At 44.1% G+C, this 144,179-nt stretch overlaps 2 protein-coding genes across 3 annotated transcripts in view; one reads left to right on the top strand and one right to left on the bottom strand.

Annotated features, from left to right (window-relative positions):
- Positions 1-7,597, top strand: part of CYB5D2 (cytochrome b5 domain containing 2) — a 10,425-nt gene extending 2,828 nt beyond the window's left edge. The window contains exons 2-4 of the mRNA XM_073665193.1: positions 5,244-5,384; positions 5,521-5,704; positions 6,528-7,597. Of these exons, the coding sequence (XP_073521294.1) occupies positions 5,244-5,384; positions 5,521-5,704; positions 6,528-6,741 (539 nt within the window). The 3' untranslated portion in view covers positions 6,742-7,597. The remainder of the gene's footprint in view (positions 1-5,243; positions 5,385-5,520; positions 5,705-6,527) is intronic.
- Positions 7,598-34,647: 27,050 nt separating this feature from the next.
- ANKFY1 (ankyrin repeat and FYVE domain containing 1) lies at positions 34,648-75,449 on the bottom strand. Of its 2 annotated transcripts, XM_073665192.1 has the most exons (26): positions 75,309-75,406; positions 66,417-66,516; positions 64,311-64,503; positions 58,815-58,933; positions 57,428-57,563; positions 57,130-57,253; positions 54,532-54,681; positions 52,743-52,908; positions 52,442-52,646; positions 50,980-51,048; positions 50,411-50,610; positions 47,718-47,815; positions 47,067-47,292; positions 46,825-46,923; positions 46,414-46,567; positions 45,923-46,091; positions 45,693-45,811; positions 45,061-45,217; positions 44,745-44,945; positions 43,750-43,926; positions 43,401-43,548; positions 40,029-40,119; positions 38,880-39,004; positions 37,631-37,777; positions 37,452-37,542; positions 34,648-35,503 (listed from the first exon to the last, which is right to left on the bottom strand). In XM_073665192.1, the coding sequence occupies exons 4-26, from the start codon at positions 58,924-58,926 to the stop codon at positions 35,371-35,373; spliced, it is 3,297 nt and encodes a 1,098-aa protein (XP_073521293.1). In that variant the 5' UTR covers positions 58,927-58,933; positions 64,311-64,503; positions 66,417-66,516; positions 75,309-75,406; the 3' UTR covers positions 34,648-35,370. The 2 variants fall into 2 exon arrangements, with proteins under 2 accessions (XP_073521293.1, XP_073521292.1); XM_073665191.1 differs by lacking the exon at positions 66,417-66,516 and having other exon boundaries at positions 75,309-75,449.
- Between the last annotated feature and the right edge of the window lie 68,730 nt (positions 75,450-144,179).

Here is a 144,179-nt window from a genome sequence, read left to right as displayed (position 1 = left end):
AAGAAAAATGGACCCCAAAATTTGTTGTGCAATTTCCCCTGGGCACGCAGATACCCAATATTTGGGGAAGAAACACTGTTTGGGCGCACGGCAGGGCTCGGAAGGGAAGGAGCGCCATTTGACTTTTTGATTGTAAAATTTGCTTGAATAATTAGCGGACGCCATGTTGTGTTTGGAGAGCCCCTGTGTGCCCAAACTTTGGAGCTCCCCCACAAGTGACCCCATTTTGGAAACTAGACCCCCCAAGGCACCTATCTAGATGCATAGTGAGCACTTGGAACCCCCAGGTGCTTCACAAATTGATTCGTAAAAATGAAAAAGTGAAAAAAAAAACACTTTTTCATTTTTACGAATCAATTTGTGAAGCACCTAGGGGTTCCAAGTGCTCACTATGCATCTAGATAGGTGCCTTGGGGGGTCTAGTTTCCAAAATGGGGTCACTTGTGGGGGAGCTCCAATGTTTGGGCACACAGGGACTCTCTAAATACAACATGGTATCCGCTAACAAATTGAATGGAAAATTGGCTCAAATTGTTAGCGGACACCACATTGCGTTTGGAGAGCCCCTCTGTGCCCAAACTTTGGAGCTCCCCCACAAGTGACCCCATTTTGGAAACTAGACCCCCCAAGGCACCTTTCTAGATGCATAGTGAGCACTTGGAACCCCCAGGTGCTTCACAAATTGATTCGTAATAATGAAAAAGTGAAAAAAAAAAACACTTTTTCATTTTTATGAATCAATTTGTGAAGCACCTGGGGTTCCAAGTGCTCACTATGCATCTAGATAGGTGCCTTGGGGGGGTCTAGTTTCCAAAATGGGGTCACTTGTGGGGGAGCTCCAATGTTTGGGCACACAGGGACTCTCTAAACGCAACATGGCGTCCGCTAACAATTTGAGCCGATTTTCCATTCAATTTGTTAGCGGACACCATGTCGCGTTTGGAGAGCCCGTGATGTGCCTAAACAGTGGAGCTCCCCCACAAGTGTCCCCATTTTGGAAACTATACCCCTCAAGGATTTTATTAAGGTGTATAGTGAACATTTTGAACCCAGAGGTACGGCACAGAATTTGTTTACATTAGGTCATCATATTGAATAAGTTGTCATTATTCTTGAGCGCAAGTGCTCGCTACTTGAGTTTGCATCGGGTACTCAGGTATGCACCATGTACAGCGTGTGCTCGAGTGCCTGCTCCGCATGTTTCACGGTTATTAGACACCCAAAAAAAAACATGCGGGGATCGCTCGTGCATGGCAGGCAATCCCCGTAAAGTTTTTTGGCCGCGAAGCATATGGGGCAGAGACTCGAGCATGTCACTCAAATACCCACGATACTCAATGCATACCAGAGCACCCGATGCAAACTCAAGTAGCGAGCACTTGCGCTCAACACTAGTCGCCATATCGTCATCTTTTTTTCATACTTTTGAAAAAAATCCCAACCCCAGCACAACCCTAGCCCCAGCACAACCCTAGCCCCAGCACAACCCTAGCCCCAGCACAACCCTAGCCCCAGCACAACCCTAGCCCCAAACCCAGCCCTAACCCTAGCCCAATCCTAACCCAAGAGTTTATTTTTGACGCCGTTCCTTGTGCGGTATAAGTGATTAGACGACTTTATTCTTCGGGTCGGTGTGATTACAGCAATGCCAGAATCATATGGGGTTTTTATGACTGACAGCTGTCACACACTAAAAGATGCATTTTTTGTAAAATCTAGTTTTTGCATCGCCATATTTTGAGAGCTATAATTTTTCCAGATTTTGGCAGACAGTCATGTGACGGCTCGTTTTTTGCGGGATGACTTGACGTTGTTATTGGTGCCATTTTCAGGCACGTGACATTTTTTGATCGCTTTCTATTCCGATTTTTGGGAGGCAGAATAAACAAAAACCAACAATTCATGAATTGTTTTTTTTTTTTTTATTCTGTTCCGCGTGTGGTAAAATTGATGAGGTAGCTTTATTCTTCGGGTCAGTACGTTTACAGCGGTACCACATTTGTATCATTTTTCTATGTTTTGGCGCTTATACACAATAAAAGCTATTTTCTAGAAAAAAATATTTTTTAGTATCGCTTTATTCTGAGAGCTATAACTTTTTTATTTTTCGGCTGATGGAGCTGTATGGCAGCTTGTTTTTTGCGGGACGAGATGACGTTTTCAGCGGTATCATTTTTATTTGTATGCGTCTTTTTGATCGCGTGTTATTCCACTTTTTGTTTGGCGGTATGGTGATAAAGCATTGTTTTTTGCTTCGTTTTTTTTTTTTTTTTTTTTTTTTTACCATGTTCACTGAAGGGGTTAACTAGTGGGACAGTTTTATAGGTCAGGTTGTTCCGGATGCGGCGATACCAAATATGTGTACTTTTATTGTTTTTTTTTAATTTTTTTTATAATAATATTTATTGATGGGTACATTATATTTTTATTTTTGGTGTATTATTTTTTTTATTTTTTTATAATATTTTTGCACTTTCTTTTTTTTCCACTTTCACACAGTTTATACACTTTATTACTTTGTCCCACTCTGGGACTTTCACTTTTTTTTTTTCTGATCGCCTGCATGGCACAGGAATGGAGCACCATCCCTATGCCATGAAGGCTGTCAGAAGTGCACAGTGTGAAGATTGCTTGGAGATGCACTGCGCATGTCCAAGCAATCTTCCTGCTCTCTGGTGACCCGGATGTTGTCATGACGACATCGAGTCGTCATGGCAACACCCGGGAAGCCTTTGCAGACTGCGCTGGAAGCCGGAAGAGGAGGTGAGTATCGCCGATCACCTCCCCTTGCCCCCGCAATGCCGCGATCGACTTCGATCGCAGCATCGCGGGGGTTAATGTGCTGGGAGCGGTGCAGGACCGCTCCCTGCACATAGTACCGGGTGTCAGCTGTGACAATCAGCTGACACCCGGCGGCGATCGCGCCCGCACAGCCTGTGTGCGCGCGCGATCGCGATGACGTACTAATACGGGTCTGGCTCTTAAGTCCCAGGGCACAGACGCGTATTAGTACGTCAGATGTTATTAAGGGGTTGAAGGCAAACATACTGGTAGACCAAGGAAGACATCAAAGCGTCAAGACCGGAAACTTAAAGCAATATGTCTCCAAAACAGGAAATGCACAACAAAACAAATGAGGAACGAATGGGAGGAAACTGGAGTCAATGTCTGTGACCGAACTGTAAGAAACTACCTAAAGGAAATGTGATTTACATACAGAAAAGCTAAACATAAGCCATCATTAGCACCTAAACAGAAAAAAACAAGGTTACAATGGGCTAAGGAAAAGCAATAGTGTGCTGTGGATGACTGGATGAAAGTCATATTCAGTGATGAATCGCGAATCTGCATTGGGCAAGGTGATGATGCTGGAACTTCTGTTTGGTGCCGTTCCAATGAGATTTATAAAGATGACTGCATGAAGAGAACATGCAAATTTCCACAGTCATTGATGATATGGGGCTGCATGTCAGGTAAAGGAACTGGGGAGATGGCTGTCATTACATCTTCAATAACTGCTCAAGTTTACATTGATATTTTGGACAGTTTTCTTATCCCATCAATTGAAAGGATGTTTGGGGATGATGACATCATTTTTCAAGATGATAATGCATCCTGCCATAGAGCAAAAACTGTGAAAACATTCCTTGAAAGAAGACGCATAAGGTCAATGTCATGGCCTGCAAATAGTCTGGATCTCAATCCAATTGAAAATCTTTGGTGGAAGCTGAAGAAAATGGTCCATGGCAAGGCTCCAACCTGCAAAGCTGATCTGGCAACAGCAATCAGAGAAAGTTGGAGCCAGATTGATGAAGAGTACGGTTTGCCACTCATTAAGTCCATGCCTCAGAGACTGCAAGCTGTTATTAAAGCCAGAAGTGGTGCAACAAAATACTAGTCATGTATTGGAGTATTCTTTTGTGTGTTTGTTTTTCATGATTCCATAATTTTTTCCTCAGAATTGAGTGATTCCATAATTTTTTCCCTCTGCTTGGTCTGAAAAAAATTACCCTTACTGAGTACCACATTTTTAATCTTGATTTCTTTTAGTGTTTTTTAAAGCCCTAAAGTTGCCATTTGAAATGACTTTAGTTTTGTGCCATGTCTGTGATCTGCTTTTTTTCAACAACATTAAACAACTGAATGAACATCTTCCGAGCCTGGTGATTCCATAATTTTTGCCAGGGGTTGTAGATCTGTAGATACATCTTCTGCCATACACGTCTTTTACATATGGGTGAACCCACAGTGTTTTCCAAGACACGTCAGTGTTTTTTTACCTGAATGTCTTTTTTTTGCCATCTTTTTGTTGGTTTCCTCAGTGTTTGTTCATCATTTTGGATCACTGGCTTTTTTTTTTTTTTATATACCATTTTTCCATTATTTTGATGGCATCTTTTGTACTGGTGGTTTTCCGAACCTGCTAGTGGTTTCTGAAGCGAAAACACTGGGCATCTTTTAATCCTTCCCATTGACATCTATTATAAAGTATAGAGCGTTTTCAGAGTGGAAAATGAATGAAGAATGGTCAGATCACTTCAACTGCTCGGCATTTTTTTTTTTAACCTGAAGTGGTTAAAAGTCACTCAAAAGCCTTAAAGGGGTTGTCTACTACTAGAACAACCCCTTCTTGAACTAAATGTTCGGCCCCAATGTAAATAAAATAACCTATACTCCCCTCCCGTGCTGGTGCTGTTCCAGCAGAGTCAATACTCGCGGTCCCTAAGCTCTGATGCGGTGGAATGACACGTGGTGCCCGGCGCCCAATCAGCGCTGGCGTCACTGTCCCCACCCTCTTACCTTTTGAACATGAAGAAGTCCGTCCTGCAGCTGATCTCTGACTTCCTCTTCATGTTCAATTTACCTTTATTCTGTGGCTGAACTGATCGGAGCGACAGAGGCAGCTATTAGCAGCTCAGACTGTTAAAAACAGCGGGCACTCCCTGCTTCTCCCAATTTCTTGCTGCAGACTTGCTACAGATTTCACCCCTGTACATCGATGTGATGAAATTCTTAGTGAAAATCTGTGCAGATCAACCATGAATTAAAAATCTGCAGCATATTTGTTGCTCCGTGCAAAAATTTTTTGCTAAATGTGGATTGTGCATAGTGATTTCCACAGCTGCTATTGAAAGGCCCATATGGCAATTGGAGAGTTTTGCGTTACAGAATTTTTCTGAAATAAATACATTTTGGTAGAGCACCAGCTTAAAACAACTAAATTGTATATTCCTTTTTCACAGCAAGAGATGCCTCTAGAGCCTACGTGACTGGTGACTTTACAGAAGGTGGATTAGTAGATGATGTGACCGAACTGTCACCCTCGCAGATGTTACACCTCCACAATTGGCTCAGTTTTTATCAGAAGAACTATGCAGTGGTTGGTATGTTGTTTTTTTTTGCCCCCAATATGAGAGACAGTTGTGCTGATGATAATATTCTGCTGGTAACCAGCTCATGCATAGAAACATATACTAATAAGACAGTACTTACAGTCTTTATTTTTTTTCTTTCTATAAGGTAAACTAATAGGACATTTTTATGATGAAGAAGGAAATCCTACAAAAGCTTTGGAAGATGCATTAGCCGTTATTGATATTGGGGTAAAGTTAAAAGAGCAGAGATTTGAAGAGAATAAACAGTTTCCACCATGTAACTCCGAATTTAACTCTGGTGCCAGCAGAGTGTGGTGTTCCAAAAATAGGTGAGTAGCAGCCCCAGGCTGGGCATGGCCAAGTCTGAGCCCCAATTTGCAACTTTGAACTACGGACCGCATCGGAAAATTAGCTAAACATAGTCAAAAGTTGTATACTTCCCATGTAGAGCTATATAGGGAAGAATGTAACTGAATTAGGCACTCAAGACCTGCCCTTCTATCTTATGGTCAAGCAGATTGTCATACACTATAGATATTTAGCAGAATCTATGTAGCTGACAGTAAAAAATGGCACTCATATTTTACTCTGCCATGAAAATGGTCATCATTTATTTGCTTTCTCTACAAAGCATGTTAAAGGGGTTTTCCACTTGTTTTTTTTGTTTTTCAATAAAACCCCAGTATAGTTAAAAAATAATAATAGCATAAAATTGTCTTACCGATCCGCTGCTGCACCTGTTGTAGTGCTGCCCTGGTTCCTTGCCACTTTCCATACTTCCTCATCATTCAAGTCATTTGACTGCTAAAGGGTTGATCAACTGTGGCCACTGATTGGCTGCAGTGTTCATATGTCACAAAATCACAAACAAGATCCTGTTATAGTCATATGGAGATGTGATCATTGCAAGCAGTCACCTGACTCAGCACTGATGTGTTGGTCACAGTGGTGACTAGTCATTGGCTTTAGGGCTCATTTGCCAGTCTTGAAGAAGTGAGTTTATTTTTTTTTTTATTAATTTTACACTGTGCTGAAGGGGTTATGAAAAATACAATTTAGGGAGTGGACAGTCCTTTTAGATAGACTGTGTATTTGTATAATAACTTTTATAAAGCCAGCTACAACTGATTAATTATTGTTTTGTCTTTGTAGTGGTGGAATACAAAGAGATTGGGTCGGAGTCCCCAGAAAATTGTACCTAGCTGGATATGATGGATATCGCTGTGTATGCGTCAGGACTACTGGTCCCCCATCAGAAAATCCAGAGACTATAGAACATGATGACCGCGGAGATCTAGATAATCCTTCCCTGAAGGAATATAGAGACTGCAACCCTCTGTTTGACTGGTGCTTGCTTAAAGAATAAATTCTATATCTGTAACGCAAACATAATGGACAGATACTGATAACATTGGAAGTACAGATGAGCTAAAAGATTTGCAGGACGCTAGTCCAACGGACCAGAGCCCTGCCAACCTCCTTGGTGACTCCTCTGATTACTAGGCACGACATCATTGATTCGATGTAACGCTAACATGACGTCTTGCCGGGAATACGTATCAAACTAATTCTAAGTGCTGATCTTGATGAGATGGACTCTGGAAGACAACTATTACTAATGTATGGTTTTAGTAAAATTGTGATACCTACAAATTATGATGTCACATTGGAAAAACCCTGTGTGACATGTCTAATTGGTGCATCATATAAGTGGTGCAGCTTGTGCTATACATTTATCAGCCAGATGCACAACCACTTAAAAATTTTGACTTTGGACAAAAACAATGGCAGGCTGCCTGTCGTTTTCCAAAGTTTCCTTCTTTAGCCCCAAATCTGATTTCTTGGTTTTTGTATTTACATAGATTTCTCCTTGGTGTATGGCATTCATTGATGCTTCTCCTATAAGGCCTCATACACCAGAGGTGTATATAGGGGGCTGTACAGTGGCATGTGCAACTTTAAGAATAACCTCACCAAACATCATTATTCAGTAATTGTGAACCCTACAGAAAGTGATTAGAAAGCTTGATCACTATACAGAACTACACCATTATGTGCATGAGGAGCAATCACAGTGAAGACTGGAACACAATTTTAAGTGCAGCTTGTCCATGAGCATCTGATGGCTGTAAATGAAGTACAAGGCTTCACAGAAGTAGATTTGATCCACATGTGTACAAGCTAGGACAACAATATACCAATAAACAGTTGTTTCACATGTGGCTTTTAGTTCAATTATTTTTTTTTTTTTTTATTGGTAGATAAATCAGTTGGGTTAGCTTATTAATGTGCTCTAATAAACTAACCAAACATTCAGTAAAGCGGAATTAACTTTGTTACGACATAAGACGTAGTAATGACATATGATGTAGTAGTATGTCGGATCCTTGTCTTTGTTGCAGGCTCAGGAGCTGAGCCTGCTTTATTCCTAACAGCAGTAAGTGGAGCTGAGCTCAGCCTTCTGTTCTTAACCTTTTAAATATCACTGTAAATCTCTGACATTGGAGACTGTGACTTTTGCTATATAGTATATACATTGAGTGATCAGACATTTAAGTCCCCAAATGAGACTGAAAAGTAAAGGAAAAATACATTTAAAAAATATATAATATTTGACATCATCGTCTTTTCCTCCATTAAAAATGGTTTATCTAAATATAAAATTAATTAACTCAATCAGTAAACACTGTAAAAAGAAACAAAGTCATGATTGTGGTGTTTTTTTTGGACACCACAACTCTGAAAAAAATGCAAGAACAGATCAAGATAAAGCTAATATCTACATCAAAATGGTATAACAATGTCAGCCTACAACACAAAAAAACAAGCCCTCACGCAGCTCCATTGATGTAAAAATGAGAATGAAACCGGGTTAAAAAAAAGGAGACCAGCACATTTTTTTAACCAGTTTAACAACAAAAAAAACCTAAAGTTTGATATTGCCGTAATGTTACTTGCCTGGAGAATCATGTTGCCAGGTCATTCTTACCACATAATGAACACTGTAAAAGCAAAACCCCCCAAAACAGTTGCAGTTTGTTTTTTTTGGATTTTATTTTTACACATTTGCAATTTTTTTCCTGGTTTCTGTAACGGGTCTGGGAGGCGGAACCTCTGAGCTACTATACAAGGGGGCGGTCCTTGTAAGGGAGCGGATGGCGACCAGGCAGGCAGTCACAGCAGGTGACCGGGACAGTCTCTAGAAGAACGGGCAGGAGATCACGGCAAGTGACCGGGGCAGTCTCTGGATGAACGGGCAGATGGTCACGGCAAGTGACCGGGGCAGTCTCTGGGTGAACGGGCAGATGGTCACGGCAAGTGACCGGGGCAGTCTCTGGGTGAACGGGCAGATGGTCACGGCAAGTGACCGGGGCAGTCTCTGGGTAAAGGGTTGGTACGACCTGTGGCGGCTGATGGTAGACGTGAGCTCCCAGGTGAGCAGGCGAGAGTCTCTGGATAAACGGGTGGTCACAGCATGTGACGGCGGAGCCTCCAGGAAGACCAACAGACAGGCGGCAGATGAGCGCTCCCAGGTGAGCGGGCAGAAGTCTCTGGACAGGAGGGTGGTCACAGCACGTGACGGCAGAGCCTCCAGGTAGGCTAGCAGGCAGGTAGCAGATGTGCGCTCCCAGGTGAGCGGGCAAGCTGGTCCATAGACAGACTGACAAGAGTTGGAAGGCAGACCGTCGGACCTCAGGCAAGCAGGCAGGTAGTTGATGTGCGCTCCCAGGTGAGCGGGCAAGCTGGTCCTTAGACAGACTGACAGGAGTAGTAAGGCAGACCGTCGGACCTCAGGCTAGCAGGCAGGTAGCAGGATATCAGGCAGGAATTTAGACAGCAGACTGGCAGGAATCTGGCAGGTATCTGGCAGGTAACTGGCAACGGGACCTGAGGGCTGAAGCAGAGTAGTGAACAGTGCTACAACATTGCTCGGGCACCTCCATTTTGGAGGAGGTGCCTTATATATGGTGAAGTCCTCCGGCCATTGGCCGGGGACTCCTTAGGATGGCGCGCGCGGCCCCTTTAAGAGGAAGGGAGCGCACGCGCGCCCTAAGCACAGTGGCCAGGAAGGAGCGCGCGCTGCTAGCAGAGCGGAAGGAGGACGCCGGGCTCGGAGCAGAGAGGTGAGGGGAACAGCGTCCCTGCCTAGCAGAGGGCAGGGACGCCGACGCTACAGTACCCCCCCCTTTAGGCCCCCCCTTTTTTAGGCCAGACAGAAATTTAGCAAGGATGAGAGGGGCATGGATGTTCTCCCGGGGCTCCCACGTTCTCTCTTCAGGACCAAACCCCTTCCAATCTACTAGAAAAAAGGTCTTCCCTCTTACCCTTTTGGTGGCCAGAATGTTCTCTACCTCAAATTCGTTTTCAGCGGAAACCGGAGCAGGAGGCGTGCCTGTAGACTTGGAAAAAGAGTTAAGTACCACAGGTTTGAGGAGAGATACATGGAAGGAGTTAGGGATCCGCAAGTTGGCCGGGAGTTTCAATTTATAGGCCACCGGGTTGATCTGACTGATGACCTCCAGAGGACCGATGAACCGAGGCCCTAACTTATAGGAAGGAATCTTGAGCCGGACATACTTGGACGAGAGCCAGACCTTATCCCCTGGACGGAATTGAGGAGGATCCAGACGTTTTTTGTCAGCATGTCTTTTCATACGCTCGGATGACAGAAGGAGTGCGGACCGGGTACTCTCCCATGTGGAGGAAAATTTGTTAACAATTGATTCCGCAGCCGGATTGTCCACCGAGGTGGAGACGGGAAACGGGATCCGAGGATGCTGACCGAAGACTACAAAAAACGGGGATTTGGAGGAAGATTCGCTCTCGTGATTGTTGTACGAGAATTCGGCCCATGGCAGGAGATCCACCCAGTCAGAATGGTGGGCATTAACGAAGTGCCGGAGGTAACTGGTCAGGATCTGATTGATCCGCTCCACTTGACCATTAGACTGTGGGTGGTAAGCGGAGGAGAAGTCCAGGGTGACGTCTAGCAATTTACAAGTGGCTCTCCAGAAACGGGAAGTGAACTGTACCCCACGATCCGACACAATGTGACAGGGCAGGCCATGAAGACGGAAGATGTGGCGGATAAAGTCTTTAGCCAGCTCGGGTGCAGACGGGAGGCCTGGCAGGGGAATGAAGTGAGCCATCTTGGAAAAGCGGTCAGCGACCACCCAAATGACCGTACAACCGGTAGAGACGGGAAGATCAGTTATGAAGTCCATCGCTATATGCTGCCAGGGGGCAGCAGGTACTGGCAGAGGAAGAAGGCGACCGGCTGGCAGGTGTCTCGGAACTTTGTTGCGGGCACAGGACACACAGGCAGAAACAAAGTCTATTACATCCTTGCGCAGGTTAGGCCACCAGTAGTGCCGGGAAATAAGCTGGAGGGTCTTTTTCTGACCGGCGTGGCCAGCTAGTTTAGACGAATGACCCCAGTGTAGGATCTTCTCCCGATCAGGTACCGATACGAACGTCTTACCGGGAGGGAGACGATTTAGACTCACAGGAGCCACCTGTTAGAACCTTGCTCTTAGTTTTTTTTTCCTTTGCTGGTCACATGACCTTGTTGGCCTATTTAATCCTGCTCCGCCCTTCTGGCTTTGCTGGACTTCATTGTATATCTACTTTCTAGCTAGCCTGTGCTCTGTGTCTTGCTCTGTTAGTTTGCTTGGTCTACTGTCCTCTATGTTCTATAAATTTTGTTTGTTCGTCTGTCTGCTACTATTTCTGTTAGGAGGTGTCCCATATTCCTCCCAGTCCTTAGTACTTGTAGGGATTCCTCCCCCACATCTATAGGTCTCCGTACAGACTAGCTTAGGACTTTAGCAGGTCTGATCGCAGGATCAGGTTCCCTGTTACATCGTAGGGATTAAGCTGAGTTCTATCGTAGGGACAGATCTCCTCTCTTTCCTTAGCTCTTATAGCAGAACATAACACCACCTGCATTACTCTGGCGGGATCGATGATATGTTTAGGTTCTTCCTCGAGATCAGATACCAGAAAGGATCGGGACAAGGCGTCTGCTTTGATGTTCTTGTCAGCTGGGCGAAAATGTAGAACAAAATCAAAGCGAGCAAAAAACAAGGACCACCGGGCTTGGCGCGGATTAAGTCTCTGGGCATGCTGGAGATAAGCCAAGTTCTTGTGGTCAGTGTAAATTATTACCGGATGAAGAGCCCCCTCGAGTAGGTAACGCCACTCCTCCAATGCCAGCTTGATGGCCAATAACTCTCGGTCTCCTATGGAATAATTGCGCTCAGAAAAGGAGAAGAGTTTGGAGAAGAAGCCGCAAGTTACCATCCTCCCGGAAGAAGATTTTTGAGTAAGTACAGCTCCGGCTCCAGAGGAGGAGGCGTCAACCTCCAGAAAGAACTGCTTGTTGCCGTCCGGACGATGCAGCACCGGGGCGGAAGAGAAGGCCTGTTTTAAGGAAAGAAAGGCCTCCTCTGCTTCGGGCGGCCACTCTTTAGGATTAGTACCCTTGCGGGTGAGCGCGGAAATTGGGGCAGTCCGGGAAGAAGAGTGCGGTATGAAGAGGCGGTAGTAGTTGGCGAAGCCCAGGAACCGCTGAATGGCCTTCAACCCCTCCGGTCGGGGCCATTTTTCGATGGCAGACAGTTTCTCTGGATCCATTCGTAGGCCGGTCTGAGAAATAATGTAGCCCAAAAACGGAAGCGAGGTCTGCTCAAAGAGGCACTTCTCATATTTAGCGAAGAGGTGGTTCTGCCTGAGCCTGAGCAGGACCTGACGAACGTCCCTCCGGTGAGTCTGGAGATCCGGAGAGAAGACCAAGATGTCGTCCAGGTACACCACAACGCAGGAGTAGAGAAGGTCCCGGAAGATGTCATTGACCAACCCTTGAAAGACGGCAGGAGCGTTACAGAGACCAAAGGGCATGACCAGATATTCATAGTGGCCGTCCCGGGTGTTGAATGCAGTCTTCCATTCATCCCCTTGACGGATACAGACCAGGTTGTACGCCCCACGGAGGTCCAGTTTGGTGAAGACTCTAGCCCCCCTCAGGCGATCAAATAATTCTGGAATGAGCGGAAGGGGGTACTTATTCTTCACCGTGATCTGGTTAAGACCTCTATAGTCTATACAGGGACGGAGAGAGCCGTCCTTCTTTTTTACGAAGAAGAAGCCTGCTCCCGCCGGGGAGGTAGATTTCCGGATGAATCCCCTGGCCAAATTCTCCTCAATATATTCGGACATCGACCGGGTCTCAGCAGCGGACAATGGATAAATACGCCCACGGGGAGGAGTAGTACCGGGTAACAGGTCGATGGGACAGTCGTATGGTCTATGAGGGGGTAATGTCTCTGCCTCCTTTTTATTAAAGACATCAGCAAATGACCAATAGGGAATCGGAAGTCCAGGTAGATTAGTTGGGGTAGGAGAAGGACGGACGGGATGAACAGGAACCAAACAAGTCTTATGACAGTCCTGTCCCCAGCGAAGGACTTCTCCGGTCTGCCAGTCAAGCACGGGTGCATGTCTCTGGAGCCAAGGTAGACCTAGTAAGAGGGCGTGAGAGAGTCCAGGCAGAACATGAAAAGAGATGCTCTCAGAATGCAGCATTCCCACCTGCAGAGTTACGGATTCGGTGATGAGTTGGATGGGACGTGGTAAGAGGCCCCCATCCACAGCAGCGACAGATAATGGTACAGCCAGAGGTTTGGTGGGAATGCGGTATTTTTCTACCAGGGACTGTGAGATAAGATTCCCGGCCGCTCCAGAGTCAAGTTGGGCTAGTTCGAAATAACGATTCTCCCCGCAGATAATAGAGACTGACAGTAGCAGAGATGGAGAGGATTTATTCTTGTCTAGGTTGACCTCTCTGAGCGAACCTAGACTCAGGCGTTTCCCGACCTCTCCGGGCAGGTACGGATCCGGTGCTCCTTACTGCCACAGTAGAAGCAGCTCCCTTCGGCACAGCGTAAGTCCTGACGGGTTTTGACCATCTTGGTCTGGTCGACCTGCATATGCTCAGGAGAGTGTACCTGGGGAGAGACGGATTTCTGAAAAGTAGGAGCTAGACGTGGAAACCTCCTCTCACGGGTGACCTCTTTGGCACGCTCCTGGAACCGTAGGTCAATCCGGGTGGCAAGAGTTATTAGGTCATCGAGAGTGGTAGGATTGTCCCGACCGGCAAGTTCATCTTTAATACGGCCGGACAGACCCTCCCAGAAGACGGATACCAGAGCGTCGTTATCCCAGGCCAGCTCCGAGGCAAGGGTACGGAACCGTATGGCATATTGGCCCACGGTGAGACTTCCCTGACGGAGGCGTAGCAGAGATGATGCGGATGAGGTCTTCCGTCCGGGTTCGTCGAAGACTTTCCAGAAAGCCATGAGAAAGGCGGGCAAGTCGGACACCAGGGGGTCTCCTCTCTCCCATAGAGGATTTAGCCAGGCCAGGGCCTCCCCGGTGAGATGGGACATGATGAAGGCAATTTTGGCCCGGTCGGAGTTAAACTGGTGGGACAGGAGTTCAAAGTGCAGGGTGCACTGATTTATGAAGCCCCGAGCCTGGGCGGAGTCGCCTCCGAAGCGAGGAGGTGCAGAAAGCCGGGGTCCGGGGTAGGATACCATGGTATTGGTGGGCAGCGGAGCTGCCGGGTTGCGAGTCATGGCACTGGCGGTGGTTGCTGGTGGAGCAGTCAGAGTGTCCAGGCGAGAATTGACATTCCACAGGTGACCCAGGATGGACTCCTGTTGGGACCTCTGACGGGACAGTTCATGACAGAGGTCCGAGAGCGAGGGAGCTTGGGTGCCACCGGGTTCCATGGCCCGAGCAAACTGTAACGGGTCTGGGAGGCGGAACCTCTGAGCTACTATACAAGGGGGCGGTCCTTGTAAGGGAGCGGGTGGCGACCAGGCAGGCAGTCACAGCAGGTGACCGGGACAGTCTCTAGAAGAACGGGCAGGAGATCACGGCAAGTGACCGGGGCAGTCTCTGGATGAACGGGCAGATGGTCACGGCAAGTGACCGGGGCAGTCTCTGGGTGAACGGGCAGATGGTCACGGCAAGTGACCGGGGCAGTCTCTGGGTAAAGGGTTGGTACGACCTGTGGCGGCTGATGGTAGACGTGAGCTCCCAGGTGAGCAGGCGAGAGTCTCTGGATAAACGGGTGGTCACAGCATGTGACGGCGGAGCCTCCAGGAAGACCAACAGACAGGCGGCAGATGAGCGCTCCCAGGTGAGCGGGCAGAAGTCTCTGGACAGGCGGGTGGTCACAGCACGTGACGGCAGAGCCTCCAGGTAGGCTAGCAGACAGGCAGCAGATGAGCGCTCCCAGGTGAGCGGGCAGGAGTCACTGGACAGGCAGGTGGTCACAGCACGTAACGGCAGAGCCTCCAGGTAGGCTAGCAAGCAGGTAGCAGATGTGCGCTCCCAGGTGAGCGGGCAAGCTGGTCCATAGACAGACTGACAAGAGTTGGAAGGCAGACCGTCGGATCTCAGGCAAGCAGGCAGGTAGTTGATGTGCGCTCCCCGGTGAGCGGGCAAGCTGGTCCTTAGACAGACTGACAGGAGTAGTAAGGCAGACTGTCGGACCTCAGGCTAGCAGGCAGGTAGCAGGATATCAGGCAGGAATTAGACAGCAGACTGGCAGGAATCTGGCAGGTATCTGGCAGGTAACTGGCAACGGGACCTGAGGGCTGAAGCAGAGTAGTGAACAGTGCTACAACATTGCTCGGGCACCTCCATTTTGGAGGAGGTGCCTTATATATGGTGAAGTCCTCCGGCCATTGGCCGGGGACTCCTTAGGACGGCGCGCACGGCCCCTTTAAGAGGAAGGGAGCGCGCGCGCGCCCTAAGCACAGTGGCCGGGAAGGAGCGCGCGCTGCTAGCAGAGCGGGAGGAGGACGCCGGGCTCGGAGCAGAGAGGTGAGGGGAACAGCGTCCCTGCCTAGCAGAGGGCAGGGACGCCGACGCTACAGTTTCCAGTACAGTGAATTGTAAAATGAATGAAGCCGTTCAAAACTACAACTTGTACCAAAAAATTCAAGCCCTCATACGGCTATATCAACGCAAAAATAAAAAAAAGTTATGCCTCTTAGAAGAAGGAGAAGAAAAAAATGAAAGCATAAACATTGCCTAGTCAAGAAAGGGTAAATTGTGGTGACAGCCTGCAGTTGTCCTTACTCATAAGAGAGCTGTAGACCCCCCCACCTCCTCCATTCCCCTTTAACTATTATGAAATCTAACCAGTTCCAGAGTTCACAATTGGTCTGTCCAGGAATTAACAGATGGTTGGCATACCTATGTGTACAGAACCATTATATTCAATGGCCCCGTCAACGCAAACGCTCCAGTCCCGTTATGTGAGGGGTTCGGATTCAAGTCTTGACCAGACCACTGAATGTGGGCAAGAACGCAGTGTGAAAGGGACCTTACCCGTCTTTCATTTCCCGAGAAAAGGACAATATGATTATTGCATGATTCTTCCAAGCTTCCCCTCACTAAATCTCATTCCTCTGAGTATACAGTATGTATGGCCATTATCTTATTACCTTGTCCAGTGCATTGGCTTCCTGGTCAGCCTATGAAAGATGTGTTTCTATATAAGCAATCAGAAGAAGCAGAGCTGCAAGGGATGGGGAGAGCAGCAGCCTCAGCCAATGAGAAGACAAAGATATCCTGAGCTGGGCCATACTTTTCTTCCCACCACTCTCTCCCCCCATTGCAGATACAATTATTCTCTAGTCCAAGGATCTTCAACCCCAGACTCTCAAGCTGTTGCAAAACTACAACTTCAAGCTCATAAGATTTTTTTCTTTTCCTTTGGATTAGGATTGCAAAATCTGGTATCCACAAGCGGACCATAATGCCATTCTGTACTGCTCCAGGAGTAATGACTTAGAAATGTTGTAGAACCTTCTGAAAAGTCTTCTGTAAAGATCAAGAAGTATGATTCTAAAATAGCTTAGTGGCCAGCATGTTGTTTTTTTTTTATTTTATTATTATAGATAGTATGTGTAAAGGAAAAAAACACAAAAACCTGTTTTAAAGAGGACCTTTCACCACTTTTAGCATGTTAAAGTTATGATAAAGAATCTGAAGAGCTTAATAGAAAAGTAGTTTTTATTTCATCTTTCCATTGCGAAGAGATAAAGATTGTTACGTTTAGGGCATCTAATGTGCTAATTTCCCCTTAAACCAAGGGGGGCTTTTAATTTTTCCACTGTATGACGTTGCCCAATCATAAGAAGGCAACGTCCCATAAGGGGAAAAGGGAAAATGCCCTAAAATACTATCAAGCAGCGCAATTCAGTTCAATTTATGCCCAGTATTCAGTATGTCACGTAGGGTTTATATGGAATTCAAAACTACTGCTAATCACGACCTCCATCAACTCCTCAAGTTAAGTCCATGCTCCAGACCTTCAATATTATCGCTTCTGTTGTACTACTCTTTAGCTCTATGGGATCGCTTGGCAAAGACGTATTGCCTTAGATCACCCCAAACCTATATTGTCTAGATAGTAAATAATTAAGATTTGCACGAACAAAGAAAGTTAAAGCCGGTACCAAAAACCTGTGAGTTTCCTTATGCAATTGTATTTAGACAGCGCAATCACGCCTTGAGGTGCCGGGTGCTCACCTGATAAGCTCCATTAAAATTGCAAAAAAAGAAAAACAGTGGCACTCACCAGTCCTATTAAAATCCAACATTTTTATTTTAAGACATCATATTAAAACTGGGTGCAGAGGAGAGTGAAGCACATGGGATGGACGATGGCAGTTTCGCGTCTGTCTGCACTTCAACGGGTCCTGGTCCTATTGAAGTGCAGACAGGCGCAAAAAATTGTTGTGATATTACTGCATTAGTGTTGTAGCATCAATACAGTATATGTATGTAAGTGTATATATATATATTTAATTATAGTCGCCAGCTTGGGTATAAATATATATGTATGTAATAAATATATTTATTAGTACACGGTCTTGTCTCAGTTAATATATAGTATAAGGAACAAATAACGTTAGGCATAACTAAGTGGATATTAATTATTAATAGTCAAATTTGACAGCAATAATTAATATCGGACCTCAATAGAGGTATAGGAGAGTTCCCCCATTAATAACTGGTCTTTTTGGAGGGAAACTCGTCCTTTATCAGCCACTATGTTTTTCTTTTGTTTGCAGTAATTAAGATTTGCCCCCAGGTAATATTCTAGGTGTATTTGTGTTAGTAATCACATTTATGTCTGTTGTGCTTTAAGCACAACAGACATAAGTTTGACTCATTTCCAGCCAGGCAGTGTGGGGGGAAGGAGCAACACAGCAGAGCTGACAGTTCTATGAGAGGTGGAGAGCTACTAGAAAGGTTTGCAATGTGACACAGCTAAACTCAGCTGCGATGCCCCTCCCCCACACTGACCTTACTTGAAAGGTGTAAAGTGACCTGTGCTTTAATCTGCCAGAACTTTCTAATTATGCAGGAGGTTAGACCAGGAGATCAGAGCTGTATCCTTACATCTCACACACTGAGAAACCTAAACTATTGTTGGGGTGTGTATTTTTTTCTGCTTTGTTGCTGCTGGTTAAAATTGGGTAACTTATACCGGGGGAAGAAATAATCACTCCTTTTAAAAATTTCTGATAATACCAACATGAATGTGAAGACCCTGGGTCTTCTGTGGGCGTAACGCAACTGAGACAACACAGGGTGAGAGTAAAACAGTGTGGTAATACTTTATTGAACCACAAAGCGGACAATAAAACACATAGAACAGTCCCAGCAAATTCCCAAGATGGTACAATATTACAGTCTCACCCTTTCGTCTACGCCTGCTTGGGATAGAACAGCTGCGACTTTGGAGACTTCCAGGGCCGACTACCTCAACCAATGGCCCCCCGCTTCTGGTGTGCCCCCACAGAGAGAAGGTAGCTTAGGAAGCTAGCAGTCCATCGAGGTACAAGACCAGGAGACCCGAGGGTCCCACCCTAGCCTCTCCGAGAGTTTCCATGGGGCCAGGCGACCGGTGGGTCCCTCCTGGCAACTCCAAATGTCTCCATGGGTTCTAGGTGACCGGTGGGTCCCTCCTAGCAACTCCAAATGTCTCCATGGGTTCTAAGCGACCAGTGGGTTCCTCCTAGCAACCCCCAAACAACGTATACATGGGGTCAGGTGACTTCTTTGTCCTCTCCTGGACTTCCCAAAAGTATCCATGTCTCTCTGATAGTTAATGGAGCAGATCCGAATCTTTCCAGTCAGGGCCGGTACCCTTAGACTGGAATCATGTAGAATACAAATCTGTGTCTCTTTGGATGCCATGCAATCCATATACTTTCCTGAAGGATGTCTCTCGTTCTCCTAAGTCTTTCTGATGTTCCTTGATTCTCTGTCCCAAGACTCTCTGCTACAAAAACACATGTCCCTTCTGCTTCTCTGAGCTCAGCCCCCTGAATGGTAGAACTGCTCTCACCCTCCTCCCCCAAAGCTTAGTGTGCATTAGTCACATGTCAGAGGTAAAGGTGCAGGGGCTCAGGTATCATTGTTTGAGCTAATCTATTTACATAGTTGGTATCACAGGGGCTGTTGTAAATAGCTGGCTTTTAGTACAATTTGTCATTAGCATAGTAAACATGATTATTTCCAAATTAATAGAATTCAGCATTCAGGGTTATACAAATACTGGTCTGTTCTTATTGACGAGACGCAAATGCACAAAGATAATAGAGTATTTCTCTTAGATTAACAAATCTAAACATCTGGCTTATTAAGATTTTACTCTGTATTGTCATATTGCTCCCCCAGTCTTAATTAGCCAAACATCATAGGTTCCCAAACATCCTTCTCCACTTATTGGAGACAGTCCATCAGCATGTCTTTAAGCACAGACACGAATGTAAGAGGTCTCACGTTCATGAGAACAAAACTTTGCATAATCCAGTTTCCTCGGAGAATATTCCATATCTTCCTTGTAAATAAACTCCACCTGTAATTGAAGAAAACAGACTGGTATCCATTGCGTCCACACTTGCCGTCCTCTGCATCCTGTGGTTCCTGAATTAAATCCGATGAGTGTCGGTGGCCTGGTATTCAATCCGTTGAAGCTGGCACAGCTCCTGTAATTGCCGTATCTTGTTGCTACTGTATATCCTCTCCAGTCTTCCTCCCATGGCCGGGGTGGTGGGGCTGGACATGGTAATATCCGAAACCCGCTGTGTATGCCTCACCTATCGACTGCTAGGTCTGTCTACATGCCTCCCTGGTTGTGGAGCCCTTTAGACGGTGTGTGCGAACACCAGTCCACTGCAGCTCCCCCAGATCTGCTGGGCTGAGTAGTATCCCACCACTGCCACCAAAATGTGAAGACCCGGGGTCTTCCATGGGCATAATGCTACTCAGACAACACAGGGTGAGGGTAAAACAGCGTGTCAATACTTTATTGAACCACAAAGCGGACAATAAACACACAGAACAGTCCCAGCAAATGCCCAAGATGGTACAACATTACACAGTCTTACCCTTCCTTCTCTGCCTGCCTGGGATCGAACAGCTGCGACTTTGGAGACTTCCAGGGCCGACTACCTCAACCAGTAGCCCCCCGCTTCTGGTGGGCTCCCACAGAGAGAAGGTAATAAGGTATCGGCAAGCTTAGGAAGTTACCAATCCATCGAGGTACAAGACCAGGAGACCCGAGGGTCCCACCCTAGCCTCTCCGAGAGTTTCCATGGGGCTAGGAGACCAGTGGGTCCCTCCTGGCAACTCCAAATGTCTCCATAGGTTCTATGCGACCGGTGGGTCCCTCCTAGCAACTCCAAATATCTAAATGGGTTTCTAGGCGACCGATGGATCCCTCCTTGCAACCCCAAAACAGCATATCCATGGGGTCAGGTGACTTCTTCGCCCTCTCCTGGGTTTCTTAAAAGTATCCATGTCTCTCTGATGGTTAATGGAGCAGATCCGAATCTTTCCAGTCAGGGCCGGTACCCTTAGACTAGAATCATGTAGAATACAAATATGTCTCTTTGGATGCCATGCAATCCATCTACTTTTCTGAAGCATGTCTCTCATTCTCCTTTTAAGTCTTTCTGATGTTCCTTGATTCTCTGTACCAAAACTCTCTGCTACAAAAACACATGTCCCTTCTGCTTCTCTGTGTTCAGCCCCCTGAATGGCAGAACTGCTCTCACCCTACTCCCCCAAAACTTAGTGTGCATTAGTCACATGTCAGAGGTAAAGGTGCAGGGCTCACCTACAGTGCCTACAAGTAGTATTCAACCCCCTGCAGATTTAGCTGGTTGACACATGCGGAATTAACTTAGCATTGTGACATTTGTACTGTAGATCAGCCTGGAAGTGGGAAATGCACTGCAGCAAATTTTTTTTTTTTTTTTTTTTTTTAAAACGTAAAAAGTTAATTCAGAGTGTCATTTATTATTCAACCCCTCAAACCACAAGAATTCTGTTTGGTACCCCTAAAGTATTAAGAAGTAGTTCAGGCACCAAGAATAATGAGCTTCACATGTGTGGATTAAAGATCTCTTTTGCCAGCCTTTTCTGACTATTTAAGACCCTCCCCAAACTTGTGAACAGCACTCAGACATGGTCAACATGGGAAAGACAAAGGAGCATTCCAAGGCCATCAGAGACAAGATCGTGGAGGGTCACAAGGCTGGCAAGGGGTACAAAACCCTTTACAAGGAGTTGGGCCTACCTGTCTTCACTGTTGGGAGCATCATCCGTAAGTGGAAGGCTTATGGAACTACTGTTAGCCTTCCACGGCCAGGACAGCCTTTGAAAGTGTCCTCCCGTGCCGAGGCCAGGCTTGTCCGAAGAGTCAAGGCTAACCCAAGGACAACAAGGAAGGAGCTCCGGGAAGATCTCATGGCAGTGGGGACATTGGTTTCAGTCAATACCATAAGTAACGTACTCCACCGCAATGGTCTCCGTTCCAGACGAGCCCGTAAGGTACCTTTACTTTCAAAGCGTCATGTCAAGGCTCGTCTACAGTTTGCTCATGATCACTTGGAGGACTCTGAGACAGACTGGTTCAAGGTTCTATGGTCTGATGAGACCAAGATCGAGATCTTTGGTGCCAACCACACACGTGACGTTTGGAGACTGGATGGCACTGCATACGACCCCAAGAATACCATCCCTACAGTCAAGCATGGTGGTGGCAGCATCATGCTGTGGGGCTATTTCTCTGCCAAGGGGCCTGGCCATCTGGTCCGCATCCATGGGAAGATGGATAGCACGGCCTACCTGGAGATTTTGGCCAAGAACCTCCGCTCCTCCATCAAGGATCTTAAGATGGGTCGTAATTTCATCTTCCAACAAGACAACGACCCAAAGCACACAGCCAAGAAAACCAAGGCCTGGTTCAATAGGGAAAAAGTCAAGGTGTTGGAGTGGCCTAGTCAGTCTCCTGACCTTAACCCAATTGAAAACTTGTGGAAGGAGCTCAAGAATAAAGTCCACATGAGACACCCAAAGAACCTAGATAACTTGGAGAAGATCTGCATGGAGGAGTGGGCCAAGATAACTCCACAGACCTGTGCCGGCCTGATCAGGTCTTATAAAAGACGATTATTAGCTGTAATTGCAAACAAGGGTTATTCCACAAAATATTAAACATAGGGGTTGTATAATAATTGACCCACACTTTTATGTTTAAAATTTAATAAAATTCAACTGAGCAACATAACTTTTTGGTTTGTAAGATTTATGCTTCTGTTCATAAAACCTACTCTCGTTTGCAGTTTGAAGGCTCTAACTTATTTGCATCTTATCAAACCAGCTAAATCTGCAGGGGGTTGAATACTACTTGTAGGCACTGTATCATTGTTTGAGCTAATCTATTTACATAGTTGGTATCACAGGGGCTGTTGTAAATAGCTGCCTCTTCGTACAATTTGTTTCCAAACGAACAGAATTCAGCATTCAGGCTATGTGCCCACGATGCAGAAAATTTCTGCAGCATTTCTGCATCTCCCTGGCAGAAAAAACGCATGCAGATTGTGCATGCGTTTTTCCTGCAGAATACATGCGGATCCACATGCGGATTCACATGCGTTTCCGCATGCAGATTGACAAGCGCTTTCCAGGCGATAGCATCACTTGGAAAGTGCTTGACAACTAGGTCACTCTATATAAATCCATGCAAACAGCATGGATTTATACAGTGTGAACCGTAAAAATTAAAACAAATAAAGCTATACTCACCCCCGATGTCCCGGCGTGGCTGCAACGCTCGTTCCTGTCTGGTTCCCGGCTGCCGGCATATCGCGAGACAGAGCGGTGAAGGGCCTGCGGTCACATGACTGTGACGTCACCGCAGGTCCTCAAGCGATGCCGGCATTCAGAGAGAAGCCGCCGGACAGGTGAATATAACTTTATTTGTTATTTTATTCTTTTTTTACAGGTACAATGGTACCCAGGTCTGGATGAGAGTCTCCTCTCCTCCAGAACTGGGTACCATCCGCACATAGAAACGCATAGAAGCCGCTTGTAGAAATGTACAGTCGCGGTTTCTATGCGTTTCAATGCAAGTCAATGGCGGGAGTTCCGCTGCGCTACCGCAAAATTAAATGACATGCTGCGGATTTTTGTACGCAGCATAAACGCTGCGGAAAAATCCGCAGCATGTGCATAGAACATGCGGAATCCCCTTGGGGACCATGGGGTGCGGATTACCTAGCGTTTCACAAGCGTTTATGCTGCGGAAATTCCGCAGCATAAACGCTTGAAAAACGCTACGTGGGCACACAGCATCAGGGTTATACAAATACTGGTCTGTTCTTATTGACCAGACGCAAATACACAAAGATAATAGGGTATTTCTCTTAGATTAGCAAATCTAAACATCTGGCTTATAAAGATTTTATTCTGTATCATCACAATGGACTTAACAAACAACTAATTATGTGCCAAATACTTTGATTGCTAACCTTCTCTTGATAGGAGAGGCAAAATTAAAACAAAAACAAAAATGCTTTATTTTGCTCTGCAGCCACTATTACATTGTGGGTCCAGTTCAAAATGAAAAATTTGGTGAAAGGTTCCATTTAAATGGGAGGAGGACCTTGGAGAATCCTTATTAGTGATGAGCGAGCATGCTCGTTACGCAAGATTTACGAGCATTCTCGGGTGTTTTCCTAGTATCTTCGGTGTGCTCCAATGTTATGTATGTGTCACTCCGTGTGCATGATTTGCGACTGTTTGACAGCTTTAATACATTTGAGGAATGCCTAACAGTCGCTAATCATGCACACACAGTGACTCAAACATAATATTCTAGCACGCCACAAATACTCAGCGAGTACCCGAGCATGCTTGCCGAAAGGGTTAACAGAACACGCTCACTCATCACTAATCCTTATCGGTTAGAGAATTGCACGATATGGCTGAAGCTACTGCTACACTATTAAAGAAGTACTCCCACTAACTTTTTTATTGAATAAATGTGTGTACATGCATGTAATGTAGCTTGAGTTACTACTATATACTCTCCTACGACCGTTCTCTCCAGCGTCCAGAGCCGGTCTTCTGCTCTTCTGAGTAACGTAACCGCGAATGAGACTATCCTGCTCATTCTCTATACTCGGTGTGACAGAGGTCACAGAAGAAGAGGTTATCAGGCTCCTCAAATCTTCTCACCCTATTGCCTCTCACCTCCTCCTCTAGTCCCTCTCCCTGGCTGACACTATCTTCCTAACTAAAATATTTAATCTTTTTTTCTTCTGGTATCTTTCCCTCCTCCTTCAAACACACCATAATAAGCCCATTACTAATAGTGATAAGTGAACGTGCTCGAATAAGGTGTTATCCGAGCACGCTCGTATGCTAAGAGCGTATCTTCGGCGTGCTCGAATACTATCCTTGAGTTGCCGCAGCTGTTCCACAGCCACAACACATGCAGGGATTGTCTAACAGCTGCGAGACATGCAGCCGCAGCGACGCGAACATATTTTATGAGCATGCTGAAGACACTCAGCTAGGACATGAGCATGCTCGGATAACACCTAATCCGAGCACGTTTGCTCAACACTAATTACTAAAAAAAAAAAAAGAGCTACACTGCCAACTACAGACCTGTCTCTAATCTCACGTTTATCTCTAAACTCCTGGAAGTCTTGGCTCACTTTCATCTAATCCGCTAACTCTCACATAACTCTCTTCTTGACCCTTTACAATCTGGTTTCCGCTCTTTACACTCCACTGAACCTGCCCTTACGAAAGTCTCTAATGATCTACTAACAGCTAAATGCAATGGTCACTACTCCCTGCTGATTCTTCTGGATTTCTCTGCAGCATTTGACACTGTGGACCATCAGCTCCTACTCACTATGCTTTGCTCTATCTTCCTCAAGGACACTGTTCTCTCTTGGTTCGCGTTCTACCTCTCTGACCCTCCTTCAGAGCATCAATTGCCGACTCTCCTTTCCCACCTCTTCCCCTTACTGTCGGGGTTCCTCAGGGCTCAGGCTTAGACCCACTGCTCTTCTCACTACACACTGCCCCTAGTGAACAAATCATCAGATTTGAATTTCAGTACCACCTCTATGCTGATGATCCCCAATTCTACACTTCACCTGACATCACCCCTGCATTACTACAAAATACCAGTGATTCTCTGTTCACTGTCTCTAACATCATATCATCCCTCTGTCTAAAATTGAATGTCAAAAACTGAACTCCCTTTTGTTTACTCTCTCCACTAACCTACCTAAACCTGAAATTGCGATCTCTATGTGTGGTTCTACAATTACTCCAAACAAACTGCCCACTGTCTTGGGGTTAAATTTGACTTGGATTTTTCCTTCAGTCCCTATATCCCATCACTCGCTCCTGTCACTTTCAAAAATATCTCTAGAATTCGCTTTGATTCATTCTTGCCTGGGCTACTAATCGTTCTCCCTCTTACTAAACCGTCCGCCCTCTATCATCGATCGTGAATGCAGTAGCTAGGATCATATTTCAATCCAACTGTTACACTGATGCCACCACTATGTGCCATGTTGCCGATCCACTACAGAATCCAATATAGACTTATTGCTCTTACACACAAAGCTCTCCACAGTTCTGCACCGCCCTATATCTCCTCCCTCATTTCAATCTATCACCCTACCCGTCCTCTCCATTCCACCAATGACCTAAGACTAACATCCTTTATAATCCGAACCTCTCTTGTGCTGTACTATTTTTCTGGAATGCACAACCCCAGACAATCCGGATAATTCTCAGCACCCACATTTTCAAGAATGCCCTAAAAACACATTTCTTTAGACTAGCCTATCACCTCACCTCACCAATCTATTTCCTGTTCTCTCTTCCTCGAACTCAGTAGCACTTTGTGTCTATACTTGTACACATACTGGCTGGTGACTGGTTTATGCAGCATTAATTGAATGCCCCTATTTATTATACTAATGAATGGACCTTACATGACAAGCACTTTATTTTTACAGTATTTTTACTTTATTTAAAGTGGCACAAACATTCTGTGAAACAGGACGGGAAGCTGTGTACTGATCTTGCCATTCCAAAATAAATGCTCCCAGATGTTAAAGTTTTGGCTAATCTGACGGAAGGGGATGGCGCCTCTAATGCAGAAAGGCCCTTCATTGACCTAAAGAACAAGAACACCAAAAGGGACCAACTCCAGATTCAATTGCACTAGAGGGATCATCAGATTACTATAAAACCCTCAGATAAGGGAGACAATGTTGTGATCCTTGAAACAACAGCATACAAAAATATGTGCAAGTCTCTTCTGAGAGACAGAGAGGGAAATTAAATTCTTCCATCTAATCCAATGCTTGGATACTGGAGAGAAATGAGGAGCCTTCTGGAAGAGGGCGTCTCAAATAACCTTGTAGATAAGCAGAGCTTGATGTTTTGCTACCTAAGAATCCTGCGACAGCCACTTTCTACTTTTTGCTTAAGGTACATTAAGGGCTTGAGACCCTTGAGAAGTAGATCAATTGTATCAGGAAAGGTAGCCTGCGTCAAAACATTGGCATATACCTGGATAATGTTCTCAGGCCATTTGTGACTGTACTCCAATCATTTACAAGGGACACAACCAATCTCTTGAGACTAGAAGGTCTAACCTTTAATTTTAATATTTTACTAGGGAGTATTGATGTGGAGGTCCTATGTTAATCTATCCCCCCATGTTAAAGGGGTGGAGGCCATAAGATATGTTTTGGATTCAAGGGGTTGTTAATTCCGCACTCAAAATGAATTTGTTGCGAAGATTATGCCTTACCAGAAACTACTTACTGTTTAATGCCAGGTTCTACCACCAGTTCTAGGTCACTGCTATTAGCAGCCCATGTGCCCCCACTTATGCTAATCTGATCCTGGGCTGGTGAGAGGAGACTGTGATTTGTGGCACCGACAAAGATGTGGGTGCCGAGAGAATTGCACGATGGGCACGCTACATAAATGACATTTTTTTTCATCTAGAAGTGGTCAGCTCAAAATTCTGAGTTGAACTGTAACACACTGGGCCTTCATTTTACATATGAGGTTAATGATGAATGTCCACCGTTTCTAAATGTACTGATTAATAAAAACAAATAGCGGAAACCCTGAGACCCAGATATTCAGAAAACCCTCTGCAGTTAATTCTGGAGAGGAACAACAATATCAGAGGTGTTTTGGGTTTCCACTGCCAAATAACCTACCTACAGTAGAGGCAGATTCCTCAAGAACACATTGGTAAGTAGCTATTTCAGTAATCTAAAAACCTACAATGTGGCTCTCCTCTAAAATTCAAGGATGCCATAAATGTGGTGACTGTGTGACAGGTCCCTTTATATAAAAAATAAATCCTTCACAAGCAAGGTTATGGGTGAGCAACTCAACATCAATCTTTTTATTAGCAGTAGGACCCGAGGCGACACATGTGGCTTTGTATAAGTGGGAATGGCCAAACGAGAGTTCAGGATGATTACATTGGGAATATCACACATAAAAAGGGACACATTTTTGGCTTTCCATAACAATCTGAAACACTGGGGAGGAGAGTGTGCCTCACTAAAGTTTACCGGGATTGATGAGGTGTGTTGACTGGGACCATTTAGTTTGGCAAAGAGAAGCAAGATGGATATTTTGCTTGAGAACCAAGTCTCAATGAGCAATTAAAGGGAATCTGTCAGCAGGTTTTTGCTATGTAATCTGACAGCAACATAATATAGGGACAGATACACTGGTTCCAGCAATGTATCACTTAGTTTTCTAGGTGTAGTGATTGTGACAGAATCAGTTTTCTCTGCTGCAGATGTAGCTGAGCTCACAATGCTGAGCCCTGTGCAAATCTGCCCACACCACTGATTAGCAGCTTTCTGTGTACAATATAAATTGACAGACAGTTGCTAATCAGTGGTGAGGGGGTGGTTGGACTAGGAGGCATCTTGTCCTGTAGTGATTATCTCCTGCTGATAAAACACTGGTTGTATTGAAACGTGTCACACAGCCCAGTAAGTAACACATTGCTGGAATCAGGGTCTCTGCTTCTACATCATGGTGCTCGCATATTACATAGCAAAAAACTGCTGACAGATTCCCTTTAAGTTATGGATATTTTATTTAGGTATTTTTGGCAGTATATGCCAATAGGGTTTGTGTAGACCTTCTTTTCCTATACATCTAGATTTTACTCCTTTTTTTTATACATCTAGATGTGACTCCTATTTCCTAAACCCCTTTTTTTACAATTAGAATCATAGAATCATAGAATCATAGAATGGTAGAGTTGGAAGGGACCTCCTGGGTCATCTGGTCCAACCCCCTGCTCAAAGCAGGATTCACTAGATCATCTCAGACAGATGTCTGTCCAGCCTCTGTTTGAAGACGTCCATTGAAGGGGAACTCACCACCTCTCGTGGCAGCCTGTTCCACTCATTAATCACCCTAACTGTCAAAAAGTTTTTTCTAAAATCTAATCTGTGTCTCCTCCCATTTAGCTTCATCCCATTGCTTCTAGTCTTTCCTTGTGTAAATGAGAATAAAGATGATCCTTCTACAATGTGACAGCCCTTGACATATTTGTAGACAGCTATTAAGTCTCCTCTCAGTCTTCTTTTTTGCAAGCTAAACATTCCCAAATCCTGCAACCGTTCCTCATAGGACATGGTTTGCAGACCAGTCACCATTCTGGTCGCTCTTCTCTGAACTTGCTCCAGTTTGTCTATGTCTTTTTTAAAATGTGGTGCCCAAAACTGTACACAGTATTCCAGATGAGGTCTGACCAAAGAGGAGTAAAGACCGATAATGACTTCACGTGATCTAGACTGTATGCTTCTGTTAATACATCCCAGAATTGTATTTGCCTTTTTTTTTTTACCTATGATGTAGACCAATAATTACATTTCCAGGTTTGCAGTATCATGTTAGGATCAGATATAGGATCTCGGTACACCTCTGCAGTTAATCTATTGTACATTACAGTCATACAGTGCTGGATCACATACGGTAGTGTTCAAAATAACAGCAGTGTGTTCAAAAACATGAGTTAAGCACAAAATCTTTATACTAGTTTTTATTTCCATGCATTGGGAACATTGCACACTGTTTTCTAATTCAAAACATGGAGAGAAATGTATATAAGGCTGTGTGCCCACGATGCGTATTTCATGCGTTTTTGGTGCGGAAATTTCCGCAGCGTAAACGCATGATAAATGCATGGTTAGCCTTCTGCCATGGTCCCCTATGCAATCCCACACTTTCAATGCCCATGCTGCGGATTTTTCCACAGCGTTTATGCTGCGCACAAAAATCCGCAGCATGTCCATTAATTTTGCGGAAGCGCTGCGTAATCGCCGCCATTGACTTGCATTGAGACGCACATAATCCGTGTCAGTACATTTGTACTCATGGATTATATGCGTTTCAATGTGCGGATGGTACCCAAGTCTGGAGGAGAGGAGACTCTCATCCAGACCTGGGTACCATTGTACCTGTAAAAAAAAGAATAAAATAAAAAATAAAGATTATATTCACCTTCCGACGGCCCCCGGTCTCCTTCCCTGTGCTTGCGGGCAGGACTGAAGGACCTGCGGTGACGTCACAGTCATGTGACCGCAGGCCCTTCAGTGCAGTGTCCCGCGATCATCTGGCAGCCAGGAAGGAGCGCAGCAACACACGCCGGGCCATCAAAGGGTAAGTATAGGTTTATTTTTAAACATTCTTTTACGGTCACACTATATAAATCCATGCCGTTTGCATGGATTTATATAGTGTGACCTAGTTGTCAAGCACTTTCCAAGTGATGCTAAAATCGCCTGGAAAGCGCTTGTCAATCCGCATGCGGAAACGCATGTGAAGAATGCTTCAAATCCGCATGTATTTGGCAGGAAAAACGCATGCACAATCTGCATGCGTTTTTTCTGCCAGGGAGATGCAGAAATGCTGCAGAAATTTTCTGCTTCATTTCTGCATCGTGGGCACATAGCCTAATTGTAACTACTTTACAGAAAAGTACAAAAAATAAATATTGGCTGTTCTAAAAAAAAAATAGCAGTGTCTGCATTTGTCTTTACAAACTCATAATATGTACTCTTTTTTTAAGGATTTAGCATTCTGTGAATCACTAACCTAATATTTAGTTGTATACCCACAGTTTTGTAGAACTGCTTCACATCTATGTTGCATAGTCAACCAACTTCTGGCACCTGTCATTCCAGCCCAGGATGCTTTGACTACATCCCACAATGTTTTGGCATTTGTTGGCTTATGTAACATTGGCGTCTCTGCCTCCTGCCGGGCAGAGACGCCGTTCCCCTCACCGCCGCGGTCCCGGTCCGGCGTCTTCCTGCTCCCCTCCTGATGCTGCTGTGGCGCGCACCGCGTGCAGCTTCCCGGGCACTGTGCTTAGGGCGCGCGCGCGTTCCCTCCCTCTTAACGGGGCCACGCGCGCCGTCCTAAAGAGTCCCCGGCCAAGGGCGGGAGGACTTCCCCTTTATAAGGCACCTCCTCCAAAATGGAGGTGCCTGTGCAAGGTTGTTGTTTTGTGTGCTAACACTTCCTTCAGCCCTCAGGTCCCGCTATCTGTCAGTCTTGCCTGCCAGACTGTCTAACAGTCCTGCCCGCCAGTCTGTCTAGCAGTCCTGCCCGCCAGCCTGCTTACCTGGAGCACCTGCCAGTTACCTGCCATGCCCGCCAGCCTGCTTACCTGGAGCACCTGCCAGTTACCTGCCGTGCCCGCCAGCCTGCCTACCCGGAGCACCTGCCAGTTACCTGCCGTGCCCGCCAGCCTGCCTACCCGGAGCACCTGCCAGTTACCTGCCATGCCCGCCAGCTTGCCTACCCGGAGCACCTGTCTGGCTATCCGCTGTACCCGCCTGCTTGCCTACCCGGAGCACCTGTCTGGCTATCAGCCGTACCTGCCTGCTTATCTACCCCGATCACTCGCCAGCCTTCCTGCCGTGCTCATCCGCTGTACCGGTCAGTTCCTGTCATCTGACCCTTGGGAGTCACCTGCTCTCACACAAGGTCGGTCCCAGAGTAGCACCTGGTTCACCTGCCCGGTCCCTCCCTGGTTCACGGAGTCGACTAAGCTGCCGTGTGAACTGGGTCAGTTCGAGTAGGCACTTAGTTATGCCCCTCTGGTTCCGCCTAGCACCGAAGCACAGAGGTTCCACCACCCAGACTCGTAACAACTTAGCCTCAGAAACTGCATTTTTGCTGTCACCCCACAAGTGTTCTATCGGATTAAGGTCCAGAGATTCGGCTGGCCACTCCATAACCTCAATTTTGTTGGACTGGAAGCAAGATTTTGCTAATCTACTGGCGTGTTTAGGGTCGTTGTCTTGTTGAAACACCCATTTCAAGGTCATATCCTCTTCAGGGTAAGGCAACATGACCTCTTACAGTATTTTAGTATATGCAAACTGGTCCATGATTCCTGGTATGCGGTAAATAGGTCCAGCACCATAGTAAGAAAAAGATGCCCATATCATGAGGCTTGCACCACCATGCTTCACTGTCTTCAGAGTGTACTGTGGCTTGAATGCAGTGTTTGAGGGTCGTCTGCCGAACAGTCTGCGGCCCTTGGACCCAAAAAGAACAATTTTACTTTCATCAGTCCACAAAATGTTTCTCCATTTCTCTTTAGGCCAATTGATGTGTTCTTTGGCAAATTGTATCCGCTTCAGCGCATGTCTTTTTTTTTTTTTTTTTTTTCTTCACAGGGGGACTTCTTGCTAAGATATTAGCTTCACAAAGGAGTCTTCTGTCACAGTAATCACAGGTAACTTGAGACGGTCTTTGATCATCCTGGAGCTGATCATTGGCTGAGCGTTTACCATTCTTCGATCCATTCGAATGGTAGTCTTCCGTTTTCTTCCACGTCTCTCTGGTTCTGCTTTCCATTTTAAAGCAATGGAGATAATTTTAGCTGAACAGCCTATCATTGTCTGCACTTCTTTATAAGTTTTAGCCTCTCCAATCAAATTTTTAATCAATCAAAGTACACTGTTCTTCTGAACAATGTCTCAAACGACCCATATTTCTCAGGTTTTCAAGGAGAAATGTATGTACAACATGTGCTGGCTTCACCCTTAAATAAGGGCCACCTGATTCACACCTGTTTCTTCACAGAATGACTGACCTCACTAATTGAACTCCACACTGCTATTATTTTGAACACACCCCCTTTCAATTAATTATTCAAATACAGACTCAAAAACATGCAGATCATGAATGCGGAGTCTGTTGGTTTTCTTAGAATCTACTGCACCAACTGGTAAATTGTTTGACATGTGGTAATATAATTTATACCAAAAACAGTGATTGATCTGGTTAGTCATATTGGATTGCTATTATTTTGAACACTACTGTATATGTGACATGCTATATAGATGTCAAGTTTTTCTTGCTTGTCTGTCATTGGTCAGTATACATAATGTGATTAAGTGGACACTACACTGTGTTCCAAATTATTATGCAAATAATATTTTCTCAGATTTTCCCAATATGAATTGCAGTCATTGTAATTTTCCAGTCAAATAACTATTAGAGTACAACTGAAAGGTTTTTGAACAAACTGCCTATGATAACAGTATAGTTTTTAAAAAATAAAACACTCAAAATGCATGTTCCAAATTATTATGCACAGCAGAGTTTTCAACCTTTTCATTTTAATAAAGAACAAAAAAATGGTCATTTTTGAAATTATAAGCATTAGCAGGTTATTACAAACTGAAATCAAACAGCTTTCAACTCAAAACTTTATTCTAGGTGATGTTACATTTGCACATAGGACCCCTTGTTCGAAAGGAGCTTCTGAACTCTCTCGTCCATTGAATTTGTCAGGTTTTGGATGGTTTCTGCTTCAATTGTTTTGCATGAGGACAGAATACCCTCCCAGAGCTGTTGCTTAGATGTGAACTGCCTCCCGCCATCATAGACACTCCGTTTGATGATGCTCCAGAGGTTCTCAATGGGGTTGAGGTCAGGGGAGCATGGGGGCCACACCATAAGTTTGTCCCCTTTTATGCCATAGCAGCCAGAGATGCAGATGTGTTATGTGCAGCATGAGACGGTGCATTATCATGCATGAAAATGATCTTGCTGCGGAATGCACGGTTCTTCTTCTTGAACCATGGCAGGAAGTGCTGTTTGAGAAACTCAACATACATTATGGAGTTCATCTTTACCCCTTCAGGGATCCTAACGGGGCCGACAATCTCTCTCCCCATGATTCCAGCCCAAAACATTACTCCACCTCCTCCTTGTTGGCGCCGTAGCAGTGTTTGCATGGGGTGTCCATCAACCAGCCATCCTCCACTCCATCCATCTGGACCATCGAGCGTTGCACGGCACTCATCGGTAAACAAAACAGTTTTGAAGTCAGACTTCATGTATTGTTTGGCCCACTGGAGCCGTTTCTGCTTGTGTGCAGTGGATAGAGGAGGTCGACAGGATGGCTTACGCACAGCTGCAAACCTCTGAAGGACCCTGAATCTTGTTGTTCGGGGGACGTTGGAGGCACCAGCAGCTTCAAAAACTTGTCTGCTGCTATGACCAGGCTTTTTTGTCGCTGCTCTTTAAACCTGACGTAATTGCCTGTAGGAAAGAGTCCTCAATTTTCCCTTATCAGCACGCACACGAGTGTACTGTGAATACATACTTCTTGATTGTGCGATGATCATGATGAAGTGTCTTGGCAATGTTGATTGTAGTCATGCCTTGACCTAAACACTCCACAATTTGTTGCTTCTCAGCAGCCGACACATCCTTTTTCTTTCCCATTTTGGCAGAAAATGTAGGCTGCTTAATAATGTGGGACAGCCTTCTTAAGTAGTCTTGCCTTTCATTGGACACACCTGCCAAACTATCTAGCACAGGTGTCTGCAATTGCTTACAGTGATATAAAGAGCCCTGACACACATCACCATCAATGAGTTTAACTGACAAACAAACAAATTCTTCCCTTAACACTCCTAAACACATTTTGCATAATAATTTGGAACACAGTGTAGTTTTTGGTGGCTTTCCACTACCAATTGTGGCTCTTTTAATTATATTGTTTCAAAAAAAGTTATATTTTAGGCCGTTTTGATTAACAAAAATTTCGTTAGTACTACTACACAGCAGTCTGATCATACACACTGCCGAAAAGTGGTTGCAATCTTCTCTGGGGTTGTTTTCCTTTCCCTGTATGATGCTGCCTTCTAAAGATTGGCAACGTCACAAAGGAGAAAATATAGACGCCCCCAGGGAAGAATCTCTGCTAATGCCCCCTGGGTTGAAGGGGAAGTTAGGCATATCGAGCACCCTAAACTTTAGAATCCAATATCTCTGCAAAGGAGAGGAGAAATAGAAAAATAAAAATTATGTTTTATTTAGCTCTTTAGCCCCTTTATCATAAGGTAGTTAGTTTAACATGTAAAAAGCGGTGAAATGTTCTCTTAAAACAATAGGTAATTTTCTGATGGTACAATCACTTAGACTCTGTTGACTGGTTTAGCCTTGTGTCAAACCTGTTGTAATCGGTCTGGTAAGCCTTGTGTCAGATACTATGGGAGGTAATGATCAGATAGACATTATGCCATGTAATGCCAGGAAAAAGGGCAAGTCTATGCAAACTGTGGACAGCTAATGTATCATCCTGCAACATTCACAATCCATCATCCGCACTTTTACTGCATCACACTACACAATATTATCCCTATGTTTACAGACTAGAGAGTATATAACAGAGATATCATTTATGCCAGTCATCAATTGACCCTTTTTTATCGAGACTCAACACTAATATGCTACGTTTTTGGTTAAAAAATACAATAGTCATATCATGTCCATGTAGCTTGGATATTTAATTTGTATAACAAATGATTAGGCTCGACATCTTTTTCTTATGACATGTTAGTGTTTAAGTGTTAAATCTATTACATGGAGCACTTGATATTAGGAACAAATGAGAAACATTGTATGATTAAATTATCAGGAAAGGTAATGACAAAATTATAGAGGCCTCGGTAATAATGATGTTGAAACCAGTTCTTGATATGGGCATACTAAATGAGGAAGGTGCTAGAAAGATTTCATTATAATGTTGGTTATACAGCTTCTATTTTAAGGCCACAATTTTATTGGCTTTCCTCAAAACTAAACCCTGTTTTACAAAAAAAGCTCCTCTTGTATATTCACCCACAGCTTATGGGGACACACCGCACATAATTTACAGGCAGAAGACATTATTTTAAGATCATGTAAATGAGTGGTAGTTGGAAAAGCTCCCAAGAGGATGTTACTGTAGATGTGACGCATTGATCTTCAGACCATACCATGAAGCCAGATCAACGTTGTATCTTCCCAAACTAGTACATATTTCTCACTTGACTTCAAAAGGAGTCCAGTTAGTATCAAGCAAAGCCTATACACGTACAATCAATTATTTATACTGGAATATATCATAATATGGTCCTCTGTCCGTGATGAAGTACAAACATCTGTAGCTCAACCCAACAGCCTTTTACGCTGCCGTCCTTCACGTGGCAAGAATATGCCGCTAAGTGTACTAAGACACTCCACCCAGAGTCAAAACGTCAAAGCATATGTTGCAAACTCGCACTGGTTTATTCAAGTCAAACTTGATAATAGGAATCTCCTTTGTTGAGCACTTATGACATAGGAGTCGTCCACAATGTCGACTGTAGAAAGAGAGAAAAAAAAAATTAAAACATGACAATTATAGTCAGACATTTCTTAGAAAAATGATTAATGTTAACGATGGGAGAGAATTCTGTTTTCTGGTTTTGGTTAAGGTTCTGCTTAAAATCTCTTGATTGCTTATATCTGGTAGTGGCTGTGTCTAGTATTGTAGTTCTGCTTACTCTATTGGGACTGAGCTTCAGAGAGCTGCAGTACTGGTCACAGCCACTACAACAAGTATGGCGCTGTGCGTGGATAACAATGAAGTAGATAGAGCATCCCAAGTCATTCAACCAGCAGATTGTTGGAGGTGTTCAGAGTAGGATCTGACATTGATGGCCTAGTCTATATATATAGTTTTTTTTTATCACCTTCTGCTCCATGACGTATATATCTGTCGTGGTGTGTTTGTATTGTGCCAGCTCAGGAGCTGAGCCTGCTCCAGACAAAGGAGTGTAGCAGCTGTGATCAAAGAGTGCTGTGGGTTGTCATGGCAGCCAGCAGCACCATGTTGAGGTTTCTGTAAAGTACATGGCTAGGGCTACAAGGCGATGTGTCACATGATAGCAACTCTCAGATAAGTCTTGCGACTAGAAATATCTGTGCAACTTGTCTGCAACTTTTGGTCATGCGACTATTTTAGAGCTCTGATTTTGCTACAAAAAAAAAAAAATTGCCAAATCTTAGATAAGTCACAGTCACATGTGAATTGCAGGGAGGTTTACAGCAAGCGAGTTGGGTGTGTCTTGCGACAGAAAATCCAACACATATGTAAACATTTGCAACACGGTGTTGGAGTAGGATGCAATGAGACAACATAGGAGATCATTAGATGTAATGTCGCAATGTGACACTGTGATTTCACAGTCAAAATGACATGTCGATGTGTAGGTTTAGCCTTAAAGTGAACCTGGGCTGTATGCATCATGCACTGGGTGGCAACCTCCTTCCTTGCCCTAGAGTAATAGGCTTCTGCCTACGTGCGGGTATAGACAGAGACCAGGGCAGCGGACAGGAAGCAGCCGCAGGGAATCCGCCTGTCCAATTAAGTCTCCAGTGCGGCTCGGTCCTCGGCTGCTTTTCAAGTAAGTTTTTCTCTGAAATGCTGTAGCATTTCAGAGTCAAACATACCTGACTTAAATCATGCCAGTGTCTGATACGTGCTGCCTCTACAAGCAAGCATTTCATTTCTTGTAGAGGCCAAGAGATCTAAAAATATAAAGTTTTTAAATAAATCATATACCGTATATTGTATTTTAAAAAACAAAAGTTTGAATTGTTTTTCCCAATTCAAAAATAATTAGAAAAAAAAACATTTGGTATCGCTGCATCCATAATGTATCAAAATATAAAATTATTTAGACCATAAGGCAAATGCCATAAAGGAAAAAAATGGAAACACTAGAATTGCCATTTTTTTGCAACACACAGCGATTAAAATGGAGTATATAAAAACTACAGCTCAGCTCACAAAACACAAGCCCTGATCCATCGGTGGAAATTATGGGTTTTAGAAAATAGTGACTTAAACCATTATTTTTTTTTAAAAAAAAGTCAACTTTTTTTTAAGCCACTAAAATAAAAAACGACATAAAAGTTTGGTATTGCTGTTTGTATTAATGTGAATAATCATTTTGTCAGCTCATTTTTACTGTAAAAACTATGTCGGAATGGCATTTGATTCTTTCAGCATTTCACTGCACTTGGAGTTTTTTCTCTGTTTTTCAGTACAATATAAAGGTAAAATGAATGGTGACAAACAAAACTCCAACATATCCTGCAAAAAACAAGCCCTCGTATGGCCATGTTGACAGAAGAATAAAAGAATTATGGCTCTTGGGAGAAGAGAAGGGAAAATCAAAAGTGCAAAAGCAAAAATGGGCAGCATTCTTAAAGGGTTAAAGAGAATTTGTGTTATCTTGATGTACGAAAAGTGATCCATCTTACCAGTGGTGCTTGCGTGTTGTAACGCCAAATTTGGCAGCACACTCATAGCAATTGGAACCATCACACCATGGAGGTTCCTGAGTTAACATATCTGGGAAAAGAAAAAGATACTTAAATGTATGAAAAATGGACCACAGGTTTAACCTGATAGTATTCCTTTGAGTATTCGTATAACTTGCCTAAAAGTCGAAACAGAAGCTGTTTAGTGGCTACTTGATAGTTAAATATGTTAATCCCTTGGTTGTTGTTCACTCCCAGTCTGGCACCGGCTTTCACAATGACGCGGCAGAGGTTGGCATTTCCCTTCATATACGCCAATAGAAGAACTAGAAAAAAAATGTCAAGGCCATCATGTGATACCAATAATAATAGTTCTATCCATTGACTAATAATAGGTTAGTATCTTGGGAGCGGATTAGAACTTAAAGGGGTTTCCACTACCCGCACAAAGCCTTTTCAAATAAAGTATACCCCTTTGTAAAATTAAAATAACAGATACTCACTTTTCACACCGGCACCGTGCCAACATTCTCTGCTCTGGGTCTCGCCCACAATGATATGCCAGGTGAGCGCTGCAGCCAATCAGCAGTTCCTATTAGGTTGCTGCGCTCTCACTTCCTTCAGATGAAAATCGGACAAGCAGAAGAAGAAGTGAGAGCGCAGAAGCCTAATAATGGCTGCTGATTGATATGCCACGTGAGCCCTGCAGCCAATGTAATGCGAATCCGGATAGACCTGGCACCAATATCACTGGAATGGTGCCCATGCGGGAGTGGAGTATGTGTTATTTTTACTTTACCAGTGAGACTATGTTATTAAAGTAGTGGACAGCTCCTTTAATAAACATTTCGTATGACTATTCCTGGAAACTAGCACTCTTGTCCACTTATTCTTGACTTCAAATTGGTTCTCAACCGTGTATGGTGTTCATGTCCAAGCTAAATCTGTTGTATATCTATTGGGGCACCTGGGTGACAGAGAGGGCTATTACAATAGGTATTCTGAGGATAGTTTTGTTAGCTTACCCTCTCACAATGATCAATTATGTACAAAGTCAACAATCTGTGGTACGCCAGCCGCTTTAAAACTATGACTACCAGTATGATCGGCCAGGAACTGGCTAAATGCTGTGCCACAGGTAGTGAAACATATCAAAACAAACATTTCCCTTAAAGAGATATTCCAGGATGTGTTATTTTAACAGATTTGAACCTGATAGCCAGATTTTTAAAAAAAAATCTCAGATCATCCCTTTAATTTGTTGTTACAGATTCTACCACAAGCTAAACAAACTGCTGGTTAGTAAAATATAGGCATAAAACTATTCATGAATAACGAAAGCATAATGAATTTAACAAACACTACACACTAAAACACCACAAATATTAGGAGACCGAGGGCACTAATGGTCGGTAAAAAAGTCATCACCTGTGTTTCCCTCTGAATCTGGTTTATCAAGTGGGTATTCTGGCATACATTCCAGGAAGAGATCAAAGATGGCAGCTGCATTTTCCTTCCCATACTGCCCTAAGATGTGTATTGGCGATTGGCCCCTGTCAAAATTAATATGTTGTTAGGTAGAGCCACAGTGAAAGGACTCCTATTACCAGCACCTCGCTCTGAACATCTGTTGGGTCCTGACCCAATGCCCTTTAAGACCAGCACATATTGTGAAAATAGCAACCAGTAATATGTTTGGTCCCTGGCCAATGGTACTTTTCTTGCTTTTGTTAATAAATGACACTTCCTTCTTAAAGGGAATCTGTCAGCAGGATTTCACCTACCAAACTATTTGCTCATTCAAAGACAAGTCCAGCAATACCTTTAGATGCCCAGTCTGTTCCTCTATTACTGAGAAATCAGCGTTTGAATTGATATATAAATGAAGCTAAAAATCCATTTGTAGATTTGAAGCTTCTGTCACTCCAGCTCTATTCCCCACCCAGCTCCGCCTTCTCCTCTTGCTTGACCCACAGCGCCTTAGCCTTTGGAGTAGAGCTGGTGTGACAGAGGCTTCAGATCCACATATAGCTCTTTAGCCTCATTTGCATATCAATTCAAAACGAGAATTTATCAGTAACGAAGGAACAGACTGGCCATGTAAAGGTATTGCTTGACTTGCCTTTGAAAGAGCTACATGTACATATAAATAGCAGAGTGAAATTCGGCTGGCAGATTATCTTTAAGACACCAATTTTATAACAATCGTTTCATAAAACTTTATTGCCACCGTGGACAATGACACTGATGACCACAGCCACAGAAAACTTCTCAACTTACAAAAACAAAAAGTAGTGATTTTTTTCTCTACAAAACATTAATAAAAACGTCTTGATTTAAAAAAAAATTCTTTCATGTTCAAGAGAAACTGCTGATTTTATGCCATTCTTTGTTAGACGATTTTGCATATATAATGCCTGATGTGTATATTCTGCCCACTGTAGACCTTGTAGAATGGCATTTGGGCCATATACAGTTTAAATTTAGACTTGAAATACTTTCATAGTATTAAATTCACCACTAACCCGATGAAACACTACGGTAGTGATGGTCAATATGTACTTATTTACTGCTTACCTCAAGTTAAGGGCCTCTGCATCAACATTACATTCTGTTAAAAGACAGCGAATATTGTTCAGGCGGCCATGCATTACTGCCAGATGAAGTGCTGTAAGGGGGAATAAAACAAGTCAGACCTATGATGTATAATGAGACTACTGGAACCCATGAATGTGGTTTCTTAACTGGTTTTAAATAATTCAGTAACCCTACATTAGTGCTGCCAAGTGAGCAGCACCTAAGCGCCTCATCTATTTGCATGACATTGCTGCACTTTTAGTACATAAGTCCACTTGGTCTCAGTGACTAAACATTGGTTGCAGCTTGGGGTTTTGGGACAAATCATTCAGATTTTTTTTTCTTGTTACCTTAAAGGGGTTGGCTGACATAACTTACTCATGCCCCTTGAGGAAGTAACATTAACGCGAAACGCGTGTTGGGGAGAGCGGCCGAGGTGCGGACAGGACATACAATGGGTAAATACCTTTCATAAACTCACTCATGTCTAACATACTTTTTCTATATATAAGCTCTGACATATAGGAAATCTGTAACTGGCAACCCTCTATACTACAGTTATTTATATGTTGTCAATCCAGACAGCAATAAATGGGTTTTCCATCTATGAGTAAATATATTACTATGTCCCTTATGGCTATATTTTTGTAATCAAGACAATTATTGGCATGTTAGACTCAAAGTAATATAGTTGTATCCTGGTCCAAACCCTCAACCCACATACCTAGGGATCTAATCATTGATTCTTATATGTACCAATCATATTCTGTATCAAATATTTATGTTTTCATTTATTATTTTTTGCTTATGTTATTCTTTAGTCTAAATAAAATGTAAATAATTTTGTAGCAAAATAGACTGCTGTTCTCCTTAGTGTACATATTATGATGAGTCGCTAACATATGGATACATTTCAAAATGTGGAACGGCTATCTTTATAAAACTTTTAGTACATAAGTCCACTTGGTCTCAGTGAGTAAAAATTGGTTGCAGCTTGGGGTTTTGGCACAAATCATTCAGATTTTTTTTTCATGTTACCTTAAAAAGGGTTGTCAGACATAACTTATCACCCATCAACAGAACAGCAGATAAGTGTCTGGTTGCTGAGTTCCTTATAAGCCCTATGAATATGGCTCTAGAGACTCTCTTATGAATGGAGAAATGGTCACACAGGTGCATCAGCAGTCTGTTCACTGCTTATGGGACAGACTGAAGTAGCAAAGTGCTCTACATGGCTGTTAGTCCCATAGCCAATCGATGGAGCAGTGGAAACCATGCGAGACCATTATTGAATTCAAACAGGGCACCCCATAGAGGAGTTCTAGGAATCAGTTGGGTTCACAGTTGTAAAACCCCCAAAGAACAGACACATATCACCTATCCGGTGGTTAAATTTTAAGTGGTTATGGTTGACCAACTCCTTTAAAGAAAATGTTCCCATTATCACACTGCAGCACTGCATAGCTCACTTGTCAGTTTTGCTTTATATACAGTGGGTGAAATAAGTATTGAACACGTCACCAATTTTCTCAGTAAATATATTTCTAAAGGAGCTATTCACATGAAATTCTCACCGGATGTCGATAACAACCCATCCAATCCACACAAGCAAAGAAATCAAACTATAAATGTCCATAAATGAAGTTGTGTGTAATACTGAAAAATGACACAGAGAAAAAGTATTGAACATGCTTATTGAAATGTATTTAATAATTCGAAAAAAGGCTTTGTTGGTGATGACAACTTCAGTCGCAGGCATTGCTCAGGTGTGATTTTGGCCCATTATTCCACACAAACGCTCTTCAAATCCTGAAGGTTCTGTGGGCTCCTTCTATGGACTCTGAGCTTTACTTCCTCCCATAAATGTTCTATTGGATTCAGGTCAGGTGATTGGCTGGGCCATTCTAGGAGCTTTATTTTCTCTCTCAGAACCAATTGAAAGTTTATTTGACTGTGATCTCGCTGAAATGTCCACCCTTGTTTCATCTTCATCATCATGATAGATGGCAGCATATTTTTATCAACAATGTCTTGGTACATTTGTGCATTCGTCCTTCCTTCAATTATATGAAGCTTGCCTATGCCTTATGCTAATAAACAGCCACACACCATGATGTTCCCACCTCCAAACTTCACTATTTGTGTGGTGTTTTTGGGGTGATATGCAGTGCCTTTTGGCCTCCAAAAATGGTGTGTATTATAGCATCCAAATAATTCAACTTTGGTCTCATCTGACCAGACTATATTCTCCCAGTATTTCACAGGCTTGACTAAATGTTGTTGAGCAAACTTTAAATGCGCTTGAACATACTTTTTGTTCAGCAATGGAGTCTAACATGGTGAGCGTGCATACAGGCCATGGAGATTGAGTGCATTACTTGTAGTTTTCTTTGAAACAATTGTACCTGCTGATTCCAGGTCTTTCTATGCTCTCCACAGTGGGTCCTTGACTGTTTGACAACTCTTCTGATAATTCTTTTCACTCCATTGTCTGAAATCTTGGGAGGAGCACATGGTTATGGACGGTTTATGGTGAAATTATGTTCTTTCCACTTCCAGATTATGGCCCCAACAGTGCTTACTGGAGCCTTCAGTAGTTTAGAAATTCTACTGCAACCAATGCCATCAGTATGTTTTGCAACAATAAGAGTGACAAAGGTCTTGAGACAGCTCACTGGTTTTACCCATCATGAGATGTTTCTTGTGTGGCACCTTTGTAATGAAACCTTTTTATAGGCCATCAGTTGAACAGGCTGATATTATTTTCCACTAAGTGGCAACATTGCTTTCTTATTACGGATAGATTTCTGCTGGTGTCATGATTTTCCGTGGCTTTTTGCACCTCTTTCTTCATGTATTCAATACCTTTTACCTGTTTCATTTCTTATTATTACACAACTTAAATTTATGGACATCTATGGTCTGATTTCTTTGCCTGTGTGGATTGGATGGGTTGCTATCGATATCTGGTGAGAATTTCATGTCAATATAACCTTTAGAAATATATTTACTTATTGGTGACGTGTTCAATACTTATTTCACCCGCTGTACTTGAATGTAATTATTGAAACTAAAACAAATAAATGAGTTAGTCCCTTTAAGAGGTGTTGAAGCATCTGAACACCCCTATCCCTATGCAGTTTGGTCTAACCAAGGCAAAGAGACATTATAGAAATAGACCCACAACTATGAGACAATATGGAGAAGCTTTAAGTAAAACCTTCTTTTTATCGCTGGACCTGTTTCACCCATGTATTACATAGTTGGAGAATACTTCCTTAAGTGATTACCAGTCTTTCAACTGATTGATGGGGCACGGTCTTTAACAAAAAGGGCTCTCATCAAAGACCATCTATTTTCTACTATAATTACCATTGTTTCCATTTTCGTCTGCAGCCCCAAAATCCACACCGTTCTCCAGGAGCACAGAACAGATAGTGGGGAGATCTTGTTGTGCTGCGAGGTGAAGGGCAGTCTGGCGATGCTTTGTCAGTTCATTCACTTTGGCACCTGCAAGAAGCTAAAACAGCAGAGAAATTATTGATCTAGACACCAACATCAACAAAATAAGAGCATACAAAGCCTTATGTTTGCAAACCAGGATGTTAATAATGCCTTGTAGAGCAAACATTACGATTCCCAAAAAATATTAAGAAATCTATTGGGTAGATCGAACACATACATGTAAATCCCATGATCTAGAAATGTACGTATCACATACCAGGTTACGGACAATAATCTCAGATCCGGCCTGCACCGCCAGGTGAAGAGGAGTTAACTTGGAAGCATCCTGCACTCTTGAATTGACATTGGCCTGCACACTGATCAGGAATAGCACACTCTCAATGTCTGAATTCTGCACGGCCACATGCAGAAAATTCCTTCCTTTGTTATCTACCTAGATAAGTGCGAAAAAGAGAAGAAAAGTACAATATTTCGGTTTAATCACTTGTGGATGTTGCAGCTTTTTATTTTATTATAAGATCAGAGATAGCATTTTCATACAATCATTCAATCCCTACAACTACTTTAAAATCAAGGGGAAGAGTGACAAAACACTGTCCACTGCTTTTATATTGATGAGCTATCCCTAGGACAGCAAAACCAAAGAAATGAGCTGGAGCACATGCTGGTATAAATGCAATGTGTAGGACAGGTAACCCATATAAGATTGGTGGGGGTCTAGCACTCAGAATCCCTCACTGGTCAGCTGTTATTAGTTCCGCTAGCTGCCAGATGGAAACCGTGCACACAGCCGGAACAGCATAGCTCCATACACTGTTTCTTGGCGGCTGCCAAGAACTGCAGATCACATCAGCTCCTATTCTCTTCAATATGAACAGAGATGCAGTACCGATAGCAGCCTCTACACCGTGAACGGTGCTTCCATGTTTGGGCTCCATTCAGTTTACATCCAGTCATTGCTGCAGGTGACAACAGCTGATCAGTGGGGAAGTTGTACCCCCATCGATCTTATATTGATGACCTATACTAAGAATAAGTCATAGAAGTAGAGGACAACCCTTTTAGCCACCTGATTATTAATGGTCCTTTAAAGGGATGTTAGAATCTCAGCTTTTCATGGTTGAGACAGGTGTAAAAGTGTCCTGGCGTCAGTCACATGAGATGGAGCAACAAACACAATTGTAAGTCCATAGAAATAAACCAATGTTAACAAAACTGTTCAGCATAGAAAGGTTTCTTTTATTTTAGTACCTGCTCAGCCGCTCCTGGTTCCCGTTTTAAAATGGCCTCTGCCGCTTTGTTATTTTTGAATGTCATGGCACATGCGAAGGGGGTCATACCCTGTCTATCCCTCACATTCAGCCGGATTTCAGGGTGAGAGATCATTAATTGGATAATTACACGGTGCTGGTTGCTGATGGCAACATGTATTGGAGTTCTCCCTTCTGCATCCTGTAATACAAATACAGGACTTTATCTCACATATGTGAGGTAATTCTCACAAATCAAAATCCATTCATTGGTATAGCTAACATAGTTCACTTAATGGACATAGTACTGTATGTACCTGTGCATTCACATTGGCACCAAACTCCAAAAGGCACTGCACTACTTCTTCTAATCCCCAACTTGCTGCCAAGTGCAGAGGTGTCTGCCCATCTCTGGCCTCCTCTTCCCCTTCTCCATTTGGTCCTGGTTTTCTAGGACTGTTCACGTCACAGCCACTGAAAGAGAGCACAAAATGCAATTCCAATTTACTCACGTGCTTACTACTTTCAGCTACTAGTTTTATAAAATATGACTACGTAAAATGAAATTCCTTAAAAAGAATCTGTCAGCACAATATGACTGCTCAAACCAAGCCCAAGTGCTCGGAGAACCCTTGGCGTGGTGCAGCAGTTCAGTGCGCCCTACCACCTACTTGTTTTCCATCTATCTCCACCCTTTTCTAGCTCCTGTAAAGCAAAAATCTGTCAATCAGAAGTCAGGGATTGCTGGAAAATAAGTAGGTGGGAAGGTGCACTGAACTGTTTGGCCACACCAAAGGGTCGGCGAGCACCCGTGTTGGGTTTGAATAGTCATTTTGTGCTGGCATACTCCCTTTGTGAAAAGTGGAAATTATGTTCTTAGGACAATTAGTGTAAGAATAGTATAAGATATTTCATCAATGCAAAGTAGGAAAGAATCCATGGAGCCAACCTGCGTACAAGGAAGCAAGCAACCTGCTCTTTGTTCTCATCAATGGCTCTGTGCAGAAGAGTCTGTAGACAGCCACTTGGGCCTGGTCCCCAAAACGTTGCATCACATCCATGTCTTACCTAGGACAGGAAAATATATAAATGACCAAAGATAGAAGGAACATTTCACTGGTTCAGTCACTCGAACCAAAGGGCAAAATCAAACAATTTTGCGGAACCGATTTATCTTACCAACGTGGATGCAATATCCTCTAGTTCATTTTCCAGAGCAATCCACAGAGGAGGGTTCCCTTGTTCATCAGTAACAGACATGTCGGCCCCTCGTGTGCAAATAGCATCAACCACTAACGGGAGCTGGTTTTTAATGGCTAACTGAAGTGCAGTCTCCCCATCCTGGGTCCTAAAATAGATCATAGCCATCATCTATGGAGAAGTCATGGTTTTCTTCTCTGTATGTGTTGCTCCAATAAAAAGATAAATTGACATTTCTGTATCTCTGTGTTCTCATTTTAATGGCTTCAAAACAGGCAACAGATTTACAAAAGATCACAAAGGTTATCAACTAAAGTGTAGCACGGATTTGACAATACCAATGATGTAATAAATAAAGGGTCATTGGGGATCACAGGCGCATTAAGCCTAAATAACAAGGCGTTGTCATTATCACTAATTGTCCGCTATCACAATTCCTATCACCAGCGGCTCATAGTATGTAACCATACCTGATATTAATATCGGCTTGGTGTTCCAGTAGGAAAAGAGCACTTTTACTGTCTTGTCTTCGTATTGCCATGTGCAGCAGCGTCTGTCCATCTGACATTGTGTCATTGATTGAGGCGCCTGATCCAAGCAATTGTGCAGCAATGACGTGCATACCTAAAGGTACGGCCAGGGTCGTCAGTGCAGTGGTAGTCATTCATACATAAAGCTATCAGGTCATATTCCTAGTATATCCAATAGCATCTAATAAAAAGACTCCCCAAACTGCTGATATCAAGCAAAAGAAAGGGATACCCTTGTAACAGTAAATTAACTGCATTTAAATAGGTAGTGGGAGATTTTTCTACTGCATGCCTAGTTAATATTCTTATTGTAAAAAAAAAAAAAAAAAAGAAAAGAAAAAATAATCTTACCTGTCCATAATGCCAGCGCCAGCACAGTTTGTTCTCTTGAGTCCTTCAGGCTGAAGTCGGGAATGATTTGAAGATTATTTGTTGCATGCAGAGCATTTGCTGTAAAGAAAATAAAATAAATATATCTACGTATAATAAAAATTTTCATACAAAAAACAGCAAAATCAATGATTTAGTATAAAAAAAAATGTGGCAAACTGTGCACTGCACTTTTAATGATCACCACAGGGTGGAGCTCTCACCTTTCTGTTCTAATATGACTGTCACTACATCTGGATGATTATAAGCTATTGCCATGTGCAGAGGCGTCTGTAAATATGTGCTGGAGGATGGGCTGGTGGGTGGAGATCCTTTAGGAGCAGGGATGGCTTCTTGAGTCTGTAAGTTTGGGTTGGCTCCTTGCTGTAAAAGCTCTGTGGTAAGGTTGGGAAGTCCATGTCGGCAAGCAGTGTGCAAAGGTGTCTCCCCCTAGGATGAGAACAACGTAACCATGAGTTAAGGTCCTGTTCACATTTGCATTTCGGTATTTCTATCAAATTTGAAGACAAGACTAACTGCGCTATTCTAATCATGAGAATAATGAAAACCATGATAGAACTCAAGAAAACCATTATAAAAGTTTGTCTGATGGATCTGTCTCAGCATTGTGGCTTCCATAATAGATAGGATTCATGATGCAGCCCTCACTGAGGAATTTCATAAATCATTAAAAAGAAATATGGTAACCTTGAAGACACTTAACAACAAGGAAAACCATAGCAGGAAGAAGTGTGTCCAAACTTTTAATCGGTACTGTATATATTTCAGGAATGAATTGACGTTCATCAGAAGAGCATCTGCTAAAATACATCTTGAACAGTTGCCTTGGTTTACATGTAGAAAGCAGGACTTACCCATTTATTTTTATGATTGACTATAGCCCCATGGGTTGCCAAGAAGAGCGCAGCGGCCTCATTCCCTGCCCCGGCAGCTCTTTGTAACAAGCAGTTACCTAGGAGGATCATACAGGATAGGAGTTTATTATATGTAAAACAGCAGTATGTTTAGGTTATGGGAAGACTTTCTAGCCTGCTACGTGAATCAACATACGTTTGTACTAGTTCTAGTCAACAAATATTTTCCTGTAATTAAACATATTTTAATGAACACTGGCATGTGAATGTTAAAGGCGTTATTTCCCTCACCTCCCAGCGCATGTGCAAAACGCGGCTCACAGGGAGCGCGCTTGGTTTCCTCCCGGGCCCGTTTGGCTGAGCACAGTGAGGCAGTTCTCTATTGCACAAGCGCCGGGGATCCACAGTGGGGGAAATATGACTTCGACATACATGCGGATTTGGTGGAATAATAAGCAGATGGGCGGGGATAGCTTGGTGACCTCTGCTATAGGCCATACAGGTAAGTATAGATTTACTTTTCTATACCCTGTATGACCATAGTAGAGGTCTGATAACTCCAAAGTGGTGGCAGGTTCCCTTTAATGTTAATAATCTGCAGCTATTGGATTTATTTAACATATAACATGCAAAAATACTTAAAAGGGGTTTTCCCATGAACAAATTTAATTTTAAATCAACATTTTAATCAATAGATCTTTGAATAATAAGGTTACGTTCCCACAATGAGCTTTTGAGATTACAGAATTTCTGCACCTATTATTTAAATTAGGTTACTTGCATTTCTGTGTGCTTTTTTTACCATGCGTCTTTATCTCGGATTGGTAAGTCATGCTTTAAATAAAACAGCTTTGTTTTTGATACATTCTGTTTTTTTGCTTTGATAAAACTTTATAGATATACTTAGGTGCGGATTACATGCGTTTTTGAGGCACTTCCGCCACGGAAACACACTAAAAATGCATGTGCATTTTTTTACCTGCAGATTTTCCGCATCTAAAGTGGGAAAATCCGCTCAGAAAACTCAGCGTACCCACAAGAGAAATTGACATGCTGCGGATTTGAAAAAAGCACCGCAGACCAATTTACAGAGCGTTGAAAAAACCACAGTGGGCATGAGATTTCTATAAAACCCACCCACTTTGCGCAAACTGCAAGACACTGCGTTTTTGAAGCAGTATTAAAACATACAGTGTCAAAAACGCACCACAAGCTCATCGTGGGAACGCAGCCTTGTAGGTTCCACAATTGGATGTGTTTAAAAATTTTTTCCTGTGCTGAGATAATCTTATAAATGTGCCCCTGCTGTGTACTGTGTAATGGCTGTGTCTGACCGTGTACAGAACATGGTCTGATCATACCACAGCTCCTGGGCAGGAGGGGAAGCAAAAGAGCATACAGACATTACAGCACGGGATCACAGCTGATTATTTTTGTGAGATAAAAATCAGCTGCGATCCCCTGCTGTAATGTCTGTATATTCTTTTGCTTCCTCCCCTGCCCAGGAGATGTGGTATGATCAGACCACGTTCCCGTATGATCAGACACAGCCATTACACAGTACACAGCAGGGGCACATTTCTAAGATAAGATTATCTCAGCTCAGGAACATTTTTTTTTTTAACACATCCAGTTGTGGAACTTACTTTTATTGCAAGATCTATTAATTAAAATGTATTTTGTTCGTGGGAAAACACCTTCAACTTTCCTCACTCCCGAGCTGTGAGCCCCTGCATGGCTCCCCACACTGGCAGCATAAGTAACTTTGTGTGTCGTGGCATTTGGAACTAAAAGGAGCTGTGGAGAGGAAGTTAAATGTAGGAAAGGGGTGTGGTATGAGGTCTTCGTTAACTGAGGGGTCTAGGGGTCTGTTATTTTGGGGTATAGTCTGGCATATCAATTAATTTTGGGATTTGGACTGAGATTTTAATTTATTTAGGTTTCTGGGGTGTGAATTTTTTGTGTTAACAGATTGGGAATTGTTGTATAAGTGAGGAGCCAACACTATCTTGGCAGGTGAATTTGTCATAGCACTTAGGGCAGGATGGAGAAGGAAAGAAAAAGGTCTATAATCAGAGAAAATGTCCCCATTGTTCTGTTATGTTGTGCCCATAGTGTAAGTGAAGACTGGATAGTTTTAGAATGTGTTGGGAAAAGAAAAATAATAATCCATATACACATTTCCAGGACAAATAACAAAGTTCAAGGAAAAGATTCTCCAAAATTGCAACTTCACAAAGTATAAAACTATTTACTAAAACAGGTATGTCAGGAGGCTTGTATTCTGTCTCCAACTGTGTCTGTGTGGTAATCTCTTATATAGTCTGCAGGATGAGAATATTAGCTACATTAAAAGGGAACGGGTCAGGGGCAAGACTGAACAAACTAAAATTCTCCTGGGCAAGTGCCGCTATTTTTCCACCCTTCGCTCCCCCCAAGGTTTCAATTCTGGATTTGTCCCTGTTGAGTAAATAGAATTACTCAACATAGACTTTTAAACAAAGAAAAATACATGAAAAACAGCATTTTATACGTTCATTTTCAAAAATTGCCTCTCTGTGATAATCCTCTATGAAGGAAAAGTTACGTAAATCTCGAGCAAATCAACAATGAAGATGATGAAAACCCTTGGAGCGTGAAGTTTCATTATTGAAGACATAGCTCTGTAGTGAATACAAACCTCTTGTTTTTACCTGTTACTGTGTCGGGGGCATCTGTGTTACTGCCTCGCTTTATTAGTCTGGCTGCAAAACTATTCTCGTCAAATGAAGTGCCATTTACAACAGGGACATCATCAAAAGGGTTCACAGACTGATCAGAGGACACGGTGATGTACTGGACAGCAAGCCACAATGCCGTGCTTCCTTCATGATCTTTAAGCTCTAAATCTAGTCTAACGAAAAAAAGACATTATCCTAAGAGGACACGTTAAGTACAATGCAGGACATACTTGTACAATGAGCGGCATCATCAAATTAAAAACTGCTATTCCTATCATTCCTCGTGCATCTCTCTGGCAATGGGAGTTCCAATTCTAAAAATTAATCAGGCAATTCTAGGCTCCTATGGACCACATATGTCATATTATATAAAGTATATCTGCAGCCCAGGATTGATTCTTGGTAAATTCATACCATGGGAAGAGAATAGTTTGTATCCAGTGAGCAAAATGTATTAGTCATCTGATGGACAATGTACTATAGAACCTGAAATCAATATCTGTAAAAACAGCCAAACCAGAAGTCAGTCTCTTCTTACTTACTGTTTGCATTGAAGCAGCTGGTTAAACACATACTCGTTTCTAGAAATAATCGCTGTATGTAGAGGAGTCCTGAAAACAAGAATTAGGAGAAATCTCCACTTAGTAGCGGCTCGTCAATGGGAGGGAAAATATTAAACATCTGCTGTTAATGACACAACGTCCAAATGTAAAGGGTACTTACAGGTGTATTCATCTTTTAGACATTTGGGAACAGTGAAAAATACAGAATTTTGCCTTTTGTTCTTTCATTCAGTAGGGCCAATAAGAGAATACTTACCAGCAAGTAGCTTCCCTTTCTTTATTAATGGAAACCTGTCATTTGATTTATGCTGCCCAAACCACAGGCAGCATCAATCAAAGTCTGGCTGCACAATTGTAGCCAAGTATATTCACTGTGAAACACTCCAGCATTTCAGAGAAAATACAGTGTTAAGATCTGGCCAGGGACCATATCCGGAGACAAGGCTAGTCCGGCTCCACCTTTGGCTGGCATCTACCAGTGTTGCTAGAGGTGATTGACAGGTCTCTCCCATAGTGAGAAACATGTCAATCACCTAAGTCTTTCCCGATCTGTTAACCAACTAGAGCAGTGCGGACAGATCTTCAAACTATATTTTCACTGAAATACCCATTTTGGACATTGTTACTTTTGAGGAACATGTCTTCAAATGACTTCTATTTGATCTGTTTGTCATATACAGGGTTGAACCGTCAGTAAACAGTTACTCTCAGACACGGTTATATTTCACAGTATCCACATTATACATATGCCAAATATCCAAAGTGAAGAGTTTGGGGGTCTTTATAGAAGTGTGGCAAGGAGCTCCATTTTCCATAGAAGGAATGGATATTTTGCTCAGCAGCCCACCTAAGAATATTATGTCTTCTTCCAATATTTTTAGGTGGGCTTTCTTCACAGGTGTTTGCCATGTGCATGTCGTCTGTTTTTTTTCCACTGATAGCACATAGACACGATATTCGATGGGGCTACTGACATGTCAGGTTTTCTTTACTGAATGAGGGTCGGCATAAAAAAATTGAGACATGCCCTACTGTAGTCTTCCATATAGATCTCACCCATTCAAGCAAAAGGATCAGTGAAAAAAAGTCAGCACAATGATGAGGTCGCATAATGGAAATGGATGCATGAATATGGCCTAGCTCAGTTTTTCAACTCTTTAAAACAATTATAAAGAAGATATGTGACAATCCCTGTGAGAAAACCAGATATTAAGCAGCAAAGGTGAAATTAACCCTTACACAGTGCCCATTTAAAGCAACTAAATCAGTCTGTGAAATGCGTGACCAGAAAGATCATTCAGAGCAAACAAATAAAAAAAACAAAAATCAACACTTTACAATACACTTTCCACTTTAATTTCAGCAAAGGGGGCTATACGAAAAAAGGTTTTGTTAATTAGACTGCCCTTGTAATGAGCCCCACAGTAAAGCATAAGCCTACCTTCCTTTGCTGTCCTGCATGTTGGGATTAGCTCCTGCATGCAGAAGTGCCTCAGCAATTTGTGCTATATCGGACATGACTTCCAAAGAGCGGTCCTTCATTGTGCAAGCAGCTACCAGATGTAGTGGAGTCTCGTGTTCCCCAAGTGTAGCAGCATTTACAAGTGCACCATTTTTAATGAGGAAATTGGCAGCAAACTTATCATCTGTTGAAAAATAAATAATACGACATGCAGGATAAAACCTACAGTAGAAATAGAATACCAAACCATACCCTGTACCTAAAACTAATGTCTACTCACCCCTCTGGATTGCTTTGTGCAACAGACTCCAACCTTTCTTGTCTACCATATCAACATCTGCCCTACTGTTAACTAAGGTCGTAGCTATACCCTCTAGCTTCCGAGACAGTGCAAGATCCAGGGCAAGATCTCCATTTTGGTCCAGCTCATTTAACTTATCGGGCAACTGAAAAGAAAATGAAACAATTTTGCTGATCTGAAATCTCATGGCAAAACGTAAAGTAATGCATCTAGGCCAGAGTAATTGTATTGCTGCATACACATTACATGGAAATATACAAGGGATACAGGGCAGGAGAAGGACTTGGGTATTCTGCTTACAAATAAGCTGAGCAGCAGTACTCAATGTCAAGCAGCAGCCGCAAAAGCAAACAAGATTTTAGGGTGTATAAAAAGAGAAATAAAATCCCGTGATCTCAACGTATTTTTACCCCTCTATAAATCTTTTGTAAGGCCACATCACTGGGCATCATGGTCGGAAGACCTCGGTGGACCTATCTAGGCTTGCACAAGATCGATCTTCCTACAGATTTTTCATCCATCAAGTCACCATGGCATGAGATCGAGCCAAAGATCGTTAAAAAAACAAAGGCCACATAGAATATGGCATCAAGCTCTAGGCTGCACATTCTAAAAAGGATATTGGAACCCTAGACTCAGTTCAAAAGCAGACAACTATATTATTATATGGGATGGAAGGTCTCTTGGATAATGAGATGTGAGAAAAATTAGGCTAGTTTTACTTAGAAAAAAAGACGCCTCAGAGGTGGTGTCATTTACAGTATATGTATAAGTACATGTGTGGTCAATACAAAGGACTGGCGCATTACTTATTCCTTCCATAGACCATAAAGAAACACTCCCATTAAAATTTTTATGGGCTGAACCTGTGAAAATGTATATGTAGTGCAGTGTAGGTGCATTAATATACTCACCGACCGCAGTGTTCCTGCGATGCTCCGGTCCTCTTCTCAGTCACGTGGCTGAAGTTCCAAACCTACAGATCACACTGGGCCTCATATGCAAGACGGAAGTGGCTTTTACAATGTAAGTGTATGGAGCATCAAAATGAATCTCCACAAGCTTGCACTGCTATAGTGGCTTCTGGCTCCCATTGAGGTTTATGTGTGAGCCCTAAGTCGCTATTACAGGGCAAGCTTGTGGAGATTCATTCTGACACTCCATAGAGCAAGTTGGAATAGTCGACACATGACCCAAAAGATGTCCGGAGCAGCGCTGTTTTGATGAGTAGATTATTATACCTACACTACATTACATCTAGATTTACACAGGATTAGTCCATAAAAATTTTAACATAAGTGTTTCTAAAAAGGCCAGGGCACCTTCATTACGGGTGGAGGAAAGGCGATTCTGGCAGCTAAATATAAAAGAGTTCTTTACAGTTAAAACAATCAGATGTGAAATTCCCTACCACAGGAGTTACCGTAGTAATGGCCGACACTATATCAGCATTTAAATAAGGGCTAGATGCTTATCTCACAACAAATGGCATTTTGGGTTATAAATAATCTAATGATACATAATGTATAGTTGTGTGAGAAACTATATCTGATCAGTACAACTATTATAACATTGCAATCTAAATTAATAATATGAGGATATTTATGTTATAGAACCTGCATAAAAAAACAGACACAGCAGCCACAAAATCCACCTGCCTCTCTTTTTATGGGAAACTAACAATAAAAGACCAACCGTTCTTAATCTATCGTAAATTCTTTCATGGATTTTGTGTCCAAGTTTTATTTTTGCTGTATTGTTACCATACCTGGGAATCCATTTCTATCAGATACAAAAAAACGACATCTTCTCTTTCCACTTTAATTGCTTTATGTAACGGGAACTGAGTCTTTGATTTAAACATTTTGTACAGCAGCTGGGCACTCATTGAGCTGAAGTCTTCCTTTCTTAGGTCATCCTAAAAGGTACAAGCAAAGTAAATATAAATTATTATGCATCTGCCTACCGCATCATAAACAGTGCTCAGCATAAAAGTGTACACCCCATCAGATTTGTCAGAAAGCCTTTAGTTTCGTTTCAGAATCAGCATTTTCTATGGGATACCATTCTACAAAATACTCCCTAAATGTGGGCCATTGATTGTAAACAAGATCTCCTAATTTTCACACCTAAAAGACCATGTCGCAAAAATGAGTACACCCCAATAAAAGTCTTAGGAGCAAAGATAATGTTCAGACTATAAAATTTTAACAAGAATTTAACCACAAGTAAGTCTAGTTATTCATTAAACATGTGTCCTGTGAACTATTGACTGTAAAAAGGTGTTACTTAAAGAAAACCCTTTCCCAATTCATGCTGTCAGCAATGGCACCACAAGGAAGAGAAATGTCACAAGACATGAGAAAGAAAATAATTTCTTTACACTAGAAAGGTAAAGGCTACAAGAAAATCAGCAAGACTTTACTGATCAGTCAGAATATTGTAGCAAAAGTGATACAAATATGTAATAAAGATGGAACTGCAACCATCTAACAGACATGTCCTGGAAGTCCACAAAAGTTAACACCTAAGAAGGAGCATCTTCTGATGAGAAGAACTGATGAAAATCAACATGCAAGTTCACTGCAGTTAGAAGTAGAAAGTCAAACTGGAGTGTTTCAGGTGGCACTATTAGTTGTATACTGCGGAAGAAAGGCATGGATGGGCGTCACCTATAAAAGGAAGCCTCTCCTAAAGCCCATGCACAAAAAAGCCTGCTTACTATTTGACAGGGCCCATGCTGAAAAATATGAAGATTACTGGGACTCTGTACTCTGGAGTGATGAGACCAAGATAAATGTTGGTGTTGCATAGGTGAAAAATACAAAGAAAAATGCATGGTGCCCAACATGAAACATGGTGGTGACAGTGTTCTTATGTGGGGCTACGCGAGTGCGGCTGGTGTCAGGGAGCTACATTTCATTGTTATCATGAATTCACAGATATACTGCTTTATATTGAAAGATAAGATGCTACCATCACTCTGTGCCCTTGGTAGCAGGGCTGTGGAGTCAGAGTCGGTGTCCATTTTGGTGGAGTCAGAGTTTGTATAAAATGGACCGACTGACTCCTAAAATATATAATAAATTGGGTTCATTAGTACAATGCAGGATGTGCTGTAAATGATTTCATAAGAATTTGGGAAGGTTATGAAAGTCCTATAAAGGTCTGTTCTGTTCCTGATCTAAGGATCTCGGCTTTTGGTGGAGATAAATCTGTGCTGCACTTTATGTACATGAGCAGTAGTGAGGCAGTGCTGTGGAGTTGGAAGTCAGGGAAATTGAGGAGTCGGAGTCAGAGTTGGTGGTTTGGCTTACCGACTCCACAGCCCTGCTTGGTAGACATGCACTTTTCCAACATGACAATGATCCAAAGCACACATCTAAGGTCAGAGTTACATTTCTTAAAAAGAACAGGGTGAAAGTGATTCAGTGGCCAAGTAGGTCTCCAGATCTGAACCCAACCAAATGCCTATGGGGAATTCTGAAAAGACAAGTTTAGCATCGCTCTCCATCCAGCCTCTAAAATAGGTCGATCTTGAAGAATGGAAAAAGAAAGATGTTGCAATTAGTGATAACCGAGCGTGCTCGTTTAACCTTTTAGCCAAGCATGCTCGGGTGCTTACCGAGTATCTTCGGAGTGCTGGTATATTATGTTTGAGTCCCTGCGTCTACATGATTTACAGCTGTAAGACAGCCTCAACAAATGTGAGGATTTCCTAATAAACAGGTATGTGTTGAGGCTGTGTAACAGCCATAAATCATGCAGATGCAGGGACTTGAACATAATATACCAGCACACCGAAGATACTTGGTAAGCACCCAAGCATGCTCGGTTAAAGGGTTAAACGAGCACACTCGGTCATCACTAGTTGCAATATCTCGCCAACTTGTTCATTCCTTGCCTAGAAGACTTGGTGCTGCCCTTAAAAACCATGATGGTCATACTAAATACTAGATGTAGTAGTTTTTAATGTAGGGTGTATTCATTTTTGCATCACATAATGTGAGTAAAACTGAAGATTTTGTAATGATAGCTATATTATTAACCTTACTTTCATGTTATGGGTTTAAAAACTGTTCTATGAAAGTCAGTCTTGTCAAAATATTGGAAATTGCTCGTGTTCAGTGAAATATTGTTTAAGATCTTACTTTTCAAAGGGGGTGTACTCATTTCTGCTGAGCACTGTACATAAAATGCTAAACATTACAAGTTAGTTAGCACAGCCTCAAGTCTGTGTGTAAGGTGTAATATGAAAAACAGTGGCAATGACAGAATATTGTAGATGTATACGTATAAGTGAAGTCGCATTGACCAGAAAAACACAGCACAGCTATTTATTCGGCCTAATTTATTGTCTTCTTACCCAGTGACTAGCAATAATCTCGGCACAATAGTTCAACAGTGTGGTGGCATTGAGTTCCTCTGCTGTCTGGTAGAAGCGGATGCAGTTCCTCACATTTACCAGTGACATGACGCCCTTTTCACACCTGCCATAAAAGCACAAACGGAGCCATCCAGAAAAATTAGATATTTGCTTCACAGAAAGTAGAAAATCCCTAGACCATATGCTGCCCCCATTGTAGATTGCAATATAATCATGCTATATCTGAAAGTAGCATGACAACTACAATGATGCTTGGAGGGAAATGTGAGCGTTGTACCTTTCTCTGAGAAGCTGGAGCTGAAATCTATTTGCAAGTTTCATCAATTCTGTTAAGTAGATATCATCTTCCCGCAAGTCCAGCTCATCAGTGTAGATCCAACGAAGCATTGCCATGGTCACCTCGGGGTTAGAATCTGAGGACAGATCGGACTTTGTGAACAAGGTTTTACCCCGTACACGGCGGCCGCAGAGAGAATCATCAACACGTTCCTAATGCACTACAGACTACTGTGAAGACAAAATAAATGATGTCTGCTTGTGTGGATTCATCTCTACACAATAGGCCATCCTTAACCCTTCAAAGACCAGGGAGTTTTTCCTTTTTGCCCTTTCGTTTTTATCTCCTTTTCTTCCAGGAGCCATAACTTCTTTAGTTTTCCGCCAACATGTTGCCGTATGAGGGCTTCTTTTTTTGTGGGGCGAGCTTTCATTTCGATTCATTTTGCCATACAACATACTGAAAGACGGGGAGGGGAGGGGGTAAATTCCAACTGAGATGAAATGGAGAAAAGAATGCAATTCTGCCATTGTTTTTTGTTTATGTTTTTAATGAATCGTACGGTAAAAATAACCCAGAAAAAGGACTGTCCGCGTCAGTGCAATTACAGAGGTAACAAACTTGCATCAATTTTCCTTTTCCTTTTTAAGTGATGAAAAAATATATATCAGCAGAATTTTGTAAAAAAAAAAATTATATATATCTATATACACAGATACATATACATACATGTACACACTATTTATATATAGTTTTTTTTTACTTTGCGTTGGCATTTTCTGAAACAAGTAACATTTTTATTTTTCTATTAATGGAGCTAAGTCAGGGTTTTTTTTGCGTCGTGAGCTGACATTTTTATTTAATGTTTTGATCGCTTTTTAATGCATATTTTTAAAGGCGTTGAGGTAACTAAAAAAAACTTACAATCCTAGCATTTTCACTTTTTTCCCCTCTTTATGGTGTTTAATGTAGGTGTTAATTCTGTATTTTTACACATCAGACTTTTAAGAAAGAGTTTATACCAAAAATGTTTTTCTTTTCTTTATCTTTAAGGAGGTTTGTCAGATCCAAAATCAATAAGTCTGTTGGATATCAGGATAGGTACCCGTCAGAGAAAGGTCACCTTGCCGTGGTTGATGGGCGAACATGAATCGGCCAATTTATGCGCTAAGAACCTTAATTTTTGTAAGTACATTCTGTTGAGCAACAATGCAGTTTAGATCTCATGCACTCAGTGTTTGCATATATCTTGGACCTGACAGAGTGCTGCTGTGTTCCTTTTTTTGTAAAATATGGTATTGAAAGACAGACATGTATTCACAGTAGGAACATAAAGAACATATTAAGTAAATCTAGTGTTGTAAAGCAGAACTCAGACTTTCCTCACCTGACAGGTTTAGTTCCTTTGTCGAAGCCAAACTGGCCAAGCTCCAGGCCTCACTTCTTGCAGCCAACACAAACTTGTGAGCATTGATGTCTTGATCTCCAACTTTTATCATTAGGTCACTAAGGCACATAAGGAAACAAATACATGAAACCTGTGTGTCTTATAATAATCTTTGCACTGCTATAAGTTGTAAGAATTGCATGGTATTTTCAGTACCTAAAGGGGTTTTCCTCCCCCTACTAAGTGATGGTATCCTGCATGGATGGGTATCTCTATCAGGTGCTACTATGGGCTCCACAAGACCCCTAAAGAAGTCCTGTGATATCCAACATGACGGAGCAGCAGATCTTTTCACCTTTGTTAGTTGCGTGGTGGAGCCTGCATGGAAAAGGCTTGATTTTCCAGCACACAACAATGATGCTCCATGTGGGGAAATTATTAATAAATTAGCAGCTTTGTGTTATCATTTAGAGGAGTTTCACATTGTATAATTAGAGCTGGTCATATCGGACTGCGTAGCGACATGTCCCTTTGATGAGGGGGGAATGGCAACACCCAGATGTCAGTTTATACATAAACTTTTTGGAGAAATAAGCAGAGGAACGCTACAATGGACAGTTATAGAAAAAAAAAAGCTTGATCCAGAACTTTATTGCAGGGGGAATACAAGTATTTACTAAGGGTCACATAAGATGAGCTGTCAGATCCTTTTGTATGCAGTCAGGTGAAGTTTACTACTTTTCTTTTAGGTACTTCATTTTATAAAGCTCTTCTTTGTATCAAAATCCCAGACTCATAAGGCGGTGACAAAATTCTGCAGGCATGAGAGAGGTCATACTGGGACTCATGAACATTTACAATGAAAAAATACAAGACTTCATACAATGAATGAATGGAGTCAGTGGCAGGAATGTTGCAAAGCAGGAAACCTAACCGGTGCAAAAATCATGGAGAATGCAGAAATTGCCTCCACTGCAGGGAAATCAGCTTTCTACCAGTATCCTGTGATAAAAGCTTCTTTCCCGGAAATGCACACAGGAACTAGCTTAGCAATAAATCGGTAGTTATACTGCTTAGCAGTGTAGCAAGCTCTGCAAAACATGCTTTCCATCATTTTCCCAATGAAAGAACTCACATTGCAGTTTTTACTGTTTATGATACATCTAGATACTACATTAAAGGTGTTATACAACGCCTCTACCTTCTGCATCAGGACGGGAGAGCACTACTGAGGGGCATACTTTGGCCATTTCCCCAGTCTCATGCACAGCCCGGCAAGTATCAAGCACCTCTTCGATTAAATAGACTACGATACAAGCACACCATCTGACAGACCACGGCACACGTCAGTACCTGATGCAGAAATGAGACTCTGGATAACCATTTTATCATTGTGCAAGACTATAAAGGTTCATACCACATTATGCCTAGTTCAATTATGGTACATGTTTACAGTCATCACATGGCTTTAAAATTTTTGTCTGCTTTTGGGGACAACATTTTTTTTTCAAAGTACATGTATTTGGCAAAAAAATCATTTTTTTTGTAATTGGGGTTCATTAACCCAATTACAAAAATGATTTTTAGCCAAATACATGTACTTTCAAAAAAAAGATTTTGAACACTTTATCTTATATGGCCTCTTTCTTTCACTGTCTATTGTTTGGTGCAGAATGGATTAACCGAGAATCCTTCAGTGAGCTTGTTCTGATGGTCCAATAGTAGGGTTTCTAACTCTTTAATCTGTCTTTATTTTAGCTCCTCTAAGCTGATTTGTGACCACAGACCACATAAAAATTGAATGCGGAGGGAAACTAGGAGTCTCTGTGTGTACATTGAGATAGTGCTGTCTATTACCTACAGTGGGGCAGCTCCCAAATAGTCTTGTCTCTGCCTATAGTGCCCAACCAGTTCGGCATTTAAAGTAACACATATCTGGCTGCAATCGTGCAGCCAGGCTCTAATTCATGCTGCCTTTGGTTTGGGCATTTCATGACAATTCACAAATATCTTGTCTACACAATATTAACTTTAATTTACATACATAAAGATATCATGGCTATTCTAGTCTTCATTTAATCTGGCTTTATGCCAGTCTTAAGTGCCAGGCCTTGGAAGCACCATCAATGGGCAACACCATACTAGGGTAGAACTAAACGTAATGGGGCACACAATTATACAGTTAAAAAAAACTGTCCAAAACTTACTGGAAGTACACTAAATACTAAAAGATCAACCAGCAGTGTATGAGAACTATACATCACTGCACAGAAATATTCCAATTTAAATAGAAAACTGACTTTTACGCAAATGTTGAAAAATAAATGAAATGTTGCTACTATAAATATGGAGGGTCCGATACATCAAGAACGGCGTGTTGTCCACTCTGATCTTGATGAGGAGATGGGCTGGAGTCAGACGCTCATCATGAATTTGACCATCGGTGGACGCCACACCACTGTCCCATCCCAGCTTCACCCACTTTGTTGGAGCTGGGCAAAAATGGTGTGAAAACGGATAAAGTCACAATTTTAGTGCAGCCACCAGTTGTGCCAAAATTATGCAACATTTCAAAGCTTTTTACACCTGAATAGTGATGTAAAAGCTTTGATGAATCAGGACCATAGTGGGTGTTCTTCTGTCATTTTCATCTGCAGTGAGGGTTCTATTGAATGTGACCTTAGGAAGTCACTATGTGTATTATATATGTGTATTATATATATATATATATATATTTTTTTTTTTCTATAGTGTGGTCATAGCGGCAGTGCCTGGGATAGCTCTTAGTGACCTCTAATTTAACAAAACCACAACTACTACCAAGACATCTAGAAATGGAAAGAAATATGAGGCCTTGTAAATGAAGGCATGAGATGGCTATCTTAAAAACCTTGAGGGACGGTTACTAAATGTGGAAAAGATGGCCTCGTTACTTCACCCACAATCCATTACAACTGCACTTTCTGACTCTTGACTTTCACAAAGATCTGACAATAGCAAGGCCCTGGGAAGAACAACAGTATCCCTTTGTTTAATCATTAGTAGGGGGGATGGGAATCAGTACCAGAACCAATCACAACTCCTGATGTATCCATCATGTCAGAAGCTCTATGAAATGACACTGACCTTTTGTCCTGCTGTATCTACATAAAGCAAAAAAGGGTTAGTGACAAGTTTTAACATATTCAAAGGATAGGGGAGAACTTTCTGATTGTTGGGAGTCAGACAGATGGAACCAGTGATCCCAAGAATGGGGCTCTACAGATCCCCATCTGAATGGAGGGAAGATTGACCATGCACACTTCCGTTTTATTAATTCGATAAAAGACTGCCGGAGACAGTGCGCTCTGCACTAGATTATCTCCAGCATGAATGGAGAGAACGAATGAAAAAACGTTACGTGCGCTCAAGCTTTGCTCCATTCAGACACACTGCAGAATAGTTCCATTTTTGGGATCACTGGGGGTTTCAACGAACAGACTGCCACAGTTAGTAAGCCATCTTTCAACTTGGTACAACCCCTTCATTTAAAATGTGAGTTATCCCATTTGGGGAAGCCCTGAAGGTTGTTCCTGTGTACAGCTTTGTTTACATCTGGATCCCTATTGACTTATAATGGAATTCAACAAATCCTGACAAAGTGTCTTTGGAAAAAAATTCTGCATGGAGTATTTTTCATGTAAACAAATGATAGAATCTATGACAGAGGCTCCAATGCAGATGTGAACAGCTTAAAGGGGTATTCTGGGGAGATAACATTTTTTGTACTGTTCCCACACACTATAAAGATGAGATGCCCAGTGCGCTTTAATTATTTTTAAAACCCTTGCAATTCCGTGTGACAGGATCTCCACCTCACTGCTCCCTCCTCCTCCTGTCCGCGACATTACGTCACACACCAGTGTGCAGCTCCCCCCATGAGGAACACCCAGCTTTCTGATAATAGCAGGGGATGTGGCCTGCTCCGGGCTGTTCCTAGCTGCCCGTTCCATGATATCTGTCTCTATTCAGTCCGATAATGACCCCTGGATAAAAATTTCCGTAGCAAAACGCGCCTCGGGTGTGGTGGGTCCCTGGTTCCCTGCACGGCTGGTAACGTTACCTCTACGTCTAACTATTGTGTCCTGCTATCTATGGTCTCTTGATGTTCATTTTTGTCCAACACAATGATTGCACTTATCACTTTTTGGGTTCATAGTTACGCCCTACATTTCTATGGGGTACAATTATGAAAAGGTGTTTTTCATTACAGTGATAAGACCCTTTATCTCATGGGCTTAATATTTTATAAACCCATTACCACAAAATAGTGATACTATATACCATTTATATGATGTATACAATTGACATTAGGTGTGTAATATTGTTTTGACATGTAAGTGGATTTACTTTTAGGGTCTACTGAGTAGGACTAAGATTCATACTGGGTCACAGGGTATATTACTTACACCTTATATGTAACTTTATGCACTTTATTTTTGGTTTGGACTTTAGAGGTAGCAGTGCTGCACATTAAACTTTTATCCAGGTATACACACCATTTGGTTTCCTGTACTTGTACCCGCTCTTTGTGTATATTTGTATTTACATATATGAGTACATATTGTATTCTTTAATATATTTTAAATATGTTTATAATAAAGATATACTTTAAGCCCTTTCAAGAAAAAGCCTCATCTCTTTAGTGTTGATTGGTTGCAGTGGTCATATGCTATAAATGTCGGTATAGATGAAAATAAATTATAGCTAAGGGGATAAATGTATTGCCGTCTAAGAACTGCATTGTGATTAAAGTTTTTTATGTCTGAAGTAAGACTAGCACCTTAATCAGCGCCTGTGCTGCATTCCATAAAGGGGTATATAACCCCGACTCCCCCTGTATACCACCCAAAAACATTTTGAAGCTCTCCAATAGGCGTCCTTGCTAATGCATCTATCCCTCTTCCCGGCTTCTGATCGCCATCCTAATTCTCTGATTGACCTGGATGACACCTCCTGCATCATCCACAGATAGGCGAAATCTAGCGCCTGTGCAGAGACATCACCGGCTCGCGCCTAAGCACTGTGCTCTGCCCTACTGTGGGCAGAGCCCAAAACATAAGGGCACATGTGCAATTCTGTTTTAGGCTCTGCCTGCAGTAGGGCAGAGCAAAGTGAGCAGCGCGAGCCAGCGATGTCTCTGTGCAGGTGCATGCGCCCTTATGTTTTAGGCTCTGCCCACAATATGGCAGAGCAAAGTGCGCAAGCGCCCCAGCAAGGACATCTATTGGACCAGACCGGCAGGATTTACCTAGTTCTCTGGAGAATTTCAAAAGGTTTTTCGGGGGTATACAGGGGGAGTCAGCGAGTTATATACCCCTTTATGGAATGCAGCACAGGCACTGATTAAAGTGCTAGTCTTAGTTCAGACATAAAAAAATAGTAACAGGGTCCCTTTAAGGACATAAAAGCGTGAAAACACTCTGCAATAAAGTAAGAAATATTCCGTCATGTTACCTGTACTGCTCCTGTCGGTACAACTGTGCGACGATAGCCAGGAGACGACTGATGAAGGAGTCGTCGGAAGCCTCTTTGTTTGTCTGGGCTGCTAGAAGGGTGCATTTCTTCTCTGTTTCTGCCAGTTTCTGCTGCAATTTCACATATTCCTGGCGTAGAAGAGCCAAGTGCTTCTGTAATTTGCCCACTTCCTCTTTAACAGAAAAATAAAAAAATTAGTTTGCACATTTTACTGTTTATAAAGCTTTGGTCTACAGGGCAAATAATAACAAGTAAAGAGAAATTCCAGTAAAGGGAACCCGTCAACAGATTCATGCTGCCCAGGTTGTCACCCTTTAGAATTACATATTATATACTTATGGACTGTCTTCAGTTAATGAAAAACATTTTAGAATCTGGCACCTGTCAAGTCTTGTCAACAGTTAAAGGGAACTTGTCACTAAATTCACGCTGTCCGAACCACATGCAGCATGAATGAGAGCCTGGCTGCACATCTGCAGCCTGGAATGTCTTCTATGAAACGCTGTGGTGTTTCAGAGAAACAGTTTGAAAAGCCAGTGGAAAACTATAAGGAGACAACCTGACTAGTCGGGTATAAAGCCGGTTGGCTTCTCCCGTCCCAACTGCAGTTGATTGACAGGTCTCTCCCATGTGCATACATAGAGAGATACCTGTCAATCAACTGGAATTGGGTGGAGAGAAGCTTTCTCTGACATGCTGCAGGTTCTCTGACAATTTCCCTTTAAGAAGACCGTGTATAATATATAGACATCCTAGAATACCTAGAAAACTTGAAATAAAAAGCTCACATTATCTATGCACCTATCACTTTGTATTATAAATGGCCATCTGTACTGCGTACTTAAAAGGATGAATGGTTCAGGCCATACACTCGCATTACACATCATTTATAATAATGCTGAGGACAAATTTGCCAGAAAATACAATGAGCCCCTGGGGACGCAGTAAAAGGAATCCAACAGCATCATTCAGAAATGTGAAGCTACATAATCATCATTCATCACAATTACTGCTAAATTATCAAGTATAGCGGAAAGTGCAGAGAAGCCAAAGGCTGAAACAACACTGGGGCTGGACATGTTTCACTCGCTCCACCTGATGACAGATTCTCATCCTTAAGAAATAGCTCAAACTCCTAAGGAGAGACTGTCGCTTCCTCGGAAAGATCATCACTTTCATTATTGTATCATGCCAGTAACTGGTCTTACACTTTAAGACAAAGGAAGTGAACAATTAGAGCGTTATAGCGCTGTGCTCGTTTAATGAGATGATGTGCCATCCTATCCCCTGTGCAGAAGTGATCAGAGAAGCAGATGACTCATGCACCGCGAGACGCCCGTCAGCATATAGACATTTTCTAGTGACCCTTTAGGGTATGTGCATACACAACCTAAAGGCCCATTTGGGCAAGACCCTAACTGGGAAAGCGCGTTCTTCCGAATGCTGGTTTCATGATTTTATGCATGTCTAAGTGCGACAGAAATCACCCGACGAACGAGCGTATGAAACCATATATTTTTGTCAAGAAAAATAAAAGTGTTTTTTTCATTCAGTGCATCCATTTTTTTACTTTTACATTTTATCCATGTGCATTTTAGATATCCAGTCTTTACATTCACAATTAAAAAAAATAACAAAAGCTCCAATTCAGTTTCTATGCAATGTTTGCAATTGATCCATTAAAACCAGATGCCACATGGAAGCACCCTTTGAGTTCTAGAACAGAGTCTCCTACAAAAAAAAGACTACCATGCTGCTTCTTTTTTTAATTTATTTTTTCATCAAACAAAACTCAGTCCATGCAGAAAATGCTCATCTGAACGTACCCATTCACTCACATTGGTCCGTGTGCTATCCACACAGACCGAAAATACGCTCCACATGATCCGGCCTAAAAGTTACACGGCACCAAAACTCACAATGTAATCCACGTGTTACGCAGATTTCACTACGTGGTAAAAACCTGCAGCATTAAGGCAATAGATAGAGCATGCTTCAGGTTTGGAAATCCTCGGCTGATTTTTGACACTAGCCGTGAATGGGGTACGCTCCAGCACCAGCCGTGAAGTAATCTCATCCACATACCATGAAATTGTCCTGCGGTGCAGATTTCAGAGTGTTAATTTATCTTGTCGATTTTGACTGCGTTTCATCCCGTTTGATGCCATTTTAATGGTCATTTTCTCTGCGAATCCACAAGAAAATACAAATTACAAAACGCACCACAGATTTGTGGTGCATTTATTTTTTAACCTTGTGTTCGTACCTTTAAAAGGGGTTCTCTCAACTTCTTAAATGGGAGAAATTGCAAAGTGCTTGCAATGTTATTATTAATTTATATAGTGCAAAGCAACTTTGCAATTGACCCCTTATTGAAAATCCTATATGTTCTCAATAAAAGGGCGATTTTACATTATAATAATAATTTTTATTTATATAGATCCAACATATTCCGCAGCACTTTACAATTAAGCGGGGAGACATGTACAGACAATAAACTTAATACAAGGTAAGACAGTTTAAACAGTTACATTAGGAGTGAGGTCGCTGCTCGCAAGCTTACAATCTACAAGGAAAAGGGGGGACACAATAGGTGAAACGTGCTTGTTATTTCAGGTATGATCCGGTCATCAGCCTGTATGTTCAAGTGCAATACTCAATTACCGAGTGCAGTTATCGTGTGCATGGAGGGTGTAGAGACAGATGAACAGTAGGGAGCAGATTCTGAATAGTATTTAGAAGGGAACAGGGGAAAGTTAGTTTACTGGGTATTTGAGGTGGTAGGCTTGTTTAAAGAGATGGGTTTTTAAAGCTCGCTTGAAGACATCGGGGCTAGGCATCAATCAGATCGTCTGGGGTAGAGCATTCCAGAGAACTGGCGCAGCACGAGAGAAGTCTTGGAGATGGAGGTGCGAGGTTCGGATTATGGGGGATGTTAGTCTTAGGTCATTTGTGGAACGGAGGGCACGTGTAGGACGATAGACAAGAGATGAGAGAGGAGATATAAAGGTGGTGCAGAACTGTGGAGAGCTTTGTGGGTGAGAGCAATGAGTTTATATTGGACCCTGTAGCGAATGGGTAACCAGTGTAATGACTGGCACAAGGTGGAGGCATCGGTGAAGAGGCTGGACAGATATACGACCCTGGCTGCCGCATTCAGGACGGATTGGAGAGGGGAAATTTTGGTAAGAGGGAGACCGATCAGAAGAGAGTTGCAGTAGTCCAGACGAGAGTGAATAAGAGCGACAGTAAGAGTTTTAGCAGTTTCAAAAGTGAGAAAAGATCTGATTCTGGAGATGTTTTTAAGATGCAGGTGACAAGAGCGAGTGAGTGATCGGATAAAGGGAGTAAAGGAAAGGTTAGTGTCGAATATGACCCCAAGGCAGCGGGCGTGCTGCTTGGGAGTTATGGTTGAACCCTCCAAGGTAATTTAAATGTTAGGTAGAGTTAGGTTAGTAGAGGGGGGAAACACAAGAAGTTCAGTTTTGGAGAGATTCAGTTTAGGGTATGTGCACACGATGCAGAAATGCTCAGGATTTTTTCCTGAGCGTTTCTGCATCTCTCTGGCAGGAAAAAACGCATGCAGATTGTACATGCGGTTTCCTGCCAGGGACATGCGGAAATGAAGCGGTCTTCACTTTCATTTCCGCATGCGGGTTGACAAGCGCTTCCCAAGCGATTTTAGCATCACTTGGAAAGTGCTTGTCAACTTTACACTATATAAATCCATGCAACCGGCATGGATTTATATAGTGTGTGAATGTCAAAAAATAAAAAATAAATCTATACTTTACCCTCTGATGGCCCCCGGTGTCCTGCTTCATCGGTCCCGGCTGCCGGCAGTGAAGACTTTAGGACCTTCCGACGTCAGCGTCACGTGACCCGTCACATGACTCTGACGTCAGCGAAGGTCCTTCATTCAACCGCGAAGTGCCCGGGAAGCCAGCATGACGCAGCGCGGGCCGTCAGAAGGTGAGAATATATATATTTTTTATTTTATTCTTTTTTTTTTAATGGTACCTGGGTCTGGATGAGAGTCCTCTCATCCACACCCGGGTACCATCCGCACATTAGACCGCATGAAAAGCGCATCAACATATACAGTGATGCGGATTCCATGCGGTCTAATGCAAGTCAATGGCGGCAAAAGAGCAGCGTTTCCGCAAAATTAATTGACATGCTGCGGATTTTTGACCGCAGCGTTTACGCTGCGGAAAAATCCGCATCATGGGCACAGCACATGCGGATTTCCATTGGGGAACATTGCTGCCCTTCTACCATGCATTTTTCATGCGTTTCCGCGGCGTTTACGCAACTGCAAAAACGCCGCGGAAACGCATGAAAAACGCATCGTGTGAACTCAGCCTTAAGGTAGAGGGAGGACATGATGTTAGAGACAGCAGACAAACAATCCTTGGCATTTTGTATTAGGGTAGGGGTGATGTCAGGGGAAGAAGTGTATAATTGGGTGTCGTCAGCATAGAGATGATACTGGAACCCAAATCTGCTGATTGTTTGTCCAATAGGGGCAGTGTATAGAGAGAAGAGAAGGGGGCCTACAACTAAGCCCTGCAGAACCCAGATAGTAATGGGATGAGGAGGGGAAGAGGAGCCGGCAAAAGATGCAGTGAAGGAGCGGTCAGAGAGGTAGGAGGAGAACCAGGAGAGAACGGTTTCCTTGAGGCCTATAGAGCGGAGCATAGTGAGGAGGAGCTGGTGATCCACAGTGTCAAATGCTGCAGAGAGATCCAGGAGAATCAGCAGGGAGCAGTTACCTTTGGATTTGGCTGTTAGTAGATCATTAGAGACTTTAGTGAGGGCAGTTTCAGTGGAGTGTAAAGAGCGGAAACCAGATTGTAAAGGGTCGAGAAGAGAGTTATCTGAGAGATAGCGGATTAGACGGGAGTGGACCAAGCGTTCCAGGAGTTTAGAGATGAAAGGAAGATTAGAGACAGGTCTGTAGTTAGCAGTGCAGTTCTGGTCCAGGGATGGCTTTTTAAGTAAAGGGGTTATGATGGCATGTTTAAATGAGGAGGGAAAGATACCTGAAGAAAGAGAGAGGTTAAATATTTTAGTCAGGTGAGTGGTGACCACCGGTGAGAGGGACTGCAGGAGATGTGAAGGAATGGGGTCACTGTTGCAGGTTGTAGGCCGTGAAGAAGCGATGAGCTGGGTAACAACTTCTTCTGTAACAGGCTCAAAGCTGGCAAGTGAGCTTGAAGTACGGCAGGGAAGGGGATCCAGGCACTGAGGAGATTGGGCTGAGATGTCCTGATGGATGTGGTTGATTTTTTCAAAGAAATTAGTGGCCAGATCCTCCCTGCTGAGGTTGGTGGTGGGGGCCTGTGCTTTAGGTTTCAGGAGGGAGTTTAAGGTTTCGAAAAGTCGTTTTGGATTGTTGGACAGTGAAGTGATGAGAGTGGTGAAGTAGGATTGTTTGGCCAGATGAAGGGCAGAGTTATAGGTTTTGAGCATAAATTTATAGTGGGTGAAATCCTCTGCTAAAAGAGATTTTCTCCACTCCACTGCTCAGCACACCTTGAGCAACGTTGAAGAAAACATGTTTGCATCGTGTGCCAGGGCTGCCGTTGTCTGTGTCGGGTCTTTCTGCATATAAAAGGTGCTGCTCCATCTAGGGCACTCTTCAGTGTATTATTGTAGTGTGACAATGCTAAGTCTGGACAGGAGAAGGAGGAGATGGGGGCTAAAGATGTGTGGAGATTGTCCATAAGCTGCTGGGTATTAATGGTACGTGTATTCCTATACATTCTATAGTTTACAATTTATTGCCTAGGTTACCGGCCACCTCTGCAATCTATCAGCTGTGGCCAATCTCCTTACAAGCTTTTTTTCTATTATTCACTTTGGCCAGCTTCAGTTTCTCTGCACCGCTGCGATGCTGCCGAGGCAAAGGCGTCTCTGCTTGCACCATCACACAGTTTGGACCAGCAGCACGATGATGCCACACGTTGTGACATTTATTGTGTAAGAGGGCGTCCTGGCTTTCCTCTGAAAATCAGATGTAGAGAAAAAGAGAAGGATGGGGCCGTTCAATTTCAACATGACCGATTCTTAATTTTCATATAAGATTAGTCACAGTATTTGACAGCAGATTCATTCCCTGTCCACATTTAGAACATGCATGTTCAGCTGAGCCGCATATGTATGGGATGGTTGGGAGGAAGAGCTGCCAGCCAGAGGAGCATTCGGACAACTATAAAAGGTGTATGGGTACCTGTACAGTTCCACCAAAATCTTATGAAAGTGATATCAACATTAGCCTGATGGATCAAAAAAACAAAGCTCTAAGCTAAAGACCCAGATTCAAAATTCATAATTTGTTTAGCCACTTTTTTTGTCTTGTATTCGTTGACATTTCTGCGCCAAGTTCTTAAAAATGGCGGACGCGGTTCATGAATGTTGCACAAAAACGCTTTTTACTTTTCATTTTAGAGCACAATCGCATATGGTGCTAAAATGTCACAAAATTGACACAAAAAATTCAAACATACATAAAATCTCTCCAGATGGAGACTAGAATACATTCGTGTAAAAATGCTGCTTTTTTTTTTTTTTTTTTTAAAGTTGAGATTGATAAATCTGCCAAAAAACATCTGGAAACCACAAACCCCGTCCATACTGCATGCCTCTTCATGAATCTGGAGCGTCTAATGGTGGTGGTGTGCGCCTCCGTCTGCTACGCCAGCAATCTCACTCCTGTCAGGAACAGTGGGATTTCTAGAGTAGGGAACACCACAGCTCGCCATCAATTAGGCGAGCTGTGGCGTCATACTCCTGTTGAAGCACCGACTTGCCCCCGTTTTTTCAGAGTTAGGAGAAACTGGGGTGAAAACGCCAAGAGTCGCAAGTCCGAGTTGTGCCTAAATTTTGTGACTTTTCAGAGCTTTTACACCAGAATTTTGATATGACAGCTTTGATGAATTGGCCCTAAGAGTTAACAGATACCATTAAACGGTTATGTGCACACAACCTCTTTTTAAATTCAGTTAACCCATAGAGTATTTCAAGAAAAAGACGCTTCAAGGAACTCCTAATAGTTTTGGCCACCGTTTTTTTTTTTTTGAGGGTTTTCACGTGATTTTTGTGACACCTCATTTACTGTATTTTTTTTCTTCACTTCAGTAAATACCGGTAATTAAGAAACCACTAGTATTTTTTTCAGCAAAAATGATGGCAAAGCGCTCCAAAAGACAATAGGGCAACTTCTAGGTGTCTTTCGAGCTTTGCCATTGACTTGTATTGTAATGTACAGAGCGGAAAATGCCAGAATGAACGTCACCATTTTTTAACCTATTAACATCTGAAAAGACAATGTGTGTACATAGACTAAGGCTTTATATTTACAGAGGATACTAAATGTATATGACTGTGAATGCAAAGAATTTATGGTCTCATTGCTGAAATATTTAGGAAAAACAGCTAACAAATGGATAATCAAGAAACATGTTAAAGTCCAAAGTTCTGTGCATTCAGCTGTGAGACCTCGTGATCACCATCACAGCAATCTGCTGACACCATGTATTAATAATGCCATCAGTACTACGCTTTACTATTGGAGTAAAATGGGGACAAAACATTGATTTCAACATGCCAATTACAAGCAGGGAAACCAGGGAGAAGCCTGTAAAAGAGGGATCGAAAACGTAAACTAAAAAAGAGGATGCAATGAAGGTAAAACTCTAAGTCTTCCTTAGGCATGTAGACACATCATCCATGACCAACCCTGGAGGCCCTTACACATGTATCCTAATACTGTATCATCACACGTGGGAGAGCAAAGTAATCCCCTTATTTCCCCTCTATTGCTTCGTTTCTCAAAGATTTCACTGCTGCAAAAGTTCTTTCTTTCCAAGACACAACTCCGTGTTATCCCTCTGTGACATCACTGATACGGCGGAGTGCCCTGCTCACTATTAAAAATAAGGCGGTGGCACCGCTTGTCTACAGTACTGATAAGCAGCTGCTCACCAACGGTAGTAACTGAATGAAAGCCTCTCAGTCCCGGAGAATGGCACCCAAGGTTCAGAGCTAAACTGATAGGGGCCAATTCATCAAGCAGTTTATACCAGTAAAAAAATGTCTGAAATTATGGAAAAATAAAAAAAATCTGCAAAATTTTTGCACAACTCTTTCCTTTTGTGTCAGTCCTGGACAGTGGCCAGAGCTGTGGCTGAGTGGGCACTACAAAAGTGGCATAAACTGCAACAGAAGTGTCCTCGATGTATGCGATTTGTGGTCACATGCCAACGAACCTCATCGGGCTCCTCCCAGTTGACTTCTACTGAGCAAAGCCAAACTCGTCTTGTTTGTACGTGATTGCAAGTTTGCAAATCGTGGTCATGTGACTGCCAGCTAGCACAGGCAATACCGAGGAACCATGACCGATTAGGCAGTTTGCAGGTATAAAGAGAGAAAGCAGACTTTTGTCCCAAGCCTGGACAACCCCTTTAATGCATTTGGTGCACGTTATTCCAGCTCTGTAACCTGCTATCAGTAAGTCCTATCTTTCAGAATGATATGACCATATAGCTAAGAAATGCACAGACCTAAATAGGTCAAACAAGACAAAATACTAAGTATATACTGCAGGTCCTGTTAACTAACAGGGAACCACATGATACTTATGGCACTAAAATGATAAACATAGCACACTTAAGCAGTACCATACAAAAGAAAAACAGAAACAGTGACAGGGTGCCAAAGAAAGTGCTTAAAAGGTTAGATCTCTCCCAGTTCAGATGTAGAGGGCGACCATATCCAGCTGGCTTCCACAGATATCCAGGGACAACTAATAAAAACTAAATGCCCTGTCGTGCCCTCTGCATTATCCTCCGCCCTGACAAGGGCAGTACCTAAGTGGATCCTCAAATAACCCACAGAGAACCTCCCGACGCGTTTCTCCTGTCAATGAGAAATCGTCAGGGGATGTACTTGTTGGGAAAGTGCACTGCACCACAAGGAATATCAGGGCAACACAGATCCCTTTTAAATGGAGCATCTCTGCACCCTAAAGTGCTTTGCGCCAAAGGTCACCCTATTTTTGTAAGGAGAGGATGGCACTCTGTCCCCCTTTTTTCATTTTTTCTTTATTAGTAACCTTTGGCACAAAGCACATTACCAGGTCAATATATTCCCATGTTCTCCATATACCAGGTCAGTGTATTCCCATGTACCCCATATACTGGGTCAGTACATTCCCATGTACCCCATATACCGGCTCAGAACATTCGCATGTACTGGGTCAGTGTATTCCTGTGGACCGTGACACTACAGCTGACCAGTGTATTCCTGTGGACCGTGACACTACAGCTGACCAGTGTATTCCTGTGGACCGTGACACTACAGCTGACCAGTGTATTCCTGTGGACCGTGACACTACAGCTGACCAGTGTATTCCTGTGGAAAGTGACACTACAGCTGACCAGTGTATTCCTGTGGAAAGTGACACTACAGCTGACCAGTGTATTCCTGTGGACCGTGACACTACAGCTGACCAGTGTATTCCTGTGGACCGTGACACTACAGCTGACCAGTGTATTCCTGTGGACCGTGACACTACAGCTGACCAGTGTATTCCTGTGGACCGTGACACCACAGCTGACCAGTGTATTCCTGTGGACCGTGACACTACAGCTGACCAGTGTATTCCTGTGGACTGTCACACTACAGCTGACCAGTGTATTCCTGTGGACCGTGACACTACAGCTGACCAGTGTATTCCTGTGGACCGTGACACTACAGCTGACCAGTGTATTCCTGTGGACTGTCACACTACAGCTGACCAGTGTATTCCTGTGGACTGTCACACTACAGCTGACCTGTGTATTCCTGTGGACCGTGACACCACAGCTGACCTGTGTATTCCTGTGGACTGTCACACTACAGCTGACCAGTGTATTCCTGTGGACTGTGACACTACAGCTGACCTGTGTATTCCTGTGGACTGTGACACTACAGCTGACCTGTGTATTCCTGTGGACTGTGACACCACAGCTGACCTGTGTATTCCTGTGGACTGTGACACCACAGCTGACCTGTGTATTCCTGTGGACTGTCACACTACAGCTGACCAGTGTATTCCTGTGGACTGTCACACTACAGCTGACCTGTGTATTCCTGTGGACTGTGACACTACAGCTGACCTGTGTATTCCTGTGGACTGTGACACTACAGCTGACCTGTGTATTCCTGTGGACCGTGACACCACAGCTGACCTGTGTATTCCTGTGGACTGTCACACCACAGCTGACCTGTGTATTCCTGTGGACTGTGACACTACAGCTGACCTGTGTATTCCTGTGGACTGTGACACCACAGCTGACCTGTGTATTCCTGTGGACTGTGACACTACAGCTGACCTGTGTATTCCTGTGGACTGTGACACTACAGCTGACCTGTGTATTCCTGTGGACTGTGACACTACAGCTGACCTGTGTATTCCTGTGGACTGTGACACTACAGCTGACCTGTGTATTCCTGTGGACTGTGACACTACAGCTGACCTGTGTATTCCTGTGGACTGTGACACTACAGCTGACCTGTGTATTCCTGTGGACTGTGACACCACAGCTGACCTGTGTATTCCTGTGGACTGTGACACTACAGCTGACCTGTGTATTCCTGTGGACTGTGACACTACAGCTGACCTGTGTATTCCTGTGGACTGTGACACTACAGCTGACCAGTGTATTGCTATGGCCGGGGCAGTCTGTGCAGCCCCAGTAACCGGTGCAGGGCACCCAGCACCGCACGCCCACACTGCCAGCAGCCCCGTGCAGCCTGACACTAGTGCACAGTGAGCCGTGGGTCACCTGACCAGCCTCTGCCAGACACAGGCGCGCACCTGGACTTCCGCCGCCTGCTGTCAGCTGCTGTACTAGCTCTGTCACTGAGGGTCTGCCGCCAGCCCCCTGCCTTAAAGCTCCCCCTTAGGTTCCCCCAGGGCCACTTCTTTACCTTCCGCCATGATGGATCCGCCCGGCTGATATCGCGAGAAGAGTGGGTAGATGGGAAGTAACACGGGCAGGCGGGGTGAGGTAGATCCCGGGGGATGTGAAAGAAAGGAAACCCATTGACTCATTCGCTGCCTTTGTGTTTGGGCCTTGAGAAGGCGTTCGGCGCCATCTAGTGGCAAAATTAAGAAAATACCACACCGTCTACAGTAGAGGGGCTCATTACACTGGGATAGCGGGGAGTATATATGGCTGCCGCTGTATCTGGGGCGACACCTAATCTGCTTTTCCTTTTTCCGGACGCCACTGCTATTCCTAAAATAGGTGGATACAATATTTAGTAGTGTAAGTGATGTAAACTACCCGTGGTGTGAGGAGACCAGACCACCTGTTGGTGGCATGGAGCCATGTGCTGGTGTATGGCAGCGGGTGGGGGGGTGTACAGTATTTTCCATTGGCAGTGTCAACCACCTGTCCTGGTGGCCAGGGCTAGTTTTAGACAAATTGGGGCACTGGACAAAATTCAAAGTGAGGCCCCCAAATGGACGTGTGAAGGAGGCCTTAGTCCGGTACTGGAGACATCCATGCGCACCTGTGTGCCGCATCAGTATCACACGCACCGGCGCCTGGGAATCAGTGTACAGTTAGAGCTCTTCCCAAGCGCCGGGTGCTGAATGCTGCCCTCATCATTGTCCCCGTCTTGCTCTGCGATCAGCGCGAGTAAGGGACAATGTTGAGAGTAGTAGTAGTCTGCTCCCGTTGTGTCCTGGTGTAAAAATAAGAATAAAATAACAAAAATCCTTATACTCACCTGTCCTAAATGTCCCCCACTGTAATCCATCTGACATCTCACGCCGAGGAGCCGGGGAGAATGACTCCTACAGCGAGCTGTGTCCTGTCACTCACTGAGCAAATCATTCTCTCCGGCTCCTCGGCGTGAGCGGTCAGATGGGTTACAGCAGGGGACATCTTCGGCCAGGCGAGTCTAAAGACTCCCCCACACTATCCCTCGTTCACCAATTTATTGAAAAAAATAAAATCCCATGCAGGGCCACAGGTTTTCATTTCTGGGCTACTTCGGATTCAGTGGATTACTGCGGACCTGCACGGGATTTTTTTCAATAAATTGGTGAATGAGGGATAGTGTGGGGGAGTCTTTATTCAAATAAAGTGTTTTTTTTTTCTGTGTGTGTTTTATTTTTTTTTACCGGGTTAGTAATGGGTGTGTCTGATAGATAACTCTCCATTACTAACCCCAGGGCTTGATGGTAGCTGTGATTTTTGACATCACAGCTGTCATCAACCCCAACTACCATTACCCCGATTGCCCTGGTGCAGTAGCAATCAGGAAGAGCCGTTCAAAGCACCATAATTGGCTCATCTAATATGATGCGCCACTTCTGGGGCAGCTGTGGGCTAGTATTTTTAGGCTGGGAAGGGCAAAATAACCATGGACCTTCCCAGTCAGATAATATAAGCCAGCAGCTGTCTGCCTACCTTGGCTGGTTATCAAAAAATAAGGGGGACCTCACATCATTTTTTTTTTTTATTAGGTTAATATATATATATAGTAAACTACACACGCACTGCACTAATTATATATCTCCCGGATATCTATCTATCTATCCACCCCATATCTATCTATCTATCTATCTATCTATCTATCTATCTATCTATTTCTTTGCACATCTGATAATATACCAAAAGAGAGACAAAAATGCATGCGTCAAAAACACATACAAAACCGCAAGGAAAAACGCAAGTGAGCTGAGGTGCGGGATTCATGCAGAAATTCACCTGCATGAAAGCCTGAACAAACACTATACATACATATATACTGCAAATACATATATTTGCACAATATACTGCATACATGCACATATGCCGTGTATGTGTACATATGTGTGTGTGTGTATATATATATATATATATATATATATATATATATATATATATATATACTGTTCAAAAAAATAAAGGGAACACTCAAACAACACATCCTAGATCTGAATGAATGAAATATTCTCATTGAATACTTTGTTCTGTACAAAGTTGAATGTGCTGACAACAAAATCACTCAAAAATCATCAATGGAAATCAAATTTATTAACCAATGGAGGCCTGGATTTGGAGTCACCCCCAAAATTAAAGTGGAAAAACACACTACAGGCTGATCCAACTTTGATGTAATGTCCTTAAAACAAGTCAAAATGAGGCTCAGTATTGTGTGTGGCCTCCACGTGCCTGTATGACCTCTCTACAACGCCTGGGCATGCTCCTGATGAGGTTGCGCATGGTCTCCTGTGGGATCTCCTCCCAGACCTGGACTAAAGCAGTGGTCCCCAACCTTTTTTGCACCAGGGACCGGCTTGAAGCAAGATCATTTTTCCATGGCCCAGCAAGGAGGGGGTGGGGTGGGCGGGGCTTTGGTCATATGGGGGCGGGGTAATGGAGGGATTTGGAGTTTAGTGCATACTTATCATATAGTGTAGACCAGGTCCCCGCCAGGAGCTATGCCAGGAGCCCCACATAATGTGCTGTGCCAGGAGCCGCATCACTGAGGCCCCATCACGCCCTGCAGCAGGACAGGGCAGCTGTCCTGACAGCTGCTGTTCAGCTGCATTTACTTCATCCCAGGGGCGGACACAGACTGTAGTGGGCCCCTGTGCAAGAAATTTTTGGGGGCCCCCCCCACCCTTCATAAGGCAACAAAGTTATGTAAACATAACCCCCCATGTGCATCTCTCACCCCCCCATGTGCAGCTCACCCCCGTGCATCTCTCATCCCCCTCCGTGCATCTCTCATCCCCCTCCGTGCATCTCTCATCCACCCCCCGTGCATCTCTCATCCCCTCCGTGCATCTCTCATCCCCCCCGTGCATCTCTCACCCCCCCGTGCATCTCTCATCCACCCCCCGTGCATCTCTCATCCCCCCGTGCATCTCTCACCCCCCCGTGCATCTCTCATCCCCACCGTGCATCTCTCATCCCCCCCGTGCATCTCTCACCCCCCCGTGCATCTCTCACCCCCCCGTGCATCTCTCACCCCCCCGTGCATCTCTCATCTCTCCCCTCCCTCCCATGTGCATCTCTCATCTCTCCCCTCCCCCCATGTGCATCTCTCATCTCTCCCCTCCCTCCCATGTGCATCTCTCATCTCTCCCCTCCCCCCCATGTGGATCTCTCATCTCTCCCCTCCCCCATGTGCATCTCTCATCTCTCCCCTCCCCCATATGTGGATCTCTCATCTCTCCCCTCCCCCATGTGCATCTCTCATCTCTCCCCTCCCCCCATGTGCATCTCCCATTCCCCCCACTCCTAGTTAATTGTATTTAAAAAAAAATAAAACTTGTTATACTTACCCCCATGCGATCCCTGCAGAATCCTGGCGCTCGTCCAAATCGCTGACACCAGGTTCTCCTGACTTCCGGCCATGTGACGGCGCCGTCACATGACCGGAAGTCAGGGGAATCATGAAGGTGCTGCCGCAGCAGCGCAGCGCTAAGATGTCCCTGACCCGGCGCTTAGCATGCGGCCGGGGGCCCCATGAGGAGAGAGACGCACAAGAGGGGGGCTCCGAGGGGGCTCCTACCGGCCGGGCCCCATACTGGAGTCAGGGCAGTCATGCCCTGATGGCGGCCCTGCTGGAGGCTGGAGGGGCCCCCTCTCCCCGCGGACCGGCTGAAAAACCCCAACGGCCCGGTCCTGGTCCGCGGACCGGCGGTTGGGGACCTCTGAACTAAAGCATCCGCCAACTCCTGGACAGTCTGTGGTGCAAAGTGACGTTGGTGGATGGAGCGAGACAAGATGTCCTAGATGTGCTCAATCGGATTCAGGTCTGGGGAACGGGCGGGCCTGTCCATAGCTTCAATGCCTTCATCTCGCAGGAACTGCTGACACACTCCAGCCACATGAGGTCTGGCATTGTCCTGCATTAGGAGGAACCCAGGGACAATCGCACCAGCAGATGGTCTCACAAGGGATCTGAGGATCTCATCTTGGTACCTAATGGCAGTCAGGCTACCTCAGGCGAGCACATGGAGGGCTGTGCAGCCCTCCAAAGAAATGCCACCCCACACCATTACTGACCCACTGCCAAACCGGTCATGCTGAAGGATGTTGCAGGCAGCAGATCTCTCTCCACGGCGTCTCCAGACTCTGTCACATCTGTCACATCTGTCACATGTGCTCAGTGTGAACCTGCTTTCATCTGTGAAGAGCACAGGGTGCCAGTGGCGACTTTGCCAATCCTGGTGTTCTGTGGCAAATGCCAAGCGTCCTGCACGGTGTTGGGCTGTGAGCACAACCCACATCTGTGGACGTCGGGCCCTCATACCACCCTCATGGAGTCGGTTTCTAATCGTTTGTGCAGACACATGCACATTTGTGGCCTGCTGGAGGTCATTTTGCAGGGCTCTGGCAGTGCTCCTTCTGTTCCTCCTTGCACAAAGGCGGAGGTAGCGGTCCTGCCGCTGAGTTGTTGCCCTCCTACGGCCCCCTCCACGTTTCCTGGTATACTGGCCTGTCTCCTGGTAGCGCCTCCAGCCTCTGGACACTACGCTGACAGACACAGCAAACCTTTTTGCCACAGCTCGCATTGATGTGCCATCCTGGATGAGCTGCACTACCTGAGCAACTTCTGTGGGTTGTAGAGTCCATCTCATGCTACCACTAGTGTGAAAGCACAACGAACATTCAAAAGTGACCAAAACATCAGCCAGAAAGCATTGGTACTGAGATGTGGTCTGTAGTCTCCACCTGCAGAACCACTCCTTTATTGAGGGTGTCTTGATAATTGCCAATAATTTCCATCTATTGTCTATTCCATTTGCACAACAGCATGTGAAATTGATTGTCAATCAGTGTTGCTTCCTAAGTGGACAGTTTGATTTCACAGAAGTTTAATTTACTTTATATTCTGTTGTTTAAGTGTTCCCTTTATTTTTTTTGAGCAGTGTGTGTATATATAGATATATCTATATATATATCTATATATCATTATGGAGCAGTGCCAAAAGACTACTGAGAGGGTGCAAAGCTCTTTGAACACATACCGTCTGGTCTAATATTATACATAAAGAAAAATAAGCAGCATTCCAGGTTAAGATGCAAAAAATAGAGGAGTTTTTATTGGCCCATGTGGCTGTGACCTGGTATTCTGCTTATTTTTTTTTTTTATGTATCATATTAGACCAATGGGCTTTGCACCCACTCAGTAGTCTTTTGGCGCTGCTACAATATAGTAACACACATATTCAGTTTACAAATATATTTGCACATAATATACTGCATACCTGCACACATACAGTATACATATACTAATATAATATATATATACACACTCAAACTCAATTCTATGTAGACGGGAAGAGGGAGGATTTAGAGGCAGAATGGAAAAGTCTGTCTTCACAGTATTCACTGAATACGGATTCTTCCTCATAGCTGAGAATTTTGATAATGACTAGTGATGGGCGAACCCATGGATGTTCGGGTCCATCTGAACATCTAAAAAAAAGTTTGGTTCGAGTACCACTACGATACCCAGACCCCATTCAGATGAATGGGGGGCCCGAACATCCACTGTTTGCCACGCTGTCATCTGCGTGACAGCGCAGCAAACACGGGCTCTGATCGGCGGTAAGATCATTACCGCCAGAGAACTGCGGTTCACAATCTGTCAGATGACAGCACGAGCCAGCAGCTTTGACCGGGGGTAAAAAGGTTACTGGCGGTCACAGGCGTCAGCTGATGAGAGAGTACTACTCTTATCAACGTATGCCTGCTGTCACTGATAACAGGGCAGAGCGCCGGTGATGGAAGTATTCATCAGCCAGCACCTGTGCTATAAATAAATAAATTTTTTAAAAAATGACGTGGGGTCTCATCTATTTTTGATAACCAGCGGAGGCAAAACCGACAGCTGCGGGCTGCAACCCCTAGCTGTCAGCTTTATCATGGCTGGTTATCAATAATAGAGGAGTCTCACGTTATTTTTTTAAATTATTTAAATAATTAAAAAAAAAAACTGTGTGGGTTTCCCCCCCCATGACAACCAGTCAAGCTAAAGCAGACTGCTGGGAGATGGTATTCTCAGACTGGTAAGGGGCCATGAATATTGGCCCACCCCAGCCTAAATATAGCAGCCGCAGCCACCTCAGAAAAGGTGCATCTATTGGATGCCCCAATTCTGGCACTTTGCTTGGCTCTTCCCACTTGCGCTGGTGTGGGGGCAAGTGGGGTAATAGGTTTGGGGTTGATGTCAGCTGTTTTATGGCCGCTGACTTCAAGCCCAAAGGTTAGTAATGGAGAGGCGTCTATAAGCTGCCCCCATTACTAACTCCATAGTTAGATTGTAAAAAAAAAAAACACAGCCAAAATAAAATCCTTTAATTGAAATAATGATGTAGACACCTTTATGTGAAATAAAAATAAAAAAAGCTCAGTTATGCTCACCTTTACGCCTAATCCACGGATGCCCATTTCACCTGTAAAAGACATAAAATAATAACCATAATACTCACCTTTACGCCTAATCCATTGAAGCCCATGTCCCCTGTAAAAGAAGAAAAATAATAACCATATTCTTCACCTGTCCAACGATAATCCATTTCTGACCAATGAAGATCGGGATGATTTGGTTGGCGTTCATATCCGTGATGCGACCACTATCCACGCCAGCCGGCTCACACTGATACAGGAGCGTGAGTGGCAAGTGGGGTCATAGTATTGGGCTTGATGTCAGCTTAGTATTGGCAGCTGCCATCAAGCCCAGGGGTTAGTAATGGAGAGGTGTCTATAAGACGCCCCCATTACTAACCCCATAGTAAGTTTTTAAATAAACACACAGCAAGAATAAAATCATTTATTTGAAATAAAACTTAACTCCCTGTTTTACACATTTATTAAAAAATAAAAAACACAGTTATACTCACCTTTACACCTGATCCATTGAAGCCAATGCCCCCTGTAAAAAAAACAAACAACCATATCCCTCACCTGTCCGATGTGAAGATATTCCTCCAATACCCATGTCCCCTGTAAAAAAAATAAATAAATAAATAATAAACCACCATATCCCTCACCTGTCCAACGTGAAAAATATCCATTCTGTTCCACGCCGTAATCCATCTATGCGACATCTGGTTTTCAAAATGAATGGTGGCATAATGCGACTGTTCATGCTGAAAGCCAGGGGAAAATGAGCTGTGTGTGAAACATACCAGAATGTGTTAAACCTTAGATTCCTGAAATTATCACCCCCTCTTTTATTCTGATGACTGCTTTGAACACTGTTGACATTTTCTCAAGCAGCTTCATCAGGTAGTGTCAGGTGGAATGGCTGCCAATTAACAGATATGCCTCATGAAATTTTAATCTGTGGAATCACCGGCCTTAAGAAAGTGTTTGTGAGTGACCATCAGGTTTGTTTTCCAAATGCAGTGTTAGAGCATCTCTGGAATAATGCTCAGCACTGTATGGAACTATATACTAAGACAGAATATGTCAAAAAACAATCAACTAAGTAAAGAGAAATGACAGTCCATCATTATTCTAAGACCTGAGGGTAGGTAAGTCTGGAAAATTGCTAGAACCCTGAAGGTATCCTCAAGTGCAGTCTTGAAAACCATCAATATGTTGAAACTGGCTCTGGGGTCTGCCCCAGGAAAGGAAGTACCTTTATTGCAGAGGGTAAGTTCATCATATGTTACCAGCCTCAGAAACCACAAATTGACTGTGACTGCAGACTTATGAATCCCCCACCCCCCAGTGCACCCACTGTGCGCTGCGGGGATTCACAGGTTTTAGACCCAGGACTGGGATACATGCCAGTGGGGTTGGCCTACACTTTTATTGATCGAGGCTGCACCTTCTAGTCGGACACACCCACTGGGCGTCCACATCACTAGACAGGGCGTGGCCTCACTCTATACAAGTGTATGGAGCGAGACGACACAGACTGGCTGGGGGTATGTATAACATATACATACACTCCGGTCTCGGGTCAGAAACCAGCGAATCCTCACAGTCCATGCGCTGCAGGGATTCATAAGTTTGCAGTTACACAGAGTGACTGCAGAGTTATCACTTTTGACCGGACAGCCACTTTAAAATTCATTTCACCCAATGAATGAACGTTTTTCTTGTGCATCGGGTGATTGACCACCTGTTTAGATAGATTGATAATCAGTTTCAATGTTAAACGGGTTGTCTGGTCTAAAACTACAAATCTGCAGTCACTCTATGTGACTGCAGACTTGTGAAACCTCACATCATGCACTGCTTGCTGTGAGGATTCTCCGGTGTCAGCGTTGGGAACGACAGTCATGTGATTTGCATACTTCCGGCCACAATCCGACTATGCAAGTAAATTGAGCGAGGCTGTGCCCATCTAGTCGGATTGTGGTCGGGAGTATGCAAATCACATGACTGCTGTCCCCAACACTGACACCGGAAAATCGTCACAGCAAGCAGTGCGTGCACTGTGAGGATTCACAACATGGAGTGACTCCAGATTTGTAGTTTTGGACTGACAACCCCTTTAATGCTCCTTAAAGCTGGAAAGATGTCCCCTATCCACAGGTGGTGGGACCCCCAACGTTTCCAAAAACTGGAGAAGAGGTCATCTTCACTACCGCTCCATTCATTCTTAATGGGACTGCCAGAGATTATCGAGCGCAGCACTCTGCTGATTTTTGGCATTCCCATTAGAATGAATGGAGCAGTAGTGCAGATGCCTCTGCTCCATTCAACTGAGGATCTTCAGATCCCTGGTTCCCAGGATCAGTGGGAACCATGACAGTTGGACCCACAATGATCGGAAAATATTTCTCTATCCCGTGGATAGGAAATAACTTTCAAACTTGAGATATCCGCTTTAAAGATTATCTAAACTTTTGGGATATTTTTTATTTTTTACACCCATTCTGAACACATCAATGGGTCACCCAGCTGTGAGGCTGCCACCAGTCTCTAAACAAAGACCTCCTAGAAGACCGCAGCTCAGGAGACAGCCGATCATGCATACAGCGCAGAGTGGATCCGGTGAGTAAAAAGTCATAGTCTTGTCTAGCTGTGCACTTACTTCTAAGAGGTCTTTTGAGCAATCGGTGGGGGACTCAGGTCCCACCACATGATGCCTCTTCACCACACTGAGCCAACTTCAGACTCACACCAATCTGCTGAGAATTAATGGACCTAAACATATAAGATATCTTCCAAAAGTTAAATTACTCTTTAAATGTTTAATAAAGCTCCTGCCTAGGACCAAGCAATACTGTAGTTCCTGTATGGTCTGCAGTGTGATGATGGCTAGTAGCAATAACTTCAAGCATCTCCTTACCATTATTAAGGACATACTGGGAGTTGTAAGTTAATGCCATACAATTGTATTTGTGTCTGACCTGACACTATAATTGATTGCTGTACTAAGCTTGACAATGTACTGATATAGGTTCTGGTGATGTATTACTGTATTGACAGTGGTTCTGGTGATGTTTTACTGCACTGATGGTGGTTCTGGTGTTTTACTGTACTGACGGTGGTTCTAGTGATATATTACTGTACTGACGGTGGTTCTGGTGATGTTTTACTGCACTGACTGTGTTCTGGCAATGTATTACTGTACTTACTGTGGTTCTGTTGATGTATTACTGCACTGACGGAGGTTCTGGTGATGTTTTACTGTACTGACTGTGGTTCTGGTGATGAATTACTTTTGTTGATGGTTGTTCTGGTGATGTGGTCATGTAGATGTTGTAATCTTTAATTTATGAGACTTGATACTAAAACATTATAAAGTCAGTGTGCTGGACTAAAAATACAACTGTCTGAATGTCTGTCAGCTGAACAAGAAATTGACTAAAGCCCCCATACACTATAGACATTTGTCCGATCGTTCGGCTGGCATCTATCTCGCCCGGTTCTCCCATATACAGGATTGCTCACTCTGCGAGCGTTCCTGTGTTCTCTATGAGAGTCGCTGTTAGACATCTCTGGCAGCAGCTTATCACTTAAAGAACAAAAGGATCTACAGTCCGAAATCGAACATGCTGGATTCTTATCTGTGTGGAGAATATGGGGGTGGGGGAGCTCTGTGTGGAGAACTTTGCAGGGGGCTCTGTGTGGAAACATGGGGGGGGGGGCTCTGTGTGGAGAATATGGGCGGAAGCTCAGTGTGGAGAATATGGGCGGGAAGCTCAGTGTGGAGAATATGGGCGGGAAGCTCAGTGTGGAGAATATTGGCGGGAAGCTCAGTGTGGAGAATATGGGCGGGAAGCTCAGTGTGGAGAATATGGGCGAGAAGCTGTGTGTGGAGAATATGGACGAGAAGCTGTGTGTGGAGAATATGGGCGAGAAACTGTGTGTGGAGAATATGGGCGAGAAACTGTGTGGAGAATATGGGCGAGAAACTGTGTGTGGAGAATATGGGCGAGAAACTGTGTGGAGAATATGGGCGGGAAGCTGTGTGTGGAGAATATGGGCGGGAAGCTGTGTGTGGAGAATATGGGCGGGAAGCTCAGTGTGGAGAATATGGGCGGGAAGCTCAGTGTGGAGAATATTGGCGGGAAGCTCAGTGTGGAGAATATGGGCGAGAAGCTGTGTGTGGAGAATATGGACGAGAAGCTGTGTGTGGAGAATATGGGCGAGAAACTGTGCGTGGAGAATATGGGCGAGAAACTGTGTGTGGAGAATATGGGCGAGAAACTGTGTGGAGAATATGGGCGGGAAGCTGTGTGTGGAGAATATGGGCGGGAAGCTGTGTGTGGAGAATATGGGCGGGGAGCTGTGTGTGGAGAATATGGGCGGGAAGCTGTGTTTAGAGAATATGGGCGGGAAGCTGTGTGTGGAGAATTTGGGCGGGAAGCTGTGTGTAGAGAATATGGGCGGGAAGCTGTATGTGGAGAATATGGGCGGGAAGCTGTGTGTAGAGAATATGGGCGGGAAGCTGTGTGTGGAGAATATGGGCGGGAAGCTGTGTGTGGAGAATATGGACGGGAAGCTGTGTGTGGAGAATATGTGTGGGAAGCTGTGTGTGGAGAATTTGGGCGGGAAGCTGTGTGTGGAGAATATGGGCGGGAAGCTGTGTGTGGAGAATATGGGCGGGAAGCTGTGTGTGGAGAATATGGGCGGGAAGCTGTGTGTGGAGAATATGGGCGGGACGCTGTGTGTGGAGAATATGGGCGGGAAGCTGTGTGTGGAGAATATGGGAGGAAAGCTGTGTGTGGAGAATATGGGCGGGAAGCTGTGTGTGGAGAATTTGGGCAGGAAGCTGTGTGTGGAGAATACGGGCGGGAAGCTGTGTGTGGACAACATGAGGGGCTATGTGTGGAGAATATGGGTGGGAAGCTGTGTGTGGACAACATGAGGGGCTATGTGTGGAGAATATGTGTGGGAAGCTGTGTGTGGAGAATATGGGCGGGAAGCTGTGTGTGGAGAATATGGGCGGGAAACTGTGTGTGGAGAATATGGGCGGGAAGCTGTGTGTAGAGAATATGGGCGGGAAGCTGTGTGTGGAGAATATGGGTGGGAAGCTGTGTGTGGAGAATATGGACGGGAAGCTGTGTGTGGAGAATATGTGTGGGAAGCTGTGTGTGGAGAATTTGGACGGGAAGCTGTGTGTGGAGAATATTGGGGGGAAGCTGTGTGTGGAGAATATGGGCGGGAAGCTGTGTGTGGAGAATATGGGCGGGAAGCTGTGTGTGGAGAATATGGGCGGGACGCTGTGTGTGGAGAATATGGGCGGGAAGCTGTGTGTGGAGAATATGGGAGGAAAGCTGTGTGTGGAGAATATGGGCGGGAAGCTGTGTGTGGAGAATTTGGGCAGGAAGCTGTGTGTGGAGAATACGGGCGGGAAGCTGTGTGTGGACAACATGAGGGGCTATGTGTGGAGAATATGGGTGGGAAGCTGTGTGTGGACAACATGAGGGGCTATGTGTGGAGAATATGTGTGGGAAGCTGTGTGTGGAGAATATGGGCGGGAAGCTGTGTGTGGAGAATATGGGCGGGAAACTGTGTGTGGAGAATATGGGCGGGAAGCTGTGTGTAGAGAATATGGGCGGGAAGCTGTGTGTGGAGAATATGGGCGGGAAGCTGTGTGTGGAGAATATGGGAGGAAAGCTGTGTGTGGAGAATATGGGCGGGAAGCTGTGTGTGGAGAATTTGGGCAGGAAGCTGTGTGTGGAGAATACGGGCGGGAAGCTGTGTGTGGACAACATGAGGGGCTATGTGTGGAGAATATGGGTGGGAAGCTGTGTGTGGACAACATGAGGGGCTATGTGTGGAGAATATGTGTGGGAAGCTGTGTGTGGAGAATATGGGCGGGAAGCTGTGTGTGGAGAATATGGGCGGGAAACTGTGTGTGGAGAATATGGGCGGGAAGCTGTGTGTAAAGAATATGGGCGGGAAGCTGTGTGTGGAGAATATGGGCGGGAAGCTGTGTGTGGAGAATATGGGCGGGAAGCTGTGTGTGGAGAATATGGGCAGGAAGCTGTGTGTGGAGAATATGGGAGGAAAGCTGTGTGTGGAGAATATGGGCGGGAAGCTGTGTCTGGAGAATATGGGCAGGAAGCTATGTGTCGACAACATGGGGGGCTATGTGTGGAGAACATGGGGGGAGCTCGATATGGAGAACATGGGGGGAGCTCGATATGGAGAATGGAGAGGACAGTGTGGTGGTTTTCGTTTATACGGAGGTGCTGTGACTGTCATATTTCACTATGGTAGACAATGTGGTGGAAATATTTTATAGGGGAGAATAGTATGGAGACCGTGTACCATAAGTGAGACAGTGTGGGGTTATTTTTTTGTGCAGGGAATATAGTGAGGAGCAATTATTTATTCAGGGGCACAGCATAGGGCTTATTTAAAGCAAAGCATGGGTGGTTAGGCCACACTGTGGCTGAAGACTACAATATCATCCAGGTAAGCCACGGCGTAATTCGTATGGAGTGCGAGGATCCAGTCCATGGCCCTCTGGAAGGTGACCGGAGCTACCTGCAGTCCGAACGGCATCTGGACATATTGGAAGCAACCGTCAGGTGTAGAGAAAGCAGTCTTCTCCTTGGCTTCTTGTGACATGGTATTTGCCAATATCCCTTTGTTAGATCCAAGGCGGTTATGTACCTTGCTGGCCCAAGTCTCTTGATCAGCTCAGCGACACGCGGCATTGGATAGAAGTCAAACTTGGAGACTTTGTTCAGCTTCTGGTAATCATTACAGAATCTTCATTCTCCATCAGGTTTTGGATCAAGGACAATCGGGTTACACCACCTGCTCTTAGATTCCTTAATGACTCTGAGATTCAGCATACGCTTCCCTTCCTTGGAGATCAGTTCTCGGTGGGCCTCTAGAATTCAGTAGGGCTTCGAATTCATCCGCACATTGGGTTCCATCAGAACCTCATGTTCTATGACATCTGTACACCCTGGCAAATCTGAGAACAGATCCCGGATCTGCTGCAGCAATTCCCAACATTGCTGTTTTTGGGCCTTCGACAGCTTCTCGGCTATTGTGACATCTTCAATGTCCCCTTCTGGCTTAACCAGCAAATAGATTTTCAACAGGGTCCCTTTCTTGCCATGCCTTGATGGGTAGCAGCACAAGGGGATTACGGAAGTGAGAGATGGGAGCGGTTATCTGGCCGGTGTGACAGGACTTGCAATACCGTAGGATTTCCCAGTGACATTCAGGCCAATAGAACCTCCGTTTGACCCATTCTTGGGTTTTGTCGACACCCAGATGGCCACCCAAGACATGTGAATGGACCATGTCCAACACCCTCCATCTATAGGGTCATGGTACCAACAATTGTTCCACTATTTCCTCTCTGACCTTAGTAACCTGATACAATAAGCCCCCACTCATCATAAAATAAGGAAACCTGGTGATAGCCCCTGGCTCTTGCGCTATGCCATTTATAATAGTTACATTATTGAACGCTTCTTTTAGAGTTAGGTCCCTATGTTGGATGGACCCCAAATTTTCTCTGGTCGCCCCTATCTCAGGATGGTTTGCTTCCGGGAATACTACCTCCTCATCTCCCACTATTACATAGAAGGGAAAGCCGACAGGCTCTGAGATTGGTGAGACTTCTTTAGGGCCATCCTGTCTCTTACCCGAGCAAGCGACATCTCCCCCTCTCCCCCACAAGTCCCAAAACAAAAGAAATTCCCAGCCTATGATAATTGGGTTAAATGAATCCTCATGGGACTCAGTACCTCGGGCCATCTCAATGACCACTCTTGCCACCGGATAGTCTTTAGCATCCATGTGAATGCAGCGGATGCCCACCTTCTTCCCAGGGATTTATTGGAGAGGGAGTATGGCCCTCACGAGGTTCAACAAACTCCCTGAATCTAGTAGTCCAGTCATTTACAGACCATTCACTTTTACAGGACAAACTTGGGGCCCCTCGCCGGGTGGACAGTCTGCACTGCAAGCTGGATATGCGTAGAATGAACACCGGCATCCAATGCTACAGTTCATTTGCTCTGTGGTCCAGGAACAATGGGCAGCTATATGACCTGGGCGGTGACATCTCCAGCAAATTACATCTCCCGATGAGACCCTCGGCATGAGCTCCGCCACCACCTTGGACTTTGGATGCCCTACCCCTTTTTTAGCCTCCTTCCCCTGATGGGACCACCAGTATGGAGTGGGCTGCCTCCTCAAGGAACCTTCGATCCCCTGATACGTTTCGACCAGTCCGAACAAGTCATCGGCGTTCCAGGGATCTCCCTGGGCAATCCAAATCTGCATCGGGCTCGGAAAGGAGTGCACAAACCAGTCCATTACAACTTGCTCTACCATCTGCACTGGGGTAGAGGACTCCGGCTGCAACCACTTTTGGATGAGGTGCAGCAGATGAAACATTTGGGAGCGAGGGGGTTTGTCATGGTGATATGCCCAGAGGTGGATCCGTTGTGCCAAGACAGACATTGCCACCCCAAAGCGCGCCAAAATTTATGTTTTCAATTTCGCATATTCTTTGGTGTCCTGTAAGGCTAAATCATAGTAGGCCTTTTGTGGCTCCCCCATTAAGTATGACGCCAGGACTTCCGCCCACTGCTTTGACAAGAGTTTCTCCCTATTGGCGACCCTTTCAAAAACAGCTAAAAAGGTCTCTATAATGTCACCTGGGATCATTTTCTGCAAGGCTCTCCTTCCGGATAGAAAAATCATCAGCTGACCTTGGATTCGGAGCTGCCACCGTGCCACGAACCGCCTCTGTGCGTAATTCAATCTTCTGTTGTCGGTGCTATTGCTGGTGCTGCTGGAACTGTTGCTGCTGCTGGAGCTGTTGCATAAGCAGCTTACTTGTCTCCTGTTGTGGCAGCTGTTGCTGCTATAACTGTTGCTGGTTCTGCTGTAGCTGCTGCTGCTGCTGGGCTTTGACCAGGTGTTTAATCAGGTCCTCCATTCAGTCTGACGCTGCTTCCTGGCCTATAGCCGCCTTCACCCACGACATGCGGTAGCAGTCACGTATTCCCTGGGAACGCTGCCCGCACGTCTAACACCAAATGTAACAATACTACTCACTTGGGAGCGATCTGAGGTATCACAGGAGCTGTTTCTATTTAATGTCCGGCTGGTTTATTTCAGTCCTCATAAACCACATCACAGAAAAACTTAAATACAGCCTTTGTCTGGCACAAAGTAAACCATAAAGTAACAAGTCCATACAATAGTACTGGTTAGCCTGCCTGGCTCAGAGTCCAGCTTCTTAGTCCTTTATGTCACGGGTGAGTCAGAAGTGACAGACAGTTGCCCTACAGTTGGTTGCAGGAGATCTCTACATTTGGCATTACAGACACCTTCTTAGAGGCTGTCTCTCTAGGACCCAGCGGCTAACTGTCATGCCAGGTGTGAGTGCCACACAGAGATTCACGCCAGGTGTGAGTGCAACACAGAGTGGAAAGGGAAAGGGAGCCCAGACACTAGGGAAAGGGGGAAGAGGTGACCTCATAATCTGGACTAGCCTCACCCTGTCTCCCACTAATGTCCCTATACAGCCTCCGCAGCTGTCGCCGATCACGTGCCTCGCCCTACTATCCCTGGCGTAAGGCTATAGCATTCTAAAGACAAAAGGAGAAGACAACACAGGGGAACAACAATTCAGCTTTAGAAGAACTCCATCAGGGCACACAGCCTCAAGACTTCAGAGAGGACGTGATGCTGCTTCAGCCAAGTTCCAAGTAGAAATGAGTATAACCGACGACGCCCATCTAGACACACCAGGTATATATACACCCAGACTAAAGGAAGGTACTCGCTGGGTCCTAAACACCGCCTCCTATCTAGGCAGCTGTCTGCAAACCACTGCATGGCGACTGTCTGTCACCTCTGACACACCTGTGACACTACCTTCCTCTAGCTAATTAACACCCTGACTTGGGGGTATAAATGCCTGCCATCTGCTAGAGGGAGGTGCCGGTGATACTCACATTACCTCTTATGAAGACTCGGAGCAAGTGCATTACTTCTTCCTCTCTGGAGCTATGAGGATTGGTGTTCATCTCTCTGAAGTCAACTAAAGCTAAGCTATCTTCCCTTGTTTGTTCCCCCTAGTTGTCTTTAGTTGTCAGTGGGGATCGACTAGCACCCCCTACCTTCCCTAGCCAGGGCCTAACGCCAGGGAAAGACACGGTGAGATTCGCGTGCAGCTATTGGTGAAGAACCAATATAGGGACATTAGTCGAGACAGGGTGATATTAGATCAACCTAGGAGCTCTCCACTTTCCCCTTTCCCTAGTGTCTGGGCTCCCTTTCCCTTTTCCCTTTGTGTTGCACTAAGTCTTTCCCACACCTTGCGTGATACTTTAGCAAATGCACTCAATCCAGGAGATCTGCACACCTCCATACACACAGCATATGTGATACATACAGGTCTCATTTTTTCAAGTCAAGTGAACCACACCCAGGGGTGGAGATATGGTGAGCCGACGTTCAGCTGCTCATAATCAACCTGTCATGGCTGATTAACCCCCTTTAGTCCTATATGCGCTAAAGTATTACTCCAGGTTTATCTCCCATCCACTGTGTGTCTAACAGCCACCTTACACTATGTACAAAAACACACTATACCAAAACTACCACTGTAGAAGGCCCAAATAATGCCACTATATGATGACTACTACCATTATCTCTACAATATACAGTGAATATATACAGGTGCATCTCACTAAATTAGAATATCATCAAAAAGTTAATTTATGTCAGTTCTTCAATACAAAAACTGAAACTCATATATTATACAGAGTCATTACAAACAGAGTAATCTATTTCAAGTGTTTACTTCTGTTAATGTTGATGATTATGACTTACAGCCAATGAAAATACAGAAGTCATTATCTCAGTAAATTACAATAATTAACAAAAAAACACCTGCAAAGGCTTCCTAAGCATTTAAAAAGGTCCCTTAGTCTGTTTCAGTAGGCTCCACAATCATGGGGAAGATTGCTGACTTGACAGATGTCCAGAAGGCAGTCATTGACACACTCCACAAAATCCCAGAGTTCCAATTTTCATTTGGAAATCAAGGTCCCAGAGTCTAGAGGAAGAGTGGAGAGGCCACAATCCAAGCTGCTTGAGGTCTATTGTGAAGTTTCCACAATCAGTGATGGTTTGGGGAGCCCTGTCATCTGCTGGTGTAGGTCCACTGTGTTTTATCAAGACCAAAGTCAGCGCAGCCGTCTACCAGGAAATTTTAGAGCACTTCTTGCTTCCCTCTGCCGACAAGCTTTTTGGAGATGGAAATTTCATTCTCCAGCAGGACTTGGCACCTGTCCACACTGCCAAAAGTACCAATACCTGGTTTAAAAACAACAGTATCACTGTGCTTGATTGACCAGCAAACTCGCCTGACCTTAACCCCATAGAGAATCTATGGGGTATTGTCAAGAGGAAGATGAGAGACACCAGAGCCAACAATGCAGATGATCTGAAGGCTGCTATCAAAGGAGCCTGGGCTTCCATAACACCTCAGCAGTGCCACAGGCTGATCGCCTCCATGCCACGCCGCATTGAAGCAGTAATTGATGCAAAAGGAGCCCCGACCAAGTATTGAGTGCATTTACTGAACATACATTTCAGTAAGCCAACATTTCAGATTTTAAAAACATTTTTCAAGCTGTTGTTATAAAGTATTCTAATTTACTGAGATAATGACTTTTGTGTTTTCATTGGCTGTAAGCCATAATCATCAACATTAACAGAAATAAACACTTGAAATAGATAACTGTTTGTAATGACTCTATATAATATATGAGTTTCACTTTTTTGTATTGAAGAACTGAAATAAATTAACTTTTTGATGATATTCTAATTTAGTGAGATGCACCTGTATTACCATGACGCTACAGAACAACACAAACTGTAGAAAGACCGATGTACAAGGCCCAAACAATACTGCTATACAATGACCACTACCATTATCACTACATAGTGAATAATATTACTATAAATCTACTGAGCACTCACGGTACAAAGACCGATAATACTACTGTTCATCTACCATTAGACAATGACTGACCTGTACCAAATTGTCCCTAAATAAAAAAGAAAAAATATAACTTAACCCCCATATAGTGGTAGATTCCAGTCCTGCCAACCATATAAGATTTTACAGTACAGTTGTATATAGTGATTTACAGGTGATGTTTTGTCTGAATGGAGTCATTCATTTTTGTCGTCTTTTCCATCTGGCCCAGACCGACATGACGACTTCTGTCAGCTACGTCTCATGTGCAGAGATTACAACAAAGACACATTTGACTTCTCACATTTTCAGTACATCAACATTTATTCCCAATTTACACAAACTCTTCATCCTGACTTCACTTGCAGCAAGAAACAGTGACCCCAATACCTCAAAAATTATATTTTTATTATAATTACCCCTTCTCCAAAAAAAAAAATGCTACACAATGTGCCAAATAGAGTGCCTCCAAAAATAAGTGTCCCATAGAAACTAATAATGCCCCCTCTGCGCTACATAGAAAGTAATAATGCCCTGTATGCTCCTTAGAAAGTTATAAAGCTCCAAGTGTTCCTTTAAAGTAAGAATGCCCTTGAAAAAAGTAATGATGGCTGAAGTGTCCCTTTAAAATGTAAATGCCTCAAATGGCCCTTTAAAAACTAATAATGGCCCAACTTCCCCCATAAAAAGTAATAATGACCACATTTAAACAACATCAACACAGTATCATATCCCCCACAGCTCCCTATATACAGTATGATATCCCCATAGCTCCCTATATACAGTATGAAGGCCCCCACAGCTTCTTATATACATTACAATGGTCCCATATTTTCCTATATACGTATATAAAAGCCCCATAGCTCCCTACACAGTATGATGATCACCACAGCTTCTCTATATACATGCCTCTGTTTCTTGTATGTCTGCCATCTTAGACCTCAGTTCACATTGTCTGGTTTTTTGACTTGTTTGCATTCTGTGCAATTTAAGGGTGTGGCATGCCCTTTGTTGAGCTGATTGGTATATATGTAGCTTACCACGGGCCTAGGTGGTCTGGAGTTGGGACCCGGTCCTATTTGTCTACCCTTTTATATGCATTACTTCAACTTTGATATACAGTAAGGTTTTTAATATAGGCAGTATAGGTACCGTCCCAATTTAGGGTCACCTTGCCGCTGGTGGGACGGCTTGTATACTTTTTTTGATCAAAAATAGTTCACTAAGTACCCTATATTTATTATGCAACTTTGCTTTACATTTATATATAATTATGGTAGGGTATGAGATATATTTTTGTCTTGCTTCTTTTTTGCTAGTGTGAACATGCCTCTGTTTCTTGTATGTCTGCCATCTTAGACCTCAGTTCACATTGTCTGGTTTTTTGACTTGTTTGCATTCTGTGCAATTTAAGGGTGTGGCATGCCCTTTGTTGAGCTGATTGGTATATATGTAGCTTACCACGGGCCTAGGTGGTCTGGAGTTGGGACCCGGTCCTATTTGTCTACCCTTTTATATGCATTACTTCAACTTTGATATACAGTAAGGTTTTTAATATAGGCAGTATAGGTACCGTCCCAATTTAGGGTCACCTTGCCGCTGGTGGGACGGCTTGTATACTTTTTTTGATCAAAAATAGTTCACTAAGTACCCTATATTTATTATGCAACTTTGCTTTACATTTATATATAATTATGGTAGGGTATGAGATATATTTTTGTCTTGCTTCTTTTTTGCTAGTGTGAACATGCCTCTGTTTCTTGTATGTCTGCCATCTTAGACCTCAGTTCACATTGTCTGGTTTTTTGACTTGTTTGCATTCTGTGCAATATAAGGGTGTGGCATGCCCTTTGTTGAGCTGATTGGTATATATGTAGCTTACCACGGGCCTAGGTGGTCTGGAGTTGGGACCCGGTCCTATTTGTCTACCCTTTTATATGCATTACTTCAACTTTGATATACAGTAAGGTTTTTAATATAGGCAGTATAGGTACCGTCCCAATTTAGGGTCACCTTGCCGCTGGTGGGACGGCTTGTATACTTTTTTTGATCAAAAATAGTTCACTAAGTACCCTATATTTATTATGCAACTTTGCTTTACATTTATATATAATTATGGTAGGGTATGAGATATATTTTTGTCTTGCTTCTTTTTTGCTAGTGTGAACATGCCTCTGTTTCTTGTATGTCTGCCATCTTAGACCTCAGTTCACATTGTCTGGTTTTTTGACTTGTTTGCATTCTGTGCAATTTAAGGGTGTGGCATGCCCTTTGTTGAGCTGATTGGTATATATGTAGCTTACCACGGGCCTAGGTGGTCTGGAGTTGGGACCCGGTCCTATTTGTCTACCCTTTTATATGCATTACTTCTACTTTGATATACAGTAAGGTTTTTAATATAGGCAGTATAGGTACCGTCCCAATTTAGGGTCACCTTGCCGCTGGTGGGACGGCTTGTATACTTTTTTTGATCAAAAATAGTTCACTAAGTACCCTATATTTATTATGCAACTTTGCTTTACATTTATATATAATTATGGTAGGGTATGAGATATATTTTTGTCTTGCTTCTTTTTTGCTAGTGTGAACATGCCTCTGTTTCTTGTATGTCTGCCATCTTAGACCTCAGTTCACATTGTCTGGTTTTTTGACTTGTTTGCATTCTGTGCAATTTAAGGGTGTGGCATGCCCTTTTTTGAGCTGATTGGTATATATGTAGCTTACCACGGGCCTAGGTGGTCTGGAGTTGGGACCCGGTCCTATTTGTCTACCCTTTTATATGCATTACTTCAACTTTGATATACAGTAAGGTTTTTAATATAGGCAGTATAGGTACCGTCCCAATTTAGGGTCACCTTGCCGCTGGTGGGACGGCTTGTATACTTTTTTTGATCAAAAATAGTTCACTAAGTACCCTATATTTATTATGCAACTTTGCTTTACATTTATATATAATTATGGTAGGGTATGAGATATATTTTTGTCTTGCTTCTTTTTTGCTAGTGTGAACATGCCTCTGTTTCTTGTATGTCTGCCATCTTAGACCTCAGTTCACATTGTCTGGTTTTTTGACTTGTTTGCATTCTGTGCAATTTAAGGGTGTGGCATGCCCTTTGTTGAGCTGATTGGTATATATGTAGCTTACCACGGGCCTAGGTGGTCTGGAGTTGGGACCCGGTCCTATTTGTCTACCCTTTTATATGCATTACTTCAACTTTGATATACAGTAAGGTTTTTAATATAGGCAGTATAGGTACCGTCCCAATTTAGGGTCACCTTGCCGCTGGTGGGACGGCTTGTATACTTTTTTTGATCAAAAATAGTTCACTAAGTACCCTATATTTATTATGCAACTTTGCTTTACATTTATATATAATTATGGTAGGGTATGAGATATATTTTTGTCTTGCTTCTTTTTTGCTAGTGTGAACATGCCTCTGTTTCTTGTATGTCTGCCATCTTAGACCTCAGTTCACATTGTCTGGTTTTTTGACTTGTTTGCATTCTGTGCAATTTAAGGGTGTGGCATGCCCTTTGTTGAGCTGATTGGTATATATGTAGCTTACCACGGGCCTAGGTGGTCTGGAGTTGGGACCCGGTCCTATTTGTCTACCCTTTTATATGCATTACTTCAACTTTGATATACAGTAAGGTTTTTAATATAGGCAGTATAGGTACCGTCCCAATTTAGGGTCACCTTGCCGCTGGTGGGACGGCTTGTATACTTTTTTTGATCAAAAATAGTTCACTAAGTACCCTATATTTATTATGCAACTTTGCTTTACATTTATATATAATTATGGTAGGGTATGAGATATATTTTTGTCTTGCTTCTTTTTTGCTAGTGTGAACATGCCTCTGTTTCTTGTATGTCTGCCATCTTAGACCTCAGTTCACATTGTCTATATACAGTATGTATATACAGCATGGTGGGCCCACAGCTCCCTATATACAGTTTGATGGCCCCCCACTGTTCCCTTTATACAAAATTAGGCCCCATAGCTCCCTATATAAAGTATGATTGCCCCCACAGCTGTCTTATATATAGTATATCGATGACAGCCTCTTGCCTCCACAGTCGCCATAATGTAGAAAACAAATATTATACTTGATTTCCCACCACTGTAGTCTTGGTCTACTCTTGTGTGTATAAACAGCAGTGCCATTGTGCTACCCGAGCTGAGACATTGATGTGTCGTAAGCTGCAGGCATACAGCAGCCTGCGGACTATGAGATGGAGAGTGATGAAGCAAGGAGCCACAAGCTACCTGCCCTATCACAGGATTGAATTGTGTTGGCATCATGTTGATGCTGACACAGTTTAAAGAGTCGCTCGCCAGAGACACCAGCAAAGTTCAGAGCCATGGATCTTTGACACTAGCGATTCATTAAGAGGCGCAAGTTGGACTGGAGTAGATTTGTGATGTAAGGTATGCCACAGCTCATCATAACTTAGCCTTAGCCAACTCAATGTCTACACTTTTCACTCCAAATCCGTACATATTGGCAGAGCTACCATGAAAATGGCAAAAGTTGTGCAATCTCGCTTTGTGCAAAAATTCTACAATATGTTTATTGTCTAGTGTTTTATTCCAGATTTCTGATGTAAACATTTTGATGAATCTGGGCATTTTTCCTAGTTTTAGGGTATGTGCCCACGATTCAAATTTGAAGCAGAAATTTCCTGAGCATTTTTGCCTCTCCCTGGCACTAAAAAAAACCATGCGGATTTACATGCGTTTTTGATGCGTTTTTTAAAGCGTTTTTGAGCATCAATGAATGATTTTTGTAGCTAAATAAAGTTGTTGGGATGTTGCTTAAGCCCTTGGATTACCATAAAAGCTGGGGTGAGTATACTGGTTTATTTAAATGACTAAAGAATGGGTCTGTTGTATTTCCGATAAAGTGTTTACACTGTGTCTGTCTGTTTCTTTACTTTGTTTGGTCATGAAAAGGTCTGATTGACACCTTGACATCACCAAACAAAAGAGCTGGGTGTCAGCTAGTCCCATTCACCCAATCTTCATTAGCATTTCTATTCACGTAATTTATGTGACTGCTGTGAGATGTTTTTTTCTTAGACTGGGAAAGTGCCAATAGGCAAACATTTCCCTGGCACTAATTAACATTTCACAGCTGGTTTGTTAACCGCTACGCCCCCGCGATCAGCACTCAGCCGCGCTTTGGACACAATGTATTTATGTTGCATCCAAAACGCGGTGTTCTAATGCTGCACTTTTGTTGTCTTTACATGTGAATCCACTGCATATAATGACACTTCAGTCGGTCAAAATCTGCAGCGGAGGCTAGCGTGTCCGCTTCAGAAATTGATACGGGTGAGTTTGGGTACGTGGCCACGGTCAGGAGCTGCTGCAGGTTTGACGCTGCGTGTATATACATCGTCAAACCCGCAGCGTCCAGATGTTTCAGCATGGTGGATGGGATCTCTAGAAATCCCATGTCCGCTATGCGTGCATCAGAGGCTGCGAATCACCCGTGGACACTGACATGCGGCGCGTCTTTCAGGACCGCAGCATGTCAATTTCTCTTGTGGAGTCGCTAGTCTCCGCAACAGAAATTTGACCACTAGAAAGTATTGAATGCAGTAAATACACATGGTTCAGTGAACACATGTGGATTTACCTGCGTTCAATAGAATGCAATGTTTTGGACGCTGCAAAAATTTGCGTCCAAAGTTCTGCTACGTCTGAATTAAGGGCACAAAGCCTAAAATTAAAAAAAAAAAATGGCATGGGCTCCCGCGTCATTTTTATAACCAGCAGAGGGAAAGCCGACCGCTGGTGGCTGATATAAGCAGCTGCAGAAGGGACCATTAGCCAACAATGTTCCCTGGCTATTAATATCAGCCCACAGCTGTTTGTTTAGCCTTTACTGGCTAGATTACAGGGAGACCTCAGAAAAAAATAGACATGGGGTTCCTCTATAAAATCTAGCCAGCAAAGGCTAAACTAGACAGCTGCGGGCTGATATTAATAGCCATTGAAGGGGCCATGGATGCAAGCACCCTCCGCGGCTATTAATATCACCCCTCAGCAGTCCCAGAAATGGCGCATCCATAAGATGCGCCAAATCTGGTGATTAGCCTCGCATTTCCACACTGTCATGTAGCAGTGGCAGGGAGTAATGGGGTTGGGGTTCACGTCAGCCTTGTATTGACGGCTGACGTGAAGACCAGGTTAGTAAGAGAGAGCATCTATAAGACACCCCCATTACTAACCACGTAGTAAAATGATCAGCGCATTTTCAATAAAAGACACGGCCAGAATAAAGAATTTTAATGAAATAAAACAGACACGGTTCTACAATTTTTTTTATCACCCGCCTTCGCGAAGCCCTCGATGTCCTTAAAAAAAGTTAAAAAAAAAACAACAACAATATTCCTCACCTGTCCACCGTCAACGACGTAATCCACGTCACGCCAAGATCCCACGACGATCCGGATCATTTCTACAGCTGTGACATCAGCAATCACTGATGTCACAGCTGTAGAATACAGCACTGTATACTGACAGGAGTGTAAAATCACCCCTATCAGTATACAGTGCTGCAGGAGAGGTCACTGGGGTTCATCAGCTGACGATCAGCTGATGAGCCCCGGTGAGCTAGAGAGCGTGGGAAAATTCTTGTGGATCTTCCCAAGCTCAGCATTACCGGCTTTAGCAATCAGCTGATGGTCACGTGACCATCAGCTGATTGCTGTAGCACTGATCACCTGACCACTCTTTTTCCCTGATGAAGCCACAGTGGTAGTGGCGATACGCATGGGGTTGCGGTCTTCCTGGCCTCTACATTGGTACACTGTCACCTTTAGACTACAGGTCTTACCTAAGGATCTCATAATGCTGGTATAGGGATAATCTTCTCCCTCCCATCTCTCTTTGGTGAACTGTGCATTTCTCTATGAATAGTGCCTATAGCATCTTCTATCAAAGAAACATGTATATTTATTTTTGTGAGTATCGCTTGCACTAACTATTGGTGTTTTAGATGGGAGAGGGGTTTATATGGATTTATATGGATATATAAATGTGTTTATTGGTGACATTTTTTTGAGGTCTTGACCACTATTATACTCTGATGTGATTCATTGTTGTATTTAAGCGTTGTGCTTTTTAAATGTTTTTAACCTTGCATGTTTGTCCCGTCTTGATGAATAATAAAATCATGTTGATATATATTTAGTGCTCCCTGTCTTTCTATACATACCTTCTTTTGCTCGTGATGTGTCACTGATCACCTGATGGTCACTCGACCATCAGCTGATCGGTGACGTCACTGATCACCTCATGGTCGCGTGACCATCAGGTGATCAGTGACGTCACCGCAGGTCCTGGAAGTACACTGCGGGGAGCGAGCTCCATACAGAATACTGGCCCCCATAAAACGCTCGGTACAGGATACTGGCCCCCATATAATGCTCCGTACAGGATTCTGGTCCCATTATAATGCTCCATACAGGATACTGGCCCCCATATAATGCTCCATGCAGGCTGTTCCCCCCACATAATGCCCTATGCAGGCTGTCCCCCCTTATAATGCCCCATGCAGGATGTCACTCTCCCCATATAATGATTCATGCAGGATATCACTTCTCCCCCCCATATAATGCCCCATGCAGGATGTCACCCCTCATATAATGCCCCATGCAGGATGTCACTTCTCCCCCCTATATAATGCCCCATGCAGGATGTCCCTTTCCTTCCATATGATGCCCCATGCAGGATGTCCCTCCCCCCCCCATATAATGCCCCATGCAGGATGTCACCCCTCATATAATGCCCCATGCAGGATGTCACTCCCCCCCCCATATAATGCCCCATGCAGGATGTTCCTTCCCCCCCATATAATGCCCCATGCAGGATGTCCCTTTCCCCTCCCATATAATGCCCCATGCAGGATGTCCCTTCCCCCCCATATAATGCCCCATGCAGGATGTCCCTTTCCCCCCCCCCCATATAATGCCCCAAGAAGAATGTCACTTCCCCTCCCATATAATGCCCCATGCAGGATGTCCCTTCCCCTTCCATATAATTCCCCATGCAGAATGTCCCTTTCCCCCCCATATAATGCTTCATGCAGGATGTCCCTTTCCCCCCCATATAATGCCCCAAGAAGGATGTCCCTTCCCCCCATATAATGCCCCATGCAGGATGTTACCCCTCCTTTTTATAATGCCCCATGCAGGATGTCACCCCCCCATATAATGGCCCATGCAGGATGTCACCCCCCATATAATGGCCCATGCGGGATGTCATCCCTCATATAATGCCCCATGCAGGATGTCACTTCTCCTCCCCATATAATTCCCCATGCAGGATGTCCCTCCCCCCCCATAAAATGCCCCATGCAGGATGTCCCTTTCCCCCCATATAATGCCCCATGCAGGATGTCCCTTCCCCCCCATATAATGCCCCATGCAGGATATCACCCCGCTCTCTTTAAAATGCCCCATGCAGGATGTCACCCCTCCTCTTTATAATGCCCCATGCAGGATGTCACCCTCCCCCATATAATGCCCCATGCAGGATGTCACCCCCCCCATATAATGCCCCAAGAAGGATGTCCCTTCCCCCCATATAATGCCCCATGCAGGATGTTACCCCTCCTTTTTATAATGCCCCATGCAGGATGTCACCCCCCCATATAATGGCCCATGCAGGATGTCACCCCCCATATAATGGCCCATGCGGGATGTCATCCCTCATATAATGCCCCATGCAGGATGTCACTTCTCCTCCCCATATAATTCCCCATGCAGGATGTCCCCCCCCCCCCCATAAAATGCCCCATGCAGGATATCCCTTTCCCCCCATATAATGCCCCATGCAGGATGTCCCTTTCCCCCCATATAATGCCCCATGCAGGATGTCCCTTCCCCCCCATATAATGCCCCATGCAGGATATCACCCCGCTCTCTTTAAAATGCCCCATGCAGGATGTCACCCCTCCTCTTTATAATGCCCCATGCAGGATGTCACCCCCCCCATATAATGCCCCATGCAGGATGTCACCCCCCCATATAATGCCCCATGCAGGATGTCCCTTCTCCCCCCCATATAATGACCCATGCAGGATGTCCCCCCCCCCATATAATGCCCCATGCAGGATGTCACCCCCCCATATAATGCCCCATGCCTCCATACATTAAAAAAAAATTAAAATCAAATACTCACCTCACTCCTCCTCACCTGCTGCCGCTGTTAATGTCCGGACTCCAGCGTCGCCGGCGTCTTCCCGCTCTGCGCTGCCTGTGACAGCTCAGGGGAGGGTGCGGTGGAAAGACGTCACCGCGCCCTCTGACCTGAGACGTCACAGGGAGCGCACAGCAGAAAGACAACGGATCTGCGGAGGCACGGGGAGAGGTAAGTATCCAGCTGCCGGGGCCCTGAGCAAGCGGGGGAGAAGGGCGGGTGCTGGCACCGCTCTCCTCCGCCCATAGCCCGGCAGGGTGCCCGACCGCGAGTGGGCCCCCCGCCTGCTCAGGGCCCCGGTACTTGCCCGGGTGCGCCGGGTGTTGACGCCGGCCCTGAGCAGGAGACTGGTATGATTTTTCCTATACTCTTGTGTGAACCTAGCCTGAGTTTCATTCAGAAAACTTGGAACGATTTTCATCCATATTGTCATCAGTCTGCCATTTGTGTATCCGGTTTTTACGCTCCTGCGGCATGCATATTTATACATCAACATTTTAAAATGTACATGCTCAAATACAGTTTGCTAGGTTCATAATGACAATGCATCCATAAAAATTGGAAGCAATACAGGATTTTTTTCTGTGCATATAGGGCCCAATTCTATTCTGACATAAAAAGTTTTAAATGTTGCAAAATTTTGGCGCAACTCAAAGCTGTGCAAAAAATGTTATCGCCATTTTCACCCAGCTCCAACAAAGTGGACAGAGTTGGGGTGCAATGGGGGCTTGGCGACCTCCAGTCATCAAATTCATGATGAAGTGGCGGCGTTCGCTATGCCAAAAATCTTAGTCCTGTAGGGGCTGGAGTAAGATTCGTGGTAAGGCACAGGACACTCGTCGGGCGCTCCTGATTCACAGAGCACAAGCCTCTTAATGAATCAGGAGCTTCGCACTCCACCACACTCCCTCATCGAGACCGACGTGAAGATGGCCGATCTTCATGAATCGGGGCCATAGTATTTTAATAAGTGAGTCTATTTATTTCACACTCAGATTTGGTCCATAAAAAAAATGCTCATCTGAACAGCCCAATTGAATAACATTGGTCCTAGTATTATATCCTATCTATTATATTTCTAATGAGCCTGTACAAAGGTCATTGTGAAGGGAGAGGGAGCAGGATCGGGTGTTATATCACTATTAGTGAATCTTGTGTTATCAGCTGTATGTAGAGGCGTTACCTGTCATTGTAAGAGTACAGTCAGATGGTTGTATGAATCGGACAGAGATTGAACCGCAATGCATGGATTGAGCAACAGCTCTCCCGACCTGAGAATGACAGCTTCATATATTCCTATACAGATGTCACTCTTAAGCCGGGAATGCCCCCGGTAGTCTGAGCATTGCTGTCCGATCCCGGTCCGATTTATATGGCCGTCTGACTGCGCCCTTATCCTGTCTTTTATGAGGAAACTACTGTACACTCTTCCTGACAGGAGGACAGGAAGCATGAATCTAAAACAGCCCCATTGACCAGTTTGAAAATTTACTAATTGTTTTTATTTTTTTAAATAAAGATTGTGATATGAAAAAAAATTGCCAACATTTGTAAAAATATATGTAACAGAAAACCTAATTTTTACCCAATTACCCAAGTAGTTTTTTTTATTTTTTTAAAGCTTTATTTTTCCATTTTATACACAATAATAAAACCAATAATTGTTAAACAGATCACGGTGTTCGAGAAACATTTACAATCTTACAGTATAAGGCTATGTGCCCATGATGCAGAATTGAAGCAGAAAATTTCTGCAGCGTTTCTGCATGTTCTTGGCAGTAAAAACGCTTGCCGATTTTACAAGCGTTTTTGCAGCGTTTTTACATGCGGATTTGACTTGCGTTTTTCAAATGCATTGTGAACTCAAATCTGCATGCAGAAATGCACAAATAATGGACATGCTGCTGATTTTTCTGCAAGGAAAATCCGCAGCGGAAAATTCCACAGCATGGGCACAGAACATGCAGATTTTCATTGGGGATCATGGGGCACGTATTACCAAGTGTTTTGCAAGCGTTTACGCTGTGGAAATTCCGTATCAAAAACGCTTGAAAAATGCATAGTGGGCACGCAGCCTAACTAGTCGGAAACTATGTAAGTCATTTAAGAGAATAAAGAAAAGACAAACGCCACACCATAGTGTAGAGGTTTTGGGTAAATTAACTCGGTAAAGTAACTCAGAGTAAGCAGAATAGCCCACGTTAGCGAGATGTGCTTATAACAGGCACAACTCTTTCCGAAAACTTGTGAAGAGGAGACCAGCAGCTGCTACTTGTGCCGATTTATGCACGATGGCTACCGCAATAAGTGAACACACAACAATAAATCCAAACATTAAAACATTGCTTTTTTATTATTAGTAGTATTTATTTATATAGCGCCATTGATTCCATGGTGCTGTACATAAGAAGAATGTTTTGAATCCCATTCTCAAGAATGAGGATCAAATTAAGAGAATGTTCACAATGCATGTGTAGGTCCTATAGGTGGGATCTCACCCTATTCATGATCCCTGCCTGAGCCGTGGAGGTTGGCACCCTAGGGTCATGACATTTGTGCCCCCGCTCGACGTTTGCTTTCCCTAAAATTCCCTTACCTGTCTAATAACAGAAAAAACGAATTATATGGATGTGTGATTAAATTCAATATATCAATCAGAAAAAGTCGACAGGTAAGGGAGTTTTAGGGAAAGCCGACGACGAGCGGGGGCACCACAGTCGTGACCCTAGGGTGCTAATCTCCGCTTCTCTGGCAGGGATCATGAATAGGGAGAGTTCCCACCTATAGGACTTACACAGGTATTGTGACAATCCTCTCAATTTGATCCTCATTCTTGAGAATGGGATACAAAACAATGTTTTAACGTTTGGATTTATTGTTGTGTGTTCACGTAGGATATTTTTTAATATATATTTAATAAAGAAAATGTTTTAAGGGGAATTTATGCAAACTATTTTTGATGTCCTCTCTCTAGATCAATACTGTAAGAAAACTACCGCAATAAGTGAAGTGGAGTGTAGAAGAAAAACAAGGAACCACAGGGCTCATAAGTAGTGGTACGGTCACTTTATTGAGGGCATGATGAGGAGTGTATATACAATTCAGTACCTTGGTATACATATATTTATAGCTATCCAGTCAGACAGGGGTGGAATCTCTCTAGATTTTCATGCCATGACAGTTGTTAAATGCAATCAATTTACAAAAGTACTACCTGTTCCGGATATCCCCCTTAAAACCCACATATCCGAGGCTATTATTTACCTGATTGCTCATGCATAAGTCCTGTAGTTCTCTCACAAAAGGTTGAATATATGGGAAGGGTTAAGGATAGTTGGGAAAAGGTTTATTGATTTTATTGATTAATGTCATTAATTCTAAAATTATTGCGTTATTTTAAAAATTCTCTATTTCTGAGCAATAGTATTCCATATTTTGGAAAAAGCAAGAGAGACAATTATAACCTAGACTGGGGTCCAAACTTTATAATTATTGCATAGTTAAATAAGGGGGAAAATCCTAGATATGATTGTCCCAGATATAGTGGATTAATATTATTAATTGTAGCTTCCACCAATTGGCTTTATATTGACTATCTAATATATAGCCAAAGTGATTAATATTAATTGTTTTGATAATACATTAGCTACAGTGGCATGTAAAAGTTTGGGCACCTCTGATCAAAACTACTGTTATTGTGAACAGTTAAAGGAGTATTCCCATCTCCAAGATCCTATCCCAAAATGTAGTAGGCATAATAATAATAATTGTGGTGTCGGCGTCTCTGCCTCCTGTACGGCAGAGACGCCAATCCACTTATTGCCGCGACCCCGGTCCGGTGTCCTCTACCTCCCCGCCTGACTCTCTCGTTGTGGCTGCCTGGAGTGCGCGCGCCGCGCGCAGATCCCCGGGCACTGTACTTAGGGCGCACGCGCCCTGCCTTTTAAGGGGTCGCACGTGCCATCCTAAAAGGTCCCTGGCCAATGGCCGGAGGACTTCTGTTATTTATAGCACCTCCTCCAAAATGGAGGTGCCTGTGCAAAGTTGTTGTTAGTGGTCTTACACTCTGTGCAGCCCTCAGGTTCCAGTGTTGTCCGCCAGCCTGTCTATAAGATGTGCCCGCCAGCCTGTCTATTATCCGAGCCCGCCAGCCTGTCTATCAGCCATGTCCACCTGTCAGTCTGCCAGCCAAGCTTACCTATCTACCTGCGCTGCCTGCCTACCAGCCATGCTCATCTGCCGTGCCTGTCAGTCCTGTGGGAGTCGCCTGCTCTCATACGAGGTCGGTCCCAGAGTGGCACCTGGTCCATCTTCCCGGTCCCTCCTTGGTTCACGGAGTCGACTAAGACGCTGTGTAGCCAGGGTCGGTCCAGGTAGGCACTTAGTTACGCCCCACTGGTCCCTCCTTGTACCACGGCACAGTGGTTCCACCACTCGGACCCGTAGCAATAATATTAGCAAATACCTCCAATTAGAAATGTAGTATAATTTTTTTTTTATTCGCTATATCTCTTTCCTCATATGCAGGCATTGCAGGACCTTTGGTTTGCATGGTTCCGACCACTAACAACTAGTTAACTAACTGTTGCTATATCAGTGGTCGTAACCATGGATACCTAAGGTCCTGCAATGTCTACACATTATGCAAGCGACATAGCGAATCAAAAAAACTATACTACATTTCTAATTGGAGGTATTTGCTAATATTATTATTACTACACCTACTACATATTGGGTTAGGATCTTGGAGATGGGAATACCCCTTTAAGCAAGTTGAAGATGAAATGATCTCTAAAAGGGCTAAAGTTAAAGATGAAACATTTTCTTTGTAATTTAGGCAAAAAAAAAAAATATTGTAATTTTTTACATTTTAAAAATTACAAAAAGGAAAATGGGCTGATGCAAAAGTTTGGGCACCCTGCATGGTTAGTACCTATGTCACAACAACCTGAGCTTGAACAGAACGCTCAATAGACCAGAGTCTTAATATCCAAAATAGAAATACTTTATTGAACATATATGAAGATATTTAAAAATAGCACAGTGCTGCTAAGAAAGGACACAACAATTCTCAAGAGGATTTCTACCCCGCATTGCTACATTATTCTAAAAAAATGGATGATCTAATGGTGACGTTTGGATTTAATATCTCCACACTACTTTAAAGTGCTAAGTAGTGATGAGCGAGCATGTTCGCTACTCACTGCTCGACATGCTGGGAGCTCGCCGAGTATTTGCCGGGTTGCTCGGCGGGAGCTCGGGTCTCCTTCCTGCATGTTTGGCCAATGAACATGCAGGAACTGCCTGCCTCTCACTGTAATGCCGTAGCCATGTTGGTTGTGGCATTACAGTGATTGGCTGTCCACACAGCGTCATCAGGTCTATATCAGACCTGGCGCCGCCATGCTCATCACAGTCACTCTGGAATCAGACAGTGTAGGGAGAGCTGCTGCTGAGCTAGGGAGAGATTTGCTTGTTTCTAGTTAGTGTAGGTGTACCAAACTATATTAGAGACACATATCCATCTCAACAAACAGTCCTTCTGAGGACTAATCCATCTGCAGAGATATCAGGCAGGCAGTGTATATAGCAGACTGCAGTGCATATAGCACAAGAGGCTCCATTCCAGTTCTGTCTGCTGCTGATGTTATGTTTCTAGAAATAGGCCCAGGTCTCAGGGGCCAGGAATATTTTTTTTGGGATTTAATCCTCATTATTTGCTTAAAAAGCGATCCAGAGAATACAGTTTTTCTGCGCCATTTGCTTGTTGGCACTGCAGAATACAGCCAGGTCCTTTCCATATTACAGCGCTAAAAATCCAGCAATTTAAAACTGTGTTTTCTCCATGACACGGATCACATATATGTTTTCAGAAAATAATGCCATTTCTGGCCTCCATTAAAAATTAGTTTCAGTGTGTCAGTGAAGCAATTGACACTAGATTTCTGTTCAAAATAGTTACCTACAGGCCAGATATTTAAAATTGTGTTTTCTCCGTCACACGGATCACATATACGTTTTCAGAAAATACTGCCATTTCTGGCCTCCATTAAATTTTTTTTCCAGTGTGTGAGCAAAGTTTTTGACACCGGTTTGCTGTTCAAAATAGTTACCTACAGGCCAGGTATTTAAAACTGTGTTTTCTCCGTCACACGGATTACATATACGTTGTCAGAAAATACTGCCATTTCTGGCCTCCATTAAATTTTTTTTTCAGTGTGTCAGTGAAGCAATTGACACCAGATTGCTGTTCAAAATAGTTACCTACAGGCCAGATATTCAAAACCGTGTTTTCTCTGTCAAACGGATAACTTAGACGTTTTCAGAAAATACTGCTTTTTCTGACCTTCATTAAAAATTTGTTGCAGTGTGCCAGTGAAGCAATTGACACCAGATTGCTGTTCAAAATAGTTACCTACAGGCCAGGTATTTAAAACTGTGTTTTCTCCGTCACACGGATCACATATACGTTTTCAGAAAATACTGCCATTTCTGACCTCCATTTAATTTTTTTTTCAGTGTGTCAGCAAAGTTTTTGACACCAGATTGCTGCTCAAAATAGTTACGTACAGTCCAGGTATTTAAAACTGTGTTTTCTCCGTCACACGGATCACATATACATTTTCAGAAAATACTGCCATTTCTGGCCTCCATTAAATTTTTTTTTTCAGTGTGTCAGCATAGTTTTTGACACCGGTTTGCTGTACAAAATAGTTACCTACAGGCCAGGTATTTAAAACTGTGGTTTGTCCGTCACACGGATCACATATAAGTTCGCTACAAAGTCAGTCATTTGTTGTGAGCGTGGAAGATATTGTCCTCCATTTAAAGTGGACAAGGCACGTGGCAAGGGATGGGGAACTGGACGTGATGGTGATGATGGTGCATGCAGAGGCCGAGGCCGTGGGCAAGCTGAAATTGTGCCACAACAAACACCCACATCTTCTCGATCGACCTTCCTGTCCCAATTAATAGGGGACCGCAAAGCACCACTATTGAACACAGAGCAGTGTGAAAAGGTTATTGGTTGGATAGCAGATAATGCTTCCAGTCACTTAGCCACCACCACCACCACCTTGTCTTCCACACGATCAAGATTCGGTAGCTGTGAGTCTGAACCGCATATTCCTCACCCTGAACTGCCTTCCTTCCACCATGCCGAGTGCCCAGAGACAACTGATCCCACACTTGGACACTCCGAAGAACTATTCACTTTCCCATTTATAGATTCGGGCCTCTCGCCCGGTCCACTTGAAGCGGGGCAAGAGGAGATTGCATGTAGCGATGCCCAAATATTTGAGCAGCCACGGTCACACGAAGGCAACGTTGGGAAAGTGTCACAAGAGATGGACGATGATGAGAAACAATTGCCAGAAAGTCAGGAGGAGGACCAGAGTGCGGAAGTGGAAGACGAGGTGGTGGATGATATAGTAACTGACCCAACCTGGCAGGAGGACATGCAGAGTGAGGACAGCAGCACACAGGGGGAGGGAGGCAGAGCACCCCAACAGGCAGGAAGAAGCAGTGTGGTGGCCGCAGAAAGAAGGCAGGCCACCGTTCCCCATAACACCAACACGAAGGAAGTTGCCAGTACAACTGTTAGGTCTTCCCGAGTCTGGTTGTTTTCTAAAGACTCTGCTGATAACCCCAAAAAGGCCATTTGTACCACCTGCCAGGCCAGCATCAGCAGGGGTGGCAAAATGACCAGCCTGACCACCACCAGCATGATCAGGCACATGGCAGCAAAGCACCCAACTTTGTGGGTCGAACCCCAGGGTCCAGGAACAGTGTCTGCGGGTGGCACCATTGCTTCTTCCGCTGTTGTGCATGCAAGCCAATCCCCTGTCCATGGTGCATGCGAAGATGCCTCCTGCCCTGCACCTGTCTTTGCACACTCTCAAGTAGCAGCATCAGGAAGCACGTCCACGTCCTTGTCCCAGCGCAGCGTTCAGTTGTCCATACCCCAGTCCTTGGAACGCTATGCAAATACGCAGCCAACGCCCCACAGGCCGCACTACTAAATTCCCACAATTCACGACTGCTTGCGCTCAAAATGTTGCCTTTTAGGCTCGTTGAGACAGAAGCATTCCGCAACCTGATGGTGGCGGCCGTTCCTCCGTACTCGGTCCCCAGCCACCACTATTTCACCCTGTGTGCCGTCCCCGCATTACACAAGCACATGTCCCAAAACATTAGCCGTGCCCTCAACAACGCAGTTCCGGGAAAGTACACCTAACTACGGACACGTGGACAAGTGCTTGTGGGCAGGCACGGTACATCTCGCTGACGGCACACAGGGTTAATATAGTGGAAGCCGGGACCCAGTCGGACCTTGGGACGGAACACGTCCTCCCAACGCCTAGGATTGCGGGCCCTGGGTCAATCAGGGTTGCCCCCACAGTCTACAGCTCCTGCACCTCATCCTCCTCAGCCTCCTCCTCCTCCTCTTCAGCCTCCATCTCCGAAATGACCACATCAGTCACAAGCTCGAAGCACTGCAGCACTGCCTCGGCCAAGTGGCAACAGGCTGTGCTGAAGCTAATATGCTTAGGTGACAAACCGCACAATGCTGAAGAGTTGTGGACAGCTCTGAAAGAGCAGGCTGATCTGTGGCTCACACCGCTGAACCTACAGCCGGGCATGGTCATGTGTAACAATGGCCGGAACCTGGTGGTGGCTCTGAGGCGAGGCGAACTCACACGCGTACCATGCCTGGCCCATGTGCTTAACCTCGTGGTTCAGCGGTTTCTCAAATCCTACCCGGAGCTGCCAGATCTGCTTGTTAAAGTACGCCGCCTGTGTGCCCATTTTAGAAAGTCACCTACAGCTTCCGCCGCCCTTGCCGTGTTTCAGCAGCGTTTGCAGCTTCCGGCTCACAGACTGGTATGTGATGTCCCCACGCGTTGGAACTCTACACTGCAGATGTTGGGAAGGATTTGTGAGCAGAAGAGGGCAGTTGTTGAGTACCAGCATCAACAAGGCCATCGGTATTCAGTTCAGACTCCACACATAAGACCTCAGGAGTGGACATGGATGTCAGACATATGTACCATCCTCCAAAACTTTGAGGACTCCACCAAGATGGTGAGCGGCGATGACGCCATAATTAGCGTCACCATCCCGCTTCTCTGTCTTCTGAAACGCTCTCTGCTCACAATCAAAGAAGATGCATTGCAGGCGGAGCACGATGAGAGCCTCATCTCATCCCAACGTGGATTGGGTGACAATGAGGAAGAGGAGGAGGAAGAACAGGAGCTAGTTTCATGTGCTATAGACGGTACTACCTGCCCAACTGTCATATCGTCTGTTCAGCGTGGATGGCCAGAGGACAGAGAGGAGGAGGAGGAGGAGAGCATGGTCAGTCATCCTCTTGGTGGGGACACGGAAGTCTTGCCTGTTAGCAGTCTGGCACACATGGCTGAGTTTATGTTACGCTGCCTTTCCCATGACCCTGGCGTTCTCAAAATTTTGGGTGACAGTCATTACTGGTTGATGACACTTCTAGACCCACGCTACAAGGAGAACTTTATATCTCTAATTCCTGACGCGGACAGGTCTACAAAAATGGGGCAGTACCAGAAGGCCCTTGTTGCGGAACTATTAAAAAAAATCCCATCTGAAAACGCTGGCGGCAGAGGACACACTTCGTTGGACAACCAAGGAGTACATGTGAGAGAGACACAAATGCAATCCAGCAGATGCAGAGGAACACTGTCAAAGTTCTGGGACAGTTTTCTCAGACCCTCCCTTCACACAGGCCCTGAGGTGCGGGGTACTCTCACAAGGCGTGCAAAGTTTGGGAAGATGCTGAGAGAGTACCTTGCCGACCGTACCAACATCCTCCGTGATTCCTTTGTGCCTTTTAATTATTGGGTATCCAAGCTGGATACGTGGAATGAACTGTCTCTCTATGCCTTGGAGGTCCTGGGCTGCCCTGCCGTTAGCGTTTTATCAGAGTGTGTTTTTAGTGCCGCTGGTGGAATTATAACTGATAAGCGCATCCGCCTGTCAACTGAAAATGTGGATTGGGCCAGACTTCTCAACACCACTGAAAGATAGCAGCATAACATAAACTCAAATCCAGTGTCTTTTTTTTGGGAGGTGTATTCCCATGCACCTCTTCACACCCACACATGGGTATACGCTTCCTGATTTTGGCTATTTGCTCTTGTCCTCCTCCTTCTCCTCATCCTCCACCACCATATCACCAGGGTGACCGTGGTCCATGATGCAACACCCACATAATTTTTTTAAAAGGTGTTTATGATGCCTGTAAAAAAAAAATATATATACAGTATGTTCATGTATACCCCCCAGGGGTAAATATTTGTCAGCCCACACACTTAGTGCATGGGCATTACAAGTATAGGAGACCCGCTCCTTTCTAATGGGAACATTTTTTTATGAGGCCCTCTAAGTCTCTTCCAAGAGTGCCTCCCAATTTTTGGCAGCCCTTGCATTCACTGCATAGGCCAGCACTATGGGAGACCCTCTCCTTTCTAATGAGAATTTGTCATTACTGTGGCCCTGCTCTATGTGTCTTTAAATTCTTAGTGGGGTTTTTCTTAAATTTGGTCAGCCGTTGGACTCACTGCATACCCTATAACTGTATAGCAGACCCTCTCCTTTCTCATGAGAACATGTCGTACTTGTTACTGTGGCCCTGCTCTATGTATCTTTAAATTCTTAGTGGGGTTTTTCCTAAATTTGGTCAGCAGTTGAACACACTGCATACCCTATAACTGTATAGCAGACTCTCTCCTTTCTAATGGGAATTTGTCTTTACTGTGGCCCTGCTCTATGTGTCTTTAAATTCTTAGTGGGGTTTTTCCTAAAATTGGTCAGCCGTTGGACTCACTGCATACCCTATCACTGTATAGCAGACCTTCTCCTTTCTAATGGGAACATGTCATACTTTTTACTGTGGCCCTGCTCCGTGTGTCTTTAAATTCTTAGTGGGTTTTTTCCTAAATTTGGCCAGCCGTTGGACTCACTGCATACCCTATAACTGTATAGCAGACTCTCTCCTTTCTAATGGGAATTTGTCGTTACTGTGGCCCTGCTCTATGTGTCTTTATATTCTTAGTGGGGTTTTTCCTAAAATTGGTCAGCTGTTGGACTCACTGCATACCCTATAACAGTATAGCAGACTCTCTCCTTTCTAATGGGAATTTGTTGTTACTGTGGCCCTGCTCTATGTGTCTTTAAATTCTTAGTGGGGTTTTTCTTAAATTTGGTCAGCCGTTGGACTCACTGCATACCCTATCACTGTATAGCAGACCTTCTCCTATCTAATGGGAACATGTCATACTTTTTACTGTGGCCCTGCTCCGTGTGTCTTTAAATTCTTAGTGGGTTTTTTCCTAAATTTGGCCAGCCGTTGGACTCACTGCATACCCTATAACTGTATAGCAGACTCTCTCCTTTCTAATGGGAATTTGTCGTTACTGTGGCCCTGCTCTATGTGTCTTTATATTCTTAGTGGGGTTTTTCCTAAAATTGGTCAGCTGTTGGACTCACTGCATACCCTATAACAGTATAGCAGACTCTCTCCTTTCTAATGGGAATTTGTTGTTACTGTGGCCCTGCTCTATGTGTCTTTAAATTCTTAGTGGGGTTTTTCTTAAATTTGGTCAGCCGTTGGACTCACTGCATACCCTATAACTGTATAGCAGACTCTCTCCTTTCTAATGGGAATTTGTTGTTACTGTGGCCCTGCTCTATGTGTCTTTAAATTCTTATTGGGGTTTTTCCCAAATTTTGGCAGCCCTTGCAGTCACAGCATTGGCATTACCGCTATAGGAGACCCGCTCCTTTATAATGGGAACATTTTTTTACTGAGACCCTCCTCTATGTCTCTTCAAAGGAGTATTGGGTTGCGTCCAAATTTTTGGCAGCCCTTGCAGTCACTGCATACGCAATAACAAAATACGAGACCCACTTGTTAATAATGGGAACAACAAAGCATAGCCGGCTGATGGTTCTCTAACAATAGCGAGGGCCGACTGCTGGCCTTTTAAGAATAGTAAGGGCCGTCTGATGGCCCTATGAAAATAGGCTTTATGACTTTGAGTCCCTCCATCATAAATAAAACAGGATGTGTCTGATCATGTGTCACATACCACATTGCCAGTTAAGGTTGTAAAATGTTAAAATGGAATTTCCTGGTGAATCCATTTGTCTTAAAAAATAACGTAAAAAAACCCAAAACAATAGGATCTTTCTTTAGTATAAAAAACAGCGTCATCAATTTAACCTCAATGTAATCACATTGTTCAGAACCTGCACCTCCTCCTCCATCTCCGAAATGACCACATCAGTCACAAGCTGACAGCACTGCCTTGGCCAAGCACAGACTGTGCTGAAGATAACATGCTTAATGCTTAGGTGACAAACTGCCCAGCGCTGCAGAGTTGTTGAAAGCTGTAACATAGCAGCCTGATCTGTGGCTTTCACCGCTGAACATACAGCCAGGCATGGTCGTGTGTGACAAGGAGCGGAACATGGTGACGGAGAAATGACAGCCGGGGTAGATACGGTTTCCCTCTATGCCAGTCCTTTCACCGAGCTAAAGAATATGGCTGTGGTGAAATTCAACTCCCACTGAGAAGTTGTTTCAGATTGTAAAACATTGTGCCCACCAGAGGATTTGATTCTGAGGGCTCACCTTTCTCTCCCGCTCAAGAGCCCCATAGCAGCTGCAAAGTTAGCGCTATCATGAACTCTCCTGAGGTAGAAGCCAGGGCACATCAGAGGATTCTCTGGTGGGACCCTCCAACCCTGCCGAGAAGCAGTCCTGGCTAAGAAAAGTGTAGGGGAAGGTTCCCGAACACTCTAAGGCTGCTTTTTTAATGTGGATCGGACGTGCTTATTCATATTATTTCTCAAACCGCATTGCAGATCAGGCCATTGCCCAACTCTGTAGTCATGAAATTAAATGCGCAAAGAAAGATGTTTGTGTGTCAAAGCACCACTGACAAGTGCGAGTTGATGTTGGACGGGTTGCCATTGCTTCTGCAGCAAGCTGCATTAGAGGACTTCCTGGGAAAAATGACAGAGTAGATATGGTTTCCCTCTATGTCAGTCCTTTCACCGAGCTAAATACAACTCAGCAAAAAAAAGCTGTGGACTGGCTCTGTACCGTCCCTGGCCACATTCATCTGTCCACGTGTTTGTGGATAGGTGGTCCTTCCCAGTAAGTGCACTGGGGAGGGCACGGGTAATGTGGGACCCGTGCTTGTGAAAGGCGGAGACTATACCGGGAGAAATAGTGGTGGCTGGGGACCGAGTATGGACACCCGGCCGCCGCTGGCATGAAGTTATGAAAAGCTTCCGCCTCCACGAGCCTAAAAGGCCATATTTCAAGTGAAAGCAGCTTTAGAGGACTTCCTGGGAGAAATGACAGCTGGGTAGATATGGTTTCCCAAGTCCTTTCACCAAGCTAAAGAATGTGGCTGTGGTGAAATACAACTCAGCAAAAAAAGCTGTGGACTGGCACCGTCCCGTCCCTGGCCACATTCACCTGTCCACTTGTTTGTGGTTAGGCGGTCCTTCCCAGTAAGTGCACTGGGGAGGGCACGGGTAATGTTGTGGGATCCATGCTTGTGGAAGGCGAAGACGATACCGGGAAAAATAGTGGTGGCTGGGGACCGAGTATGGATACCCGGTCGCCGCCGCCATAAGATTGTGGACAGCTTCCGCCTCCACGAGCCTAAAAGGCCACATTTCAAGTGCAAGCAGCTGTCAAAAATTTGGCAGTATAGTATTGCAGCCTGTGGGAGGGTGGGTGGCTGGCTGCATACTTGCGCTTGCATTCCAAGGAATGGATTAGGGACAACTGAACGCTGCACTGGGACAAGGACGTGGACGGTGATTGTTGCAAGTCTGCAGCGACAGGTGCATGACGGGAGGCATCTTCGCATGCGCCAAGGATCACTTATCATGGGCACACTTTTAGGCAATGACCTGGGAGTCAGAAATGCTTCCAGAGGTCTTCCCTATGCTGTTCCCATATCTTTTCAGCACTGTATGTGTGACATCTCGCCCTCCCTGGGCTGCTGGGGTACTCGGAGCCGGGTCAGTGTAGGGGTCGCGGGGGATGCAGTCGTGGCCTCGACCCGTCCCGTGCCCAGGACTGTCACATAAAAAATAATGGGCCTTCAAGGATGAGTGGTATTTTTGACAACACCACCTGCGGGTCTTGGTGACGATGACCAGCGCTGCTACAGTCCACTGAGGCTGGTGTTAGGGGCAGCTAGGATGGGACGGCTCCCCGCAGGTGGAGCAGGCCTCAGGGCAGTGTGAGGAGGAATGGAAGGTGCAGTGCCACGCAGGAAATAACAGGCTGAGGCGGTGTATGAAGTCACCCGGATCTTTACTCTCTTTGGATGAACTTTCAGCCGCAAAGCTTCTGTCTGCTACACACGGCGTACTGTGGCCACCGGGAAGGGGGTCCAGCACTTCCCAGGTAGATCAGGAGCACCTGTTGAGACCCTTCTGGTGTGTGTTTCTCTCCTTGGTAAGTTCTCCCACAGAGTCTCCTCCTGACTGTGTGTGGTACGAACGTGGTGTAAGGCCGAGTCCCACTGGATAAACGTAGTTTAAGAGATACAGGTGGCGACTCCGCTCCGTCCGTATCCCCCTGGGATCCACTAAGCCTCTGGGCTTTTCTAACTGAGACGTGAAGTAACAAAGTTAGATATCGGGGGTCGGTTACCCCTCTTGCAGTAGGAATGCCTCTTACTAGGTCAGAATAAAGAATACAGGTGGCGACTCTGCTCCGTCCGTATCCCCCTGGGATCCTTTTGCCTGTGGAGCCTATCTCCTCCGCTCCCCTCCAGGCCTTCTTAGGTCAGGACCTTGACCGGGTAGAGACAGTGGTTAACTCTGACCCGCTCCTCGTCTCAAGGCCAGAGTACGAGGACCGCGAACCTTCCGCCAGCTACAGCCTCTTGCTGGACCCTGACAGAAGACCCTCAATCAAAGACCTTGAACCTAAGATGGCCGTAGATTAAATATGAATCAAAAAGTGTTTCTAAAAGTGTGTCCTCCACCCTCACCCACTACATGGTTCCCCCTATCTTTGGTTCCCCCCATCTCCTCTATCCCGGACCGGGGCAGCACCCTGGTGCATTTAGGCCCCCTACAGGACAGGAGTGGTGTAGTGTTGAGTGCTGAAGTGGGTTCCTGAGAGATGCTCCATCCTTACCTGGAAGAGGAGATACCACACCTCATGCTGAGGTGCAGTACCCCTGTGGCGACTGAATCCTCAGGGGCGCCACATTCCCCCCCGGTAAAACACAGCACGTCCGCGGGCTGCAATAGAGTAAAGAGTTGGTACAGACATTCAATTTTTAAAAGTTTTTGTAAACAGTGAAACAATCTTCCATTTATGGGAGGTTAGGACACTTTTAACGTTGCATGATATATATATATATATATATAGAATATAAATATAGAAAATCTTAAAGAGACATTATGCATGTACAGAAAACATTAAAGAGACATTATGCATGTAGACAGTACTGTAGAAAATACGGTAGAAAGTGTCAGTTCAGCAGCATGAGGGACCTGTCCCAAATCCTCAACTTAGGCCCTCGGGTGGCTGCAGGGCATGGAGATCCCGAGTTGGACCTCCAGGAGAGCCACACCAGACTGGTTTTGCTTCTGAGGTCTGAGGTAGAAACGGTTTTGCATAAAACCAATAGGGAGCACCTAATTAGGTGCAAAACTATATATACAAAGTCAGTCTGTCTACAGCTTAGCGTCCGCAGGTACAAATGTCTCTCTCAACTCAATCCGGGTGTAGAAGAAACATGAAAAATAAAATAAATAACAGTTCAAACAAAAGTTCACACAATGGGGAGACACATCTCCCAGGGCTGCTCAAAAGTGGTATCCCCATCGGGGAAATGGCTCATCTTTCCCGACGGAGCCTGACTGGTCCTCTGTAGGTAGGTGGGTGGGGGTATCCTCCTTAAATACCCTGTGGACATTCAGGGCATACCACCCACGCTCCCCATGGTGGTGGGTGTAGGACACCAAATCGCCCGGGTAGAGGTTCCAGCCAGGGTGGCCCTGATCCAGCCGCGGCTCGATGTCCCGCCGGTTCACGAACACGTCCCGGTCGAACTGTGGGCTGCGGATGAAGCCCCATCCTGCCACCTGGTGGAAGCGCACGATAACGCCTTCCTCTCGAGGGCTTGGAAGGGTGGCCTCCGCCTGACAGGCCTGCGTTTTGGCAGCCTTGGCACGCACCTCCAGACGCTCACAGCGGACCCTCCTGTCGCGTCGCTCCTTCTCGTACTGGAGGAGTTCTCTTCTGCAAGTGTCCTCCCGCCTACGCTCTTCGGCCTGGGTCTCCCGGGGGAAACCTATCAGATCGCCCCCCCCCGGTTGTCCCAGGCAAACTCTTTGGCCGCTTGACAGGTGACAGGAGGTGCGGGTAGCGGCTGCAACAGGGGCTGCTGCGGGCCCTCTGTCGCTGCGGACCAGTCCAGGTTTGGGCAGGTGTTCACCCAGGTAGGCGCAGGGTCCCCCGGATCGGAAGTCGGGAGGCATAGCAGGTCTCCGACTGCGGCGGTGGCTTGAGCCTCGGCCTCTGGAGCCAGGAGCTGCTCCCATTCGATGGCGCCCGGGGATAGGGGTGCCGGCAGGATACTTAGGAGGGCCTCGGTGCGTCCCGTGCCCGGGATAGGGGTTTTAGACTTACCTGCACTTGGGCTACACGGGGCCTCTAGGGCTTCCTCCGCCTGGGCTGGAGCCTCACTTGTCAGGTGCGTCGAGCTCTGGCGGTGGTCCTTGATCCTCCGCAACACTTCCTCTCTCCACTCTGTGGCGGCCAATCGCTGGGCCTCTGCAACCCTCCGGGTCGGGTCCTGCGTTTCACCACGGAGGAACTCGGCCTCCTCCGCAGTCAGGTGGATTCCCTCCATACCGAGGGAGGTAGCAGCATGTGGGCCAGCGACGGAGGACATCACCTTTGCTGCTTCCATCTTTGCTGCTGGGTGCGGTCTTATTCTCCTCCTTCTTTTGGGGCGGCTCCAGGGCGGCTGGCTGACGGGCACTCCTTGGGATGTCCCATCCGTCTTGACGGACACTACTATGTGGACTGTCTCTGCTGGAGGGGGCGGTCTGCACTTTTGGCGCCATTGGGGAGCCAGGCCCACGATGGGAGGACTTTGGTTGCTGTTGTTTCTGCACATAATGGCGTCCGTTCTTCTTGGGCGGCGCCACGTTAAGCGTGTAACAACAGTCTTTTGTGAAAAGGCGCACAGTACCTGTCGGCAATGGGGGGATTATCCTCTTCCGTTGCTGCAGGCACGCAATCCTGCCGACTACGCCAAGTTGTAACACCTCGCCCTCCCTGGGCTGCTGGGGTACTCGGAGCCGGGTCAGTGTAGGGGTCGCGGGGGATGCAGTCATGGCCTCGACCCGTCCCGTGCCCAGGGCTGTCATAAAAAATAATGGGCCTTCAAGGATGAGTGGTATTTTCGACTACGCCACCTGCGGTTCCTGGTGACGGCCACCAGCGCTGCTACAGTCCACTGAGGCTGGTGTTAGGGGCAGCTATGATGGGACGGCTCCCTGCAGGTGGAGCAGGCCTCAGGGCAGTGTGAGGAGGAATGGAGGGTGCAGTGCCACGCAGGAAATAACAGGCTGAGGCGGTGTATGAAGTCACCTGGGTCTTTACTCACTTTGGATGAACTTTCAGCCGCAAAGCTTCTGTCTGCTACACACGGCGTACTGCGGCCACCGGGAAGGGGGTCCAGCACTTCCCAGGTAGATCAGGAGCACCTGTAGAGACCCCTCTGGTGTGTGTTACTCTCCTTGGTAAGTTCTCCCACAGAGTAAGGCCGGGTCCCACTGGATAAATGCAGTTTAAGAGATACAGGTGGCGACTCCGCTCCGTCCGTATCCCCCTGAGATCCACTAAGCCTCCGGGCTTTTCTGACTGAGACGTGAAGTAACAAAGTCAGATATCGGGGGCCGGTTACCCCTCTTGCAGCAGGAATCCCTCTGACTAGGCCAGAATAAAGAATACAGGTGGCGACTCTGCTCCGTCCGTATCCCCCTGGGATCCTTTTGCCTGTGGAGCCTATCTCCTCCGCTCCCCTCCAGGCCTTCTTAGGTCAGGACCTTGACCGGGTAGAGACAGTGGTTAACTCTGACCCGCTCCGCGTCTCAAGGCCAGAGTACGAGGACCGCTAACCTTCCGCCAGCTACAGCCTCTTGCTGGACCCTGACAGAAGACCCTCAATCAAAGACCTTGAACCTAAGATGGCCGTAGATTAAATATTAATCAAAAAGTGTTTCTAAAAGTGTGTCCTCCACCCTCACCCACTACATGGTTCCCCCTATCTTTGGTTCCCCCCATCTCCTCTATCCCGGACCGGGGCAGCACCCTGGTGCATTTAGGCCCCCTACAGGACAGGAGTGGTGTAGTGTTGAGTGCTGAAGTGGGGTCCTGAGAGATGCTCCATCCTTACCTGGAAGAGGAGATACCACACCTCATGCTGAGGTGCAGTACCCCTGTGGCGACTGAACCCTCAGGGGCGCCACATATGCATGTGTCTGATGATGTGTCACACACCACATGGCCAGATATGGTTGTAAAATTTTAAAATTACATTTCCCAGTGAATGCATTTGTCTTGGTTGAAAGCAATGCAAAAGTGCAAAAACTCATCAAAAACGCTACATTTGAACATAGCCCAAGGTGTGGAGGAGTATTTTTGGTTTTGGTTATTTATTTTGCCTTATATACAAGTCAATACCCTGGAAAGGATGTTCCTTAACATATTTCCCAGGAAAATCCATTTTGGTTTCGTTTTTGTATGTTTTATTGTGAGTCTGTAAAAGTGATGTAATACTCTGACAACGTTGTTGACAGCAGTGACCTGGGAGTCAGAAATGCTTCCAGGGGTCTTCCCCATGCTGTTCCCATGTCATTTGAGCACTGTTCCAGTCGATTTGGGCAATTTTTAGGCCCTCTGCAGACCGCCGGGGGGAGCCGCCTGAAAAATGCTTGAGTTTCCCATAGACTTACATTGGGCTCATTGCTCTGGTCGAGCACTCGATTATTCCAATTTGCTCGACCCGAGCAACGAGTACCCGAGCATTTTAGTGCTCTCTCATCACTAGTGCCAAGTGCTTAGTGCAAAACGAAGGCAAAATGACATAAGTTTAATTGATCCCCATGATAACTATATGGAGACATAAAGAACAAGTGGGATCAAATACACACCAGTTGTGAATCATATGTACTTATTTCTATATAGCCACCAACCTGCACCTCATTGTATAGATGGTACAGGTCGGGGAAATCCACAAAAATAGGAGGTAGCAATACTTACAGTACAGGTCGGTAATAGAATATGTGGGACACACATTCTTTTTCCTTATTTCTCCATATAGTTATCATGGGGATCAATTAAACTTAAGTCATTTTGCCTTCGTTTTGCACTAAGCACTTAGCTCTTTAAAGTAGTGTGAAGATATTAAATCCAAACGTCACCATTAGATCATCCATTTTTTTAGAATAATGTAGCAATGCGGGGTAGAAATCCTCTTGAGAATTGTTGTGTCCTTTCTTAGCAGCACTGTGCTATTTTTAAATGTCTTCATATATGTTCAATAAAGTATTTCTATTTTGGATATTAAGACTCTGGTCTATTGAGCGTTCAGTTCAAGCTCAGGTTGTTGTGACATTGATATTTGTATGGAGTTGAGGTGCTATAATAATTACAGGATACTGTGTGAGTATAATGTTGTTCATGGTTAGTACCTAGTAGTACCCCCTTTTTGCAAGTATCACAGCTGTAAGATTTCTTTGTCATCATGCATGCACTGCTATTTTGAGGTCTAGCCACAGATTTTCAATGGTGTCCAGATCAGCGGACTGTGAGGGCTATTGTAAAACCTTCAGCTTGCGCCTTTTGAGGTAGTCTGTTTTGGATTTTGACGTGTGTTTAGGATCATTATCCATTTGTGGAAGCCATCCTCTTTTCAAATTCAGCTTTTTTACAGATGGTGTTATGTTTGCATCAAGAATTTGTTGAAATTTCATTGAATCCATTTTTTCCATGAAATGTTCTCTGTGTCATTGGCTGCAACACAACCCCAAAGCATGATTGATCCACCCCCATGCTTAAGGGTTGGCGACATGTTCTTTTCCTGAAATTCTGTGCCCTTTTTTTCTCCACATACAGTACAGACCAAAAGTTTGGACACACCTTCTCATTTAAAGATTTTTCATATTTCAGACTGAGGAAAGGGCAACTTGAAAATGCTTTGCTACCTTTTTATAGTGTTCTCCTGTTTTGTGGGCCTCCACCATTTTCATTTTCAGAGTGCTAGTCTGCTGCTTAGAAGAACCCATGGCTGCTGTGTTTTGGCACAAGGTTTTTAGGAAGCTGGGTTTTTATAAAGCTGGGACATTTGCATCACCTGGCCTTTCCTAATGATGATAGTGAACAAACCATACCCCTAACAGGCTAATTAAGGTCTGACACCTTGTTCAAAGTTATCTGAGCACACAAATCTCCAAGGCTGCCCAAACTTTTACATTGGCCCATTTTATTTTTTGTAAATTTTAAAATGTAAAAAATGACTATATATACAGTTGAAACCAGAAGTTTACATACACTATATAAAAAGACACATATGCATGTTTTTCTCAATATCTGACATGAAATCAGAATAAACATTTCGCATTTTAGGTCAATTAGGATTACCATAATTTTTTATATTTGCCAAATGCCAGAATGAGAGCGAGAGAGAATGTTTTAAGGCATTTTTATTACTTACTGCAAAGTGAAAAGTTTACATACACTAAGATTACTATGCCTTTAAACAATTCTGGACTGCCCATATGATTATGTCATGTGTTTGGAAGCTACTGATTCTGGTTTTTGGCAACATCTGAGTTAATTATTGACACAACTGTGGATGTATTTTAATGCACACCTGAAACACACTGCTTCTTTGTGTAGCATCATGGGAAACTATAAAGAAATCAGCCAAGATATCAGTAAGAGAATTGTGGACTGGCACAAGTCTGGCTCATCCTTGGGTACAATTTCAAGATACCTGAAGGTGCCTCGTTCATTTCTACAAACAATTATATGCAAGTACAAACAAGATGGAAATGTCCAGCCATCAAACCGCTCAGGAAGGAGACGGGTTCTGTGTCCCTGAGATGAACGTGCTTTGGTCCGACACGTGCATATCAACCCAAGGACAAAAGCAAAAGACCTTGTGAAGGTGATGGCGGAAGCTGGTAAGATTGTGTCATTATCTATAGTGAAACGAGTACTGTATCAACATGGGCTGAAAGGCCACTCTGCCAGGAAGAAGCCATTACTCCAAAAGAAACATAAAAAAGCCAGATTAATGTTTGCAAATGCACACAGGAACAAAGACCTTAATTTTTGGAGACATGTCCTGTTGTCTGATGAAACTAAAATTGAACGTTTTAAGCATAATGACAATCGTTACATTTGGAGGAAAAAGGGAAAAGCTTGGAAGCCTAAGAACACCATCCCAACTGTGAAACACGGGGGTAGAAGCATCATGTTGTGGGGATGTTTTGCTGCAGGGGGGACAGGTGCACTTCACAAAATAGATGGCATGATGAGAAAAGAAGATTATGAGGCAATACTGAAGCAACATCTCAAGACATCAGCCAGGATGTTAAAGCTTGGGCAGAAATGGATCTTCTAAATAGACACTGACCCGAAGCATACTGCCAAAATGGTAACAAGGGGCTTAAGGATACCAATGTCAATGTTTTGAAATGGCCATTACAAAGCCCTGATCTTAATCCTATTGAAAATTTATGGGCAAAGCTGAAAAGGCAGGTGCGAGCAAGGGGTCTTAAAAACCTGGATCAATTACACCAGCTTTGTCAGGAGGAATAGGCCCTAATTCCAACCAACTATTGTGAGAATAGAATAGAATTCTCTCTCATTATTCTTGCATTTGGCAGATATTAAAAATGATGGTAATCCTAATCGACCTATAACGGGAAAGGTTTATTCTGATTTCATGTCAGATATTGAGAAAAACATGCATATGTGTCTCTTTATATAGTGTATGTAAACTTCTGGTTTCAACTATACACATATATATATAATATACAGTTGTGCAATTTACATACCCCGGCAGAATTTTTCCTTTATTAGTCTTGTTTCAGAGAATATGAGTGATAACAGAAAAACTTTTTCTCCACTCAACGCTATTGGTTGGGTGAAGGCATTTATTGTCAAACTACTGTGCTTTCTCTTTTTAAATCTCAATGACAACCAAAAACATCCAAATGACCCTGATCAAAAGTTCACATACCCTGGTGATTTTGGCTTGATAACATGCACAGAATTTGACACAAATGGGTTTGAATGGCTACTAAAGGTAACATCCTCGCCTGTGACCCGTTTGCTTGTAATCAGTGTGTGTGCATAAAAGCTGAGTGAGTTTCTGGGATCCAGACAAACTCTTGCATCTTTCATCCAGCCACTGACGTTTCTGGATTGTGAGTCATTGTGAAAGCAAAAGAATTGTCAACGGATCTACGGGAAAGGTAGTTGAACTGTATAACACAGGAAAGGGATACAAAAAAATATCCAAGGAATTGATAATGCCAGTCAGCAGCATTCAAACTGTGATTAACAAATGGAAAATTAGGGGCTCTGCAAAAACCAAACCACGGTCAGGTAGACCAACAAAAATTTCGGCCACAACTGCCAGGAAAATTGTTCGGGATGCAAAGAAAAACCCACAAGTAACATTAGCTGAAATTCAGGACTCTCTGAAAACTAGCGGTGTGGCTGTTTCAAGATGCACAATAAGGAGGCACTTGAAGAAAAATGGGCTGCATGGTCGAGTCGCCAGAAGAAAGCCATTACTGCGCAAATGCCACAAAGTATCTCGCCTACAATACGCCAAACAGCAGAGACAAGCATCAAAACTTCTGGAACAAGGTAATTTGGAGTGATGAGACCAAAATTGCCATTTTTAGCCACAATCATAAACATTACACTTGGAGAGAGGTCAACAAGGCCTATGATGAAAGGAACACCATTCCTACAGTAAAGCACGGAGGTGGATCGCTGATGTTTTGGGGATGTGTGAGCTACAAAGGCACAGGAAACTTGGTAAAAGTTGAAGGAAAGATGAAGGCAGCACGTTATCAGCAAATACTGGAGGCAAATTTGCATTCATCAGCCCGGAAGCTGCGCATGGGACGTACTTGGACGTTCCAACATGACAGCGATCCAAAATACAAGGCCAAGTCGACCTGTCATTGGCTACAGCAGAACAAAGTGAAGGTTCTAGAGTGGCCATCTCATTCTCCTGACCTCAATATCATTGAGCCACTCTGGGGAGATCTCAAGTGTGCAGTTCATGCTAGATAGCCCAGGAATTTACAGGAACTGGAGGTTTTTTGCTAAGAAGAATGGGCAGCTTTACCATCTGAGAATTTAAAGAACCTCATCCACAACTGCCACAAAAGACTCCAAGCTGTCATTGATGTTAAAGGGGGCAATACACGGTATCAAGAACTGGGGTATGTGAACTTTAGATCAGGGTCATTTGGATGTTTTTGGTTGTCATTAAGATTTAAAAAGAGAAAACACAGTAAATGGCTTCACGCAACCTATAACCATGAGTGAAGAAAAAGTTTTTTTATTATCATTCATATTCTCTGAAACAAGGCCAAGAAAGGAAAAATTATTTAATTATTTTATTTTGCCTAAAATACAAAGGAAATGTGTCATCTTTAACTTTAGGTCTTTTAGAGATCATTTCATCTTCAACTTGCTTAACTGTTTACAATAACAGTAATTTTGACCAGGGGTGTCCAAACTTTTACATGCCACTGTATATATCAGCTGATAATGAAGGCCAGAAGATATTAACTATAACAGTGCTATAAATGTATGCTCCTATATTAGGACCTTGTAGCTATGCTCTATATCAGGGGTCTCAAACTTGTGGAACCTTGAGGCTATCATCTGTCGCCCACACCAGCGTCACTTATTTACATCATGCCAACCACAGTGTGTCGGAGCAGAGGCATCTCTTTCCCACTCTGCTGGATCACTGTTGGTAGGTGAAAAAGGAGAGGATGATTTTTTTAATCCTTTCCCAACATCTGCCATACATGTACGGTGCAGCAGGAGGTGACTTCCCGCAAACCGCCATACATGTACGGTGCTATGATGGTGTTGGCTCATATGTAGTGTTGACACCATCATCAGCTGGTCTCCGCTGTTTGTCATAGCTGACACACTGCTGCAACAGCCACAATTGGTAGTAGTGATCATGGTGGCAGTTTAACGCTTCCGATACCGCTGTCTGTAGTGACAGCAGTATTTAGAGGGTTATTTAAGGGAACGGGTTCCCACTTTAAGCCTATTGACACCCCACAATCAGTGGAGTGCCTGTAGTTGCCATGGTAACTGAAGGCTAACTAATAGCCTTCGTGTTAGCCATGTATGGCGGCCTGTAGGCCACTGCAATAGGCAGGGTCAAACAGGCAAAGATCTAATATCCTGCAGTACATAAGTATTGAACCATATTACATGAGTGATCAGGCAAGTAAAATATAAGGACTAAGTTAATGAAAAAAAGTAAAAAGGTAAAAATAAATTCTAAATAAAGTATGAAAAAAGTAATGGAAAAAAATATTTTGCCACTAAGAATCAAAGAAAAGGAAAAAAATGTACACGATTGGTATTGTCGACCCAAGCTATAAAACTATATCATAACCCATACAACGAACACCATAAAAATAAACACGTTAAAAACAATGGTATCACTGAAAACATCATCTCAGCCCGCAAGGAATGCAGAATGTCAACTTCAAATTTTTTCTATGTGTGGTCCATTTACCTGACCAAGTTTGAGACTTACGTTCTAGATTATATGCTAAATAGTAGCTTTTTAGCCACAGACATGTAATAGTTTAGGCACAATATGTCAGTAAATAGCTACAATACAGCTAGCTACAGTATATACTGTATTGTGCACCTTAACCCCTTCACGACATCCGCTGTATATGTACAGCACCGCAGGATTTGCGTTCCCGCAAGCCACCTTACATGTACGGTGAGACGATCGCGTCGGCTCACTCGTAGAGCCGGAGTGATCATCAGCGGGTGTCAGCTATATATTATAGCTGACATACAGCCGATAGAGAGCTAAGAAGGAGTATACGACCCATGAATTCTATAAACATATAAATCTTTATTAAACATATTAGATAAAATATACAAATATACAGGTGCATCTCACTAAATTAGAATATCATAAAAAAGTTATTTTATTTCAGTTCTTCAATACAAAAAGTGAAACTCATATTATATAGAGTCATTACAAACAGAGTGATCTATTTCAAGCGTTTATTTCTGTTAATGTTGATGATTATGGCTTACAACCAATGAAAACACAAAAGTCATTATCTCAGTAAATTAGAATACTTTATAACAACAGCTTGAAAAATGATTTTAAAATCTGAAATGTTGGCTTACTGTAATGTATGTTCAGTAAATGCACTCAATACTTGGTCGCGGCTCCTTATACATTAATTACTGCATCAATGCGGCGTGGCATGGAGGCGATCAGCCTGTGGCACTGCTGAGGTGTTATGGAAGCCCAGGTTGCTTTGATAGCAGCCTTCTGCTCGTCTGCATTGTTGGGTCTGGTGTCTCTCATCTTCCTCTTGACAATAGCCCATAGATTCTCTGTGGGGTTAAGGTCAGGCGAGTTTGCTGGCCAATCAAGCACAGTGATACTGTTGTTTTTAAACCAGGTATTGGTACTTTTGGCAGTGTGGACAGGTGCCAAGTCCTGCTGGAGAATGAAATTTCCATCTCCAAAAAGCTTGTCAGCAGAGGGAAGCATGAACTGCTCTAAAATTTCCTGTTAGACAGCTGCGCTGACTTTGGTCTTGATAAAACACAGTGGACCTACACCAGCAGATGACATGGCTCCCCAAATCATCATTGATTGTGGAAACTTCACACTAGACCTCAAGCAGCTTGGAATGTGTGCCTCTCCACTCTTACTCGAGACTCTGGGATCTTGATTTCCAAATGAAAATTGGAACTCTGTGACCTTGTGGAATGTATCAATGTCTGCCTTCTGGACATCTGTCAAGTCAGCAGTCTTCCCCATGATTGTAGAGCCTACTGAAACAGACTAAGGGACCTTTTTAAACGCTTAGGAAGCCTTTGCAGGAGTTTTTTGTTAATTTTAATTTACTGAGATAATGACTTTTGAGTTTTCATTGGCTGTAATCCATAATCATCAGCATTAACAGAAATAAACACTTGAAATAGATCACTCTGTTTGTAATGATACTATATAATATATGAGTTTCACTTTTTGGATTGAAGAGCTGAAATAAATTAACTTTTTGATCATATTCTAATTTAGTGAGATGCACCTGTATATATATAAATAGATCCCTGGACAGAATACAGACAAAAGAGACCAAATATAGGAATTCAGTGCGGTACCCACCACATCTGTAGTAAACAGTAATGTCACCACAGAAAATACAACCCCAATAAATAGCTGGATGGCACCCTAACAAACATCCCTGAAGGGCTCACACCTGTCTATACAAACAAACGATTCCAACTCACAGCCCAAACTTGGGTAATAACCTCAAAGTTTAAGTGGAACCCCACCAGTATTTAGATAATGTTCTACCAGTATCTGTGGCACATAAGCTAGCGCCACACACTGAAGGTGCACACAAATGTATACACCCTGACTTATATCAATAATTATAAATCTATATCCCAGATGTATGATACAAGCAGATACATTAGAGTTAGGTAGACTATAATAATATAACCTAATGCATGGACATGTGTCCACTAAATAGAACTAATCAACAGATACCCATCCTAAGCAGAGATAGTATAGTAAATAATAATTACTCCACCTGAAGCCAAGGTGACAGACTGTGGCAGCCAACAGTTGAGTCCCTCTACACCCAAACAGCGACCTGCGGTTTCATCAGGAGGTAAGTATCAGAAACACTGGTGCCGTTTATATATGCCCCCAGCACCTATCAACTGTGTGCCTGCTGTTGAACCCGCCCAACTCCCATGTTGCATGTGCTCCCATTTTGCGGCACCCGCCCGCCATATTGCAGGGGCCGGCGCTCCGTGTCCACATCATTGGGTCACGTGCACGGGTCACGTGCACCATAAGCACGGCGACGCCGGCAACAGAGGAGCATGGCCAAAATGCCCATGATTGGTGCTAGTGCCAATCGCAGGCATCTAACCCCTCTGATGCCACTGTCAATAGTGACAGCGACATCGATTGTCATAGCAGAGGGAGGGAGCTTCCTCTCTGCTCTGATTGGCATAACGATTGTGATCGCGATGTGCTGATGGTCTCCATAGTGACTCCGGGCTGAGAGATGGCCGGGGCGGTCACCCCGGTGCGGTGGCCTGTAAGCTCCTGCTCAGAGCAGGAGCTGGCATGCCTCCTCCCTTTCTGCGATGAACTGATCTAATGCCCTGCAATGCAAAAGCATTGAATGAGTATTAAATCAGCGATCAGGGCAGGGAAAGTTGATGTCCCATACTGGGACAAGGTAAAAAAGTAAAAATAAAGTTTTAAAAAATATATATAAAAAAAAAATAAATCTATATAAATAAAAATGTAAATGTTCGCTTGTTCAAAATCTTAAATCTCCAAAAGTTCTTTACCGATTCCTTTGAAATTTTGACACAACGTTGCATTTGAATACACGCATGTTTTTATATACCTACTATGTTTTTATATACCAGCTGCCGGACATAAAAGCAACAGCGAGAGGGGGCTGTTACAAGCTCAGTCCCAGGCTGACTCTTCCCGGCTGCCCGGCATTCTCCCCTCCTTAGTGACATCTCATTCATAAACCCTTCTCCCTCTCCTTCATTCGCCCCAGCCGCTGCCTGTGCTCTGCTTCTTTCGTGTCCCCTGTGGGGGTTGGGGGGAAGGGGAATGATGAGACCATCTGTTCGAGGCCGAAAGACGCTGCTGCTCATCACCACCACCGCCTGAGAGGTGGCCGCCTCTGCCCTCCGGCACCGCTGCTGCGGCTTCTTCTTCTCCGGCAGCTGAGTCTTATTTCCCACTGCTCAACAACAAGCAGGGGAGGGAAGGAAGGAGAGAGGGAGGCTGCACGCATTTGCGCAGGCCATGGCCTCCGCTCTGGCTGTGAGCTGGGCCCGAGCCTCGCAGCAGTGGGCTGATAGCGAACGAGTGCAAATCCCACTGCGCCACCGGCAGGAGCAGCGCTGTGGTCTGGCTGGTACCGACCCGGGACATATCAAGCGGATCACCACCTCCTCCTCTGCCGCCGCCTGCCTTCACCTCTGCGCCCCCTCCTGTCACATTCACTGTGTACTAGGGAATTGCATAACTAGCAATCCCTGACATGACCGGCTCCATTGTGACACCTGACAGCAAGCACCGACCTCTTTAGTGACCTGTGCGTACAGGCCTGCAGGGGTCACAGGGTACAGGTTGCCACCATGCCTGCCTGATGGACACAACTATCAACAGTGCCAGCATTGCCCCATCTGATATATACATATCTATATAAATAAAAATGTGTTTATATCTTTAGAATTGTGCTTCTCACATGGACAATTAAATGTTGCATGTTCTAGAGTCATCAAACCAGACAATCTCTATATCTATACAGACAATGGAACAACAAAAAATATTGTATACCCGCAAGCATTGTGAAATTAAATATTTTAGAAAAATGCGCTTTCTCTTTTCTTTCTTTTCCATTTAACCAGACTGAGCCACAGCAACGCGTGGCCGGGTACAGCTAGTAAATAAATAAATCCCAACATAAAAAAATGAAAAAAATATTATACCAATAAATACATATTTAATGTAAAAACAAAAATAAACAAAGTACACAAATGTTGGTATTGCTACATCTGGAATGACCCAATCAATAAATCTGTCCCATTAACTCCTTCAGTAAACACCGTAAAATATAAATAAAAAAAGTGTGAAAAACAATGCTTTTTCATCATACCCCCGAACAAAAAGTGGAATACTATGCAAAAAGTCTAATTGAAATAAAAATGGTATAGCTGAAAACGTAATCTTGTCCTGCAAAAAAACAAGCCGCCATACAGCAACATCATCAGAGAAATAAAAAAGCTACAGCTCTTGAACTATAGCAATGCAAAAAAAAAAAATTTTTGTGCAAAATAATTTTTATTGTGAAAAAACAGCAAAACATAAAAACAATTATATAAATGTGGTATCACTTTAATCACACCGACCTGAAGAATAAAGGCATCAAATCACTTATACCGGACGAGAAACTGCGTAAAAAAATAAATAAAACCAATTCTTGACCTAGCGTTGATTTGTTTATTCTGCCTCCCAAAGATGGCAGTAAGGCTCGGCGCACACTTATCCTGCGCTATACGCTGAGAGCTTATATTGGGGTTTCCATGTAAATCTCTCAAATACATGATTCAGACGAAACCCCCAGCGTAAGATTTCCTATAATAAGGTAGATGGAGGCACTGTGGATACTGTCTGGCCTGTGATCCAGTGGTGTCTTTTTAAACGTACATAAAAGCGCGGTCCGCCATTTTGTGCTCCTCTCAAAAGAAGGACACAGCTGAAAAGAGGCCAGATGGATTCCAGAGTAACTCTGCTGCCTCATAGCGATTGGATCCATTGAGGGTGTCATCTGAATCACACCAATCGGAGATTTAGATTGAAACCCAGATGCAAGTGATCAGTGTAGAGCGCAGGATAAATTTGATCCAAAATGTTATGGAAAATGTTCTCAGTAAAAGCTTCAAATCAATCCACAAAAAAAGCAAGTCCCCACTTAGGTCCGTCATTTGTTAATGGAAATATAGGGAGCTTCCTTAATACAAAGGCTCTGGAAAAGCGAAATGGCTCCCCCCAAAAGAAATCCGGCCAATTCTGCGCTCGCAAATCCAAATGGCCCCCTCCCTTCTGAGCCCCACAGTGTGCCTAAACCACATTTAGCATCCGCAGTACTGTAGTGATTAGAGCCCGCTTAATTTACAGGGTGCAAGTCTCCTGAAGTACCAACTGGGCACAATGTACGGGTACTACAATGCACTACAACAGCAGATTTGCAATTTTCACTCACCAACAGCCACTGCTGCTTGTTTCTGGAAAACACCCACAGAGACAAAATTGTCACTACACCTTTAGATAAATTCCCAGAGGGGTATAATTTCAAAAATGGGCTCTCTGGAGGGGAGATTCTGCTCTTTTGGCACTTAGGGTATGTACCCACGATCTCTGCTAGTGTCCGCAACAGAAATTTCCACAATAGAATTTATAGGGTGAACACAATGAACACATGCGGATTTAACTGCGGGATCGGACGCAGCGCTTTGGACGCAGCAAAAATATGCTGCGTCCAAAGCGCTGCTATAGCCTGATCGTGGGCACATACCTTTAGGGGCCCTGTAAATCCATAAACTATTCTAGTTAAATCTATGCTCCAATAGTCAAATAGCGCTCCTTCCCTCCCGAGTCTTGCTGTGTGGTAAGCAGTACGCCACACATGGGGTATTACCACGTTCAGCAGAAATTGTGAAAACAAATATTGGTGCCATTTTTATTGATTTTCTAGTGTGAAACTGTAAAATCCGGTGCTAAAACAAAATTTTTGTCGTAATGTAATTATTCTTTCTTCACCGCCCAATTGTATTTAGTTCTGTGACACACCTTTGTTGTCAATATGACCACTGCACCCTTAGATGAATTCATTGAGGAGTGTAGTTTGCAAAATTTTGTCACTTTTGGGATGTTTCAGCTGTTCTGGCACATCAGGGGCTCTGAAAATGTGACATGGCACTCGAAAACCATAACAGCAAAATCTTCAATATAATATGGCGCTCCTTCCCTTCTGAGCTTTGTACTGTGCCTCAAAAGTATTTTTGACCACATAGAGTACAGACCAAAAGTTTGGATACACCTTCTCATTTAAAGATTTTTCAGTATTTTTATGACTATGAAAATTGTACATTCACACTGAAGGCATCAAAACTATGAATTAACACATGTGGAATTATATACTTAACAAAAAAGTGTGAAACAACTGAAAATATGTCATATTCTAGGTTCTTCAAAGTAGCCACCTTTTGCTTTGATGACTGCTTTGCACACTCTTGGCATTCTCTTGATGAGCTTCAAGAGGTAGTCACCAGAAATGGTTTTCACTTCACAGGTGTGCCCTGTCAGGTTTAATAAGTGGGATTTCTTGCCTTATAAATGGGGTTGGGACCATCAGTTGTGTTGTGCAGAAGTCAGGTGGATACACAGCTGATAGTCCTACTGAATAGACTGTTAGAATTTGTATTATGGCAAAAAAAAAGCAGCTAAGTAAAGAAAAACGAGTGGCCATCATTACTTTAAGAAATTAAAGTCAGTCAGTGCGAAAAATTGGGCAAACTTTGAATGTGTCCCCAAGTGCAGTTGCAAAAACCATCAAGCGCTACAAAGAAACTGGCTCACATGATGACCGCCCCAGGAAAGGAAGACTAAGACTCACCTCTGCTTCTGAGGATAAGTTTATCCGAGTCACCAGCCTCAGAAATCGCAGGTTAACAGCAGCTTAGATTAGAGACCAGGTCAATGCCACACAGAGTTCTAGCAGCAGGAGCAGAGCCGTGCGCCAACCACCGCCACAGCGACAATGCACCAGCAGGGCGGGCAGCCTGGTGCCTCACAGCACCCATGCTGCAAGACCGAGTCCCCATGACTCCAGGCCACGCCGCCCCACAAGCACAAAACCACAGCAACAATGGCCGACACACTGCACCAACACCACATGAAAGGAGCATTGTAGCTCACCTTCTTCAAGCTCTCAAGTGAGAGCAAAAACAGGCTAGACCCTCTTTAAAGTCTCCTGCTAATTAAAATTGCCTGTGCCAAATGGGAGGAGTGCTGGTCCAAGAAAGGGGAAAGAATATGCAATGCAAAAAAGAGGTGCAGTCCATGCTTCTTTTTTTTTGCATTGCATATTCTTTCCCCTTTCTTGGACCAGCACTCCTCCCATTTGGCCCAGGCGATTTTAATTAGCAGGAGACTGCAAAGAGGGTCTAGCCTGTTTTTGCTCTCACTTGAGAGCTTGAGGAAGGTGAGCTACAATGCTCCTTTCATGTGGTGTAGATGCAGTGTCGGGCATTGTTGCTGTGGTTTTGTGCTTGTGGGGCGGCGCGACCTGGAGTCATGGGGACTCGGTCTTGCAGCATGGGTGCTGTGAGGTACCAGGCCACCCGCCCTGCTGGTGCATTGTCGCTGTGGCGGTGGTTGGCGCACGGCTCCGCTCCCGTTCAGGTAGGAAATGTTAGGACCCACTACGAGGTTTGCCGTGACGTGGCAGTGGGCTTCATACAGTCTGATCAGAATGTTAAACTAAGAACCTCATGTTCAGTTATATATATTTTTGCCGAGAGGCATTAGATCAAATGTATGATTTTTGGAGGTGCGGTCCATGCTTCTTCTTTTTTTTGGAAGACACATTTCTACAACTGTTAAGAGGAGACTTTGTGCAACAGGCCTTCATGGTAAAATAGCTGCTAGGAATACACTTCTAAGGACAGGCAACAAGCAGAAGAGACTTGTTTGGGCTAAAGATCACAAGGAATGGACATTAGACCAGTGGATATCTGTGCTTTGGTCTGATAAGTCCAAATTTGAGATCTTTGGTTCCAACCACCATGTCTTTGTGCGACACAGAAAAGGTGAACGGATGGACTCTACATGCCTGGTTCCCACCGTGAAGCATGGAGAAGAATCAGTGACAAAGTTGAAGTTACGCAGGGGATGGATCTTTCAGCAAGACAATGATCCAAAACACCGCTCCAAATCTACTCAGGCATTCATGCAGAGGAACAATTACAATGTTCTGGAATGGCCATCCCAGTCCCCAGACCTGAACATCATTGAACATCTGTGGGATCATTTGAAGAGGGCTGTCCATGCTCGGCGACCATCAAACTTAACTGAACTGGAATTGTTTTGTAAAGAGGAATGGTCAAAAATACCTTCATCCAGGATCCAGGAAATCATTAAAAGCTACAGGAAGCGACTAGAGGCTGCTATTTATGCAAAAGGAGGATCTACTAAATATTAATGTCACTTTTCTGGTGAGGTGCCCATACTTATGCATCTGTCAAATTTTGTTTGAATGCAGATTGCACATTTTCTGTTAGTACAATAAACCTCATTTCAAGGCAGAGACATCACTGTGTCCAACAGTTATTACATATATCAAACTAAAATAGCTGTTGCAAAAACACCAATTTTTATAAAACATTAAGCTTAAGATTAATAGGGGTGCCCAAACTTTTTCATATAACTGTATATACACATATATATATACACACATATATATATATATATATACACACATATATATATATACACACACATATATATATATACACATATATATATATACACACACATATATATATATACACATATATATATACATAAACATATATATATATATACACACATATATATACACACATATATATATATATATACACATATATATATATATACACATATATATATACACATATATATATATATATATATATACACATATATATATATATATATATACACACAAATAACAAATACATATATACACAGTCATGGCTGAAAGTGTTGGCACCTTGAAATTGTTCCAGAAAATGAAGTATTTCTCCCAGAAAATTATTACAATTACACATTTTGTTCTACACATGCTTATTTCCTTTGTGTGTATTGCAGCAACACAAAAAAACAGAGAAAAAACAGCAAATTGGACACCGTTTCACACGAAACCCCAAAAATGGTCCAGAAAAAATTGTTGACACCCCCAACTTAATATTTGGTTGCGCACCCTTTGGAATAAATAATTGCAATCAATTCCTTCCTATAACCATCAACAAGATTCTTACACCTCTCAACTGGAATTTTGGACCACTCTCTTCTTTTGCAAACTGCTCCAGGTCTCTCATATTTGAAGGGTGCCTTCTCCCAACAGCAATTTTAAGATCTCTCCACAGGTGTTCAATGGGATTTAAATCCAGACTCATTGCTGGCCACTTCAGAACTCTCCAGGCCTTTGTTTACATCCATTTCTGGGTGCTTCTTGAAGTATGTTTGGGGTCATTGTCCTGCTGGAAGACCCATGACCTAGGAAGCAAACCCAGCTGCTTTATGGCACTTAGCACTACATTGCAACTCAAAATCCTTTGGTAACCTTCAGATTTCAAGATGCCTTGCACACAGTCAAAGCACCCAGTGCCAAGAGGCAGCAAAACAAACACCAAAACATCTTTGAACCTCTACCATATTTGACTATAGGTACTGTGTTCTTTGTAGGCCTTATTCAGTTTTTGCTAAACAGTAGAATGATGTGCTTTACCAAAAAGCTCTATCTTGGTCTCATCTGTCCACAAGATGCTTTCCTAGAAGGATTTTGGATTTCACGCATACATTTTGGCAAACTGCAGTTTGGCTTTTATATGTCTCCGTGTCAGTAGTGGGGTCCTCCTGGGTATTGTGCTACAGTGTTTCATTTTCCTCAAATGTCGACGGATAGTTTACATTTACACTGATGAACCCTGAGCCTGCAGGACAGCTTGAATTTCTTAGAACTTGATTGGGGCTGCTTATCCACAATCCGGACTATCCCGCCTTGCAACCTTTCATCAGATTTTCTCTGCCGTCCACGTCGAAGTAGAGTAGCTAAAGTGCCATGGGTTGTAAACGTCTTGATAATGTTGCACACCATAGATAAAGGAACATAAAGATCTCTGGAGATGGATTTGTAACCTTGAGATTGTTGATACTTTCCAACAATTTTGGTTCTTAATCATTCCCAGTGTCAGTAACCACATGACGCTACATACCCGCCCCTTCCGGCCCACAGTCCACAAAACTTCTGGTTTCAGTTTGATAGTTGAGTGGTGTCATATCTCTATATTCATTTGATTGGCCACACCACCCTTTTTAAACCCCCTGGTTCTAATGGACACTACCCCCTGACAAAGGACTGATTCTCAGGACCACTCTGTTCAGGTATTTTACCGCATTTGGCTGCCCCCCTATTATTCTTGGCCCTCCCTTAATTTATTATATGATCACTTGGATCTTATATGGTTTACACTGTTTCCTCTTACCTCCCTCCACTCCCCTTCCTGTCCCTGTGAGGGCATCATACATATGTATATATTTATTTATTGTCATGCGTATATAATGGGGGTGGCATTTATACACCATTACTGTTTATATACATCTGCACATGGGGCCTGGTGATATATTGTTTGCACATGGCAGTTTACTATTTACCACATGATTAAATACGGCATATGATATATTCTAGGTAAAGTCCACGTGCATACCACACAGGCACCGTGTACTATTTTCGTTCATGTATTATTCTTTTTGGTACATGGCGATTTACAATTCATTGTACACTGCTCAAAAAAATAAAGGGAACACTTAAACAACACAATGTAGCTCCAAGTCAATAACACTTCTGTGAAATCTACCTGTCCAGTCATGAAGCAACACTGATTGTGAATCAATTTCTCCTGCTGTTGTGCAAATGGAACAGACAACTGGTAGAAATGATAGGCAATTAGCAAGATACTGTCACGGGTGTGTCGCCACGAAGATCGTCGCGACTACACAGCCTGACTTTTCGCAGCTGAGTTTTTGGTGCTTTGTGTTTTTTGGTAGTGAGGGAGTTAATTCTCTCTCTCTGTGCTTGACGAGGCCCAGCTGCAGTTAATGCTGCAGTATTGGGATTCCTTCAAATACCTGCTGGTCTGATAGGGAAGTTGTCGGTGAAAGCATTTCTTGTAGACCTTCAGAGCGGATCGTTGTTTGGTGGAGTTCGGAGCGAAGTGTATTCGGTGTGGTTTCTTCCCTTCCTCCCTTTATCATTTATCTCCTAATCTGTTGTTGTTCCCTCTGTAGTTGTGGTGTGAGTTTTTGTATGCAAGGTGGTTTTTGGTTTTCCCCTTGTACTGTCTCGTTTGTCTAGTACTGTGTTTTGGGCATTTTCTATCCTGTCCCCCATTGTTGTGATCGGGGTCCTTCTCAGGACTAGATTACTGAGGTTCAGGGATATTCAGGAGTTTAGGGTTACGCTGGCGGCCTGGACCTCTGTACCATTAACAGTACCTCCAGGTAGAGGGATTAGTCAGGGCCCCCGTTTAGGGTCAGCTCAGGCCCCTGACCTCCTGTACGCTGAGACAGCGTGACATTTTCACCGAACGACAAAAAATTCTCTCCAGTAAAGAGTCGTCGGAAAACTGTTGATCCCAGGTTGTGTGGTGGACGGCAATCTGGGAGTAGGTATTTCGTCCCTAGGTTCGTCTCAGTTTCTCGTGCCGGCGGAGGTGGTGGTGGGTACGAGAACTGAGAGGATATCTGTTCTTCTTGATAGTGGGGCCGGGGCTAATCTGGTGGACGCTCGGTTTCTCGGGTTCAAGGTATGCTATTGAATATGTTGGCTAAACCCATCCCCATATTTTCGATCGACGCCAGGCCTCTCGGTCAGGGAAGTTTTTTGCAAATGGTGCATAACGTAAATCTTCAAGTGGGGGCGATACATAAAGAACTGTTGTCTTGTTACGTGTTGGAGGGTCTTCCCACTCCTATTGTGTTGGGCCTTCCTTGGTTAACTAAGCATAATCCGGTTATTAATTGGCAATCCAGGGAGATAAGCCAATGGAGTGAATTCTGTAATAAAAACTGCATGAATACGGTTATCGGTGCTGTCACTCCTAGGGTCTTACCTCCATTTCTGGCGGACTTTGAGGATGTATTCTCGGAGAAAGGGTGTCAGGAACTACCTCCTCATCGCGTGTATGGCTGTTCTGTAAAATTGCTCCCTGGGGCCAAGTTACCTAAATCTAGGTTGTATAACCTATCTGGTCCGGAGAGGCAGGCCATGAAGGATTATATTTCAGAGAGTCTGGCTAAGGGGCATATTAGACCTTCATCTTCCCCGGTGGCCGCGGGGTTCTTCTTTGTGAAGAAGAAAGATGGAGGCCTACGCCCTTGCCTGGATTTCCGTGAACTTAATCGGATTACGGTCCGAGATCAGCATCCACTCCCACTTATCCCCGATCTCTTCAATCAGATCGTGGGCGCCAAATGGTTCTCTAAGTTGGATCTCAGGGGGGTGTACAATCTGATTAGGATGAAGGAGGGGGATGAGTGGAAGACTGCGTTAAACACTCCGGAGGGGCATTATGAGAACCTTGTCATGCCATTCGGGCTGACTAATGCCCCGGCGGTGTTCCAACACTTTGTTAATGACATTTTTCGCCGCCTGGTGGGTCAGTTTGTGGTCATATATCTGGATGACATCTTAATTTACTCGCCTGATCTTGTGTCTCATCAGGAGCATGTTAGGCAGGTGTTACCGATCTTGCGGGATAATAAACTGTACGCCAAATGGGAGAAGTGTGTGTTCGCCGTACAGGAACTCCAGTTTTTAGGTTTCCTGGTGTCAGCGTCCGGTTTTCGTATGGACCCAGGGAAAGTGCGGGCAGTTCTTGAGTGGGATCTGCCAGAGAATCTTAAGGCACTACAACGTTTCCTGGGGTTTGCTAATTATTACCGGAAATTCATTCGTAATTTCTCATCCATGGTTAAACCTCTCACAGACATGACAAAAAAGGGGATGGATTTTTCTAGGTGGTCTGACAAGGCTTGTCAAGCATTCTCCTCCTTGAAAAAAGGTTTTGCCTCGGCACCCATACTCATTCAACCTGATGCGTCACAGCCGTTCATTGTAGAGGTAGATGCTTCTGAGGAAGGGGTGGGAGCAGTTTTATCACAAGGTTCGTCCCCTGGTAAGTGGCGTCCGTGCGCTTTTTTCTCCAAAAAATTGTCGTCCGCTGAGAGGAATTACGATGTCGGCAATAGGGAACTCTTGGCCATTAAGTTAGCTTTTGAGGAGTGGCGCCATTTTTTGGAGGGGGCAGTCCATCCGGTCACCGTCATCACCGATCACAAGAACCTGCTATATCTGGAGTCCGCAAAACGTCTGAATCCCAGACAAGCCAGGTGGTCGTTGTTTTTTACCAGGTTTAATTTTGTCGTTACATATCGTCCTGGGTCAAAAAATGTGAAGGCGGATGCCTTATCTCGTAGTTTCCCTGGGGCCGGGAATACGGATGATCCGGTTCCTATCCTTCAAGAGGGGGTGGTGTCGGCAGTATGCTCTGAGCTTGAGGAGGAAGTATTGGAGGCTCAGGGGGACGCCCCTGTTGGACCTCCAGGGAGACTGTTTGTTCCAGATTAGCTACGACAAAAGGTGATCGAGGCACACTATAACTCAGCTTTGGCAGGACACCCAGGGAGTAAAGCAACTGTGGATCTCCTCTCGCGTCGGTTTTGGTGGCCTAACTTACATAAGGAGGTGGTAACTTTTGTTGCGTCTTGTGGGGTTTGTGCGCGCTCTAAGACCCCACATACCCGTCCGTCTGGGGCCCTCTTACCTTTGAAGATCCCGGAGCGTCCTTGGACTCATCTGTCTATGGACTTTATTACGGACCTCCCGCCGTCTTCGGGTAAAACGGTCATACTCGTTGTAGTAGACAGGTTCAGCAAGATGGCACATTTTATCGCTCTTCCTGCTCTTCCTAATGCTAAAACTCTTGCGCAGGTGCTCATTGGGGAGATTGTGAGGCTTCACGGGGTACCCTCCGATGTGGTGTCGGATCGGGGGTCTCAGTTTGTGTCCAAATTCTGGAAGGCTTTTTGTACTCGGCGGAGGATGCATTTATCGTTCTCATCAGCTTTTCATCCTCAGACCAATGGTCAGACGGAACGTCAGAACCAGAGTTTGGAGACATATCTCCGGTGTTTTGTGTCAGAGAACCAGGAGGACTGGGCTTCTTTCTTACCTCTGGCGGAGTTTGCTCTTAATAATAGGCGGAGCGAATCCACTGGTAAGTCCCCGTTTTTTGGGGCATATGGTTTTCACCCCCAGTTTTGTACTTTCAGTAGAGGGGGCTCTTCGGGGGTTCCTGAGGAGGAACGATTTTCGTCATCACTCGCTTCAGTGTGGAGAGGGGTACTGAATAATCTGAGTACTATGGGGAACCGTTACAAACGTATGGCTGATAGGAGGAGAGTGTCTGGTCCGGACCTAAGTGTGAACGATCGGGTATGGTTGTCTACCAAGAAACTGGTTTTTGTACAAACTGCCTATGATAACAGTATATTTTTAAAAAAAATTAAAAACTCAAACTGCACTCAAAATGCATGTTCCAAATTATTATGCACAGCAGAGTTTTCAACCTTTTCATTTTAATAAAGAACAAAAAAATGGTTATTTTTGAAATTATAAGCATTGACAGGTTATTACAAACTGAAATCAAACAGTTTTCAACTCAAAACTTTATTCTAGGTGATGTTACATTTGCACATAGGACCCCTTGTTCGAAAAGAGCTTCTGAACGCTCTCGTCCATTGAATTTGTCAGGTTTTGGATGGTTTCTGCTTTAATTGTTTTGTATGAGGACAGAATACCCTCCCAGAGCTGTTGCTTAGATGTGAACTGCCTCCCGCCATCATAGACACTCCTTTTGATGATGCTCCAGAGGTTCTCAATGGGGTTGAGGTCAGGGGAGCATGGGTGCCACACCATAAGTTTGTCCCCTTTTATGCCCATAGCAGCCAGAGATGCAGATGTGTTATGTGCAGCATGAGATGGGGCATTATCATGCATGAAAATGATCTTGCTGCGGAATGCACGGTTCTTCTTCTGGAACCATGGAAGGAAGTGCTGTTTGAGAAACTCAACATACATTATGGAGTTCATCTTTACCCCTTCAGGGATCCTAAAAGGGCCAACAATCTCTCTCCCCATGATTCCAGCCCAAAACATTACTCCACCTCCTCCTTGTTAGCGCCGTAGCCGTGTTTGCATGGGGTGTCCATCAACCAGCCATCCTCCACTCCATCCATCTGGACCATCGAGATCATTTCATGCATGATAATGCCCCGTCTCATGCTGCACATAACACATCTGCATCTCTGGCTGCTATGGGCATAAAAGGGGACAAACTTATGGTGTGGCACCCATGCTCCCCTGACCTCAACCCCATTGAGAACCTCTGGAGCATCATCAAAAGGAGTGTCTATGATGGCAGGAGTCAGTTCACATCTAAGCAACAGCTCTGGGAGGGTATTCTGTCCTCATAAAAAACAATTAAAGCAGAAACCATCCAAAACCTGACAAATTCAATGGACGAGAGAGTTCAGAAGCTCCTTTCGAACAAGGGGTCCTATGTGCAAATGTAACATCACCTAGAATAAAGTTTTGAGTTGAAAACTGTTTGATTTCAGTTTGTAATAACCTGCTAATGCTTGACCATTTTTTTGTTCTTTATTAAAATGAAAAGGTTGAAAACTCTGCTGTGCATAATAATTTGGAACATGCATTTTGAGTGCATTTTGAGTTTTTTATTTTTTTAAAAAATATACTGTTATCATAGGCAGTTTGTACAAAAACCTTTCAATTGTACTCTAATAGTTATTTGACTGGAAAATTACAATGACTGAAATTCATATAGGTAATTTGGGAAAATATGAGAAAATATTATTTGCATAATAATTTGGAACACAGTATATATTGATACCATATGTCATACCCAAAGTACCGTCTATGAATATAATCCTTTTTTTGGTCCTTTACTTGTTGTTGCTATTAGCCTATTTATTGATTTATACGTTTTTGAGTACGGGCATTCTTGTGCATGTAGTGGCACTCTAACCATTTCCTCAATAAAGGTTTTTTTTCCCTCTGATTACTGTCTTGTTGATATTGGGACCTAACATTCGGTGGTTCTCTTGGTCAGTTGTACCATCAATGATATGTAACTCTCCGACACCAGCAGCACACATGCAGCCTCCCATAAGGACACTGCCACCACGTTTCACTGTAGGCACCATGCATTTTTCTGACAAGTAAAGCTTTGCTGATCTTCTTGTAGTTTCACCTTTCTTGTGTAAAGAAATTATTTTCTCAAAGTCCTTGTGATATTTCTCTTCCATGTAGCGCCATTGCTGACAGGATGAAATGGGAAGGGGTTTTCTTTGTTAAGTAACGCCATTTTACAGTC

This window comes from Phyllobates terribilis, unplaced genomic scaffold, assembly GCF_046119375.1.
Source record: "Phyllobates terribilis strain yellow unplaced genomic scaffold, ASM4611937v1 Scaffold_2__4_contigs__length_985480577, whole genome shotgun sequence".
Taxonomy (NCBI): domain Eukaryota; kingdom Metazoa; phylum Chordata; class Amphibia; order Anura; family Dendrobatidae; genus Phyllobates; species Phyllobates terribilis.
The sequence above is the reverse complement of the archived record's forward strand: the minus strand, read 5'-3'. Positions and strand labels throughout refer to the sequence as shown.

Bases quoted from the DNA above. Each gene is read 5' to 3' on its own strand.
- ANKFY1 (XM_073665191.1), bottom strand. From the start codon at position 75,432: ATGAGTCAATGGGTTTCCTTTCTTTCACATCCCCCGGGATCTACCTCA. The intron at 52,909-54,531 runs GTATGGTAACAA...TTTTCTTTTCAG, and splicing joins TGATAGAAATGGATTCCCAG to TTGCCCGATAAGTTAAATGA. The intron at 40,120-43,400 runs GTAATTATAGTA...TCCCCCTTACAG, and splicing joins AGACGAAAATGGAAACAATG to CACTTCATCTGGCAGTAATG.